The following is a 121896-nucleotide window of genomic DNA, read 5'->3' as shown; positions in this document are numbered from 1 at the left end:
TATATATTTATTTATTTATGTAGGTAAACTCTACCCCCAATGCGGGGCTTAAACTCATTACCCGGATATCAAGAGTCACATGCTCGACGGACTGAGCCAGGCAGCACTCCCCCGCCCCCAAGTGGTATATTTTTAACATGTCTTATAGCCCCTACTGGCTACAGGTCTTTTCTCACATATTCATTCCTAAATGATCATTTCCATTCTGACTCTTAAATTTTATTCATCCTCAAAATCCTTAAAAGGTCTCTCTTTCTCCTACTTATGCAAAAACTCACCTTTCCTTAAATTCCTATGGCAGCTCCTGTCTGTGCTCGCTTAACTTTCATTGTTCCCATGTGGGTGTGCTTTTTACAGTTTTGTGTGCCTTACATTTTGTCTTTCCGAAATGGACCAAAATCTCAGAAGTAGGAACCACCTTTTACGATTCTTTCATAGGTCTTAAGACACAGTGGGTGCTGCAAAATGAAGACTTAAAAATGAAAGCAGGGACCACTGTAAGTACTTTCTTACGGGCTCACTTACTTACAGTAAATTGGTGTCTCACGTTGTTTTTGTTGCCTACATTGTGAAATGATCCTGAAAATCACTTCCCAAAAGATTTTTTTTTTTTAAAGTAAATTCTACTCCCAATGTGGGGCTCAGACTCATGACATTGTGATCAGGAGCTGCATGTGCTCCCCCAAACGAGCCAGCCAGGTGCCCCAAGGTCTTTCAGGTTTCATTTTATTAGTAGTAGTATTTTTAAAAGATTTTACTTATTTATTTGATGGAGAGAGCTCACAAGTAGGCAGAGAGGCAGGCAGTGTTGGGGAGAGGAGGAAGCAGGCTCCCTGCTGAGCAGAGAGCCCGATGCGGGGCTTGATCCCAGGACCCTGAGATCATGACCTGAGCTGAAGGCAGAGGCTTAACCCACTGAGCCACTCAGGTGCCCTTTATTTTATTTTATTTTTCATTTTTAATTTAAAAAAAAAAAAGATATTTATTTCATCCAGAGAGAGACAGTGAGAGGGGGAACACAAGTAGGCGGAGCGGCAGAGGGAGAGGGAGAGGGAGAAGCAGGCTCCCCGCTGGGCAGCGAGCCCTATGTGGGGCTTGATCCCAGGACTCTGGGATCATGATCTCAGCCGAAGACAGATGCTTAACGACTGAGTCACCAGACGCCCATCAGGTTTTAAATCAAATCCTACCTTAGACAATATTACTTGGTCAAGATTCTTGAGTATTATTTCATGTTATTATTTGTCAAATTTTTATTTATCAAATTCAATATTGTAACCTAGTCTCTACAAAATAATTAATCTAATATTAGGGATGTTAAGTCAAATAATATTTAAACAGAAACCAAGGAAACCCTGATATCACATAGCCAGTGAATATAAGTGGTATTTATTTATGTAAACATATTGTAAAATTCCTCTAACTCTTCAAAAAAATAGTTATGTTGTCATATAAAATGGGAAAATCTGAAATGAATATCAAGATTTCATTTTTAGTTCATAAAAAATACTGAAGTAAAGTTCCTTGCCACAAACATATAAGAGTTAACCAGAGTGAGAAAATGTAACAAAAAAAGGAAACCAACCCCTACCCTCCAACCGCCCCCCCATCACTTTCTATGATGGCTTTTTTTTTTTTTTAAGTATTTTGATGCTAGGAATTCCTATAAAAAGAGTCAATTTTTCTTGTCATAATGACATTTTGAAAACCTACATAGTTCCACCCCCTGCCCACTAAATTTAGAACACATGAAATAAACTCCCCGTACAGAGTATTTTTGTGCCAGGAAACAGGTAATTCACATTCTGATAAAGAGCAGAAGACAAGTGCTTTATTATGAGAACTGTTCAAGTAAAATTTCAGTGTGCACCAGTGAAAGTGAATAAAGATTTGCATCAATTTTTCTGAATGAACACTAGGTTAAAAAGGGGGCTACGCAGGGTTGTTGTTTTTTTTTTTCCAAACACCATCCTTCGCTAAGGCAAAAATACACTTCATTTTAGAACAGAACTGTTACAGAAGAAAGCTACGTCACAGTACAGTACAGAATGTAAAATTCACCCTAGTCCGCACGCCATTACGGAATGGCACGTCACCTACACAGGGAGCTTTCTGATGTAGGTTAGAATTACAGTATTTATCACAGCTTTATTCTCCTTTGAACTGATAAAATTTGAATACACTCTTCCATTTCTCAGGTGTGTGCAGATGGGGCCCATATGTTGATATTACAGTAATTACAACATTAAATAACATTGCACAGTCAACCTCCAAGGCTTATTCCGTAAAAAATAACAAGTATGAAAAGGTACCTTTCCTAGTGGTTTTACATCACATGTATCACTAATTATCAAAGAAAAGGAGGCAAATGCCCAATTACAAAGCTGCACATTATAGGCATAACGATGTGGAATAAATACAAGAAATCTGGCAAAATAGTAAAAACAAACAGGTTACCTGGGAACAAACTCAACAACCACGTAAGCATAAATCAATAATACACTGTTATAAATAGTAGGTTTTGCTCCAAAGTCTCCTAAGTACTTACAGATCTTACTGTGTCGGGGGTGGATGAAGAGGCTCGGAGGAGAAAAGGTCAATGTTCCCAACGCCAGTTAGTTCCTGAGTGGCATGATTCTTTAGCTAATGCATTGATCAACCCTGTAGGATGAGTTTGTGCTATGAGACGGTCCCGATATTACTCTATTTCCGCAATGACACTGCGGTATTCAGGAGGCAGCAAACCTAAGTGAAAGTTCACATTTATAATAGCCAGATGGAGTATTGATTCTTTTTAATTTTGCTGCTACATTTAGCAGTGGGCCAAAAACCACTTAGAAGTTTCAAAGAAATTTGATACAGGTTTAACTTTTTTCCCAGCACTTCTTAGATAGCTCAAGGCAAAGCAATGATTATTTCCATGTAGTTTATTTTAAAAACTCTAAGTGCCAACACTGTAAACATTTTGTATTTTCTCAGCTACACCTGGTCTGAGAGCAAAGATAAGCAGGAATAATTCTGTGTATAGTAAAGCTGATCTCTATTTATCAGCTTCTGGTTTAAATTTAAATAGGATTTAAAAATAATTTTTAAAAGTCCATGCTACAATTTTAAAGACTATTTCTGTGCACTTTTAATTCTGGACACAATTTTCAAAATTGCATGATGGAGGTAAGAATTTAAAAAACCCACCAGAATGTAAATAACAGGGAAGAACATCTCCAACTGAAAGCGTCATACACTTATGTGCAGAAATCTAGACAACTATACAAGTTCTTTAAGCAATCATCTGTTTTATTATACAACTCTATGAACAGAAAAATGAACAGAAATACACAATATACTTACCTGTACATGTGAACCTACTTTTTTAGCTACAGATATTTCATATACTTCACGCGGACTCTAGCCGTCCAGTCCCTAACTATGGTTGTCCTTACTGCATGAAGGGCGATTTCTACATGGTGGGGGAGCGTGGGAGACTCACAGGCCGATCGCGCTAGGCATTACCAATACATTCAAAACTGTACCTCATATGTGAATGTATCTTCCCTGATCCTGTAAATTTGAGTTTCTTTACAGCTTAAGCTCATTTGCTATTTTAGATGCGATGTTCTTAAAGGCAATAGATGTCCCCGATATTCGCTTGAAGCGGACCCCGTTCAGGGACAGGCGCGGCAACTTGCAGACCTCCATCTCCCACTGCACGAGGCTGTCCTGTCTGGCATCTCCGTGGACGCAGAAAAGCAAAAACCTCTCTTTTTGTTCATAATCACAGTTATTTGCATCTAACACTTTCCGGATTTCTCTCATCATGTCATTGGGGTCCATTGAACTGGTGGTCTTCATACTCCACGTGAAACGCAGAGAACGTGGCTTAGAATCTTTACCCTCTTCCTTGTCTCTTTCTTTTGGTTCCCCTGACGTACTTCTAGAGGGAGAGGGCAGAGGGAGAGAATGGAAACAAAAACCGCGTTCAGCAGAGAAATCAAAGCACACACGGAGCCTCAGCGGTCATCGCTCAGTCTAAACTACCCAATTCACAGACTGCCTTCAGGTAGATACAAATGTTTGCGTCATCTCGCTGTCCCCAAAACAGACCCCGGGACGCCATCTGCCTCGGCCTTGTTTGTGGCAAACGAGTTTACAGCTGAAAGTGAAGAACTTAACGCTTTGTCAGCTCCTCCATAATTTCACCTGCAAAAGCAGATGCTCCGTTTCCTGTACCTTTACACACACAGAAACCGCTACCATTCTCTTTACAAATACATATTTGTAAAAACATAGATTCCCCTTTTTCTCTACCTTTTTTGGGGAGGAAAAGGACTGGGCACAAAGCTAGCAGTCATGGCGACAGAGGGCCTGTTCGCACCGCATGGCGCGGACCGACGGTGCTGCGTTGCGAGGAGCGAAGGCGGCGGCTCGCACCGCACCGCACCGCACGGGCAACGAGACGGCGGGCCCGCTCGGGGTTGCGGCGCTTTGCTAAAGACGTCCTTAGCGGCGCCTGCGAGGCTCCACGCGGCCCACACCCCCACTCCTGCCTCCGACCCCCCACCTCCTCCCAGCTTCCTCGCTGCTCCCTCCTCTCGAGACGCACTGGCCTCGGGGCCGTGCTCAGGGCACAAGGGCTGTTCCGGCAACTCCCTCCTGTCAGCGCTCGGCTCACTTTCTGCCCGCGGTAAACCTCGACCAGCCTGGGGCACCCCCAGCTCCCCCCGGCTCGGCCACCCACCGCCCCGGCCCTGCTCTAGTGCTTCCTCTAGGGGCCTTGCTACATTCTCCTCTACTGTATTTCCCCCTAATACACCAGCTGATTAGTTTAGCTAGGACGGTCATTGTTTCCTGTCCGACTCTGCCGCTGGGCTGTGACTTCTGGGAGAGCCCAGAATCTCATCTGTTTTGCTCCCTGGTCTCTCTGGGACCTCTAGGGCTGCGCTGGGCACACGGGAGCTGACGGACACGTTTGTTAAGGGAATCAACCTGACCGAACTGTCCATATTGTAGGGCTCCCGTAAATAATATAGAACCAGAAAACCTATTTCAAATCATCCCAGAAAGGTAAAATAGATTACTTATGATTCAGAAGACCCTGTAATTAAGTTTGCGGAGCAATTTTCCAGATACAGATGTTGCAATTTTAACTTGTTAATTTAGCTCATTTATATGTGATTTAAAGAAAAAATGATAACCTTTGAAAGGAGTCTATAACCTATGATATGAACGTTTTGTGTTCATGCATATGCTTTATGTCAGAATTAGGATATACTCGCACATATAGTTGTGTATGTGCATTTCTATGTGTACACTGCTATACACATTTTCTTCCTTATTCCTATGTACCTTAGCCCAAATCTCTGCAAATGATGCAAGTTTGAGAAAATCAGGAAAGAACGAAGTAGAGAAAATGAACTTCTCAAGACTATTAGACAAATACGGGCAGTGTTTGTTTCACTATCTTCTCTCTCATTCTCTCTTGGCTCACGGACACTAAGCCACTGCATCGCAGGCCGCCCTGGGCCTGCAGATCTCCTGCCAGTCGTTTATCAGAACCACATGCCCAGCTCCGGTTATGGAATCGGCATGCCAGGGCTGGAAGGGACCCAGGAGACCACGTGATTGAACCCACGTTTTAAAAACAGAACCGGTGGCTAGGAAACTCACAGTACTTTTCTAAGGTCATAGAGCTAATGAGCCGAAAAAACAAAGACCAGGAAGCAGTTTTTCTTCCATTCCACCAAGGTCATTTTTCTACATGTATCTCAAAGGTGTTTTCACTGGGAGTGGGAAATGTAGAAGGTTCCTGAAAATGCTAAGGCTACTTACGACAGCGAACATTTACTGGGCACTTACTAGGTGCCAGGAACTATTGCAAGTGCCTAACATGCACTATTTACTCACTTACCCTAACGACTCCTGAGTTAGAGCAACTGCCCAAGGTCACACAGCTAGGCAAGTGGTGGGGCACGGCTCAAACCCCCAGGGTCTGGCTCGAGAGCCCCGGCTTTTCCCCAGTGTGCCCCGCCACGTCCCTGACAGGACAGGACCTCCTGCTCCATGCAGTTTCCTCAATTGTAGAATGGATACTTTTCACCAGGCTCTTGTGAGAACTGAATGACCGGCTACCCATAGGCAGTAGGCACTCACTAAGGTTGTTGAAAAGCAAAAAGAAAAGAAAAAAAAAAGAAAACTAACCCCATGGGAAAGAAAGGGACCGCAGCCCCATGAAATGGACAGAGGACAGACAGGAAAGCTGCAGCGGCCACCCGTGGCACCCACTGTACTATCACGTGTCTCAGAGGGAAATTTCGTGGAAAGGCGGGATGAGACACAAGAGTCTCTGAAGCCGCGACTCAGGGAGGGGAGAGGCTACCCCAAATGTCCTTCCTGTTTATTTCACAGGCAGAAGGAAAGTCACAACTATTCGTCCTGCCTCCCCTTCCTCCGGCTGCCTACCATGGGGACTCGGGCACCTAACTCAACAGAGAGACATTTCAACTACTGTAACCAAATATAGCAGCTTGCAAATAAATAAATAAATAAATCACCTAGGAATGCTTGGTAAAGTCTTCCCAAGCTCATTATATTTTATATTTTAATTAATTTTAAGAGGTAGCAATTAAACTGGGGGTTGTGCTCAGCCGGTCAAAACTCGTTCTTGAATGAAGCTGGGGCATCTGTCCTACTGTGGAGGTGCTCGTCCAGGTTCTGTGATCTGTACGGGTCCTTTCAAGCTGGCGTACACGTCAAATAATTTAATGCCTTCCTTTCTTTGACTTCCCGTTTGTCAATATGAACACAAGTACTAACACGCCATTGGCGTGGGTCTCGGACCCGCAGCACCAGCATCTCACGCAGTGACCCCCAACCCAACCTCAAACCCTCGGGGCGGGGCCCCCCACCTGATTCCGACTGGGCTTGCGCTGGAGAGCCCCCCCCACCCCCGCCGTCAGAAGGAACACACAGCCACCGCTGGATGCCAAAAACCACTGAGGGAGGCAGGGCGAGCGTCTGCAAATGTGGTCCACCACTGCACACTCACCTAAAATGTTCCTAATCTCAAACCTTCCTACATAATTTGGCCACCTCCGTATTCCGTGTTATCTAATTCCAGTTACATCATTTTAGTGAGAAAAGGATCAGTACATTTTAATCCATTAATTCTTCTGCTAGGACACATTTTATAGGACAGGAAGGCTACTTCTCTACAGAGCATACAAGTCAAAACAATGCTGAGAAAAGCAAACTTCAAGTGAACTCACACTTCGTTAAATGCTAGGCAACATTAAGCAAACCCATCCCGATATAAAAGCGTAAAATGCACATACTCTCTAGTTATTAGCTCTTAAGATTTATTAGGTCCTGCACGTCTTTCGAAAGCACGTCTGCATAGAGGGGGGCCTAGCAGCGAAGTATTGGTAGTGGCTCCTCACCTTGAGGTGTCTGTGCGGCCACTGGCTTCGCCTTCACTGGGATCCCTCAAAACAAAGTGGAGGTTGAGATTTAATGATAAGAGTGAAAAATAGACCAAGAAAACCCACATCTAAAATGATGTTAAAGTTAACGTGTTAAGCAAACTTCAGCACACTTTTCTGTTACTAGTCAGCCTCACACGGCTCTGCACGTTTGCGCTGTAAGCAGCGCAGCTGCCATTTTATTGAGCGTCTACTGGGTCTTGTCAGAGGAGATGCTATGATGGTTTAGCATTTTTGCTTTTGTTTCTGTTTTTAAGAGGATCTTCCAATTCCCAGTCACAATTTTAAAGTCAGAATTTCTCTTTGGGTTGAGTTTAGTTCAATTTATAGTTAAAACTATTTAATAATTTTCAGCAGTGAGATCCAACTTTGTATTTGTTATAAATGTAATTCTAGTAGTCGCTCAATTTAGAAAATATATAACCTTGTTGTTAAAAATAAAGTTCAACATATCTCTGTTTCTACAAATAAGAACCAAGTTCAAATCAGCAATGAACTTAACTTCACATGTTACACTAGTGATTCATGCACACGATCAAACGTTACAGCAAACTGACAGCCTATCCAAGCAGGTGAGTCTAAAAACACGAGATCAATTAGGCAGAAACATTCATCTTACCTGGATATCGACCTGTGAAATAAAACCAGGAAAACTCTACTAATCGTCCTTCTGTTGAACGTCATTTATATTTTTGAAGTCTACTAAAATTTTAACTACTTTGTCATTTTCAAATGTAATTAAATCTTGACAGAGGAGCATCAAGTTAAACACCAGTTTAGATGCATTAAGAGATGGCATGGGAGAGCAAAATACTATTATATATAACCAACTCAAACTCAGAAGTTAATGTTTTCTTAATGTTTTCACTGTTCCAGGAACATTCATGTTATTTCTGTAAAGTGACTGCAGTGGGAATAAAATCAGGGCCACTTTCCTCATCCCCCAATGAGCGAATCACACCCACACACCGACCTCTACGGCTTGAGCTGGAGGTTAGAGATACGAATGCCTTATGCATCTCAGGGTCTTTAACACCAGGCCTTTCTTGACAAACATGTTGTGCAAAACCCTTTTTCCTCTCTGAATCAAAAAGGACAGACAAGACAGATTCTTACAGTCAAATGGGGATTTCTTAAATTTCCAATAACTGGCATTTTCATTGGCAAGTGTAATAATTCAGTGTTAACTACACAAACCTATCTTTATGATAGCACATGGACGTATCTTTAAAAAAATAAAAAAGAACAAGAGCTGGAAATGCATATCATCAGGCACGTGCAGCCGTGCGGATGGCCTGGAGGGCGGCCCATGGGCGGGAACGAAGGGCAGTGAGGCGGCTGCTCTAACAGAAAGGGGCGTGCGTCTCCCCGGGCTTGTGTCCGACTTCTATTTCGCCGGCCAAGTGGCTGTTAGTAGACACCTATTCCGCAGCTGCCGAACTTGAAGCATTAGGAATGAGGCTCTACTTCTCCTGTTCTCACTGTTGAAACAGCCACAGACTCAGCATGGCTTCCCATCCCCTCGTTCCTGCCGTCCTGGAAGCCGACAGAAACACCCACTTGAAGAGCGTCTGCCGCGTGGCAGTGGCTTCACCTAGTCCAGCCGCCCCGAGGGAGGCAGCTGGGGAGACACAGAGCCCGCGGGCTGTCGGAGCACATGCAGGGCAGCAGGGCTCCCCGACACTGAACTCTTACAAAACACAGACAAAAGTGGCCAACTATCTTATACACAGCAATATATACTCAACTGACCTAATTTGGTTATTCCCTAATAAGAGCGCTGTGGTTAAAAAATCATTAAGGTTGGGGCGCCTTGATGGCTCAGTGGGTTAAGCCTCTGCCTTCGGCTCAGGTCATGATCTCAGGGTCCTGAGATGGAGCCCTGCATCAGACTCCTTGCTCAGCGAGGAGCCTGCTTCCCCCCGCCCCCGCCTGCCTACCTGTGATCTGTCAAATAAATAAAATCTTTTTAAAAAATCATATGGTTTGCTACAATCTCCAGTTTGTATAGTAGTTCAATGGAACTATCCAAACAAACGGTTCTCAATGCTATTTAAAAGGTTTTTTTTTTTTTGGCTTTTGAAATAGTATTTCTACACCCTCCCTGATAGAGTACTCTAGTGTAAGTCACTTTCCTAATTGGAAAGTTCTTTCCTAAGACGAGAAAACAACTCTCTCACGTGGCATCTCAGCATACAGCCTTTTTACCGGCCAAGGAGAACTTAACGGGCTTCCTCTTTGTAACAGTGGTTTTCGAGTACACAAATGATTAACTCCAAATTACTGTTTACCCTTCCCTTCCTAAAGTTTAACAACCCAAATTTTCTTATGTTTTTCCCTATAACATCTCATCTTTTCCTCTTTTTAAGCATCTAGTGGCACATCAACTCAGTCGGCGCTAAAGCTGGCGAGATGTTGGGGCTGTCGCTGTTGACATCACCCCATCAGATGAGGTCTGGTGGGGGTGGGGGCAGCTTGTAGCCAGACAACCCCGTGACATCACCAGGGGGCCGCTGGTCACTCAGGGGCCAGTGTGGGTCACAGGGAAGTGAGGAAGGCAAAGGGGACGGACAGAAAGGGAGGGCTTGAACTCAGGATGGTCTTAAGAGACAAGTGGGAAGGACGGACAATCTGGGAGCTGGGGTGAGAATGATAAATAATAAGGCTAGAATAGCTCCTGAACATCGGGAAATTCTCCCGGTTCCCGCCAGGCCTCCAACCTCCCGCAAAGTTCAATATACAGAGCACACAGTTAGATCCACCGCACTTCGGTTTGCTGGCGGCTGAGAACGCCGCAGTTCGCTCCTGGTACAGAAACCAGCGCTCCGCGTGTGCTCCTGCACGGGGCCGTGCGTGCGGCCCACACACCCTCTGCAGCTGCGCAGGCGACACGAGGGAAGACCGTGCCCGGCAGCGAGCACACACGCACTCGTAAAGCCAATGCTGTTCACGTGGTGACAAGTGACCTCCGAGGAGAACTGGCAATTTTTTCTTTTCTCTAACCAAATCCTGAATTAATTAAAAATATGTCAAAAATTAAAAGACAAAAAAATCCTACCAAACTGCCAACAAAGGATAGCAAACAACTTCTACCCTGGCCTCTTCTCCCCGAGCTGCCCCTCAAAAGGCTCTAATGAAATGATACTGTTCAGAAGTTAAGAAAGGCATCGTGGAACTTTGGAAATGTTCCTGTTGGCTCCTCTCAGAGGCCAGCTCGGCCACCCTGAACCCTCAGAGGACTTTCTATTTCAGGGCCTGCTTCCTTCAGAACACTTACCGGGACTGACTGTGACCTTATCTGTTTACTTTCAAAATCGGTCTCCCACACTATTCAACCACTCATTCCATACATGTGTGAATGTCACGTCACGTGTCGCTGCAGGCCCTCAACACGCAGCAGCAGATTCAACGGAGAACAAACAGGTAAAGTGGGGGGTGTGTGTGTGTGTGCGCGCGCACAATGGTTTCAGGTAGTGTTAGATGCTACGGAGAAAAACAAAGCAGAGAGAGGGCCGCTGCTAGAAGAGGCAGTGATTGCAAAGAGGGAATGGAGGAAGGGCTCGCTGGGGAAGGGACGCTCCAGCAAAGACCCAGATGAGTGCAGAAGCAGCCAGCTGGGCAGCTGAGGGGATGGGGGAGGGGGAGGGCGGGAGGAGAGGTTCCAGGGAGAAGGAGCCACAAACACAAAACCTTGCACGGTGAGCCCCGGTGTGTGCGAGGACACTCAGCTGCCCCATGTGGCCGGCGTGTGACCAGCGACGGGCGTGGGGAGAAGATGAGGTCAGAGCAGAAATGGCCAGACCAGTGGCCTTCAAGGCCACTGTGCGGGCTTCGAACTGTGTTCTGAGTGGGATAAAAGCAAGCTGCGGGCTTTCAAGTGCGGACAGGCCCTGCTGAGCACAGACGAGGACAGGGCAGAAGTGAGGAGGGCTGTTAGCAGGCAGGAGACGGGCAGTGGGTTCGGTGACAGAGGCTGCCGTAGGACTGACTGAAGAAGCTACGTCTGGGAGAAGCTGGGAAGGCAGAGCCAACACCACCGGCCAGCAGCCTGGCATGTGGTCTGAGAACTAGAAGGAAGGTGTCCCCATTACCTAATGTGGTGAAGAAAGAGGGAGGACCGGTGTTGGGGGGTGGTGGGGAGCTGGATTTTGGACACAGTCTGTCTGGGAGTCTATGCAGCCATGTGGAGAGGCTGCATAGACAACCGGCTACGGGAGTCTCTAGTTCAGAGGTGCGACCTGGGCTAAAGACACAGGTTTGGGAGCTGTTCACGTAAGACGAATGTAAGGTCATCGGCCTGAATGAGATCCACAAGAGAGTGAGGACGGCCAGAGAGGAAAGCCTGTCCGGAGCCCAAGCCCTGGGCCAGTCTGGTCCTTCGAGGTGAAGGGGAAAGGCAAGGAAACCTGCAAAGAACCAGCAAAATGGCTGGAGACGGACAGTTGGCGAGGTGGGAGGAAGACGAAGGGCCAAGCGAGCAAAACGTGTGCAGGGCGCCCCGCGCTGTGGGAAGTGCTCCTGGGGAGGGGCTCCCTCCGTCTCCCTCGCGGCTGGGCAGCGGCACCAGCAGGTCGTCCCAGGTCAGTCACGTGGCTCCACGGCCATCCTCCATCCCAGGCTCCCAACAGACTTTCTCCCTGCCACGTTCTGGCTCCGACACTCTGTCCTAAGCTCTTCTCCAGGGCTCTTGACTATGCTTCCTCTAGAATCTATGCTTTCATCGCAAAGTAAAGAGAAATATGTTACACGTTGCTTTAATGTACAATTAATAATTGAGCTTCTTGACTCAAAACCATCCTCCTTCACTTCAAAATTAATCCTGCCTTAGCCATGACTAATTAATCCTGGCTTTGAGTGGTCAGCCAAATTCCACCCAGCAGAAACTACTGCAGATCCGACCAGGACCTTGAAGACGGTCAGACAGCACTGACTGCCCTGCTGACTCTGTGGTGAGCTTCGTTCCGGCTCTTTCTCTCTCCAGGTGTCATGCTGTGTGGTCGCTGCCCACAGGGTACAACATCACCGTTGATACGGTTAGAAATCAATGTTGCACTTGAGCATTTAAAGTTTTAAATGCAGCTGGGCAGCCTGGGTAAACTGTCCATGAATAGCTCCAAGAAAAGGCGAGAGACTAAAGCTGCTGCTTCTCTTTGCAGCAAACGCTCTCTGAAATCCTAGAACACTAATAACCTGGATAATTAAGTATTTAATTAATGTTTTTTTAAAGCATGTATAATAATTTCCTCCCTAGAATTTCTACCTCCTCAAACCACTCTGTGGTATGGAGCTTTAGCTGTCCCCCACCCCCGTAGACAGTGGTGCCTTCCTGTGGCCTCGCATTCTGTGGCACGCGTTCTGCTCGCTATCACGCTATCTGCTCACACGTGTGCCCCTTCCAGGACTGCAGGCGTCTGGAGCACACAGATGTGGTCTTACTCATCTTTGTGTCCTGCTTGGCACCTAGCACAGGGCTTTGTACGTGCAGAATTTTACAGGCTTTCAGGGGGACCTGATCATAGATCAAACGGACATCCACCTGCATCGCGTTCAGCGACTTCCGTCATCAATGCGTCAGGGAACTTTTGAGAAGAGCACAACTCTGTTGGATTAGAAGTTGACTATACTCGGACTCATTCTGTTTCTGCTGGGTTTTGGTGTTAAGCTTCTATGATGTTAAATTCCGTAAGTGATCCATGGGACTCCAAAATAGAGGCTTGTTTCACAAGGAAGGAAAAAAGGGGTAAACTACACATTATTAGTGAGCGATTGAAAAGTAATCTGAAAAATATTACTTGAAGGACAAATGGAAACTCATTATTTCCTTTTTTTTTTTTTTAAATCAAGGCATTTGAGTAGGAGATAATCTGTTAAACGTATTTTTGATGTTTCCACTCTTTCCACTCTCTTTTACAGAATTTAACAATTCCTATGTTGTGCATTTTTTTCTCTGTCTCAGGGAAAAATATATCATGTCCTCCTTGATTTTCTTCTTCAAACTTCGGTCAAATGCCATGAAACCATTTTGGAAAATCACAGGAAAGGTGAAAGAAAAAACCGAGTCACCTTTGCAATTCCTCGAGGAAACAACCACCCCCGCACATCGGTACTGACCTGCGAACGAATTTGGATGTGATTTTGCTTATTATACCCGTGGATGTCCCCCTCCTGGCGTGTGCGAAGGCTCCGGGCTCGTGCGAGGGGGAGGCGGGTGGCCCGTTGTAGGCGGCGCTGCGACGCTCCCGCAGCTGCTCCCCGTGGAAAGTGCTGCGGCTTGAGCTGCCCCGGGGGAAGCGGGTGCGGTCCGGGGTGCTGGCGCTAATACTGTGAGCAGAGGGGGAGGCAGCAGGCACTCTCTGTGTCGCACTGTCGGGACAAATTAGGTTAGGTTATTCGGAATGGTGACTGAGAAAGCTTTCACTCCTTCTAAATCTACCAAAACAAAACAACAAAGCAAAACCAAGAACTACCAAGAGCTGGCCACGGCTACCTTCCCTAGGCCCTGCTTCACCTGCTCCCATTAGAGATGCACGGGGGTCACCGCACTGAGGGGAGAGGGACGACATTTCAGTTCAAAACGAAACGCCTTTTAGGGAAATATGGTTATTAAAGATGAAGAAGTTATTGAAACAGGGATCCAAACACTTCAGAATTTAAACCACTCGGGACTGTGGAACACGAATGTTCTTCATCAAAAGGCATCTGAATAGAACCATTTCGTATTCACAGTGCAGGCCTGGGGGACAATGTGAGGCTCCGTGACCCCGCTGATGTAACCCTTTGACTAACAATGCTTCTGAACTTCAGAAATCCTAACATAGACAAATACTGGAAAAATGGACATATCATTTTAAACCTAAAAGGGTTCTTTGAGATCATCTGTTTCCCTGATAGAGAAAAAAAAAAAGTCAATTTCATTAAAAAAAAAAAGTAACTGGCAGCATCTAGGGTTACCCAGAGGTCTCCATTCCCAGTCTCTTGTAGCTCTGTTTTTACACCATAAAAATTCAATTTACCTGAATGATAAATTGGGCAGCAATCCTTTATAGGTGGATTTAAAACAAAATCTTTAAAGAAAATTCCTTTAGGAAATGATTTAAATCATATGCAACATTTTTGAAAACAGGTAGGGTGTGGTGTGTTTAGGTTCTAATTCAACTTTTCCCCCTGCTACAGACACTGAATCTTCCTGGAACGCTCTCGATGTGATGGTGCTTATCGTATATTTTTGTAAGCCGCTATGTTCGGATACGCAATGCACCCAGCACGTTACCCGGGCCGGTAAGCTTCAGAGCCGTCTTTAATGGTTGGCAGTGTGACTTTAATAGGATGGCCAGAAGTGGACATGGACTTCTGGTGGCGGGGTCGTGCTGAGGGGATGGTGGGAGCCACAGCAGAGCCTGCAGAGGATATGCTACTGGCGGACATCTCCGTAAGGCTTTCGACAGAAAACAGTTGAGAAGACCATAGAAATGTAAAAGAGAAGAGAAATGGCAGTTTACTTAAATTTAAGAGATAGATTTTTAAAATCTAAATTGACTACACCTTTCATGACTGAGACACTTAAAAGAAATTAAATTAGTGGCATTATTAACTAACCAATATTCTTGCCAAAAACGTACAGAGTGAATTTACCACTACCTTCCATGGAAAAGATCCTGTACACGCTTGCTCTGTAACTGTGAATCTGAGAAGGACAATGAAATTACTCTCATGATCGGAGACCTTTTTCACTTTTCAAGAGCCATTGTTTGGCAGAACGTGTTGCTGTGGTTTGTTGTCCCTTACACAGTAAGAATTCATAATTACGACAAATACTGTCTCTGGAAACATCATGAGAACACTTTCAGCTCGTTCTACTCATCAATTAACTGTGGTACGTTAAAGGAGCTGCAGATCAGGACTGAGGAAGGGAGAAGGAGTGAAGTCAGAAATCAGTCCCCAAGTCCTTTTCTAGCTTAAAGGATCTTAGGTGCGAGGGAGATACATTTACCTCTGTACGCTCCATAATCACACTTCCTTCACGTGTCTATTATCTGGGAGGAGCAAATGTTAAGCATAGTCTGTCCCCTCCACTGACATGACGACAGACGGAGCTAAGACCAGAATTTTATGAGAACAGGCTCCCTGCCCTTTTGTACTATATATAGATGAAGAGCCCTTAAAACTCACAAGGAAAAGCAGCTAAATTTTAAAAATAACAAACATACTATGATTTGTCCTTATTTAAAATAAAACATATTGAGGTTTCCATGGTTCTCAACGATCGGCTAAAACGGCCACATTTCTTTAAAGGCAGGAAAAGGAGACCTCCATGGTTTGGACACGACAATGGCGTGACGGGAGGGGAGGGGCAAGGAGGGAAGGCTAAAAAAAAAAAGTAAAGTAAAAGATAAAAAGGAAGCAGCAGGTATATAATAAGACAGATTAAGACGATCAGGTCAGGAGGGGATAATCTGTTTTATCACACCGAAATATTTACTACCAGGCTTCACGCAGCAGTCAGACCACAGGTTAAGAGATTTACCGTCCGTTTTCCCTAAGCACGCTCCCATCCTGGTACAGAAGGGGAGACGCCTTAGCGAGAACGGCTGGCTGCAGCTATAGCCTCTAGCAGTCCCCTTGCTCTCGACCCATGAGCTACAGGTGTTCCAGCAAGAGCAGTAATGCACGACGACAGCGACGCAGGCCGCACGTGACGCAGTGACAGTTACCTGCTGTCCTTTCCATTCTGCAGTGCCGCGTATCGATCTGTGGTCCTCTCGCACACATACGTGTTCCTTCTTGCCATGCTACCTCCCGGATATACATTGCTCTTTAAGAAGGAAAGAAAAAACCCATCTTAATATTCTAACTGTAGCTGTGGAAAGTCAAAGAAATGAATTTAGGAGGCAAAGGACTTTGGAAAAAAAAGAAAAAAACCCCGTCGGAGAATGTTCATTTGTCAGACCTTACATGACCAAGCTAATCTCACACCAGTCTCTCTCTCAGTTACACGGCAGGAGTGACCGGCAAAGCACGACAAGCTCATGATGGTTTTTTAGCTTGTCGTCCTGCAGCAGCAGTGAGCAGCTGTTTGGAAGCAATGAGAAAGCGATTTTTATTTTCTTCCCTATAAGCTGGCGGTAGGGAGAAGGGCAGGGGAGTGGTACAGGCAGCTCTGTGGGGCCAGGAGCAAGAGACGACGCCACAAGAAATACAATCACAGACCGGAAACCTGCGGCAGTGACAGCGGTGGCCACAAGCTTGCAGGCTGCCACTCTTCACCTGCTCACGGAGCCCCCACAGCCCACAGTAACGTTAAGGAGACGCGGTCTCCCGGGTCAGAGGCGTGCCCGGCTGCGGCCACCAGCACCAATGGCATGCCGGGCCTCGGAAAACTCCCTCACTGCAGGTTTAGGCCAGGAGGCAAGCCAAGTGTGAGCAGCTCCGGAGCAAAGAGAATAAGCGAAGACAGACAGCATCTCCTTACCACGCACACAACCACTGATCTGGAACCTCCGCTGCTGTGCCTGCCAAAGTCTTGACTAGTTACCAGTACTAGTTACCAGTACTAAACCATATGGGCATGATCTCGAAATGGGACGCATGTTCTTCTGTTTAATCCTTACTCCAACAGAAAAAAAAAAATTCCCTATTCCTGGCTAATTTGGCTTTCACTGTTCTCTGAAACACATAACGAACTTAAACTTTGTTGAATCATAAGAGCTAGGATGTCTCGACTAAGTTTGGAGGAGAAAAAAAGCCTCCTATAAACAAAATTGTTTAAGTGCAGATTTCAAACTTTTTTCAACGGCCTAGGTTCCTGAATGGAAGGAAATTTGTCACCATTTACATAAAAAACACAAAAGCGGGGCACCTGGGTGGCTCAGTGGGTTAAAGCCTCTGCCTTCGGCTTGGGTAGTGATCCCAGTGTCCTGGGATTGAGCCCCTCGTTGGGCTCTCTGCTTGGTGGGGAGCCTGCTTCCCTCCTCTCTCTCTGCCTGCCTCTCTGTCTACTTGTGATCTCTGTCAAATAAATAAATAAAATCTTAAAAAAAACACAAAAGCTTTAAAAGTGTGGTAGCAGAAGAGAGTAAGATCATTAAGAACATTTTTTAGACTGTCCACGTTAAATGAAGGCAAAGAAGCCAGTTTATTCTGGAGAGATCCATTATGAAACTAGCTTGTGGCAAGTTCTTAAACTTATTTTAGATAATTTCATTGTTTTGGCTAAACTGCCATCTGAGTAACCTAACCATGAACAAATTCCTGGTCAATTCCTTCTGGTCACTTGCAGTAACACTACTTTGCTTCTCAAAGTGCGATAGGTGACCAGTTTCTCTTTCAAGACTGCCTTCCGGGTTCGCCGTTCTCCCGCACCACCTCCCTTCCATTGTCCCTTGGCTGCCAGCGACACTCAGATGGAGCACCCCCGCCCCCGGGAAACAGGGCCTAGGATCATGTAAAAGTTGCAGAGCACAGTCTCGCTGACCCCATGTGACAGACGTGCATCTATAAAATTAACTTTTAGAAGTGGCCTTCAGTGAGGCTCTGTTTAGGATCTAGGGACTAGATCTAAAACCATCCTCGCAGACCCCTAAACTCTTGGCTTGGAAACTGTCCTAAAGTGGATATACACATTTTTCTGATTTTCCCAAGAAACCAGGCCTGTGTAGACAACTTCTCTGAGCCCATTTCATACTAACGTGATTTTATATAATTATACTATGATTATTAGGAAAATGTTTTATACTATAATTATGGCACTCTCAGCCTAAGTCTCCCAGAAAGAAGTATCTCCTTCCCTTTGTTTTTTTTTTTAAAGAAGGGGATTGATAGTATTTTTTACAGGATGCAAAATCTTGTAGTTTTTCTTATTTACATATGTGATAAATAATATTGAAAAACAAATTTACAAGTTTTATCGTCTTTTTGATGAAGGAATAACGTAATATATTTGCAACTTCAAAACTCAACATCTGGCCTCCGAGTTTCTAGGTTAGCGAAGAGCTTACCATCGACTCCTACATGCAAGATTTCTGGATGGGAATTTCTCGAAGGCAAAAATACTAAGTTTGTTCTTCCTGCGTATTACTGTGGAAAGACCCCTAAGGTCTCGCACAAACAGAAACACTCCCATCATTTAGAGTCTGTAATGTTGTGGGTGAGAACAATAGAAGAGATGATCACCAACAAATTTCACCAAGCAACGACTACATCTAGTAACTACTTACCTCAGAACTCCCCCCCAACTGTCGTCATCACCCTTAAGTCACACGGTAGACTACTGTTAAGTCATACTGTCAACAGAATCATACTTAGAAATAAGAGCTTTTACCATTGATTGAAAAAGGTTCCTGATTTTATAAACATTAAATGCACTGTTGAACTATATCATCTACTAACTTCTCTATCCCTCTTTTCCATCAGAAAGTAAAAAGCCATCAGACGGGAGGTGGGTAGGGGGATGGGTTAGATAGGTGATGGGGATTAAGGGGGGCACCTGTGATGAGTACCACGTGTTGCGTGGAAAAAAAAGTGAAAACCCACATCATCCCATTAGAGTGGATTACATATTTTCTATTATACTCCATTTATAGACAAATAATAGAGTCACTGGTAAAATGTTTTTTTTTTAATTAATATTTTATAATACGACAGAGCCTGGATTATAAATGCTCAAGTTCCTTTCTTTTAGACATTACCTCAAAGAAAAGAGATTAAAGCTGTGTATTTGGCTTTTGTACTTTGGGGTCAGCAAACTTTTTCTGTGAGGAGTCAGATGACAAACATTTTACACTCTGCAGGCCGCGCCATCAATGTCACCCGTAGTCTGGGAAATGCAAATTAAAAACAAAAGGGTATACTTTTTTGTTTTTTTGCCCCTCAGGCAAAGACTTTTAAAGATCAATAATATCCAGTTGTTGATAAAGCTTGTGGAGATATAATGACTCTCTGATTATTCCAACCATTAAAATTACCTTGGCAGTATTTATTAAAAATTTAAATGAGCCGATTCCAAGGATACACACAGAGCCAGGAGCGTCCATTAGCACAAGTTAGTGCCGTGGCTCTGGAGAGGGCATGGGAGCGAGGGTGGAGGCTTACACACTCCAGGGGACCATGGGCCACACGGACTGAGGAGGGGGGTGAGCCACCTGAGATAAACGTGTCACCCAGAAACCAGATTCTGAGAATGTATATAACAGAAATGCAATAATAACCTAAGTGTACGAGAACAAACTTCCTGAAAAACTGAAAACTCTGAATATTCCACAAATAGCTGAAAAATTATGATAGCACGGCTATTAATACAGAGGAAATAAGGCGCTGGTCTTAAGAGGAGATCTAAGTGTTCTGATGTAAAAGGACCTGGTAATATTATTTGTGAGAAAAATTAAAATGTAACAGGGTATGATCTCATTTTACGAAAAAATAAATCCTGTATGTACATATATATTCATTTATGTTTTCTTTAAAAAGGAGATTCTATGAAGGAATTCATCCCAAACGACAACACTAGTTATATCGGAAGGTGAGACTAGAAGGTAAGGGATGGGAAAGGGTAAACTATTAATTTTTACCTGAGATGCTTCTAAACTGTTAAAATTAAACAAGATATATTATTTTGGTTTCTCATATTGTCAAAATTAACACAGCAAATTAAGATAAATTTCGTACTAAGTGGCTCAGAACAAAATTTCTCTACCAGAATCTCCAGGCTTATATTTTTATTTCTTAAAGATGATAACTACGAGTGGCATAATTAACTGGAATTTAAACCAAGGTCTTAGTTTTCATACTTCTTTAAGTTCATAAATATGTTGGGAACAGCCACTAAGTGCCTCAGCACTACTGGTTCTGAGGAAGCTACCATGTCCACATACAACGCGAGATTATAAGTAAGGGGAGATAAGGTTTACATGGGGAAGCAACAGGGAATGATACAAGACTGCGTACAACGAAGGGCTAAGGGATGTGCTACAACAATCAGAAACACTGATGAGATCTGGAGCTTTCAGTCACAGAAGGCTCGACCCAGGAGATGGGGCTTGAAACGATCTGCAAAAATGGCATTTTCATAATGGGGGCGACCTTCAGACAAGAGCAGCACATAAAAAGAGGGGTAGAAAGAGGCAGCTGAGTACGTCCCTGGGAAACTAAGACCAGCCTGAGATGAAGGACAGCTTGCTATAGCAAGTGGCACCAAACAGGGGACCAAATTCTTTCTTTCTGCATGGTGGGGTAATGATGCCCCAGAAACTGTCCTCTGGCTAATGTTTAGATAAAGGAAAATGATGGCCTGCCTAGGAAAATTACTTTTCTAAGTGATGTCTCAGACTCTGTGAAGTTGGCAGGTAGAGGGGGTTGTCTTTACCAGTTCTGAAAATGGGTATGCACACCCATTTCAGAGTCTAGGAGGCGATAATCAAATCCCATATTTTTAAAAAAGATATGGTTTCAATGAACTACATAAAACAGTGGGTGCTTGGGAGTTGAACTCAGTTGCAACTAAGGTTGTGTTAGGCTTTCTGGTTTTTTTTTTCCTTTTCTTTTCCTACTTTCCATAGGCTCAATCAAATTTTTTTCTTCTGTTAGTTTAAAAGTTATAGATTCTATTTTTATTCTTATGTTGTTTGCCCTTAAGTCCCTGAACTCATGTGTGCTTAGCGCTAGTGAGTCTTTTTTTTCTTTTTTTCTTTTTTTTAATTTTATTTATTTATTTGACAGAGAGAGAGATCACAAATAGGCAGAGAGACAGACAGAGAGAGAGTTGAGGAGAAGCAGGCTCCCTGCTGAGCAGAGAGCCCCATGCGGGACTCGATCCCAGGCCCCTGGGATCATGACCTGAGCCGAAGGCAGAGGCTTAACCCACTGAGCCACCCAGGCGCCCCTCTGAGTTTTTAAACTTACCGCACTCTTCCCATCTTCTGTGAACAAGGCGTACGCTCTTCTTCCTTTAACACCCACCCCACCCCTACTTCCTAGGTAGTGTCCAGAACACTGGTCCTAAATTTTCATTCTTTTTTCTTTTTTTTTTGCGTATGCTACCACATACATACCTGAATAACTTATCTGATCGTTTTCAACTCCATATATTTTATGGCACCTCTCCAGATCCACTTCTCTTCTTGTAAGAGCGCAGCGCTCCTCAAACCATACAGTGCTAACAAATGAGTCCCTATGTAGTAAGACTGGACGTATTTTACGCCAAAGAGTGTGCTTATCATACCTTCACATTTAAATGACAGTTAGGCTAGATATAAAATTCTGAGTTCAATGTGATTTTCTTTGAGTGCTTAAAAAATACTGTTCCATGTATCTCCCTGAATCCATGTTACTGTTGAGTAATTTGAGGTCAGTCTTAATTTTGTTCCTGTTAAAGGTCATCTGCTGTCTCATCCTGGAAACCTTCTAGAAGATTTGTTTTTGGTGTGTGTATGTTCCACTTTAATGGGTGCAGGAGTAGGTTTTTCTTCTGGCTTTCTGAGTCTTATTTATTTATTTGAAAGAGTGAGTGAGCAAGGGGTGGGTGGAGCAGAGGGAGAGAGAGAGAAAAAAATCTCTCTCACAGAGCCTGATGCAGGGCTCAAGCTCATGGCCCTATGATAATGACCTGAAACCAAGACTTGAAACTTAACTGACTGAGCTACCCACAGCCCTCTGAATCTTTCTAAGTTTTTTCATCTTTCCTTGTTATTACTTGTTCAAGTATTTCTTCCCCTTCACTGTGTGCTCTTTCCCTTCTAAACTCCTATTATCCAGATGTTTCCAATTCTACTTCTATCCTTAGTATATCTTAGTTTTTTCTTTTGTATTTTCTTTTTATTCTTTCCTGCTGTTTTACAAGAGAAGGCTCCAATCTATCTTCTAGCTCCCATTATATAATTTCTACAGTTTGCCGTTTTTTTGTGTTTAAGATTTATTTATTATTTTTGAGATAGAGTGTATGCACACAAGTGGGAGAAGGGGCAGAGGCAGGGAGAGAGAGTAAGCAGACTCTCCGTTCAGCAGGGACCCCAACGTGGGGCTCAATCCCAGGACTCCGAGATCATGACCTGAGCCGAAATCCAGAGTCGGATGCTCAACTGACTGAACCATCTGGGCGCCCCTACAAATTTGCTGTTTTGAGTGAATACTAAGAGCTAACTTCATAAATTAATCATTCATGGAGTCTGCCTTCATTGAACTGCTTATTTGTAAATATAAAATTAAATGCACCAATGTAGTTCTAAGTAAATGTTACAAACAGGAAAAATGAGGCAGGAAAGTTTAATGTACCATTTCACAGTGAGGTTTTTAAATATTACTTTGAGGTAAGTGTTATTTTAAGAATTCATATTTTATATTTTTGCTCTTAAAATGCAATATGTGCATTTTAAAGAAGCTTGGCCTCCTTTGCATGTTATTTAAATGTATGACTCACTTTAAAATTTTGAAACGTGTTTTTAGAAAAAGATAAAACGTGTTTCAAAGATTGTACAAAAAAAAAAAAAAAATCCGACAACAAATAACTCCAGCAAACTGCGAGATGCCCGGAGAATTACTCACACTTGGAACAGTTGAAGACTTTTTCCTTTCCGGCCCCGCCAGAGGGCTCGCAGTCATCTCGCTCTTTGACCCCACCGTGGTGCTGCCGAGTTTGCGAGCTAGGTCTTTATCCCACTCCTCCTTCTGGTCACTCTCCACGCTGTTAGCCTGAGGCCTTTTGGTATATGATACGGCAGGGGGAATGGATGGACCAGCTACAACAGAATTAAAGAGCATAATTAGCTGAAAATCAACTGACACAGTTTCTCCTCACGAACAAAAACTCTAAATTAAAAATACCTTTATTTGCATATTTTCTACTTGGTACTAACATTAAACTGTTTGATTACAAAAATTAGGTCAGTCCCTGAAAAGGGGATTGTATTAATGGTGCAGTAAGTAATATAGATCTGTGATAATGGATGACGCAAGCACATAGAGACGTGACTGCACAATGCTCGGTGAGCACAAGTTTGGGGAGGACTGGTCTGGCTTCTCGCTTATTGGACTTTCCCCCACCATGATCGCTGAAACGCCGCTGCTTCTGGTTTGCGGAGATGCTCCGCTGGACCTTCAGGTGAGCTGGGGACTGAAGGCTGCTGTTGTTCAGGTCACTGCTGGGCCGTGACCTCGGACACAAGCTTCCGCTGGACAATGATTCACCACCTTCAAACTACAAGAAGAAGACAGCGCATAAAGATTTTATTTATTTGAGAGAGAGAGAGAGAGAGAGAGACAGAGCACAAGCAGGAGTGGGGAGTGGCAGAGGCAGAGGGAGAAGCAGTCTCTCTGCCGAGCACGGAGCCCTACACGGGACTCGATCCCAGGACCCTGGGGTCAGGACCTGAGCTGAAGGCAGATGCTTAACTGACTGAGCCACCCAGGTGCCCCTGCACAAAAATTTAAAAATAAAAATGTTTATGCAAATAATATGCACTCCTGCTTGATGTTTGAATCTATTCCAAGCCACATAAAGAATAATCAGAACTGGGGGGAAAAAAAAAGTCTGGATACAAAACTGCAAGCTGGTGACCGGTGGGGGAGCGAACTGGCTGTGTGCTTCTGTGAGTGCCCGGGCACGTCTGTGATCTCACACTGATGGCTTTGGAGCCTTAGTTTAGTCAAAACACCAAATAAGAGCTACCAATTACTGAATGGCTATTATGTAACAGGCACCCTGCTAAGTATGTCAGGGCAAGGGTGCTGGTGTCTATTAACCTCAACTTCACAGATGGAAAAACTGCAGTTCAGAGAATGAAGGGACATCTTTTGGGATTCCAACTCAGGCATAACTGGGATTCAAACTTAGGATAAAATCTACAATTTTCTACCATATTTACGGAGCAAAACTGGGTTTGTTGGCTCTGATTAAAAACTACATCTATTCAGATAAGCACAGTAAATTGGGCTTTGACACACTACCCTCTCCTCTTAACATTAAATATGTTTGTTGCTGGCAACTTCTCACAGAATCACCGGCATCCCAATGGAAAAATCTAAATTCGTATGTAAAGATACTCATGGCAAATAGCAAAGTAATCTTGATGATGAAACTGGTAATAGATAACACACAGTAATGTGCCAGGAACTGTTTGTTCTAAGCACGGTGGAAATATTAATTCATTTAAGCCTCTCGATGACCCCCAGAGCTAAGTACTATTCACTATCCTCATTTCGGGGACCAGGGAGCTGAAGCACAGAGAAATTAAGGACCGCGCCCAAGCTGCGCAGTCAGCGGCTGTGCTGGGCTGGGGGCGGGGCGACTCAGACCCAGGGAACCCGGCTCCGAAGTTCAGGCTCTTACTACTTGGAGTAGCCTCATTAGTTTATACTCACACGATTCAAAGTTCATTTTAATTCACACCTGGGTGGGTTGTACACTTGTAATGCTATGGCTTCTTTTATATTTAAATTAATAGGAAAATTAAAGATCTAAGGAGTGAAATCTAAAGGCTAAGTAGAAACAGGTCAAAGACTTCAGAAATAATGGTTTGTACTACTTCCCACTTCTTAAAATTCTCTTGATTTGGCTTCTTATGATACCACTTCTCCAACCATCAGGGCCTCCACGGAGCCCCCCTCCTCCTCTGGAACCACAGTGCCCACCGGGTAGGGCCTGAGAGGGTGACAGGCATTAACTCGAGTGGAGTCCTCAGAGCAGCTGCTGGCGCGAATGGTGTGCTCCTCTGACCACAGCTCCCAAACCTATTAATGCTGCTCGGGTCACTCCCTCCAAGCCCGCTCTGTGTATCCAATGTATCCAAACGTCTCCTGAACAGCTCCACCCAACAGGAAATCTCAAGTTCAATCATCCCAAACAGAATGAACTTCCCATCTTCCCCTGGAAATCCACTCTTTTCATATCCTGGCAAATACATCTTACAAAACCAGTCACCCGTGCTGGAAACCTGAAGGTCTCTCACACCCTCACTTCCAAAGGTTACACGTCCTGTTAAATCTCGCCGCGGTGGGTGCCTGTCCTGCTCTACACCGCAGAGATACCGTGCCTGCCCTGGGCCAGGGCCGCGGCACCGGTACCACACCGCTGACTGCGCAGCTCCCCTCCAGACCCAGGGCTCCCCGAGAGCACGGACTTTCTTCTCTTCCTGGGTGCAGTACACAGCGTGGTTTCCAGGACAGAACAGACCCAATAAATGTCAGCTGAATGTACTGCCTCACTAACAGTTACTATCTAATTAAAAATAATTTCAGCCCATTTCTATAAAATGCCTCCCACAGCTGTCTAATCGTTAACAAACTGTCCATGTGCTCGGCTCTGTTCTTGACTCTCAATTTATACCTTTATATTTGCTGTCCCAAAGGATCACTTGCTTTTATGGTTCAACCACCATCTGCACACAGTTACTTCCTGAATCTATCTCCTTATTAGAGATCTCTCCTGGCCTTGAGAATTCCCAACTGCCAGTACCAAAGCCACTTGACGTTCTACAAGGCAAAATATCCCCAAACGGCCTTTTCCTAGTCCCATGTTTTTAAAATCATCTCAGACGTCTATTTTGTCTTAAACGCCATCCTTCCCTCTGTTTTGGTCACTGTGTTTTCTGCACACCCAGAATGACCACGTTAGCTGTGGCAGGACTGCGGCTTGGGGACACAACTCCAGGGGAGCTCATTCTCAAAGACGGGACGGTGTGAGCCTCTCAGAGCTAAGCAGAGCATGTGGTCGGCTCTTTCAGAGCAGAATCTCCCCGGGTACTTGGAAATGAGACCAGTTTGTAACTTAGCATCTTGAGTTTGAATTCTGAAAGTAAGACTGTTAGGCTCTTTATATTATTTCTGAGATACCACATAGAATAAAGGTGTTTTATCTTAGCTGTCACTTGTCGCAAGAAATAATTAACATTAATCTAAAAAGGTAAAGAACTTACTTCAGGTGGTTTTCTACCTAGAAGAATATAAGTAGCCATAATTTCATCATATTTCTGATTTATTAAGGCGTCATTTATCTCATCTCGAGCGAAACCCATGGTGACCATGATGTCTAGAAATTAAAAAAAAAAGCAATTTTTCTGAAAATGGGTTTATTTTTGTAAACAAATTAACACATAAGCAAGCTTGCCAACATAAAATATGAAAACTAAATTTTGAAATGTTAAAGTATAATGTAACTGTAAAAACTTCTGGATCATTAATATACAGATACTGCATAATTAGATCTTATATATTGATAATTTTTCATGCAGGAACTATCTGTATCATGGGATCCATGCTCACGGCAGGTCTGTGACTCAGCACCTAATGCATTCCTGAGTTGACTGCCTTAGTCCAGCCACAGACACACCACCTGTGACACAAAATCCCTTCTCTTTCTATCTCTTAACACACTCTCAGCCACGCATAGTGTGTTTTCTCTCAACTCTTAACAATTTCTGCTTTCTGATATGAAGGCAGGTTGACTCTTCTTTGGAAGGCTTGAATTCCACGGTTGGTCTGACTGGATTCCAAACACTCTAGAATCGCAAGCCTTCCCTGGGACCTCTGCTCTTCAGTCGGAGGGGAAAAGCAGAGATGACCCAGGTGTGAGTCTCTGACAGCTTTGGTAATGGAGAGAGAAATGCAGGGAACAGGCTGGAAGCAGAGCGCCCGGCGAGGTGTGGGAGGAAGCACCCTGCCGAGACACCGGAAAATCGAGAGGGAGAGCCACAGTGTTCACCCTTTCAGCTCCAGGGCCTCCACATTTCCGGCTAAGATACATGCTCTGTTTTGCAGCTACTTAACAGTCTGATCCGTGCTGATACTTAAACAGTCATTCCTCCTGTTAGGAATGGCTGAAAGAAAACAACCAGGTTCATCCACATTATTTTAATTTTTATATCACTGGTGTCAACCACTGAATTGGATTATAACATAAAAGCAGATAAACTTGAAATCTGTAATGTTTGGTGTCTGTTGATGGAAAGAAAAGATGACAATGCAAGTATTTTTCAAATAAAAATTGTTTTCTATTTATATTTTAAAAACCTATTTTGGTAGACGACCGGTCTCTTCTAGCATAGGGCCAGCACATCTCACACTGTTTAAATACTTACCTATTCTTTTCGTGTCATTGAAATCTGGTTCAGGCTCAGTATATGGCTTTAGCTCTTCTTCCTCATGACCAACATTCATCCACCGATCTTTCATTATTTGCTAGGAAATAAACTTTACATTATGTTTGGCCAATCAGAACATTCCACCATTGACTTTAGCTCTATTTTAGTAAATGTGCAATTAATTGCTTTGCTCAATGAGAACCATGATATCTTCTGTCTAAAGTTATTTTCCTAATTGATTAGCAGGCCATCAAGTGGTGTAGGACTTTGGGACACACTTACATATCTTACAACAAGTACAACTATCATCCTGCACACTCACCGAATGTATCCATTCAAATAACTTGCTGCCCATGTTCCTTGAAAAGGAGTATCTTCTCATTTAACCTAAGGACCTAATGATTTCAACCTCTCCTTCATAGTATTACATTCAGATGGGACTGTTCCTTTTTGCCAAATATACAAATACCTGTATTTTAAAATCACCATTTGTTAAGACATTAGGAAAGCAGAGATCATGGGGTGTGGAAGAAGTGAGGCTTAGTCAGTAAAGACAGCTCAGAGAAGATGGAAGGGGAGAATGGTCAAAATGGAAGCCTAGAGTCGGGGATGAGCAGGAATCAGGATGAAGACCGGGACGGATGTGAATTACAAGAGTCACATTTAAGTGAGGTTGTGAAATGAGAGTCAGTCCCAGGTTGTTAAAAAGCAACCTAGTGGAGGCATCCAATGGAATGGAAACATATTCACAACCATATATCTGATAAGGGGTTAATAATATATATGTACGGAAAATCCTACAACTCAGGAACAACAAAACTGCCTGATTTAAAAAAAAGGGCAAAGGACTTAAATAGATATTTCTCCAAAAGAATACATACCAAGGGCCAAAAAGCACATGAAAAGATGCTAACATCACTAATCATCAGGGAAATAAAAACCACGACGAGGTATCACACGTCCTGTCTGTTAGGATGGCTACTATCGAAAAAGATGAAAATAATCGGCATGGGTGAGCACGTGAAGAACCCGGACCCCCTGTGCACTGCTGGGGTGGCTCGAATGATGTCTCTGCTTCTGTAAACAGTATGAGGGTCCCTCAAAATATTGAACAGAACTATAGACATGAGCAAGTAATTCCGTCTCTGTGTATATATCTAAAAGAATCAACACAGGATCCTGAAGAGTATTTGAACAGCCGCGTTCACTGCACCATTACGCGCAACAGCCAAGATGTGGGACAACCTAAATGCTCGATGGGTGAATGCACAAAGAAAATGCAGCCACACATGATGGAATATTAGTCAGCCTTAAAAAGAATGCAATCCACATGCTATATCATGGATGAAACTTGTGGCCACTTCTCGGTGAAACAAGCTGGCCACAAAAAGACAGACAATCATATGAGGGTGTCTAAAGTAATCAAACTCCTAGAAACAGGCAATAGAATGGTGTTTGCCAGGGGCTGGGAGAGGGAGCAACAGGGAGCAACAGGGAGCTAGCTGCTCCGGGGTCCAGAGTCTCACTCTTGCGAGGGGAACAGGATTCACAGATCTGCTGCCCAACCATGGACACAGAGGTGACAATACTGTAATGCACTCTTAAAACTCTAAAGAGTATACATTCCTTTTTTTTTTTTTTTTTTTTTTTTTTTTTTTTTTTACTACACACACAAAAAGGCAACTAGTGGAGAGTAATTCTGGGGAAATGATTCTGTATTAATTTGGAAATTTTTTTAACATGTTATGACTATTGAATTCTAGGTTTTCATTCAGGAATGTTTTAGGGGTTGATATATTCATATTCTTTGTTCGGGTCCTGCAAAGTATATTCTCCATCTTTAAATTTTACCTGTCAATATTCTACTAATCAGAAAAATAAAATTCCATATAGAGGTCCTTCTGAGGTTGTTTGCTCGGATACCTTCCCCTCATTTAATAATATTTAGCTAAAATCATTCACTAGAAGACAGAACTCCAGAGCAGGCAGGCCTCTAAGAACTGGAATCTGTAAGAATGCTGCTGTTCTGGATGGGAGGAATTTTCCAAAGGTTTGGGTTACATGATACACATTTCAATGCAAATTTGTACATAATTCATATATACTTAAAATTATGCAGACGTGTAACTCTTAACAGATCACCACTAACTTTCTTCTTTCCCCCCTATTTTTATTGAGATCTGAATGACATAAACTTTGTATTAGTCTAAGGTACATGACATAATCATTTGATATATAAACATATATATACAAATATTATGAAATGATCACCACAGTTAACATCCATCACTTCAGTTGCAATTTTTTTCCTCATGATGAGAACTTTCGAGATCTAATCTCTTCAATAAGTCAATCAGAGAAAGATAGTTTTCATATGATCTCACTGTTACGTGGAATTTGAGAAACTAGGCAGAGGATCCTAAGGGGAAGAGAGGGAAAAATGAAACAAGACGAAACCAGAAACCAGAGAGGGAGACAAACTGTAAGGGACTCTTAATCTCAGGAAACAAACCGAGGGTTGCTGGAGGGGATGGGCATGGGAGGGATGATGGACACTGGGAGGGTCTGTGCTATGGTGAGGGCTGTGTATTGTGTAAGACTGATGATTCACAGACTTGGAGCTGAGATGCTTCGTTAACAGTCAGGCCAGTGGGGCGCCAGGGTGGCTTAGTCGGTTAGGCGCCTGCCTTTGGCTCAGGTCAGGACTTTGGGGTCCTGGGATTGAACCCCGCATTGGGTTCCCTGCTTGGCGGGGAGCCTGCTTCTCCCTCTGCCCCTCCCCTTGTTTATACTCTTTCTCTCAGATAAATAAATTTAAAAAAACCTTTTTTTTTTTAAATTTTATTTATTTATTTGATAGAGATCACAAGTAGGCAGAGAGGCAGGCAGTGAGAGAGGGGGGAAGCAGGCTCCCCGCTGAGCAGAGAGCCCGATGTGGGACTCGATCCCAGGACCCTGAGATCATGACCTGAGCCGAAGGCAGAGACTTTAACCCACTGAGCCACCCAGGCGCCCCAAATTTTAAAAATCTTAAAAAAAGGCCAGTAAGGGAGGAATAAGAAGGGACCCGAGACGAGGACTGGGGGTTGAAGGGCGCCTTTGTCTAAAATGGAAGATACCTGGACAAAGGCTGGGGGCTCAAGGTGTCCACAGAGAGGAGGGGACGGTACCGAAGCGGGAGCTCTTCGTGAAGGAGACACTGAGACGGCACATGTGTATCCCCCACACTGAAGTCGGAGTCCTTGAGGATAAAGACTGTGCCTTGTGCTATCTTTCCCAGCACACATGCTTGTTGTTGCTTTTGAACTGGGCAGTATTTTAAAATAAGGCTGCTACAGACGCCCTGGGTACAGGGAAATATTGAGAGGGGCGTGGCAATGAAGATGGCTAAGGAAGCCCCTAGAATGTCCAGGAGACAGACAACCATGGGCTGCACTAGGCATCAGGAAATGGAAGACGGAAAACCTAGAGGTATAATCCGAAGCACCTGAGGACAGAATCTGTTCTGGGAATGAGGGAAAGAAAGGCTGGAATTCAAGAAGGTTCTTAGGATTTTACCTTAGGTGCCTGATAGAAGAAATACGGGATCCATAATTTAAGTTAAGAAATATAAGAGCAATAAGAGATTTGATAGCTGGACAATAAGCAATTAAAAGCGAAATGAAGATAATCCAAATTTTCTGGTGTTTCACAATTAAACTGGCTATTTGGTGTTCATTTCATGACCATTATGTATCTGTCCACGTCAAGGAAAAATATGTATGTGGACCAAACCCTTACACAACTTGTCTTTTATTTGGGGAAAAAAGATTTGCTCATGAGAGCGGACATAATCTGAACACACAGTAGCATTAACTATTCAAAACTATGCTGTTTGCAGGAGATCTTACTAAAGAACAAAAGGGCAACCTGCAGTGTGGGCTGGGATTTCCGGGAAAGGAATCGTCAGGAGGGCGAATCTGAAGAGACTCTGGGGATACCAGCCGTATCTGGACCCGTGAGAGTCGAGGCAGAGGCATGTAAGGAGGACCCAGCGAAGCAGCTTGGACTCAGAACCAAAGCAATGGAAGAGTGGGAGACACGGTCTCTGCAGGTGATGCATTCAAGTGTGATCTGACAAGGCAATAGAGAAATGTTCTTTTTTATTAATAAAGATGATATGCAGCATTTTAGAAATTGCACCATGAGAAGAACAATCTGAGGAGACACTGCAGGAGCCCTGACCCCGCTCACCCTCATGCAAAGTTAGATCCGAGGCAAGGCAGATCCAGGGAAAGCGGGAAAATCCCAGCAGCAATAAGGAAAGACAACAGGGCAGCGAGGACAGAAGGGACACGGTTCTGCTGTTCTCGCTTCTTGCCTTCGTCACTGGGGACGGCCAGGAGTCCCTTTAGAAGAGTCCGTCTCACAGAAATAGTTGGGTTTCAAAACAAGAAAAAGGTGGGGAAGGAAATCTGCTTAAAAGAACATGCAAGGACATTCAGTCTATTAATTCCAAATATGAAGGTCTTTTCCAGGGGTAAGGTACAGAGAGCGACAAAATACAGATGTATGCGAGAGGAGACCCACGGAGAAGAAGCCTTAGTTGTGTGAACCTCACACCCATACAAAATTCTTCCGTGGGAACCAGAGTTTGCACTGATGCCAAGGCAAAAACGCCCCCAGAAACGGAGGTGCTGCGTGACAGGGTGGCGAGGGGCGGGGGGAGGGGATTCGTGAAAACCTTGCTGTGTGGTTTCAGGCAGGGTACCAATCACCAGGCCAGCAAAGTGCACTAAACCAGCTGAATAAACTAACCCATTTTAGATTTCATTTGAGATCGCTCTCTTCTTTTTTTTAAGCAATCCCTACGCCCAATATGGGGCTTGAACTCACAACCCCGAGATCAAGAGTCATATGCTCCACTGACTGAGCCAGCCAGGCGCCCCTGAGAAATATCAAAATGAGAAACAAGAGGTCAAACAAGATTCCAAACTGAACAAGAGAGAGTTTCCTCTAGCCACCCCTGCCAATGAACATAGAGGACTACTTGCTGAGAATTTCTATCAAAATAACTGATTTAGATGAATTATGAAGAAATAAAATAACAATGGAAATAAACACCCTACCTAAAGTGTAGGTGCACATTAAAAATTTGTGGACTTTAGGACAGCCAGATGGAAATAATTTTTCTTAAACGGTTTCAACCTCTGTATTCATCATAAGCTTCTTAATCTGTACTTAGAAATCTTGCATTAAAAAAAGATTATTATTTGCTTTATTGCCTCTTGTATTGGGCAGACACAAGCAAGATTTTTAAGATCATCTTAGCGGCAGCTGAAAAGGTGTTAAAGCACAAATAAATACTTTTTTGAGGAGGATACAGATACAGAGAAAGGGCGATAAGGAGGAGCTTTGCCTTAGACTCAAATTTTGCATTATTTTGAAAGGTAACATAGTCGATTCTGGTTAAGGACTGGAAAAATTAAAGAAGATGTACATAGAAGGGATAGCAGAAAAAAAATTATCAGTTTTTTTCTAATAAAAAACACAGCAATATTCCAGATAATAGGAAAAAAATTAGTTTATAACATAAAACACAAATGTTTTAAAAATCATATGTGATTGCATCCCTCCCATTATTAGTGCAATGAACAAGCTCTGCCAGCGTTCACGTGTACAAAATGAAAAAATGTATGCAACTGCTTAGTTCTAGAGATGGCAATAGGTCAATCAAGTAGAGTAAGAAACTAATTTCATTCATTTTATTTTCATGGGGCATAAATAAGTTACTTAACATAGAAGTCTTCAAGAAAGACCTTAATAAAGGATGTAGTCATATTTGAGAAGTGACAGGAAGATATTTGAGTTAAATGAGAAGTTTAGTAAGATAAATAAGATAATAAAGTAAGTAAGATAATAAATAGCCGCATAAGATTCCTTAAGTTGAATTTCAATATTAACAAATTATATAATGAAGAAAGACTAGTGTTTGCTCTCATCAGTGACTCTTGATACTCAAGTTAACACCCCCAAAATACATAAAGTTCCATTTTAAAAAAATAGAAGAATTAACAGAGGAGATATTTCCTGTTAAAATGTACAAAACTGACACAGATCTCGAAGGCTGATTAATCAGACTCCATTAGACAAGCAGTTCAGAGACACAGAGCTTATATGTAAAAAAGCAAAGTTAACCTGCTCATTAAAAATACTAGGCATTATCTCTGGTGAAATATATACAAATTAAAGCAATTATGACAAACTACATAACTACCAAACAGGCATCAAATACCAGAAATTATTATATCGAATAGTGAATCAAGTGTGGAGAACAGGTACCTTCAAATGTCTTAGGTCACACAATTTTTAGCAATGAACGCAGAAGACCCATCAGACTGTTTATATTCCTTGGCGCACTAATGACACTCTGGAGAATATATCTAAGCATATGTCCCAAAGGGGAAAAAAGTGTATCACATGATCTTTAGTAAAAAACAATGGAAACAACCTGAAGGTCCAACAAGCAGGGGTACATAAGCCAAAGGGAACAACACTGCTACTGGCACGGAAGCAGATCATGTTTATGATAAAGTAGAAAGCACATAACCCAAAACTTTGAAGTTAAAAGAAAAAAAGAATGCAACTTGACATGAAACATTACTACTGTACAAAAATTTACGTTTACATGCTCACGACTGGTGTTTTGAAAATAGATATTTTTTAGAGCTTACGGATTTTTCTTCCTGTACAGCTGCTACTAAAGTTGGTATGAAAAATAAAAGGAGACTAAAATAATTTTTGACATCATTGCTATTTCAAGGGGAGTTTCTCAAGGTTTGGTGTAAGAAATCTTTCTTCCCTTTTTTTTAAAAACAGTGTCAGGTTTCTCTGGAAAGTTATTTCTGGGAACTGTGAAGCAGACCGGCCTTTGTACAGTGGTATCTGCAATATTATGATAATATTTCCACTGTAGACTCACGATTCTGTGGCTGGAAAACTTATTTTTGATAAGCTGGAACAGAAGGTTCTAGAGTATACTCAAATACATCAAGCTGAGATTCTGGTGATCAAATGTTTTAATATAATAATTTGGCTTTTAAACAGCCCAGAATTCTGATACTTTAATCCTCTGCATTTTAATGCTAAGGATGAAAGACTTAAATATGTGGCTACTGTAAATTAATCATCTTTAAGTGACTACATACTTACACATACTAAGAGATTTGTAACATCTATAATAATAATTTTTATATATTCTTTTTGTTCTTCTCAGCTGTGCTGATGCCTCAACTATGGACATTTTATTAAATGATATTCAGGGGAACTAGGTTCCTATGATAAAAGTGCGCCATAAAGCAGGATTAAGAAAGACTTATGTTGCCATAAAATTTTATTTTTTAAATAGTCTTTTTTAAAAATTTAAATTAAGTGAGCTCTACACCCAACGTGGGGCTTGAACTCATGACCCCAAGATCAAGAGTCGCACACTCCTCCAACTGAGCCAGTCAGGTGACCCTATTGCCATAAAATTTTAGAATTGATACGAGAGTCAACGACTTTAACTTTTTCACTGTTTCACATAACTTCCTACGAATAAAGGTCAAAAACAAGTTTAGAGAAGCTGTAACACAAAAGAAGCCTTCTCTATTTCACAGGCCTCACTATGAAAACATGACTAACATATCCTTTTACCCCCAAAGGAAAAAAAAAAAAACCCACAAAAATTATGGGAATGAACTAACTGCATTTAAACAAATAAGTGAGTAAAAGGTATCTGATATGTAATTCACTACCATAAAGCATTTAAAATAATTTCCCAACAGAAGTCATCATCCGTTAACTTCCACCAAAACATATTATATCTTTTAGTGGAATATATTTGTGGAAATAACATTACAAACCCAAATGAACCCAAGAGCTCTGTCCACAGGGATGGCTCACTATAAGGCTGCCTTCTACCCAGCATGGAGTCTGTGCCAGAAAGCCCCATCGCTACACTAAAAAGTACAGTTTAAATGGGGTTAATTCTCTGAATTTTCTAAAAAGTACAGTTTAAATGGGGTTAGTTCTCTGAATTTTCTACCCCATCCATTAAGGCAAAGAAATGAAGACAACAACAACAACAACAACAACAACAACAACAACACCACCAAAATGCTAGTGAACCGTATATGCTGCATCTCTGAAGTTAAACCTTAGTATTGGTTAAAGCAGCCTTAGAAAAAGCTGGATGAAATATGTAGAAAATAAGTTGTTTAATTGTAGTGTCGGAAGGAAAAAAGGTTAAACACTTTGGTGTTATTTGGCTATAACGTACTTGGTACATTTAGAATAGCATAATAGCATCCATTATAAATAGACTCACATGTGGAATGTAGGTAGGCAACGGAACAGTGCATTAAGAAAGGAAATTCCCATTTCCAGTATGTTCTACTTAAACTGTAAATTTTCTGTACTGGTATTGAGAGGTTTCTTTAAAAAAAATTTTTTTTTAAAGATTTTATTTATTTATTTGACAGACAGAGATGACAAGTAGGCAGAGAGGCAGGCAGAGAGAGAGGGGGAAGCAGGCTCCCCGCTGAGCAGAGAGCCTGAGTGGGGCTCGATCCCATGACCCTGCGATCATGACTTGAGCCGAAAGCAGAAGCTTTAACCCACTGAGCCCCCCAGGCGCCCCTCTTTAAAATTTTTAATCAGCTTCTAATTTCAGATATGGTCATGAAATATTCACTGGATTAGAACTTCCGTTATCTTTTTTTTTTTTTTTTTTTTTTATCTTCGAAATACCTATACACCTACACACAAGGTTCCTGTATCGGAGCATGCAATTTCTGACAAAGGCCAGGTTTTCCTCCTCCTCTAACGAAAAGTCAATCTTATTCCTATCTTTATGTTGTTTTAATTTAATACTTCATTCCAGGGCAAAGAAGGAATAACCGTCTTTAAAGAAATTAACTGTAACAACTTTCGAGCAGTGAACGAATCATGCCACCTTCCCTAGCTCTAAACAAATTACACGACTTGTCAACTTCCCAAACCAAACCCAAAAAACAACCAGGGGAAAAATTTGATTTAAAATGCTCTTCGGTTCTTAGAATATTTTAATTGTTGAGTTTTAAATCTGGAGTACAAAAAATTACTTACTTCTAAGCTGCCTCTCTTTATTGGATTCAGCACCAGTAATTTCTTCAGAAGATTTTCACAGTCAGTGGACATGTAGAAGGGAATGCGGTACTTCCCTCGCAGGACGCGCTCCCGCAGTTCCTTGAAAAGGCAAAGGACGCACTCAGAACCGACTACGGAAATGATCGTGCCGGGATGTAAAACACCAGTAGCGGACTTCATGGATACCTTCAGATTCTGGCCATCAAAGGGCAAGGAGCCACTGACGAGTGTATAGAGAATGACACCGAGGCTCCACACGTCCACCTCAGGCCCATCGTACTTCTTTCCTTGGAAAAGCTCAGGGGCAGCGTAGGGCGGGCTTCCACAAAATGTGTCCAATTTGTTCCCGACTGTAAATTCATTACTAAAACCAAAGTCAGCAATTTTAATATTCATATCAGCATCAAGGAGAAGGTTTTCAGCCTAGGAGGAAAATAATAAAAAGGATAATGTAAATGTCTACATAAAACAACAAATTTATTACGACTATTTCAGATCTCAACATATATTTCTTGCTTCTCTCTCTCTCTCTCTTTTTTTTTTTTCCGAGAGAGAGCAAGCATGCATGTGCGACCCGGGGTGTAGGGAAGCCCAGCATGGAACCCCATGGAGGGTTCAATCTCGGGACCCCGAGATCATGACCTAAGCCGAAATCAAGAGTTCGAAGCTCACCAGACTGAGCCACCCAGGGGCCCCCTGCCTTCTCATTTTTAGCGTAATTTCAAATTTAGAAGCCCAGCATGGTGCTTGACGCATAACTGTTCAGAATCCTGTTTATAGAAGACGAAATTTTAGCACTATAAAAGAAAAGCTCCCATTTACAGGTGCATCTGCAACTATTTGGGAAAAGTTACTGAAAACAGTTTTTCTTCCACTATTATTTTAAACGCATTTTTTTTTCTTCATGGTAAGAAACATCCTGAGACTGTACCTTAATATGACCTCTTTTAAAAAATATAAGTTGACATATCATGAAACCCTTCTTGGACTTAAATGAACAAGTTTACTCAAAAGTTTTCTATTTGAGTAGAGCATTGTAGGTTAATGCTGAGCTCAAGAGTATACCTAAAATAACTGCCAGCCAGGGGTCCTGTGATTACTGAATTCAATCCTTTGTCCTCTCTTCCAGAACGCCCCCTCAGCCAAGCTCTGCTCTTCCAGTAAAACCAAACAATACAGTAGTGCCTTCACTAGACCTTGTTTGTTTTAGATTTCCTTTTGTTGTTCTAAAACTAGATGCTCTTCTGCAGGTATATTTTGGTAGAAAGCAGTGATTTCCACCCATATATTTTCAGATGCTGGTTTTCCAAAATCCTAAATCAGAATCATTAAAATAAAAAAAAAAAGTTTTAAATGACCCTTTTGTAAATATAAGCAATTCAATAAAGGCTTTCTTTTTTGTCATGTTTTGCTTGAAACTCTTTTATAACGGATAGATTAAGAAAATTATATATATATATTTTGTCGATGTGTTTTTTGGGGTTACAGAAAGGAGTAAAACGAGAGCTCCGCGTATCGCTAGAGAGCCAGGCACTCCGCCCACCACACAGTTCTTCCTTCCCTTGCCCGCCTTTTCCTTTAGGGCATGCTAGCTTGGGATCTGTTTTGAAAAACCGCGGTACAGACGGTCTTTTTTCCACTGTATATTTTTTCCTGCTTTGTCGAAGATTATTTGACCATAAAGTTTTGTATCAACATGGACGGGACCGGAGGAGATGATGCTGAGTGAAATAAGTCAAGCAGAGAGTCAGTTCTCATATGGTTGCACTTACTTGTGGAGCATAAGGAATAACATGGAGGACATTAGAAGGAAAGGAAAAGTGAATTGGGGGAAATCAGAGGGAAGACAAACCATGAGAGTCTGTGGACTCTGAGAAACAAACTGAGGGTTTTGGAGGACAGGAGGGTGGGGGGTTGGGTGAGTCTGGAGGTGGATAATATGGAAGGCTCGTGTTGCATGGAGCAGTGGGTGTGGCGCAAAAACAATGAATTCTGGAACACACACACACACATACACAAAATTAAATTTAATTAAAAAAAAACAAAAACGGACGTACATCTAACACCCCAAAATATGTGATAATAATGAGGTGACGTTTGTGATATTAACATATTGTCACAGCACATACATTTGGAAGATTTATTTTAAATCCTAACATTTATGGGCTGGGTGACAAAACCAGGTTATTTTGATGTTCTGATGTAAGGGTCTGGTGACTGTAAATTTCTGAGACCATGTGTGAGCAAGCTGGACTTTCCTAGTCTCTGGGAAGAGGTCTGGCTGGCCTGCCTCACCAGGGCAGAGCCCAAGGGATGCGCCGGTCCACTCCAGGAGTGCGGGGAAACCCCATGCCCCAGACTGGAGGTAACCTCAGGGTGCTGAACATGATTTTTTTTCCCCCAGATTTCTGTTCATATAAGAAATTAGATGATAGGCTGGGTGTCAAACACACAACCAGGGGAGCAGTCCTGTACTTTCTCTTTATCTGTGGAAGTGAGTTCTCCTTAAAATAGCTGGAAGGAAACTAAGAAACGAAATCTTGGAACAGTAGAAAATCTGCAAGCTCAGAAAAATGGAGCCAAAGTACAGGATCTAGACTTCTGACAGGCACTTAAGACAATTTTTTTTTTTTTTAAGTAGGCTCCATGGCCAGTGTGGAGCCCCCTGGGGATTGAACTCATGACCCTGAGATCAAGAGTCAGACCCTTAGCCAACTGAACCACCCAGGCATGCCTTAAGACAGTATTTTTAAGTATAATGCAGACCAGTGCTAGAGTAACTGACAGAGGTCATGGGGAGAAAAGTAAAAAAAGAAAAATAGGTTCCTATGTAAGGAACGATGAAAGTTAACTTTGGAGGAAGAGAGAAAAAGGAAAAAAAAAAAAGACAAATATTTTAGTTCCAGGACTTTCTACTTTCATAAAAGGAAAAAAAAAAAAAAGCATACCTAAGAAAGCCATACCATCTCTTTTTAAAATTTATTTATTGAGGGAGAGATAGTGAGAGAGAATGTGCAAGCAGGGGAAGGGGGAAAGGGAGAGGAAGACAGAGAATCATCAAGCAGACTCCCTGCTGAACAGGAAGCCCCAAGTGGGGTTGGATCTCACATCCCCAAGACCATGACCTGAGCCAAAATCAAGAGTCGGATGCTTAACCAAATGAGCTACCCAGGTACTCCTATTTAATATTTTGAAATGAAAATGGTATATATACTTAAGGTGTACAATAATACAATGATTTTATATACATAGTGAAATGATTACAACAGCCAAGCTAATTAACTTATCACCTCCTCACTGAGTTATTTTTGTGTGTGTGATGAGACCACATCCATAGATAAATCTATTTTCTTATGCAAATTTCCCAGTATTCAATGCAGTATTATTAATTTTTGAATATGACACTACAGGCTCAGGCAGCCAAAGCAAAAATAAATGAGACTTCATTTAAAGTAAAAAGCTTCTGCATAGTAAAGGAAAGCATCCACAGAAAGGTAACCTATGGGTTGGGAGAAATATTTGCAAACTTTACAACTAATAAAGGATTACTGTCCAAAATATATAAGGAACTCATACAACTCAGTAGCCAAAAAAACCCCCCAGACACCACAATTAAAAAATGAGTAGAAGTCCCTGAACATTTTTCCAAAGAAGACATAAACGTGGCCAATAGGTACATGACTCAATAGGTACATGACAGACAGGCACGTTCAGCATCACTGACCACCAGGGAACCGTACATCACAACCAAAATCAGGTAACGCTTTCCACCGACAAGGACAGCTACCATCAAAACTATAAAAGAGAACAAGTGGGCAAAATTAATGGGCACCCGGTAGAGCCGGTGGGAATGTAAACGGGCAGAGCCATTACGGGAAAAACGATGGAGGTTCCTCCAAAAACGAAAAGGAGAACTGCTACCCAATCCAGCAACCCTTCTTCTGGGTGTTTATCCTGAGGACATGAACGAGGACCTTAAAGAGATACCTGTGCTCCCATGCTCACTGCCACAAACTTTTCTTGACTGTCTCCATGTCTTATTCCAAAGTAAGCTAGTTTATACTCATCACATGCATTTGACGTTCATCAAAACATGTGAGAGACTTCCCATTTCTCCGAGCTCTCGCGTGGAGAACGGACACCGGCAGACCCGCCACAGACACACCTGTCCTGCACCCCCACCTCGCTTCTGACTGAAGGGATCTCGGGCCTTTTTAGTTGGAGACAAAGTTGCGCATTTACCTATTAAAACAAGCTTGTTGATAGGGAATCAAATTATCTAGCCTTAATGTTAGATAACTTCTCATCCTATTTTCTTCACTTTCTCAGTGAAAATATCGCTTTTCATGATGTTGCTATGAGGATGAAGTAAAAACTCCTTCCTTGGAGCGCCTGGCACAACTCAGCAACCAGAGATGGCTCCGGTATTAACAAAACATCTGTTCGTGATTAAGACTTCTTGTTATAAAACTAGTGGCTTACCTTAAGATCACGGTGAACAATGCACTTTTGATGGCAATACTGTACAGCAGACACAATCTAAAATAAATATTTGGATAAAAGATGCATAATTATTTTATGGTAAAAACACTGCAATTTTCCCCCTATGACAACCTCCAAATGAGATAAACTACCAACTCAGATTTCAAAGTAGTATTAAATAATCTCCCTGTTCCTTCAGTTCTGAATAAAGTTAAAATGAGGAAAAGTTCACTTTTAAATGTGGACAGTGTAGATAAGCAGCATTCTCTTGTTAAAATATTTCTTTGTCAGAGTCTATGAAGATTTCTGTGGGCTGTTACATTTTTCTACTGACAGACATAATCAAGTGTATACAGTTTGCAGTTCTGATCAATGGTTTATCCCAATATTGGGATAAGAGCTTTGGAACACATGAACCCATCTCTTTTAGGAATTATAATGAAATGTGTCCAAGGCCCATTTTTTTAAGCGAGGCCAATTTACTAAGACCTTATCAGTGGGGTATGTGGCATTGTCCTGTATTTGTTCATATATAAAGAAATGGGAAAATCGTTCAGCCTTAAGATGAAACCCAATTATCCAAAAAAAAAAAAAAAAAAAAAAAAGAAATGGGAGGAAAATGAAATTTAATCTTAAGCCTCTTATTAGGTCAGTCAAGCAAGTATTTTACCCTTAACTAGATTTCGTATGCAACTAGAATTTTTAATTGTTACATAGAGCTCTTCGTGGACAACGACTGAACAAGATGGAAACCAACAGTAGGAGCCAAAGATACAAGTGAGAAATAGCTTATAAAGACTTCTTCGATAGCTGTTTACTACATAAAATAGAGAAATGGAAAGAATCAGATAGCAATCAAGGTAAGAACTATTTTGTACACGTCGTTACATCTGATCTACAGGAGGACGGCCATTTTAATGCACAGCAGAACATTCGATCTTGTGGATTCGGTTAAATGGAAACACAATATGAATGCTGAATATTGGTTAGGCATTTACAAATGGAGATAGAAGTGAGATTTCTTAAAGTCTAAAGATGATGTGAAGTATGACCATGCTGATAAAAATATGGGTTTAAAAAAACTTTCAAAGTAGAAGTGAGGCTGATCGCTCAGTACACTATTCTAACATCTATTAAATGGTTCAGACAGAAACATGAATTCGAAACAAAATCTACACACAATGAGTAATATGTAATTCAGTTGAGTTCATTTTGATTCAAAAGTCAGTTTATTGAGTACCTGCTATGTGCAAGAAAATGTGCTGGTTGCCAGGGGAACACAAAATGAACACTACACGGACCCTGCCCTTAGAAGCTGAAAGTCTGATCAGGAGAAAACATGTACAGAACATGTATATGAGCAACCACCGTACAAGGCAGAACCATAGAAGCAGAGGCACAAATAAGTGAGGGAACCACATCAAATAAAGAACAATTTCTGTTAGAAATGCCTGGAGTACGGAATATTTGATCTAAGCCATCCTGTACGACGGTAGCATTTGAAGATGTGGCCATCTGGTGACGGCGAGGCAGGGGGAAGGTGGTGAAATGCACTGAGGTTGAGGCTACACGACGTATTTGAAAAGTAGGTGGGAAAATGGTAGTCGTGGGAATAAGCGTTGACAGGTTGGTAAAAGTCTCTGAATTCCAAACCAAGCAGGTACTACAGAACCACTAGATGTTTTTAAGCAGAGCAATTGTGAATGATTATAATCAATTTGAAGTGTAAATCCCCCCAAACAGCAGAATCGTATAACAAATATTTGTTTTAGTCTCCTTAAGCAATACGCTTTAAAATCTAATATCCAATTTCCATTAAAACACATTGATTTGCCAAGAGATATACACACTTACATGTAAATATAATGCATCTTAATGAATGTCCTACAAGGCTAATTTTAGTAATACTGGTTTTCAAGTCACTTTGTCTTGGTTAGAGTGAAGCATGTTATAGATACATGACTTGGTTAACAGACACGCATTTCAACATTAGACAGAATGGTCTCCATGAAAGCTGTTCTACAGGCAATTCTGGGATAAAAATCTCCTGAGTGTTAAAACCTTAAGAACAGAAAGATAATTAAGAGAATGCTCTGTATCAAGCACTTCATTCTCCCCAAACTCTATGACCTCTGACTTCTATCAATTAAATGTGGTGGCTTATAATGTTGCTAAACTTATCCCACAGGGTACAATTTCTGCCTTCTATCTGATTCACTGCTAGAGTCCCAATGCACAAGCCTAAACCTTATTGTCTTGTTCTATGGCCAGACCCTCTCATTCCAAACATTCTGTACCTCATTAAGTAGGATGTAGAAACTTCCTTATGACTGTTCCCTTATGGGTCTTGAAAACATGATTTATAATCAACCCTGCACTGACCCTAAATTCAGACCTGTCAGTGTTCTGCCATGAGGTGCAAATGTTGGATTGCTTTGCAATTAATTTATAATTGAGTCAGGAATTCCCAAGCCTTAAGTAGTAGCTTTGATATTGGAAGAGTTGAATCAATATTGTAATTTTCTTTCAAGTCCTTCGAACATCAGGAATGCAGTGGCACTGCACGGTCCATGGGCACTGAAGTGCTCTTGAATTGTCTCTGGCTGTATCCAACAGTAGAGGCAAGGACATACATGTGTATACACTTGATAACACAGTACATTCCTAAACTGTTTATATTTAAAAAAATAATTTCATGATACAGAGCAAAAAAAACAAAAGTGTACATTTATCTTCTTCATTACATTATAAAGAAAACCAGGCATCTCAAAAGCAAATTTAAGAGTAAATAGAACCCTTTGTCAAATGACTACTAAATTGTGTATGTCTGCATCCCTGGTTTTTAAAAAGATGAGTGAATTACCTTTTTAATTCCAAAGGAAGGCATACAGATAGTAAATACATTTAATATTTAATAAGGAAAATATTTCCTACTATATGACATTTTAAATAGCATTTGACACTCAACCTCTGCAAAATGAAGAGTATTTCTAAGAATAATTCAAAATTCATTTTTAAAAAGAGCCCATTTGTAATTATTTGGATCTTTACGAAAACGTCTTGTGTTCCAGCCATCAGGAAAGATGGGCAAGTTCACTCTAACAGCAGGGCATATTGTCACCTTCTCTAATTCCAGAGCACCCAACACAGTTTTCTCCACACAGTATGATTTCAGTAAATAAATACAGCCGGGTGACTAAAAAGAACTAGGGTAGTAGCGGATTCCAGGGGAAATATTCAACGTCAAGTGTAATTTTTATGCTGGTCGGCTCCTAACTACGACTGCGTGACTGATACCGGGAGAACGATGACATTGAAGGTGATGACCAGGGCTTCAGTCCAGGTGAGCCTCCATCCCGGGACCGGAGAGGACTGAACAGGAAGTGACTGAACCCCACGCAGGCTTTCAACATTCCATCCTCCTTACTGGTTGTCTTTAGATTTCAGGTATTTTAGGATGAAGTTTCTAGGAATCTATCCTGAATCAAAGGGGTATGCCTATCTTTGGTACATAGCATCTCACAAATTATGTTCCAAAAAGTAATAACTCTGTGAGATATCAACAATAGCATTTTATCAAACAAACTCACTTAGGGATCAATTTGGAGAATACTATGTCAAAAAAAGGTGAAACAGGTTTTTCCTTCCCTCTCCTCCAGAACTTTCAACTTTTTCTAATTGTTTATATATTAACATAGATGTAACATCTCTTAGAGGAAGACCCTATAACCATATTCAGTGTTTCCCCAACTGATTGATCACAGGAGGACCCCTTTAACGAGAGAATCAGGACTCACGTTTACAGAAGTACTGAGCTATTTTTTTTTTTTTAAGACTGTATTTATTTATTTGACAGAGAGAGACACAGCGAGAGAGGGAACACAAGTAGGAGGAGTGGGAGAGGGCGAAGCAGGCTTCCCGTTGAGCAGGGAGCCCGATGTGGGGCTCAATCCTAGGACCCTGGGATCCTGACTGAGCCAAAGGCAGATACTTAATGACTAAGCTACCCAGATGCCCCAGTATTGAGCTATTTTTAAATGAAATATTTTAAATTCTCTAAGGTAAAATTTGGGTAGAGCAAGTTGCCTGCTGAAATTTTACTTCAATAAATTTTATGAATAATTTACAATTCATTATTTGTCTTTTCTATGGTAACTTATAATGTATGTTAATTACTTCATTCCTAAAAATTAGAAGTAAAATCCTAGATGAACTTATTTTTCCTTTTTTTAAATTTCTATAACAAGCCATGTTCCATTTGAACCGGAAATATACACATCTTGCCATAGTCTTCTACTACATCTATAAGGTTTTTTGCCCACTTGACTAAATAAAACTGACCACAGTCTTTAAATCTAAAAGGTATGAGTTCTAATACCAAGACGTCTTTAATGACAAAGGAAAATACAATAATGTCTTTAAGCACTATGCATATATACTAAATACATAAAGCTAAAAATACTTGATAATAATTATTGGGTAAAGGATTAAGTATTTCTTTTCTTTCTTCATCTATATTTCCAAAACTATCAATGAATTAATGACACTCACCTATAAACATTTCACTATTTATGATCTTCTAAAAATAACCATATGCAACTATCTTCAATTTAAATTCAGAAAGAACAAATTTCTTTTTTAGTTTCCCATTCTTAAAAAGTATAAGAAAGCAGAATTTTTCTTTTTAAAATACCATGTACTCTGAAGTCCAGAGTATATAATGTGATACTGTCCATTGTATATTACTAAAAACATTAGCAAAACAAAGTTAAAAACTACTTTCCATACCTGCCTAAATTTTGCACGGGCCTCTTTTTCTTTCATTCTTCCATGGGCAACTAAGTAATCAAATACTTCACCTGAATCAGAAAGGTAAAGCAGGCAGTAAAATATACATAAATTTTTCAGTTAACAATATAAGCAATGTCAAGTTTTTGCCTTGATTTTAGAGAAGCTTATGGCCCACAATTTTTTGCTAGTTTTACGTAAATCACAAACTATTACACGAAGGAAAAAAGGGAAAAACTACACATAGAACTGAGTATCTGTAGCAGCTTATGATTTAGCAAAACTCTTTTAAAAATAAGTGATAAAAACATAAAAAAATAACCGAAAAAACTTGCTTTCTGATTTCAAGTATTACACAAAAATACAGTCAACTCTTTATTATCCATTCTAATAAAGGGAAGCCACAGTTCGAGCAATCAAAAAGTTCCATTTGGCTTTGTATTTGGAACCTACATGTCAGACAAAGTAACGAAAGTCATAGCACGCCGGATCTCTCTCTTTTAAATTCTACACGTCATGGAGTCTTGGTCAAACTCCTTCTCACTACTTCCATTCGCTTTGATTTCAGCCACTTCCTTCCTATACTCTATGCTATTCTCACAATACTCATCTCATCTATTTTGGTACTTTTAAGTACGCACACAGAATTAAACCATCCTGCGTGCATCTCCCATTACTCCAAATGAGCTTTAGTTGTCATACCTGCCCTATCCCCATGAGAGAACACAAAGTGGATAGACAATACATACTTGCTGAAATAACTGAAGCTAGAAACTACAGAAATTTCCCATTAGATCCATTACTTTACATGTCTGAAGTTTTTTTCATTTTTCTTTAGTCAATACTATAAAAAAGCAAATTAATATTTAGTTACAATATTAAAAATAAAATATCTCAGTGTAAGGGAGAAATTTATTTTTTACGTCCTTATAACATACACCATATAGATATACATGTATATTAAAAACTCGCAAAGTGGGTTAAAGAGTTCTTATAAATACAGCAAATTGGTTAAAACCCAGGCTTTAAAATCAGACCAGTTTTGATATGAATCCTGGTTTAGCCCCAAGTAGCTACTGGGAGGTATTAGGAAGATTTCTTAACTTTATTAAGACCCAGTTTCTAACCAGTGCCTATCTCACATGGCTGTTTTAAGATTAAATGAAATAATGCATGTGCTTATTAGCACAGTGACTGGCATATAGTAAGCACTCAATAAATTATATATTTGCATTTAAGTATACAGAAAATTGTATATATATTCAATATCAATCCTATAAATATATAAGTAAAAACCAAATATGTAATGATGTATGTCAGATGAAACTAATACATCTAGAATGTCAGACAACATATGAAATCAAGCATACTTAAATGACTGAATGGGATGATGAAAACAAATGAATGGATGCTCTGGTAGACCCATCACAGTAGTTAATTCTAGATATGTGAGTTTAGGCTGGGAGAGATGTATGCAAGAGTTCAAAAATATGGACTGCTCTTGAGTCCTGCTCAGAAAGTCCGCACCCCAGGTGTTTATGAGACTTAGTCCTTCACTTATTGTATATACTGTTTGCTTGTGATTTGCTTCCCCAAAGAATGTAATCTTCTCGAGGGTGGGACTGTGTCTTTGCTCATCCATGTGTTTCCCAGCACCAGAGTAACATCTGGTGCACAGAAACATTTAATAAATATTGTTTCCATGAATGAAAGAGGGAATCAACACACCATTCCAGAGCAGCCCCTACACCTACTTTTTATAGGCTCTTTTGGATTAAATATGGTTCTGAATCATAAATGAGTTTCCTGCCTACCTAATCACCAAAGATCTCTTGCTCTGTTAGTGAGCCAGAATCAGATGATCTAAATACTCCTGACAAAGAGGCAGCTGTTTAACTCAACTCTTTATTCATGTGAGAGTCAATCCTAAAATGTCTAGAAATTTCAGAGGAAAAATACTAAATGTTGATTATAAAAGTTACCTTGCCATTTATAGATTAAAAAGGTAAGGAAATCATTCTAGATTTGCCACTGCAGAGCCATGATGGTTTTGTGAAAGGGTCACTGATGAGCCAGACTCAAAGAAAACTCATCACTAGGAGTTAGAATGGAATGAGAGAGCACCTGGTTTGGGCAGGTATACACCTCTGCAGACTGCACCCCAGGGCCCCTCCTAACTCTGCTATTGAAGGAGAGCAGTGATGACCCCATGTGCTCTCTGGTACCCCAGCCATTGCTCCCCTTCATTAGCACCAATAGAGAGTTGACTGTACTTACCATCTATTGTCAAACAGCATACATGTTAATATTAACACAGCCTTGTGGTGAACCTTCATGAAATCAGAAGTGTCCACCGATTTTTAGCGGTAAGTAATTTCTCCTATCAAAGCATGTCTAGCCCCTTTCTCTAGACTTCAGATCAGTAAAAGGGAAAAAAAGAGTCCAACTGAACTAAAAATATTACCCAGGGTTCCCACGCTGACAAACTGTTATATAAATCTAACTAAAGGATAGAAAAAAAGAAACAGTTCATTATGTGATATCTCTGTAGGTTCACTGATTTTATTATAGAACTACATTTTATGCAAATTCACATGGCTGTATTAATATATTTTTAAAATCCTGTAATAATAAACCTTAATGACATAGGTTTTCAGGTTAAGTAAAAAAAACCTACATCAAAATACTTTTAGGTTGAGAAAAGGCTTTGCAAAAACCCGAACCTACTAAAACTTTCAATCTGCATTAAAAACAGAAAAAGCTATTAAAATATATGTAATATTTGTAGTAAACATTTTTGGAAATCTAAGAAACAGTATAAAAACACATAGTTTGGATACAAAAGACTAGAATAAATTCTCTTTATCCAACTTACATAAAATCTGAATTACCATAAAATTCTCTACACTTCTATTAGCTAAAAGGACTCAACACTAAATTCGACCCTAAGTAAGTTTCTCTATTGATTAGCAAAAAAGATAATTAGTAAAAATGGTTTAATTAATTTCAGCTGCCGTCCCTCTTTTCTATTTGCTTAACTTCTTTATTCTTCAACTGCTTAAAGCCTTTATTCTTCAACTGCTTAAACATTCTTTTTTTAGTTATTAAATGATTTATCTCCAAAAAATTTTAAACGTGTTTCTAAGAAAGTCTTAATGCTTAACACAACAGTGATTTTGAGCAGACATACCTCTCATTTGAAGAAAAGTTCAGAAGATGAAAAAAATTTTCTATTATATACCAATGTTTAAAAATCACTCTTACTTTTGACACTATGTAGTCAAAGTATATATTATATTCTGCAAACACATCTTATTTCTGTCGACTCAGTCTTCTGACTTATAACATGTATAATAAATCAATACTTGTTTAAATTGAAACATTTTATGGATTATCTTGAAAATGCATGTATATTGAGAATCTGTCATATACAAACAATCAATGAAATAAACATCTGTCCTAGAACATGCTTTTACTATAAACTTTATTAAATATATTGTGAATTTGAGATTCCCTTACAGCCAAGTGCTTTTAAACACAATAATAATATTTAGACAAGAGAATCAAAATATTCATTGGTAACAATGCAAATTTAAAGTTTAGAAAAATGTCCCTAGGCAATTTTTAACTGAGCCAAAATGTGACTTTTAAATGTAGGATCAATGGATCTTGAGAGTAAACACTGAATTTTACTTAAGATATATCACTTAAAGGTATTTTTAATAAAACTATACATTCATTAATGTGATTACAGTGAAGACATAAGTGTTACAGTGAAGACATAAGTGTTACAATGAACCTTCAGGTGTTGATAATTCTGTATGTCTCATCAAAGAGAACTTTTCCATCCCTCTCATCCTTACCCCCACTCGCGTACTCCATGACTAAATAGAGGGTCTTCTCTGTTTCAATAACTTCAAACAATTTTACTGAAAAAAGAAATTAGAGATATAACTTGTAATTATTAGCACATATTGGATCTGCTTTAATTTAAGTATAAATTTTCCCTCAGCCAAGGGAAAATTTGAGTATTTACTAAAAATCATTAATTATAATTTTAAACTGAAAAATTCGCTCAAGAGTTATTACTACTATGGAGGAAAACTACTTACCACAAAGTGATTTGGAACCAACTGCTGGGTCAAAAGAGTTAAGTTTCTGGGGTTAAAAAATCATTACTTTTTCTAATGAGAATAATATAATAAAAAGGGAAAAGCTTAAAATCAGAATAACAAAATTTTAATTAAAGCTTATAAGGAGACTTATTATAATGACCTTATCATAAAATGTTAAACAATCTTTGACAGAGAAACAAAAAAATTCTCTAATTATGTGGTGTTACAAAAGTTTCTGGTTAAACAGCTACCAAGTTATCAAACTTACGTAGTTTAAATTATTCATCACAAATAATCACATTAACAACTCTAATAAACATAAGATTTTTAAGTGTAAAAGAAACAAGTGTTAAGAAAATGAGCAGATTAAAAGAAAAATTACTTTTTACTTCTTACAATCCAATAACTTCCTATGTACTCAATATATTTATTTGTATATGTAGAGAAAAATAAGAACTTATGGGAATAAGTAAACTAAAACTGAAATAAATTCTATTTTCTTAAAAATTCAATTTAGTGATTTTCCCTATGAACTACAGTCAAATCCAAAAGCATTTTATCAAAATTATCTAGAATTCATTTCTTGTAAATACCTCAATGGTATCCAATTGCTGTTTAGAACCATTTAGTAGGGAGATACAAAAAATATTCATATGCATTAACCCCAAGTCACATGTATTATTTTAGTGGAGAGCACAAGACAGCAAGGTAGTAGAAAATAGCCATCTGCAGCCTTCAATTAACTTCTTTATAATCTATTTTTACCAAAAATATCACTTTCTCAGGTTATCACTCTTTTTATAAAGAACACCCTTAAAATTCTATCTTTTCAAATAGCTTCAAATTAAAGAATATACTTCATCATTAATTGTATATGTAAATTTCATACCTATATTAGGATGATTCAATATCTTCATTATTCGTACTTCTCGAAACAGCTGTTAAAGAAAACAGGTAGACATATTTCTGTTAAAATTATTCACTTGAAGAAATTCATCATCTTACAAGACACTAGGAGATCCTGGTAATGACCTAAGAAAGAAACAAGAGATTTGTTCCTCAGGCTCAACTCTAACTTTGCTGACACTTGATTTCCAGGACAATTTTAACAAGATGAATCCAGATGGTTCTATGTGCAGGTAGGTGTAAATACACCATATACCATAAAACTCAACATTTTTATTTGACTACTCTTCATTACTGCAAATAAAAGAAAAACACTGTAAAAATGAAACTAAACGATCTTACACATAATTTTTATCCAAAACCAATATTCCTTGGGGGCAGGGAGGGGAGTCCTGGTTCTTTAGTTATCTCCACTGGCTGATCAGACGCTTTATGAAAGATTAAATGATATAAACCTACACCAAATAAAATTTGAAAAGGAAACAAAACTATTTTCAGTAGCATTTTTAGGGAAACATATAATTGCAGTAAAGGACAGTAAAAATATATTTACCATTTTTAAAAAAAGATTTTATTTATTTATTTCAGAGAGAGAGATCACAAGTAGGCAGAGAGGCAGGCAGAGGGAGAGGGAGAAGCAGGCTCCCCACTGAGCGAAGAGCCCGATGCAGGGTTCAATCCCGGGACCCTGAGATCATGACATAAGCTGAAGGCAGAGGCTTTAACCCACTGAGCCACCCAGGCACCCCTATATTTACCACTTTATATAAAACCAAGGAATACTGAAAATCAGTCACTTTTTGAAACACAAGTGTTAAAAATTCCATTCCTTTTATTTTACAATATAGGGCCCATTTTTTTAAAGTCTGACCTGGCATTTTTTTCCCCTCTATGTTGTCTTTGAGAACATGTTAAGTTCAAAATCAATTCAAGAAAATAGAATAAGTGATGATATTCCAAAAAGTCTTTATTATGACATATGTTTTATCAGAATACATGTAAAGTTGATGCTTTCAGAGGCAACATTTCTCTAAGGAAGATAGACAAAGGGCCAGGAAGAACATGAAAAGTTGCTCAACATGATTAATTACTAGGTAAATGCAAATCAAGATCACAGTGAGATAACACCTCAGACTCAGGATGGCCACTACTAAAATATAAAAAACAACAACAACAACAAAAAAACAATAAATAACAAATCTTGGCAAGGATGTGGTTAGAGTGTAGGTATCTAAAAGACTGAAAGCCGAGACTCAAACAGGTATTGTATACCCATGTTATGATAATACAATGGTATTATTCACAACAGCTACACGGTAGAAGCAACCCAAGTGTCCACCGAGGAATGAATGACCAAATTGTGGTATATCCATACAATGGAATAATATTTACTCTTAAAAATAAAAGAAATTCTGACATACACTATAACATGAAAAAACCTTGAGAACATCATATTAAATGCAATCAACCAGTCACGGAAGGAGAAAACCATGTGATTCCACATGCATATTAGGTATCTAGATAAGTTAGTCAAACTAATAGACATAGAAGGTAGCCAGGGCCTGGAGTGACAGGAATAAAGGTTTATTGTTTAATGAGCACAGAGCTTTCAGTTAGGGAAGAAGAAGAAAGTTCTGGAGTTGGATGGTGGTGATGACTGCACAATAATGTAAATGTACTTGATACCACTGTACTTTTAAAAATGGTTAAAACAATAAATCTTATGTGCATTTTAACACAAGTTTAGAAACAGAAATATAATGCATTGATACGCCTCAAAAGATTTAACACCAGTGAAAAAACCTACTTAAGGCTTATCTACCACAGAAATCTTGTCCCAGCGATCCTTGATAATTGGCATACCGAAATGCAGGCAGTATGTAAGTCTCTCTCTGTATGTGTGTGTGCACATACATACATATTTATAAATAAATTGTAATGAAATCTATGATCAAGTAACTTTAACAATTAAAAACTGTATATCAATAAACAGAATATGAAAGCAAATGTATTCATGGTCACATAAATCATCAAGACCTGTTGACTTGATCTCCAAAATTCATCTCACCTCTGTCAACTCTATCCATCCACACCGGCAACACTGGATTCCACACGTCTCTGTAAACATCCATTCTGCATCCCTTTTCTATACTCCCATCCTCCAGTTCATTATCCACACAACACTACACTATTTCAGATCCACTGGCGGTCTCCCAGTGCCATTAGCACAAAACCCATAATCTTCAACATGGGCTACCAGGCCTTGAAAATCAAGATCTTGCTTACCTTACCATGCTTATCTCATGACACTCTAGATAACAACTAGATGGATGTCTCCTAGACGGATTTCACTCAAGCCAACCAGCATCCTTCTCAGGTGAGCTTGCTAAGATCCCTCTCCACTCAGGGCCTTTGTACAAGCTGTTCCCCCTCTTCCTGGAATAAATGTTCTTCATTCACTTTTCGAATTATGAAGTATTTCAAATTTGTTAAAAAGTAAAGAAAAACATGAAGGACACTGAGAGATGGAGAGGAGAAGAGAGTTGGGGGAAATCAGAGGGGGAGACAAACCATGAGAGACTGTGGACTCTGAGAAACAAACTGAGGGTTTTGGAGGGGGCGGGGAAGGGGGTTGGGTAAACCCAGTGGTGGGTATTAAGGAGGACATGTATTGCATGGAGCACTGGGTGTGGTACATAAACAATGAATTTTGGAACACTGAAAAATTTTAAATAAAAAAAAAAGTACAGAAATAAATATAGCACCTACTTCTCTAAAACCAAGAATAAACAACTTATGCTAATATTCTGTCATATTTTCATAATATTTTATTATTTTAAATAAAATTATATATTTCAAATTTATAATTTTTTATGTTTAAGATTTTATTTATTATATATATATATATATAGAGAGAGAGAGAGAGAGAGCGCACACACACAAGCAGAGGGAGGAATAGAGGGAGAGGGAGCAGAAGGGGGAGAGAATTTCAGGCAGACTCTGCACTGAGTGTAGACCCTGGTGTGGGGCTCAGTCTCACAACCCTGAGATCATGACCTGAGCCAATACTGAGTAGGATGACCAACTGACTGAGCCACCTAGGCGCCCATGAATATTTAATTAATAATTTTATTTAATAAAATATTGATAAGACATTAATCATTATAGTCATAGCTAGAAGCTCATCCCCACCTCTTTTTCTTCCTTTCCACCCTAGATAGAACCACAGCCCTAAGGCTGGTATGTAACAAGCTACATACTTTTATAATTTTCTATACGTATATATATAAATAGCAATATTACTTACATAAATGGCAATATTACTTTTTTGTGTTATATAAATGGAGTCATATTGAAATTATTTCTCTAAACTTATTTTTTCTCCAACATAATGTTTCTTTGTTCTATCTCTGTTGTGTATAGATCTGCTTCATTTACCAGAATTGCTGTGTTCCATTATAAGAAGAAACCAGTTTATATACTGTTCTGTTGAGGATGCTTAACTTATTTATATATTTTCACTATTTCAATCTGTGTTATAATGAATATTCTTGACATGTTTCCCTAAATACCCAGAAACTTCGTTTTTTGATCATGTTGCGAGAACACCTTCCACCTAATTTGCCCCCCACCCCCATTCTGTACATGACGGGCTAGAACTCAAGAAATGTTGAGTGCCTACGCTGCTTGGTCTTTTCTATCTTGGACCCCATAACCCAAATGACCCCTTAGAGCTATAAGTCTCTGTTACTGGTGGTTTTTGCTGACTGGAGCTTCTGACAAAGGGAACAATCTCTACTTAGAGGGAGCCCCATAGGGTTTGGGTCTCATTCCCTCCCTAAAATGACTAACGGGTTTTAAAAAGCAGCTATTAGTTTGCCACCAGACTGTTGTCAAGACAGAACACCTGTCTCAGAGAGATGTCTGTTGACCAAACTGCCTTACTCAGGTCCGTGGGCTAGAAGGAGGTGAGGAATATAGCATCAGAAGTTGTGTGTGTGTGTGTGTGTGTGTGTGTGTACATGTCTACATTACACCTAAAATATAGGTGTTTTTAGGGCAGTTTTATGTTCACAGCAAAATTAAGCAGTAAGTATAGAATTAGCCTGCCCCTCCCATCCCCATACGCACAAGCTCTCCAACCATCAACGTCCCACACCCAGCAGTACATTGTTTTACCATCAGTGACTCTATATTGATACATTATCACTCCAAGTCTATAGTTTACATTAGTGTTCATTCTTGGTGCTGTAAATTCTGTGGGTTTTGACAAATGTATGATAGTGACATGTACCCACCATTACAGTATCACACAGAATAGTTTCACTGTCCCAAATAGCCCCTGTGTCTCATCTATGTATCCCTCCCTCTCCATAAATCCCTGGCCGCCACTAGACTTTTTTACTTTCTCCATAGTTTTGTCTCTTGAGAAGATCATATAGTTGGAATCATAGTATGTGGCCTTTCCAGATAGACCTTATTCATTTAGTAATATACACATAAGGTTCTATGACGTCTTTTCTGGACTTGATAGAGTATTTCTTTTTAGCTCTGAATAACATTTCATTATATCAACATTACCAGTTAATTTATCCACTAACCTACTGAAGGACATCTTGATTACTTCCAAGTTTTGACAACTGCGAATAAAGCTATGCTACGAACTCTTCGTAGGCTTTTGTGTGGACCTAAGTTTTCAACTCATTTGGGTAAATACCAAGGAGGATGACTGCTGGATTATATGGTAAGTATGTTGATTTTCTGAGAAACTACCAAACTGTCTTCCGAAGCGGGCATACCATTTTTTATTCCTACCAGCAATGAGAGTCCTTGCTGCTCCAAATCCTTTAGCAGTGTTTGGTGCTGTCAGTGTTTTGGATTTTCACATTCTAATAGGTGTGTAGTGGTATTATTTCATTGTTTCAGTCATAATTCCTAGTAACAGATGGCACTGACCATCTTTTCATAGACTTATTTGCCACGTATAGATTTTCTTTGATGTCTGTTCAGATCATTTGACCAGTTTTTAATCAGTTGTTTGCTTCAGTCTTTTCAAGCCATTTTTTTTTTTTTTTTTTAAGAGAGAGTGAGAGAAAGAGAGAGAGCATGAGAGGGAAGAAGGTCAGAGGGAGAAGCCGACTCCCCATGGAGCTGGGAGCCCAATGCGGGACTCGATCCTGGAACTCCAGGATCATGACCTGAGCCGAAGGCAGTCGTCCAACCAACGGAGCCACCCAAGCACCCTCAAGCCAATTTTTGAGCCCGTTCCAATCTCCGACAATACCAGAAGCCTGTGCACAGTAGCAAACATGGGTTGTCCATCAAATACCTTGTCAATTCTACTCTGTAACATCAGAGAATGGGTCATTCACACAAGTAGCCCTGGAGGCCCTGGCAGAGGAAGTCAGAAGTCACATCCCCTTCACTTTTCCCTTGTGGGTCTTAGGGAGGTAAAAGGCCTTGGTCTGGGTGGGGTGGCCTCAGGTCAGCTGAGGGAAGTGTGCCCAGGGAGTCCTGGAATCCAAGTAACTATCCCTCCCTCCAGGACTTTGGAGGCTGATGCTGGGGTGGGGCTCTGTGAAATCTCCCGTGTTCTGGGGGCACAGTTCCCTCCGAACAGGGTTTTTGTCTTAGCTTCTAACCCCACCTAGGCTTCCTCTGCTTATTGGATGAACCGTCCTCCAAGTAAGACTGGCACCTCCAGAAAAAGAGGAAGTAAGGGAGCCTAGCATCAGACGACCTTTGCTCAGGGATTCCTTTGGCTGACAGCAGAGGCAACAAGTGGGTTAGATTTTCAGAAAACTTATACTTCTGCTTTCAGCCTTTTTATACAATTCACATGTAACTATAAAATCACAACTCACAAATCTGATGATTCTGGGTTTTATTAACCAGAGTTCCCTTCTCCCCTGAAAAACAAGTCAAATACTATGCCAGCCTCTTACTTTTAAACTCATGGCTTTCATGAAGTCATTTTACAAGCACTGAGTAATAAAATCAACCACCTAAACATTAAAAAAAATCATTTTATAAGGAAAAAGGGTTATTTGTAACTCAGGTATAAATATATTTTTAGATAATGAAGATTTTTTTTTTTTAAATACTGGTTTTTTCCCTCTGAACCCTACACCTGAAGAATGTATTACTCAGAATAAACACAAATAGTCCCCATTTCGGTTTTGCTATACTATACAGATTTTAAAGTGGCTAGACCTGTTATTAATAGGAGCAGCATTACTGTAACTGTCATTTGCATTCACGAGTATGATAGTTATTGTGTATTTCTAGTAGAAAAGTCCCTGAAACCAATCTGGCTCTCCCACACTTACACATAAGTAAATGACCTCTGTTTGCTTTACTTGGTCTTGCTTTCTTATTAAGACTTTCTCTGTGAGGTTGCTGTATTTGACTATAAAATCACAACTCACAAGCACTGCAGGACAGAAGCTGGTAAGTGGGTTCTGCTTTGTCAACCGTTACTCTGTATGCCCTCGGCAAAGCCCGTGCGACGCTCGAGCGCCCTCCATGCTCATGGTCCGCGGGGCTCCCTGTACCCTCGAGCTCCCAAAGCTGAACAGCAGGTTTACCAAAGGTTATCTAGGCCCCAAACATATCTGTCAGCTATAGACATTACTGCAAACAGCTAATGTAATTCATATATGAGTTTTGTATTGCTGAATAAGAAATTATCACACCCTGGCAACTTGGAACAATACGCATGTATCATCTCATGGTTTCTGGGCAGGGCTTCTTTGGGTCCTCCCGTTTCCATCAAGGTGCTGCTCTCATTTCAGGGTCCCATGGGGAAGAGTCCATGTCCAAGCTAACCCAGGCTGCAACTACAGAACTGAGGACTCCGGCTTCCTGCTGGCTTCTGAGCGGAGGCCACCCTGACGTCTTGGAGACCGCTTCCATGTCCTTGCCAAGCGGCCTTCTCCAACATGGCCATTTACTTTATCGAGCCAGCAAGGACAATCTCCAGGGCAGGCTGCCTAGCAAGACAGGCCTAAATAACACAATGTAATCATGGGAATGAAAGCCCATCACCTTTTCTATATTCTATTGGTTAGAAACAAGTCAGAGGTCCTGCTCACATCTAAGGAAAAGGAATTATATAAAGGTGTGAACACCAGAAGCAGGGATCATTGGGGGTTGCCTTAAAGTCTGTCCAATACAACTAAATGTTACATAAACCAATGAACTAAAGTTTATTGTTTACCAAAACAAGCCAAACTGAATAATCTGTGAATACTAGATAAAAGCTACTACAGAAATTATTGTCCACTTAAGTGTGGGCAAGCTAAATGTCAAGGATGAAAATAAAATCTAGTGGTCTGCTCTCAGATCATTTCTGGGTGTCTTTAAATTCTCCCTTTATTAATTAAAGAAACAAAACAAAACTGGAAATAGCAGCAAATGTGAGTTTATGGGTGAGATTTGTGCAAGAAAAATGAAGCTGAATGCCAATCAATAGACCCAAACTAGAAGTGTACGGTGGAACCTTCACTTATGTGAAAAGACTGGTCAATGGTGATGTATTTTATTCAATTTAAATGTTAAATATCCATATCATTTTTCATACTTCTTCCCATTAGCGTACGTCTTCAGTTAACAGCTCCTCACTGCAGTGGAAGAGGGCTTCTACCTACTTTCCCGCTGGTCAGTCTGCCTTTGGCTCAGGTCATGATCTCAGGGCCTTAGGGACTGAGCCTAAGCTCAATTAGGCTCCTTGCTCAGCAGGAAGTCTACTTCTCCCCCTCCCACTTCTCCCTGCTCCTGCTCTTTCTTGTTCTCTCTCTCTCTCAAATAAATAAATAAAATCCTTAAAAAAGTTATCTTCTGAAAATTGGAGCATCTAACAAAAATGTCCCTACAAAAATGTAGCGAGAAGGCCACTCTACTGCCCTCTGGAGATGAAGCCAGGGAAACAGTTACAGGAAGGGCCCAAGTTCTCATCAGAATGTAACTTTTTATTCCAGTGAAAAGAGTAACACACAGCCATCTCAAGATGTCTTCAATATGCTGTTCTATCCTTAGTTTCCTCTCCTTCAGTAATCACTGACAAAGAGAGAGGAAAAAACCGTAACCAGTAAGAGCATGAATGGGTCTGTGTGGGCTGGGTGTGTGTCGGCTAAAAATGACAGGCAGTTGTGGAAAGAGGAAGAGTGGTTGCTGCTGGAAGAAGTTTTTAGTGTGTTTTAAGGGGCACACTGACCTCGGACCATGAAAGCCAGTGGCCTGACCCACCTATCACCCTTCTTCCCAAAGAAACGCTTCAACTGTCAGCTAGATTTGGGTCCTTAACACCACAGATCCGGAGAATCGGGGCCAACCACACAGTAGCACATGGCTTAGTAAAAGGTCTAAGATGTCTCCTCCTCTTCACAACTCCCCTTACCCCTTCCCAAAACCACAATATTCCAGCTGGCCGCACACAGGAAAGGGACGGGGCTAATTACCATCAGAGCCTCCACTTCAGCGGCCCGAGTCAAAGGAAGCAGAGAGCCAGAGAGAGGGTGAGCCACATACATGGATGTGATCCCTCAGCCCAGAGCAGACCATCTTCAGCGAGGGCGCCCGTGTTCCCAGGGCTTGCTGTTCCTCAGGAGAGGTGGAGACGGTGGAGGGCAGAAGGAGAGCTGAAAATGTAGACCATGCTAAGAAGCATAGCTCGAGATGGACAGTTATTGTTAAAAATATCAATTACTGTATGCGTCCTACGTCACGTACAAGCCAGGAAAACAAAGGTTTGCGAATACGTTAAAGAGCCCCACACGACTATTTGAGTTTCTGATTCGAATTTTTAGTTCACTCTTTTCTTGCTCGTTTTCAAACTGTGACATCATGATGCTTCCAGCATTCTTCAACTTAGCAGGAATGCTCCGAATTCACAAATACTCTCCAGACCTGCTGTGGGCTGAAATCAAGGTCAGAGCCTGCTGGAGCCCCGTGTGTTCAGTCCGAGAAGCGAGTTCTGCGTGAAGGCCCGCGGCGGGCTTGCTCCGTCGGCGAGGCGGGGGGGCCCTCCCTGTTCGGACTTCATGATCAAGTAGGAATACTTGGACGTTCAGCGGCCTGAACTGTTTCCTCCTTGGTTCTTGGCGTTGTTCCAGGGAACTGAAGTGAGTCAACAAGGGAGATATTTACTTTTCATTTCAGTCCTTCTAGTTAGGGCTTAAGGTCAGGGTCAAACTCCATTAGTGTTCATCAGTATTTGCCTCATTTGTGAGCATTTTCTGTGTCTCCCCTCGGCTGTTCTCTTGCTTCCCATTGCTTCTATTCCTTTTGCTTCTTACTCTTTTTTTGATGATGGGGAAATCTGTTATATTTAGAAGCAGCCACGTGGACATGGCTTAGACAATCCTCGTTCTATTTACACCCAAAGCTTCGTAGTCAGGGGCCAGTCGAATGGACACCCTCCTTCCACCAGACCCGCTCACTGTGTTGCCCTTGGCTTCATCAAGGTCACAGGACCCCTTCACTGCTCCTTTGGTCTTGAGGCAGATGGAGAACAACACTGCGGCCACGGGGACCTTGACAAAGGCAGAGTGGTCAGGCTTGTTCCCATTGGGGGAGCTCTTCCAGGCTGTCACGGGAACTGGGGCTCATAGGAGAGGAGGGTGACATTCAGATCTTCTTGTGCCTTTTGACACAGCCTTCTTGGCCTTTTAAATATTTTGTCCTGATTTGGGTTTGGTGAGGGGCAGGAGCCCTCCTTTGCCTTCACTGTAATCTTTATAAAAATCCTATCTGTACCTTTCATAGCCATTTACTGGTCTGTCAATGAGAGGTGTGGGCACTGCTTTAGCCTGCAAGTGCTGTTCAGCTCCTAGAAACTGCTAGGTCGTCATTGAGACTCTCTCAGAGAGAGAGATTTTATATATGATTTCCCGATTGATATGATTAATATATATATGATTTATATATGATATGCCGATATTAACAGAACCCTATAGATTAAACTTTCGGCTTTTAAATTTCTAGGGTCATCCCCTCACTCTATTTTCAGCCTTCAGACATCTTGTGGACACACCACATATTTTATAAAGTTATTGCTAGTCGCATAACAACTTCAGACAAAGTTCTTAAGTTCTTCCCATGAAATGGTAGTTGAAAAAAGAGATCTGAATACAAGTAAATGAATATATATTAGACGATTTCTAACTAAAAAAAATAAAAGTGTTGTTCAATATTGCTTCCCAACCTTGACAACCTTTAGGTCAACTATTTGTTCCAACATTAAGAGAAGGTAATGCTTTTTAAGTGACAGGCTGGGCCACTTTCCCAAATTTCATCTAGATGGATTACAAGATTATAAGATTCTTATTTCTTATCAACTAGTACCAATTTTATATTGCTCGAGTCCTTCCCAAGGCCTTGGACAATTCCGAGCTCAAGCTAGTGCTAAATAAACGTACTGTTTGAGATAGCGAATCAAGTAATTTCAGACAAAATATATTAAACATAAAATAGATCGGATGTGAAAATAGTTTGAATTAGAAGGGATGGAAATTAAAATGGGATACCATAATGCACCCACAAGGTTGACAAAAACTAAGAAATCCGATAACATAAGGTGTGGGCAAGAACGCAGAGCAGCAGTAAATCTCACAGTGTTGGCAGAAGTATAAACCGTTATAACCACTCTGAAGAGCAATATAACAGTATTAGTAAAGTTGAGGATACGTGTGACCTTCAACCTAGCAATTCCGCTTAGAGAGATACACCCTAACACATCTGCTTGGAGACATACATCCTTTTAAACATCTTCACAGAAAAGGTATACACAATAACGATCAGTGCAGCACTGCTTTTGCAGCGAAAATGGAAAGCTAACTAACAAGGAGAAAAAAGTGAAACACAAGAACACCAGGAACCCTATACACATTCACCAGCCAAAAAAAACCCCGAACTGTAGCATGCCTATGAGTAAGATAATGGGTAAACTGTTGCATCCTCTCTCAGTGGTATGCAGTAACAGTAGCGAATATAAAGGCACTGGGCTATACAGACTAACATGACTAAAACTTTAAGACAATGTGTTGTAGAAAGACAAGAGGTTTAAAAATAAATAATATGTAGTGTTTTACATATAGAAACACACAATGTGAAAAATGCTTTAAGTTTTAATGAGAATAAAAAGATCAAATTCAGAATAGTAGTTACTTCCAAGTAGGAAAATACATGAATAGAACCTAAAAATAACACCTAAGGCTTCAGGTGGATCTGTAATATTTTATTTCTTCAAGAAAGAAAAGAAAAAGAAAAAGAAATGAAACAGTTTAGTCTAACAAATACCATAAGAAAGCAACTTTTTTTAGAATGAGGAAGACATTTTGAAGTCCCCATCCAAAAATTATAAATAGCCCAGTTTACTATGTCAACAAATGGCCCAAATTAGAAAAAAATAAGAGTATGACTCTCCAAATAACAAAATGACAATATGACTTTTAAAATAGCTAGAGGTGTAACTTTTAAAATAGCCTGAATGGTGTTAACTGGTTAACCGGCTGACTCTTGGGTTTTGGCTCAGGTCATGTGCACAGGGTCCTGGGATCGAGCCTCACATCAAGCTCCACGTGCAGTGCTCGCAAACTCTCTCATAAATAAATCAATCTTTAAAAAATGAATAAATAAAACAGCCAGATGGTTTAGTTTAAAACTCAAAGGTGATTTAGATTTCTAGCAACCCCGCTTCCAGAGAGAATCCTTCCATGTTTACACGTCAGTAAATCTTATGTAGTTTCTTGAGAATATAGAGACATATGCTTTTTTTTTTTTTAAAGATTTTATTTTATTTTCTTCTGACAGAGATCACAAGTAGGCAGAGAGGTGGGCAGAGGGGGGGTGGGGAGGAAGCAGGCTCCCTGCTGAGCAGAAAGCCCGATGCGGGGCTCGATCCCAGGATCCTGGGATCATGACCTGAGCCAAAGGCAGAGGCTTTAACCCACTGAGCCACCCAGGCACCCCAAGACATATGCTTTTATAGCTAACAAAGGCCAAGTAATTAGAATAGAAATCTTAAGAGTCAGAGACAGAAAACACACACCAAGAACTGTTAAGAAACAAAATCACTACCAAGAGTTAAACAAATAAAAACGAAAGCAACTCTTCATGAATGATCCTAAAACAAAATCACTACCAAGAGTTAAACAAATAAAAACGAAAGCAACTCTTCATGAATGATCCTTGGTTATGAGTGCTTAATTTTCAGGAGCGCAGAGAGATTTAACATTCTTGTGGAGACAGCAAAGGTTTCCCTGCAGAAATGACGCTAGGGCTGAAATGTGAGAAATGAAAGAATACGGATGAATTAAGTCCAGGGGTGCGGGGTGCCTTAGGCAGAGGGTGGGGTACAGAGTGGGCTAGGAGCAGCTGAAAGTACTGAGGCTGGAAGAGCAGTGCATGGGGCAGAGCCCGTGGGGAGCTGGTGCATCATGGGGCAGAAGAGGAAGGTGGGGCCTTGAACACCTTGTTAATGAATTTGATTTCCAGACGACCAACAATGGAATGCCATCTAGAAGTCTAAGTGAAGGTGTTTTGTATTCTTGGTGACTTTTTAACTTTGCGTGTGGGTGTGTGCGTGTGCATGGATGGGTGCGGAGGGACGCAAAGTGGATGCAGAAAGACCAGCTGGAAGGCTACTGGGGCAGCCCACAGGAGAGACGACAGGAGCCTTGTCTACAGCGGTCCTGACGGGAAAAGATAAAAGCAGATGTTCTCAAGAGACATGTGGGACAAAATCTGCACAATTCAAGGACAGACTAGAGGGTAAGACTAAGGAAGAGTGAGGAGTCAAGGATTGTTCCGGACTTCTGGCTCGCACAACTCGACGACTGTCACTCACTGACAGAGGATGCTGGAAAAACTCCCGCAGGCGAGGAACCGAGTCCGCACGGCAGAGACCGGGAGCTCAGCTTTGGACGTGGTAAGTTTGGGCTACCCTTGAGAAACTGAAGCAGATTTAGGGGAGGTCTTAGTTTGAGGTATAAATTTGTGACTTTGCCTACCGTTGAGACAGCCCAGGAAGAGAATACAGAAAGAAAAGAGGACCAAACTTGGTGGGATTCTAATATCAAGGCCAACAAAAAAGGCAACAACTCTACATAAAAGAAACATAAAAGGAGGGACCAAAAAAAAAAAAAAAAAAAAAAAAACCAGAAGAAAATATATGGAGAAATACAAGCTTTCTTTCAATAAATTCTTCTTAGATTAAGAATTAATTAATGAACACATGTATCTGGCTCAATGGCACAATGGTTCAATTGGCTTGAACCATAAAAGAGTTTCCATTCCACTTTTTTTTTTTTTATTTTTTATTTCTACTGAATTAAAAAAAATCTGAAGTCATGATCCTGCAGATTGCAGAAAGGAATCCGTTTCAGGCGATGTGGCAGTGAATTCAGATTGATTACTTTACAAAGATATTTCTCCCTGAAGATGACGTACAGCTCTCATACAGGGTCTAGTCTAGGCTGCTAATCTTATCACACTGAAAAGTTGGAAGACCAGAAGTTTCGTGTGGGAAGGATGATAGCAAGAGGATTCTTAATATACCGTTTGGATATGCTTGTTCTGGAAGGTTATCTTTCATATTTGGATGTAGCATTTGTGTGTTAGACATGCCCAATGATAGGTCATTGAGACTTCTGTCCAATAACTAAAGAGGGCCAACAAGGGTTAGAAAAGTCAAATTTTTGGTCAGTGGACTACTCGAAACCATTTTGTTGCTGTTGTTGTTGTTCTCAGAAAATCTGGTTATTTTACATTCAACATATTTCTAGCTAGACATTAACATTACTGGTATCACCTTTTAAAGGAAACTTGTTTGAACACCTTCTCCCTCAAAATCCATCATATTTCTGTTTGAAAGACACATTTCCCACCAATTCTTCACACTGTACACTAAAGAGACATCTTTTAATAGCCATGATTTCATAATATTCTGTTTTCAATATTTCCTTCAAAGCCAAATCAAGATCAGAGGTGTGTTGCTAACCACTAATTTCATGGCAAATGAATTACTGAGTGACCGGGCATTAGGTATAATCTTATTTATTCACAGGGCAGTATCATTCCTTGCAGAATTTCTGCCCCCATATATACACTCCAAAAAAAAAAAAAAAAAAGGTCCTCCTCGTGTTACATCATTACTAATTTGAAGACAACTTTTGCAGTCTACAACCCAGCTCATAAAATGCTAACTCTTGGGGCACCTGGGTGGCTCAGTGGGTTAAGCCTCTGCCTTCAGCTCAGGTCATGATCTCAGGGTCCTGGGATCAAGCCCCGCATCAGGCTCTCTGCTCAGCGGGGAGCCTGCTTCCCTTCCTCTCTCTCTCTGCCTACTTGTGATCTCTGTCAAATAAATAAATAAAATCTTTAAAAAAAAATGCTAACTCTTACCACTTGGATTTTCACCAACCCACAAAAGAATTGGTCAAGACTTTTCCTTCAAATGGCCCACATATGTGAAAAAAACAATAAAGTGAAATACATTATAAGCATGCACGTGTGACAGTAACTGGTATTTCAACATATGTCCAACAGAGATATCTGCTAAGGAACACTGCCTAAGAGCCTCTTCTGCTTTCTCCTCGATAAAAATATGCATAAATAATTTTATGATTGCTTTTATAAGTTTGGTTTTAATTTGCTAACAGAAATTTAATTCTGAATATTGCTTCCATGGTCCTGTCCTCCTCTCTAACTATAGTGACCATGGTAAAAATTGTTTTGCAGATGCTCTGGAAGAATTAACTAGCTTACCAGAGAGGTTGCTGGGCTTTAGCTGAAAACTCACTGAAGTTTAAATGGCTTAGGTTACCATTTGACAACACTTTACACAACAGATAATGTACCAGACACTAGGAGTAAACGGATTCTTCACTTAATATGTCTAATTCTCAGATGTCAGTTACTGAAAATTGATTGTATGCTCCCTGCTTTTACGAAACCACTGTCCTACAGAGATCCACAGTCTATGTCCTTGTAATGCGGCAGCTCTCTTTATTATTTAAGGGTATAATTCTGAGTCACGACAGTGGTATCTCCACTCTCCTTTCAGGGTTTACTACTCAGCAAATCACTTCAGAAACAGTGAGCTGTCTTTTTGTGAGTTGGGACTATAATGCAACATTGTAAAACAACAGAAAATGCAAATTAATAAACAAGACAGGAAGATCAATAAAGTGCACCCCGGTGGCTATGAGCTGAGAAAGGCTAACACAGGCTCTGTCAGCCACGTATAAACTAACGTGTCCAAGTGTAAAAAACTTAGTGGACTTTTCGAGAAAATGATAATTAATCTTACATTTTGAGCATGTGAACTATCAACAAAATTGCTTCATTGTTTTGTTTTTCTTCTAACATTATTAGGCTACTTAAAAGATCCCCAGGAATCGCTAGTATAGTTCATAAACCCTACCCCAAAAACACTAATTAAAATATCAGGTGAGACTCATGGTCCAAAGAGGAAAGGGTAAATATAGCACCGAACTCAAATAATGTTTAAATGATGAAAACTCACTAACCCGGATCTTACTCACTCGAAGTACAGTATACAAATAATATGAGCACACTACGTGAGAAATGTTGAAGCCAAAGATGCTTGACAATTCCAAAGACCAAACTGTTTCGGGGAGCTTTGCATTTTAGAAGTTTTGAACAGTTGCAGTATCAAATTTAGGTTACTTTGTCTATCACTGATGCAATTAGCAAAGGAAAGTACTCTTTCCTATAAATGTTACACACAGCAGAGAACATAAAGGATGGGAATCAGCTTAAATTCAGATCGGGTCCAGAGTAAGATTTAACTAAACACTTTTGGAAATGAGATGAAAATGAATCCTTATTTCAAATGTATGTGTTACCATTATCTGTCTTTTAATAAGTAGGCCTATGACACAGACAACATGTTTTGCTATTTCTTACCTATAGGACTTCACTGTCAATGCTAAGGTAAACAAACAGATTACTTCTCATTCCATTATTTCTTTTTTATATATAAAAAAGACTGGGTGATCCTATTAGCCAAATGTTGAATGTTCTACAATGCATGGGAACTAACCAAGCCTTGTCTGTTGTTTGTTTTCAAAACTCTTAACTGACAGCAAATCTATGAGCATAAATGAAAATTATTTCAAAAATAATGACAAATACACAGTGTACAGGCTACATTCAGCGAATGTCTGTCTTTCCTTGGATTTTATTTTCACACATTAAAGAAAACAAAATTGCCATCATGCTTTACATACCTATTTGGAAAAGCGACACTTCATCAGCAAGATTAGCACCATTTACAACAGAAATTACTTGTCATCAAGAACATTTTTTAGTTAATCGGATAAATAAAGCAAGATCCTACTTCACGTTTGCATGTTTCAACTAGCGCAACTGTGGTTCTACGGTTTTCTCTGGGCCTCTCTGGGAAAGACTGAGCGGGGGTCATATTACTGGGCATCCAACTTGCAAAACAGGCCTCAATCACTTAACGTCACTTAAAATCACTGGGTTTACCAGAGTAACTCACAGATCAATCCAGGAAGAGTGGAGAAGCCAGATGGGGGATGGACGGGGCCACTGAGCACACTTAAGCACTTTCTGCCTTTTTAAAAGATTCCTGGCAGAGAGGTGGCAAATTCTGCCCCACTGTGACTCCAGCCCAGGAAAAGAGCATCTTCGGGTAACTCACCTGCCCACAGAGGATGCCTTTTTGTAACTCATTCAACTGCATCATAATTAGCTAATAGACTGGTGCTATACATTTCTCCCAGAAGACATCTATAAGGTATACCATCTCACAGAGAAAAGACGAGTATAGCAAACGTTTCTTTCTCACTGATCAGAACTATCAAGGCTTTGAAAGTTAAATTTAAAAGAAATCTCAGTAAGTAGTACAAAGACAGATCTCTGAATAGAAGTATATAAAATAAACTGAGTTATCTGGCACTGTGTCAAGTGGGAAAGCCTTGATCTTACAGAGCCAAATTTTTTAATTTAATGTTAAAATCACTGCAGGTATAGTTAAACACACCATACTAAAAAGGTCTTACATTAAGATTCAACTGGTTTTAGGAACTTAAAGTTATTTATCACATTTTCACAGGTGACCATGATCCTATTACAGTCTAATAAAAAAATCACAATATACAAACTTAACACATATGGCATAAGTGTTAAAATATTTGCTTCATTCTTAATGTACTAAAATGTGTATTTGAGAAACTTTTCCCACATAAGTAATGAGCACCCTGAAAGAGCTTTCCTAGGTTTCATCAGGGCAATCTCCACCCTAACTCCTTTCTTTTCCTCCCCTTGCTGTTTTTTATTTGCACTTTGACGAAATGTTCATATTTTTTACTCTAAGTTAGCAGAGTGCCTAGTTCCTGTGGAAGAAGGAAGAAAAGAAAGGATGCAATAAAAGGAATAAATAGAAAAAAAAAAAAAAGTATGTGAATAAAAAGAATAAAAAGATAAATGAATAAAATAAAATAAAATAAAATAAAATGAAAGTGAAGCAATAAAAGGAAATCATCTACGGGCAATATTAACCATAAATAGATTTTTAAACAAAACTGAATCCCGAGTGTTTCAAAATATTTGTTATGAAGTTTTATTCTATTGAATTAAAAGACATAAATTCCTTTCATATGGTATATGCATTTGAGTTATAGACATTTCTCAAACAACTACCCAATAAATGTAATTGAAATATCATTAAATATAAATATTATGTTTTATACCATGTCTTTTCTTCAGATATTGATGACACGTAGTATTTTACCTAATAGGAAATTTAGGATAATTGACTTTACAGAATATCATATATTAATAAACCCATGTTCTAATTATTTACTATTAAAATAATTAAATACCTTTTGTAGACTGGTAGGATTTAGCTGAGTTTTGTCTATTATTTTCACAGCAACCTGAAAAAGAGAATCATTAAACTATATATTTGAGAATATGTATTTTGATGGATTAAAAACTTATAAAGCAAAAATCTTTCATCTCATTCCTAACTAGATGTAATCTGGTTGTATTTGGTGCTCACATCACTAGCTGGCTTCTGGTGCATTCCATCGACTTACGTCTTTAGGACATAGGACTCTGAGTCAATAAGATGACATCTTTCATGTTTCTTCCAAGTCTCCCCTTTAAAGTAAAAATTATTTGTATCTTAATCTTTTACTTACGATCTTAGTAAGTTACAGTTATCAGAAGGGAGGGGCTTATAAGCTTTCAGTAGGTTCAGTATCATGTGAACAAGGTGATTAGAGACATCAAACACCCAAGTTCACTTATAGCAGCAAACTGACCAATGGGATCAAGTCTAAGTCTCCGCCTAACAGAGGCCGTGTCTCAGCAGTTCCTGGAGCCAGAATGGGCAGAGGACTAAAATGAACCGTAAGTGACAATAATGTTATGTATAGAGCAAAAGAAAAACTTACTAAGAACAAATTATGACTGAGATCTTCATAATGTCCTACCGGATTCCGGAAACATTAAGTACTATTAACTTGTCTTAGTCTTTACTATACAATTTATTAAATATTAGTAATAAATATTTAATACATAAATTTTTGCTAGCTACACACACATAACTTAAAACACATGGGATTTTAGAAACCCAGTTCCCTTATTACCTGAGAAAAACATCTGTTTCTAACCACAAGTGCAATGTGGTCTCTAAAGAGATAAAAATTAGTGGGTGACTTCATACACATTTATACCTACTTTACTTTAAGCAGTAATTAATGAGAACTTAACCCTGGCCCTGTTCCTAGGGTCAGGAAACAAAGGCAGCCAGAAATGCTTCCAGAAACCATACGAAGAAGACAGAAGTCTGAGGAAGGCTCAATCGAAGTGTGCCTGATTTATGAGACGCTACACACAGCGATGAGTCTTTTCTGAACCTTCAAACACCAACTTTTTGTGCCACAATACAGCTGTCCCTGGATGTGCCAGTCACACATATCTCAGTGTTTACCAGCTGTCAGATGTCACTTATTCCCAGCATCAGCTACAGGAAGGCTTTGTAACAAGACTCTGGAGAGGTCCAAGTAAATATCAAAAAGCATCATGAAAACTTACCTCTCTACCAGTTAGAACATGTCTTGCCAATTTCACTTTGGCAAAATTTCCCTTCCCTATTGTTTTTTGTAAACGATAATTTCCAATGTGAGGCTGTTCGTCTGTTGCTGACGTAATGGAGTTTCTACACCGCGGGATGTTCTGTCTGCTACTTGATTTGGTAGGCGGGATATGCGGTTCAGTGTATCCATCCACGGATGTATGCTAAGAAAAAGGTTACAAGATTTCATTGTTAATGAAATTATATTTTAAGAAGGACAGAAAAACTACAAACAATTTTCATTCGCAATTCAAGTTCAGTGAAAATACATTGCACTATGTCTACTTATAATTTCTACTTGACTTTAGCTTGCTTTGCCAGAGGCAATATAACTATTTAAAATAAAATGTTCTGCACAACTTTAGTCCTATGTTTTCATTTTTTCAGAGAAAGAGTGCTCCTGTGCATGAGTAGGGGCGATGCGTGAAACAGAGGGAGAGCAGGAGGGGGAGAGAGAATACCAAGCAGGCTCCATGCCCGGTGTGGAGCCCAATGAGGGGCTCGATCTCACAACCTGAGATCATGACCTGGGCTAAGGTCCCTTAAGGGTTGGATGCTTAACCAACTGAGCCATCCAAGCACCCCTAGGTATATGCTTTTGATTAAAAAACAATAATAAGGAGATAGATGGATAGAAGTCACACAGACCATTACTCCTTTAAGGGTATGATCCCTTTAGGCTGAGATGACAACACAGTCCCAGATTGTATCATTTAAAGGGCAGGATGTCTTCTATGCCAAGGCAAACAAGTTCATGGGTACAGCTCTGTTTCTCCAAACTGGCCCCGCCACTTGTCATGCTCACTCTCTAATTTGCTGGCATTCAGCTCAGTCAGTTGACCCACGGCTGCCTGCTTCCTTATCCTGATGGCTCCTGCCCAAGCCCCTCACCCAGCTTACTGTGCTCACCCAAGAGCCGCAGCCCCGCTGGGTGGGTGAGCGAAGGCCCACTGCATCCCTCCCCAGCGCTACTCTTGAGGCAAAGATGTGGATCTATCTGACCGTCTCACATGAGCCCACAACTGTAACGAATCCTACTCAAGGGCAGGCTCAGCGCCCGAGTCTCAGGGCCGCTGCCTGACGAACCGTCCACCGGCTCTCAACGCTCCTGCTCTCGTTCGGTTTTGCCTGCATTCTGACGTGAGCAGGTTTCCAGCAGTTTTTGTGAGAACACAGAGTCACACATAATAAATGTAACCTCTTTCTCCAACTAACTTCTTTGAAATAGTGAAGGTGAGCAGCACAAATTAACAAAAGAAAGTATTTTTTATTGACAAAGTAACTAATTCAGCCTGTGTTGTCCTGCCTATAGGACTACAAACTTGTCCTGAAAAATTCTGATCAGAAACTTTCTTTTTTTTTTTTTTTTAAGATTTTATATATTTATTTGACAGAGAGAGACACATCGAGAGAGGGAACACAAGCAGGGGGAGTGGGAGAGGGAGAAGCAGGTTTCCCACTGAGCGGGGAGGCAGATGCAGGGCTCGATCCCAGGACCTCAGGATCATGACCTGAGCCAAAGGCAGATGCTTAACAACTGAGCCACCCAGGTGCCCCTTGATCAGAAAATTTGTTAAAGGCAATATTAAAGATGACTCCATTTACCAAGTTCATGTAAAGCATGACTCAAGATCATTTTTCTCTTCGTTAGTACTTGAGGGTTTTGTTTTTTTTTTAAACAGGAGAATATCAAATTTAATTATGTATGTAAAAGGGCTCCATAAAATCTGAGGCCTCTACTTTCAGATTTTTTTTTTTTTTAAACTTGGCTCAAATTAAAGAGTTGTCGCTGGGTCTTACACACACCTGCAGCCTCTGGCCTCGTTGTGAACTAGTGTCCCCTTAGTGTATCGCACAGCAAACCGCTTTCACATAGCTCATGATCGGCTCCACTCTACTATCATCACACACTTACTTCTCTGTCTCTACCTCCCGACCATGAGCAATCTGAGGACAGGGGTGTTTTCTTTTCATTTTTATGTACTCGCCACACTGCAGAGCACCAGACACAGAGGAAAGGCTCAATAAATCAATACTTCTCAAAGTGTTGTCCCTGAACTAGCACCATCAGCATCATTTGGAAACTTGTTAGAAATGCAAATTCTCTGGCCCTGTTCCAGACCTACTGAGTAAGCCGCTCTGGGGGTGGGCCCAGCAATCTGTGTTCTAACAAGTCCTCCGGGTGATTCTGATGCAGGCTGAAGTCTGAAAACTACTGCAATAAATAATGAAAGAAGGACTTAAATATAAAGTTATTCACTGGCTCTTAGAGACTTTTCTATTATCTGAGCACAAACAAGAGATGTTAAATATAAGCAATTTCTAAGCATTAATAGGTTGCTGTACTTTTTCCCATAAATAGTACTTCTCTACCTAAACTGTTGTTCTGCAGGGAATGTGGACCTGTCCATGCTTCAAGACTCAGTTTTATCTCCTCCTCAACAAAGCTTTCTGTGTCTTTCCACAAAGCAGAGTTGATTCCCTCTCTCTTCTGCTGCTATTTTTATATCCAGTACAAATCTCTACTACTGGAGCTATCACAGTATCTCCTAAGCATGGGTCACGGTGTGTTTTCACTGCTAGACCTGAAGTTCCATAAGCCCCATAACTCAAAATAAAAGCTAAATTGAAGGAATCCAGGGCCCTTGTACTCTTAATTGCCCGGAAAGAAGGACTTTTGAGGAATGACTGCCCACTGTCCAGATTTTGAATGCCCCCCCTCCCAATCCCGGTGGCAAGGCACATCCCGACGTTAAGCCAAACTATGACAGACTGCACAAGCTGCCTCAGATTTTCATGTCCTTTGCCATGTGACTCTCCAGTGTCCTTCCACTGACAGTAGGACTTAGTTCCCACTCTTTGGGGGTTCAGTCACGTGATATGCTTTGGCCAAAAGAATGAGCTGGAAGTGACAATAGAGTTGCTCCCAAGTTAGTCATCAAGAGACTGCTGTGTTTCAGCTTGCTCTCAGACTTATGCCATCACCCTGAGAAGGACCTGCTCAGGCTGACACAAGAAGGAAGCTGAGAAATCCATAGAGGACAGCCACTCCCCCCTGAGCCCATATTAAATCAGCTGGCTGCCCAGAGGATCCACTGGCTCATGAGAAATGATATATGCTTGTTAGTTTAAGCCGCCGGGTGTTGGGACGGTCTGTGATGCAGCCAATGTCAGCTGATAAACACAGCTATCACTATTTTTAAATCCAAAGGTAAACTTAAGGGAATAGTGAACAATTAAGAGATTCTTATCAAACATGTTCAAAATCTAGCAGTCCACCAACAAAAATGAGGAGTTGCTATATAATCAATTCCCTAAAGAGAAACTCTTGGTCAAATAAGCTACAAATGGGGAGAATCCTTAATTTTTTTTGGTATCCCTAGCAAGTACGGTGAAAAAGGGGCCAGCAAACTATCTGTAAAAAGCTGGATAATAAATATTTTAGGCTTTATAGACTGTAACTTTCTCTGCTACATCTGTATTTTTCCCCTCAGCTTCTTAAAAATTTAAGACCCGGGTGCCTGGGTGGCTCAGTGGGTTAAGCTGCTGCCTTGGCTTAGGTCATGATCTCAGGGTCCTGGGATCGAGTCCCGCATCGGACTCTCTGCTCAGCAGGGAGCCTGCTTCCTCCTCTCTCTCTCTGCCTACTTGTAATCTCTCTGTCAAATAAATAAATAAAATCTTTTAAAAAAAAAATTTAAGACCCTTTCTTAGTTCAGAGCCATACAAAAAATACCAAAAGGCTGAATTTGGCCCATTGGATAGCATTTGACCCCTAGTTTAACATATCAGGATTAAACTGTTTCTGGATGATTCCACCACCAGAATAGGAGATTCTAGGAGAAGCACAGGTATGGCTGTGTCTGTACCTGGAGAGCAAAGAAGAGGACAGAGGGCTCATCCAAAAATATTCTTTCTCATCCCACCACCTAAGTTGCAAAAGGTAATATATTCTCCAAAATTCTTTGTAAAATTAAGATCTCAACTTTCGACATTTTGTGAACATTTTGTGAGCCATCCAACTTATTCAGATTGCATTTGAGTCTTAAAAGTTAAAAGAAAATATTTAGAAAATATTTTATATCCTATAATTCTGTTTATAAAACACCCACCCAAAAATATTTTCCCCCAAACCCCATCTTTTCTTAGGATTGCCACAGCACCACTCAGGAGCATACTCTTTCCCTGAAGAAACTCTCTGAAGAATAATTTGGAATAACTGATCTCATTCCTTCCTGATCAACAGCTTAACTCTCAAACAGAAAACCTGGCGAGAACATGAATTCAGCTCAGCCTGGATTAAACAGTGCATTTAAGAACTATCTCAACCCTCAGGCTAACAGATATAAGAAATCATGTTAGCTTAATTATAGACTACCTACAAGTTTTTGTCCCCATCTTTAGCTGAAAACACAAGGTAAGATCTTGGCATTTCCTTCTTCACGTTGTCCACTCAAGCCAGCAGACCTTGAACTCTGTCATTCTTCCTGCAGCAGTGGCAACAGGACCTTAAAGCTTGCCCCGAGTGCAGCAGCGTATTCAAAGTAATGAAAGGTCATGGTTTCATTAGCTCTTCAAAGCTGCATCCCATGGACTCACACTCCAATTCCTGAATAATAATGGAGCTCCCCCTCCTTTCAATACCAACTGAAATGAAATGAATTTTTCTACTCACTAAGCTATGCATTCTTGGACAAGCTGTTTAACCTTTATGCGCCACACTGCTAGAAATCATGTCTTTGGGGCAGGGAGGGGGAACCTTAAAAGCATCCAGGGAAAAACAACTCAATACATACAAAGGAATGACCGTTCAAATGGCAGCTGGCTTTTCCTGAGAAACAACAGAGGTCAGGTGACAATGCAAGATTTTTCATGTAAAACCCAAACTGAAACCCCAAATTCTTTATCCAGTGAAAATATTCTTCAAAAAGGAAAACAAAGACATTTTTAGATGAACAAGAGCTGAACAAATTTGCTGCCAGAAGACATACACATATAAAATGCTAAAGAAAGTTCTTCTTTCTTTAGGGAAATGACCATAGATGGTAACCTGAATCTAACAAAGGAATAAAGAGCTCTGGAAATATGAAATACGTGAGTGAGTATAAAAGAGTATGTATTTTTTCATCTCTTACTTTTTTAAAAAGACATAGGACTGTTAAGAGTAAAAAGTGTAACACCATACTATGGGGTTTATAATGAAAGCAGACACGAATATATGTGAAAATACAAGTCAAAGGTCAGGGGAATTAAAGTACTCTTACGCAATTCCTGTATTTCATCTGAATGGGGACAATATTAACATTATGGAGACTGTAATAATGTATGAATGCATTCTGTAGTCTCTAGAGCAAGCACTGAAAAAAATGCACTAAAAATGCAGAGGCATAGGTAAGAAGTCAACAGAGGAATTTACATGGAATACTAAAAAATACTGATTAACCCAAAAGTCGGCAGGGAAGGAAGGAGAGAGGAACAACACAATAACAACAACAAACAGATGAGACAAAAACAAAAGAGCAAATTATAGACATACCAAGCGGATCAAAAATCATATTTAACATAAGCTAATTACTTCAATTCAAAAAGACTATCAAATGAATTTTTGTAAAAGGTCCAAATGTATGCTGTCTCCCAAGAGATGCACTGTTAAGTATGAATACACAGATAGACTGAAAGTAAAATTATGGGGAACAAGTATTCTATACTATGCAAACACTCAGCAAAAGAGAGGTAGGGATGCTGTGATAATATCTGACAAATTAGACCTCAACACAAGGAGTACTATACTAATGAAGTAAAAAGAGACACCACATAATGGCTAAAGGGCAGACATAACAATCTTAAGTATAATTATGTATGTGCTTTGTGACTGAAGTTTCAACAAGCAAAAATAACAGAACAAAGAGAAAAGTATCCAAATCCATGAACACAACTAGAAATTTTGACACCGCTTTCCCAAAAACACATACACACACACACACTAAGGGGAAAAGAACTCTTCTCAACATCCTTGTTGCTCTGTGTATCAAATTACCTTACAGAAAAACTGTACACAGATATTTTAGTTCTCTTTAGAATGACAACTTCGGGTTTTTAATCAAAGGACAATTTAAAGAAGAGCCACATCTTGGACAGAAGCATGACTGAAGATACCACCTACAATGATTAATGCTTCTTTTGTTAGGAGCCAGACAATACATCTGGTTTAGTTGCAGAAAAATTCTCTCAACTGGTATGCTTCCTTTATTATGTTATTGTACAGTAATGCCTCCCTCCTTCCCCATTTTCAGTGCTTCAAGGTGAATTTTCATTTTTTAAGTGGCAAAATAGTGAATGGTTTCAGTGAAAATCATAGCTTTATGAATGACAAAGACTTTTAAACAGCAGAAAAGGAATGTTTACTGAAAATGGAAGGCTTGTGGTTTCTCTGTGTTCCTACTGCACCCAGGACCTTTCTTTATACAACACTTGATACCTTAAAGTGGGATTGTCTTTTTTTTTTTTTTTTTAAGCTACTTCCTAAACGGTGAGTGGCTAAGTGGTAAAGCTCTGTATCTTTTACCTTTCTTCATCATTCAAATAGTGGTTGCTGCATGAACGGACCCACTAAGTAGTGTCGTTTATTATAAGTATTACTTAATTACAAATAGAAAAAAAATCTATTTCGTCTTGTATCTTTAAGCTTATTTCAATGAGATGTCAATAGATTTGATAAGACAGTCATTATTAAAATAAAATGCCTCCCAAACTTTCCAACAGCTACCTGCCATGCAGGGCGTGAATCCAAAGGCAGAGCTGCACTTTCTTTGTAAGGGCAAGGTGACCTTAAGAAGTAACCGTGTAAGTTTTCAAATTTCGATATTATAAGTGATCTTTATAGCGGATCACTTTTAAGAATCAGAAATGGGTACGATTTTATTTTTTAAGAGCTGAGAAAGAGTGCATGAGCATACCAGCGGGGGAAGGGCAAAGAGAGAGAGAAAGAGAGAGAAGCAGACTCCCTGCTGATATCCGGATCTGAGCCAAATCCAAAAGTCAGAGTCTTAACCAACTGAGCCACCCAGGCACCCCCAGAAATGGGCATGATTGCAAAACCTTAAAAGGATGATACCAATGAAAAAAAGTGGCCAATACAGTTAATTAACAGAAGTCTAGGGGACCAAAAGACCACCTTCACCAATATCACACAACGATATTAGAGAATTATCAATGTAGTCAATTAGGAATATGACCAGAAGGAAAAGTTTATATGAGAAAAACATTATAATTTATCACCAAATTTGAAAAACATGGAATCGCACTGGGTAATAAGGCCGAAAAAACAGAAATAGGATAAGAATATCCCATCAGCAGCACCTGGGTGGCTCAGTGGGTTAAAGCCTCTGCCTTCGGCTCGGGTTGTGATCTCAGGGTCCTGGGATAGAGCCCCACATGGTGCTCTCTGCTCAGCAGGGAGCCTGCTTCCCTTCCTCTCTGCCTACTTGTGATCTCTCTCTCTCTCTCTCTCTGTCAAATAAATAAATAAAATCTTAAAAAAAAAAGAATATCCCATCAAATATCCACACTCAACATGACAGTAGTGCTAGATAGACCAGCAATGCTTTTTTTTTTTTTTTTTAAAGATTTTATTTATTTATTTGAAAGAGACAGCCAGAGAGGGAACACAAGCAGGGGATTGGGAGAGGGAGAAGCAGGCTCCCGGCTGAGCAGGGAGCCCCATGTGGGACTCAGTCCCAGGATCCCGGGATCATGACCTGAGCCGAAGACAGATACTTAATGACTGGGCCACCCAGACACCCCCAGCAATGCTTTTTAAGAAGAAAAATGTACAAAAGAAAGATTTATTTGTGTCATTATTCCACTGCTGGCAAGAATATAAACCTAGAAAATGCAATAAATCAATAAAGCATCTTTTGGAGGGTGCACCTGGGTGGCTCAGTGGGTTAGGCCGATGCCTTTGGCTCAGGTCATGATCTCAGGGTCCTGGGATCGAGCCCCACATCGGGCTCTTGGCGGGGAGCCTGCTTCCTCCTCTCTCTCTGCCTGCCTCTCTGCCTGCTTGTGATCTCTCTCTGTCAAATAAATAAATACAATCTTTAAAAAAAAAAAAGCATCTTTTGGAAGTGCTGCTTAAGTTTAACAAAGTTCTAAGAGAGAGGAAACTGCCTTAATAACAAGTAGTGTTCTGCAGGAGTCACTTGCTGTGTCAGAACCCCCTAAACGCTGCGTCCCCAGAAACGCTGTCCATCACATCAGAATTTCCACTCTTCCTTCAACGAAGCTGGGTTCAATGCCCACTTTGGTCTTTCTAGTTATTTCTAGCAGTGCATTACCCCACATTTTAAAATTAATTTTTATTAATTAAAATTAATTTATTAAAAGGATATAAGCACATGGTGCAAGCTGTAAAGGAACTCTAATAGTTACTAACAAAACATCAGTCCCCTGTACCACGTGTCCGGACTCCAAGTCTGCTTCCCAGAGCCTTCTCCTTTAGCTTTCCCTTCCAATTTTTGCTTAGAGGTTTCTAAACAAACTGCTTTCATTGCTAATTCTTGGTTCATCAGTCCTAAACATTCTCTCAAATCCCTAATAACGGCCAATTAGGATTAAGATCTTTTAGCTTCCCTTCTCCTGTCGTCCTCCTAATGCAACCTAATCACATTTTCAGTTAAAAAGTATTGTGTTTAGGGGCGCCTGGATGGCTCAGTGGGTTAAAGCCTCTGCCTTTGGCTCAGGTCATGATCCCAGGGTCCTGGGATCAAGCCCCGAGTCGGGCTCTCTGCTCAGCAGGGAACCTGCTTCCTCTTCTCTCTCTCTCTCTGCCTACCTCTCCCCCTACTTGAGATCTCTATCTGTCAAATAAATAAATAAATAGAATCTTTAAAAAAATGTATTGTGTTTACATGATTTTGACTTGTAAATATAAACTCACTGGGAGCCCTTATTATATTATGCTTCCTACTAAATTTCCTTTTTGTCAGCTTTGTAGCTCTATAAATAATACACAATTAAATTCACCAAATCTAAGTATACAGTAGGAGTTGTGAGCAACATAGTAAGTCAGAAAGCACAACAATTAATATGTAAAACACGGGCTCACGAGAGAAGCTCTGCGTCCTGTCCGCGCTGTCGGCGTGCTCCTCTCAGTGACCTGCTTTTTGATACTGAACTCTGGCCTTTCCTAGACTGTTACGGAAACAGATAATACCATACAGTTTAACCTCTCAAGTTCACTGTAATCACTGACATATTTGGAGTGTTTTTAAATTTTGTTTTGTGTTTCAAGTGTTTTATTTTTCCTGTACTCATCAGGTTTTCTTTGTTCCTTTATTTTCTCTTGTGTTTATTCTACTGGTGGTTATTTTAAAAACGTTAAGGGTAAAAGTCAAGGAGCAGTGGGCTCGGGGGCCAGTGGGAAATGCAATGGAGGTAGTGAGGACAGGTAATGCCCTTGACGAGTTTGACCTTAAAGATGTGTCAACAGTGCGACAGTTGGAGAGAAAAGAGGGGCGCACTTGAAGGAGGTTCTTGTTCATCTGCTTCTTTTAGGAGGGGAGAGACTTGGGTTGTTTAAATCTCAAAGGAAGGATCCAGCAGAGAGAGAGACAGAGAAGCTGACAGGCAGGAGAGGGGAAAGATGAAGCTCGCAGAAAGCAGAAAGACTCAGAGCACTTGGAGACTGCCCTTGCGCAGGAAGAAAGACGCCTCTTCCCCGTGAGAAGCAAGAAGGAAGAGAAATCAGGTCTAGATGTAGAAACATGCAAACACCGGGTAACAGGAAGTTGAGGCAGTTCTACTCTGAGGACTCTTTCTCCGTGTGATTGGAGGTAAAGTCATCTGCTAAGAGTGAAGAGAGGTCACACGGGGTTGCAGAAAGTAGCAAAGATTTGAAATAATCTCTGTAGAAAGAGGGAAAAATGAGTTACCCAGAGAAGTCCAGTGGGGCTGCTGGGCAGTACGGACAGTCTAGATGAGAATGTGCCTAAGAATTCTTCGTGGCTCTCCCCTGTCCCGCTGCGCCACTGTCCTCAGGGGTAAGCAAATGCTCACACACAGGTACCAAGGAAGCAGATACGTGAGTTTCCTGGTCCGGAGTTTCACAAACCAGTGCCGACAGAGAGAAAGCAGAGATGTGAGCTCAGTTATTGGTGAGGTACGGAAGGGCGGACCATGAAGTCTAAGCCGGAGAGTGTAGAAGTGAAGACAGAAAGGTGGTGAGGGATAGGCGGAAGTAGAGGCCAATCTACTGACGGGCTCAACGAGATCAGAAAATGAGGCAAGAGCAGCTAAGAAGAAAGCTGCTCGATGGCCAGGCACTTGCAGTCGGCAGTATGGGGGACTGGATTAGTGATCCTGGAAGGACAGCTGCCAGGTGCAACTAGTATGGAACGTTTTATTAAAAATCACCAAGAATTGTTCCACTTTTGTTCTGATTTATTTATTTTTAAAGACTTTATTTATTTATTTGTCAGAAAGAGAGAGAGAAAGAGCACAAGCACAGAGAGCAGCAGGCAGAGCAGGAAGAGGATGAAGCAGACTCCCTGCTGAGCAAGGACCCCCCCCCCCCCTTCCACCGCCCAACACAGGGCTTGATCCCAGGACCCTGGGATCATGACCTGAGCTGAAGGCAGATGCTTACACAACTGAGCCACCCAGGCATCCCTGCTCTGATTTATTTTTATATGTGCCTCTTCTATTTTTAAAATATTTTTTTAAATTGCATTAAAAATTAAAAATTTAAAAATTGCATTAAAATGCCATTTTACAATTTCACAACTTTAAAAAAATGCTACTTTCTGTAATAGCAAAGATAGAATGGGCACAAATGTCCATCCTCAGGGGCCTGGTTCCGTGCATACGGGGCGCTCTTTGTAAATGTGCCTGTGCTTCTGCATCCGAGCTTCACGGACTGCGGTCGGCATAAGCACAGACTACGTCCGGAGGAGTACACAAGTGACACAGTGTAAGTAGTTCTGTCGAGGGAGGGGAACTAGGGGACTGGGGGAATGTGCAAACGGAGTAAACGGGAACAATGTCTTTTCCTAAGGTAACTTTTTAGTTTTTGGAGTATTGATCTATATGCATAAGTATTAACTATTCAGTATAATGACACAAGAAATTTAAAACTTAAAAAAAAATTTTTTTTACAAGATTTTATTTATTTGTCAGAGAAAGAGAGAATACAAGCAAGGGGAGTGGTAGGCAGAGGGAGAGGGAGAAGCAGGCTCCCTGCTGAGAAAGGAGCCCAAAGCAGGACTCTGACCCCAGGACCCTGGGATCATGACCTGTGCCAAAGGCAGACACTTAACCAACTGAGCCACCCAGGCGTCCCAAAACATTTTATCTAAGCAAATAGGCAAAGGAAGAGGGAAGCAGCATTTGGTGAATGTCCACTATGGGCTATACATAGTGTTAGACTGGTTGAATAACTTACTGAAAATTCAGTCTAATAATTGGTTGCATTACTAGGATTCAAACTCAGATGTTTATTACTATAAACATAGATGGAGATGTATTTTAAAAATGAAAATTTGAAGTACAGCTTTGAGGATAAATAGGATGACAGCATAACTCCATCTGTAGAACCCACCATTAATAAAACGGAAAAGAAACAAGTTACAGTATAATTTAATGTAGTCACACCCCATTCTCCAAACTCCAAACTAAATAAAACATGGTAAATGACCAGTTTCAGAGGGGTCTTATTAATAATCCCTACGTAGGAGGGGTGATGACCAGATGCCTAGGCAGACCACAGGAGAAATGGCAAGAAGGCTACTATTCGGTGCCTGAAAAAAGAATCCCATGGTAAGATCACATGAACATTCTCCATAGTAAAAGGGATGGTAAATCTCCTCATTCTTAAAAGACCAAAATCCAAGGAGCATTCCCCAATGGGCTAGATGTAACATCCAAACCCTTAATACTCAGTAAAATTGTTCTAAGAAAAATATACCTTCTCTGAAGTCACCTGTTCCCTTCTGCCCCAGCCTCACCACTATCTCATCCCCTTACCACTCACCACTTCTCTTGGGCTGCTGAAGAACAGAGATGACACTGGGAACCTATGAACACTTACACCTGACTGTCAGTTCAAGTTTGGTTTCCGCTACAGGGAGAGGTAAATCAAGGAGAATCCACCCACGCTACTTCTGAGCAAAAAGAAAGTCTAGATAAAACTCCCCATTCCAAGGCTGAACTCTATACACAAGGTCGCAACACTGTAACTCTCTGCTTAGAGCCCGGAGCACACCGAGGGAGGACCCTTTTGGAGCCGAGTGCTTACAGAGGACATGTGTCCTTACTGGCTCATTCACAGGGCAGACCCTGCTGATGCCAGAGGCACGTGGTTGGTCAGCTCTGCCGAGAGCCAAAAGCAAGATGCTGAGAGGAAGAGATCAAAAGATCTGATGACGGATCTTAAGGACATGCACAAGGAAAAACCCCACTGGTCTCTTTCACTGTGATGTGGGCATTTTCCTCTGGCAGAGTCTACCACTAGAACTTCCGGTTGTCGCCTCCTGCCACTCCCAATTATACTTTTGTTGTTCCAAATACCCCTCTTCAGACCCAAGACAAGGGGCTCACCAAGTAGCCAAACCTCACAGAACAGAGCAAATACAGGCACTCTTTCCTCTTTTAGTGTTTCCTTCTATTCCTCCAGGACACTGAGGACAACACCAATAAGCTAGAGACTGTGGACCAGTTCACCACAGCAGGTATTAAGGTTGTATTCTTCAGACACTACCAACCGAGCGCTGATAAAATGACCTCACTGTTGTGGCATCAACAGAAATCAGTTGTTAGCTGATCAAAGACATTCACAGGTTCTAAGTAATGGTCACTGCTAAGAAACTGATCATCCACACTATGGCTTAAAGGAGCAAGAAATGGAAGGATCTATGATTGATTAAAATGTAATAATGTGCCCCCTGAATTGTACCATTTTTCACACCTACTGTTCCATTCTTGATGCAAGAGCTGTTGCAAACAATACCTACCTGAAATGTAAAAGCAGCATCGTACACACTTGGGATTTTATATCCTTTTGCCTAAAATAGATAGCTTTGTACTGACCTAAATTATAAGCAGAATTATCCTCCCTCAAAAACAAACAAAAATAAAAAAGCCAAAAAAAAAAAAAAAAAAAAAAAGCCCCAAGCCCCACAATCTTACAAGGAAGAGAATGAGAATAAAGAGGAAAGTATTTTGAGAATTTCCCTTTTGGTATTTGAGTAAATGGTCTTACAGAGAAAAAAAAAAAAAAAAAAAAAAACACTATTATCTCAGGAATAAGACAAAAAACCACTACACTTCAACATTACATGATTTTTTTTTATAAACATATATTTTTATCCCCAGGGGTACAGGTCTGTGAATCGCCAGGTTTACACACTTCACAGCACTCACCAAAGCACATACCCTCCCCCATGTCCATAACCCCACCCCCCTTCTCCCAACCCTCCTCCCCCCAGCAACCCTCAGTTTGTTTTGTGAGATTAGGAGTCACTTATGGCTTGTCTCCCTCCCAATCCCATCTTGTTTCATTGATTCCCTCCTACCCACTTAAGCCCCCATGTTGCATCACCACTTCGTCATATCAGGGAGATCATATGACAGTTGTCTTTCTCTGCTTGACTTATTTTGCTAAGCATGATACGCTCTAGTTCCATCCATGTTGTCGCAAATGGCAAGATTTCATTTCTTTTGATGGCTGCATAGTATTCCATTGTGTATATATACCACATCTTCTTTATCCATTCATCTGTTGATGGATATTTAGGTTCTTTCCATAGTTTGGCTATTGTGGACATTGCTGCTATAAACATTTGGGTGCACATGTTTGTATCTTTAGGGTAAATACCCAGTAGTGCAATTGCTGGGTCATAGGGCAGTTCTATTTTCAACATTTTGAAGAACCTCCATGCTGTTTTCCAGAGTGGCTGCACCAGCTTGCATTCCCACCAACAGTGTAGGAGGGTTCCCCTTTCTCTGCATCCTCGCCAGCATCTGTCATTTCCTGACTTGTTGATTTTAGCCATTCTGCCTAGTGTGAGGTGGCATCTCATTGTGGTTTTGATTTGTATTTCCCTGATGCCGAGTGATATAGAGCACTTTTTCATGTGTCTGTTGGCCATCTGGATGTCTTCTTTGCAGAAATGTCTGTTCATGTCCTCTGCTCATTTCTTGATTGGATTATTTGTTCTTTGGGTGTTAAGTTCACTAAGTTCTTTATAGATTTTGGACACTAGTCCTTTATCTGATATGTTGTTTGCAAATATCTTCTCCCATTCTGTCAGTTGTCTTTTGATTTTGTTAACTGTTTCCTTTGCTTCAACATTACATTATTAAATTTAACTTAACAAATGTATTTTTAAAAAAATTTTATTTACTTATATGACAGAGAGAGCAGGGGTGTGTGAGCACAAGCAGGGGGAGCGGCAGGCAGAGGGAGAAGCAGGGAGCCCGTTGTGAGACTCGATCCCAGGACCCTGGGATCACGATCTGGGCCAAAGGCAGATGCTTAACCAACTGATCCACCCAGGTGCCCTAATTTAACAAATACTGACCAATAACCTTTTAATTGATAAATATTAATTGCTGAAGGAATAAGCATAATTATAAGAAATGGCCCTATATTCAAGGTTAGTGGGACAACTAGCACAGTTTGGCTATGATTCGGTGATCAGTAAGATAGGTATCCTACACCAGGTGCTACCTTTCTGTCAGCTGGAGCTGTCTTCTAACAGTAAACAGCCATTCTCAGGCTACCCGATCTGTAATTAGTAAATCTTCTTTTATCCACCTTGTACCATATGGGACCTATTTAGAGAATATATATAGGAAACAATTTGCATATACATCTGGACTTTCACCTTCCCAGCAATTATCAGTATATCTAAATAATTAATTGTACGTCCCTCGAGGGCAAAGAAAGTGCTGATTTGTCTCACCCCAAGCAAAGCACTTTGTCTAAAATACCTGGCCTACCACAGGCTCTCGTGTGGAACGAACCAGTGAATGTCCACAAATATACAGGCCTACGTCTGGGCTCCCTCGATCTGGTCTCTGACAGTCCTCCAACTACACACAATCTTTAGTTAAATATAGTTTCAGTCTGAGTCACAAAAAGAACTTCTGGACACCACCACCCCTCCACTCAAATGATGAAACAAAAAACTCTAAGGTATTTGTATTAACTGAAAATCACAGAGAACAGAGAGAAATTAAATCCCAAGGTTATTTAAAAGCCATTTAACGCCATGGTTTCTGCTCAGTCCCTCCCCAAGCTAATGTTTTTTAATAAAGAAGCACATAATCCATTTTATTTATTTATTTTAAGAATTTATTTATTTATTTGACAGACAGAGATCACAAGTAGGCAGAGTGGCAGGCAGAAGAGAGAGGAGGAAGCAGGCTCCCCACTGGGCAGAGAGCCCAATGCGGAACTTGATCCCAGGACCCTGAGATCATGACCTGAGCCAAAGGCAGAGGCTTAACCCCTGAGCCACCCAGGCACCCCACATAATCCATTTTACTTGGTAGCCCTTCTCTTTGCTGCAGCTGTGATCTGAAAGAACCGCTGACCGACAGGGAATGGCCCAAAGGAACACCACACAATGAAGGACAGCACTCAGTCTACCGAAACAGGATTGTCGGTGTCCCATGTTTTGTTTTTTAAAGACCTTCATTTTTAAGTAATCTCTACACCCAGTGTGCGGCTTGAACTCACAACCCTCTGGCCAAGAGTCACATGCTCCACTGGAGGCTGCCAGACGCCCTGGATTACCAGTTTTCTAAAGCAAGACATGGCTGGTTCAAATAAGACATTTCCGTTGAGAGCAAGACTTGCTCATTCATTTCAACAGCCTTCAGCATGGTGATACAGAGAAATGGTTCCAGAGTCCGGCTGCCTGGCTTCAAGACTGGCCCTGCCACTTCACAGCTGTGGGACCTTGGACAAGATGTTGACCTTGGACAAGTGTTCCTGGGTCACCATACACAGAGAGAGATGATAGCACCTCCTTCCAAGAGCTAGTTCAACGGTCACCCGGTTGCACGAGGGGCATTCTCTGAGCACCGTTTCTCAAAGAGCTTCCTGCGGGTTCTCTCCTTACTTTACTTTCTTCATATGGCTTGACTATCTAAAATGATGATTTTTTTTTTTTTAAAGTACTGTTTTCCTATGACTTCCCCTGTAACAGCAGGAGTGTGTCCAACTTTCTTACCTCTACATCCCTTGTGCCTAGTTAGGAGCAGGGCCCAGAATAACCACCGAAGAACTCAGTACGTATTTGTGGAGTACAGGGGTGAGTAAGACACAACAGTGACGGCTTCTGCAACCATTCCATAAGTGTGAGCTGTTATCATCCGGGTGATTAGTGCAGGTAAATAATTCAGGCTTTTGTGTTATCTCTTCTAAGTAATTTTCCTCACTGGGTCTGCAGGTTTTATTTACTATTCACCCAAATCAAAAAAGTACATAACTGCTTGAAAAAAGTTTTCCTTTCTTCCTTCAGCTGTTAGCAGTTGCCTTTCGTAAATTATTTCATTTAAGTTCATCTCGGACATTTAGTGAGCACGGCACTATGAACCGCATTCCACAGATACAGCTTGAAAGACGGTCTAAATTAGCCAAGAGATTTGTATCTTAGCCAAGGGCCTACCCCTAGCCAAGCTACCTACTTAAAGACAGCATTACAAGGAGGGATATGGAGATGTGCAGAATGTAACTGGGTTGGGGAAGGTGGGAGTTTGGATCCTGGCCATTTAATGAAAATCCTCACATGGTTCTATGTGGTCCTTCAAATTCCTTTACTCATCATGGCTAAGATTCTACCTTAGCTACTGTTTCTGTTGAAAACAGTAGCACCAAACGGCACAGGCCTAACTTCTCCCAAGTTAGGTGTTTCTGAAATGTAGCCACATGTGTGGAGGTTTACACAGGTCCTGAGCAACTAAGGAAAACATATATGAGTGTGTATGTAAATGCATGGTAGTGTAAGATTGTCGCATGTTCTCTCTTAAAAGAACCAGCCTTTATTTTGAGGTCATGTCCTTGTATTCACTTGGTGTTCAGCTGTCCTTTTCTTTAAATAATTATGTTGATAGCTCATGGTGAGTTTTCCCCACTTACTCAAAAAACAAAAAGTTAGCAATCTTAAACCATTTCCAAAAGGTTTTTAGATTGATTTATTTATACAAATTTTATCAGTGAAGTTCTGAAATCCAGAACATCCAGAAGTAAAAAGAACACAACAGCTGCCTGGCAGAACTCCAAATGCAGAGCACTCGATCTTTTATTCATTAACATGCTGTCTCTTCCTTCAGCCAAGCCCAATTTTCATTAACCACTTGTCTATACTATCCCGGCAGATCTTAATTATTACTCAGACAATATTAAGAAAAAATTCCTGACCGAATGCTTAAGAATGGTACGGAACTTTCCAGAAAACGCTTAAATCTTGTCATGCACTGAAATAAACACTATAATCAAATTGTGCTCACAGCTTTATTCTTTGTGACTTTTTTTTTTAAACTTTTCACATATCCCAAGTAGAAGCTCAGAACATTTAGTGCATTTATTTGATGAAGTTAACTCTTGTTCCCAAGTCCCCAGTACCTTGCTCTGGAATATTCAGAGCTTTCTATAACCTTAAAACCTCTGATCCAAGAGCCTCCCCCAAGCTCACCACCATTCACTTGGGCCCCAGCCCCCCTTGGTGTTCCTTATCCAGGGACCCTCTACTTATGCCGGGACCCTCTCCTCCCCTACTTCTTGCAAACATCCTTCCTGCCCTGCTTTCCACTCCCTCTTTCATATGTGCTCAGTGAACCCTCCAACCCTCCCCAAGTCCGTTGTGCTCCCATGGCACACCCGCCCTGAACAGCACAACACTGTCACACACACACACAAGGGGGCTACTTGACTTCACTTACGTTTTTGGCCTCAAATCCCAAATGAGGACTCAATTTTCTGACAACCCTCCATACTGTGCACTCACCTTACCCTTCTCTAAAACTTCATATGATGCTTTATCCTTGGATCTCATTTTATTTTATTATTTTAAAGATTTTATTTATTCACTTGACAGACAGAGATCACAAGTAGGCAGAGAGGCAGACAGAGAAAGAGGGGGAAGCAGGCTCCCTGCTGAGAGCCCAACTCAGGGCTCAATCCCAGCACCCTGGGATTATGACCTGAGCTGAAAGCAGAGGCTTTAACCCACTGAGCCACCCAGGTGCCCCTGGATCTCATTTTTAAAAGAGAAAATTCTCAGGTGCCTGGGTTTTCTGCTCAGCGGGGAGCCTGCTTCCCCCTCTCTCTATCTGTCTCTCTGTCTACTTGTGATCTCTGTCAAATAAATAAAATCTTTAAAAATAAATAAATAAAAGACAAGATTCTCTCAGGACCATGGGTCCCCCCCTTCCAGCTACGAGTCTGTTTCTCTGCTCCCCTGCACAGAACAAGCTATCACAAGAAGGTCTTGAGGTTGTTTGTAAGTTGCTGCACCACTTGTCCATCTTGGCTTCAACCCGTTCCAACCAGACTTGTCTCCATCATCTTGCCGGGACCGGTCTTGTCAAGGCTCCCAGTTACCTCCTGTCAAAAAAATCCACGTGGGCTGTGACACAGCCAGCCCTTTCCTTTATGCTCGCAGTGTCTGCAACACAACGCTCTCCAGAATTTCCTCTCAAGTTACTTCAGTGTCCTTTGCTCCTCTTTCCTAGAGCACCACGTTGGCATGCACCAGAGCCCTGTCCCCAGCACCCCTTCCTTTTATTCATTTCAAAGAGTCAGTTACTGATTTCTCTCAGTCTCCTGTTTTTCTAATCCATTAATGTCTGCTCTAATTTTCATTATGTCTTTCCTTCTATTTTCCTTTCGTTTAAGCTGTTCTTTAAGTTGCAAAACTGACCTGAACTCATTTAGTTTTCTTTCCAAAGCTTGCTAATTACTTCTTACCTCCTTCATTTTCTAAGATGTGCAATCAGGATTATAAATTTCATCTTAACTGTACTTTAGCTGAAATTATTCTATATACGTTCAGAGAGCGGAATATATTAATTCTGTCTGCAGTATAAAATTCAATACGTGTCCACTGAATAAAGTTTATTCTGTCCCATTTTTGTTTGTTCTAATTTTTAAAATTATTATAAATGTTTTTTAAAAACATCTATTCACCAACTTTTTAACATATCATTTTTGGGAGCTTTCTCTATTTGAGGGCTGTGTTATTATATACTTACAGATTATTGACTACTGCTCCTTATAAATATTATCTTTGCTGATTTAGGGCACCTACCTTCTTTATTTCTAATAATGTTCTTTATCTTATTGCTCTGATAGTAACATTAATGTAACAGGTTTTCATCACCTTTTTCTTCCTTTAATTGTCATCAAGCTTTAGTTACTTTTAAATAGTTGTACTGAGGTTTTATTAGTTTTTACACAAACTGAGAAACCCTTTCTTTTAAACAGGAGAGTGTAATCCTCTTTTATTTATTTTATGATTATTTTACCTAACTTTTGTTCCCCTTCTCTTTCTTCTACTGGATTTAGTCTACTTTAATTTTCCTCCCCCCTCCAAGCTAGGATACACTCTATTTCTTTTAAATTTTAAAATGTATAATATGCCTTAAATTTAAAATATAATCCATTTCTCATCCTCCTCCCGAGCAATCAAGACCTCAAAAGTTTCCACTTCAATGTTTCTCCTGCCATTTTCCACATTATTCGTATCTAACACTTCGTATGAACACTTCTGTTCATTTTTCTCCCAACATACTAAATGCAAGCAATCGCTCTGTTAGTTCTTAAGTCAGTGTTCACATTTAACAACCTGAAATGTCTTTGCTTGTTCAAATCACTTACATCCAACTCTTTTCTTCTATGTCCTTCTTCCTCACTTATACTTTTTAGTAGTTTAAAAAGCAAGGCTATGTAGGTAGAAAATCCTTGGTCTTTATTTGTCTGAAAATACCTTTTTTGGGTCCTTACTCTTAAAGGTTTGCTTGGTTAAGGAGAGAATTTGAGGCTGAGAGTTATTTTTTGTCACATTGGGTAAAACTGTAATCCATTTTTAATATATCTCTTTTTTATTTGACACAGAGAAAGAAATCACAAGTAGGCAGAAAGGCAGGCAGAAAGAGGAGGGGAAGCAGGCTCCCGGCCAAGCAGAGAGCCTGATGCTGGGTCTCGATCCCAGGACCCCTGAGACCATGACCTCAGCTGAAGGCAGAGCCTTAACCCACTGAGCCACCCAGGCGCCACTTTAATATAGTTCTTATTGCTGATGAGACCTCTACTGTTCATCTAACCATTGTTACTTTGGGGATCATATTTTCTTTTTGACTGCTATTCAGATCTTTGTATTTTGAATTTGCAGTTCCAATGGGTTTTTTTTGTTGTTGTTTTTTTAAATTAATTCTGGTAGGTATTCAGTGCGTATTGATCCGAAGATACATCTCTCTCCAATTCTGCAGAATTCTCAGCTATCACCTTTTCAAAGATTGCCTCTCGAAAGATTTCTGCTGTAACCTCTTTCTGGAATGCCTGTTAAATCTAAGTTGTGCTTTTCATTCTATTCTCCATGTTTTTTGATTGCTCTTTAATATTCTCAATGTCTCTTTCCCTATGATTCATTCTAAGTAATTGCCTCAGATCCACATTCCACTCCACCGAGCCCATCTTCAGCTTTTAGGTATAACCTGCTGCTTAGCTATTCTACTGAGTTCTCAATTTTGAAGACTATGTATTTCATTTCTAGAGTTTCTATATAACTCCCTAATTAGCTTATTTCTTTGCATTTATTCATTATGATTTTTGTTCCTGCTTTCAAAATTATCTTAAACAAATTTACATTCAAATTGCCCCATTATTTCTATTTCTACTTCTTGGAGTGTTAGTGCTCTGGGTTTTTTTGTTTGTTTATTTGCTTTTTGTTTTTTGCTTTCATTAATGCTCCACGAAGATGCTTAGTTTACTCATGTAGTCTATAAAATTTTATGTGTGTGACAGTCCTATGAGCTACAGATTTTTAAAAAAAGATTTTACTTATTTATTTATTTGACAGAGAGAGAAATCACAAGTAAGCAGAGAAAGAGGGGAAAGCAGGCTCCCCGCCGAGCAGAGAGCCCGATGTGGGGCTAGATCCCAGGACACTGAGATCATGACCTGAGCAGAAAGCAGAGGCTTAACCCACTGAACCACCCAGGCACCCCTGAGCTACAGATTATGAAAGTAATTCTACTGAGCACTTTTTCATTTGTTTCTACCAGAGTCTACCGAAGATATGAAACTATTTTAAAGTTAATTTCTCAGTTTGGGGTTTCCAGTCCCCAAACAGCAGAGTTGCTTGATTTCTTTAAAGTCATCTTTCCCCTTAAAACTTTAGGCATTAGGTAAATGGCAGCTCGCCAAACCAGGAGTAACGGCTTTTCTGTTTCCTTTGCATGGAGGTATAGATATCTAGGCTTTGAGCTTCATGTAGGAGGCCCATTTCACCTAGTACGGGTGGTGTTGGTGCCAGATCTCTTGTCCCCATGAGGATGCTGGAGCCTTACTTCACAATGCTCACGATGGATCCAAAACCCTGAGGACAGTCATGCTGTGAGCGGATACTCACCATTGTGGATTTGATTTCTCTTCACTTTTGCCTCCTTTAAAGCTCAGTTACATAGTTAATAAACTTCTAAAAAATTATATTTAAACCCGTATATTTGTTTGTAGCAAGAAGGGAAGAAACATGTCAATTCAGTCCACCGCAGTACTGGTACACCCTCTATTTCTAGCTACTCGTTTCCCCTAAGTGAATTTAAACAGGCATCTGACTTTCAATATTAGCTATATCATAACTCCCGAACTTTTATCTCCAACTATCACTTTTCCTTGGATTTTATTTTTTTGGACACTTCCTTGGGTTTTAAACATATTTTCTAACAAAAAACTTATATCCAGAATTTATCTTTATAAACTTCTCCAAACCGAGAGCAAAAAGAGAGCCAACCCAAACTAAAAATAGGCAAAGATATGTACATACAAATCCCAAAAGATCATATACAAATCTCATAATAAATAAATAAGCATACTAAAAACTGCACATCATTAGTCAGTGGGGAAAAGGAAATCACGAATCAGAATGAGCTACCACTATATACCCACTGGAATGCCTAAAATAAAAAAGACTGACAACACCAAACGTTGGTGAAAAACAGAACTCTCATACGTTGCTGGTGGGAGTATAAAATTTTACAGCTGCTTTGGAAAATACTTTAGCTTCCTAAAAAGTTAAAAATATGCCTCTGCTATGACCCAACAATTCTACCCCTACTTGTTTCCTCCAAACAAATAAAAATATAAGTCTAATAAGACTTTTACAAGAATGTTCATAATAGCTTTATCCCTAATAACACCAAACTGGAAACAACCCAAATGTCTGTCAATGGGAAAGTAGATGAACAAATTTTGGTATATCCACAAAAAGAATACTATTCTGCAACAAAAAGTAAGAATTTATTGATATATATACGACATGCATGAATTTGAGACAAGATATACTAAAGAAGTAAGAACATGTGCTACTTGATTCATCTAAAGGAAGTTCTGGAACAGGCAAACCTAATCTGTAGTAATAGAAACACGCAGTGCTGAGTATTTGCGGGAGTGTGCTGGTAAGAAAAAGGCAGAAGTGAATTTTCGGAGATAATAATGTAAATACTCTATCTCTACTGGGGATGATATATACTTTTATCAAAACACACTGGACTGTACTAAAAAAATGTGCGCGTTTCTCTGTAGCTAAATGTTACCTCAATCTGAAACAACTACCCCCCAACCTTTTACTTAACTGTAACTTAGAAGTCTGGTTTTCATGTGACTGTTACATGATAACCACATCACAATGATCAGTACGAATATACAAATCCTATTGTTCTAAATATTCATGTAATAAAATTATAGACTTTTAGTCCTTTTTTAGGAGGGAGGAGACTATATTCAGAAACATTTCATTTGCTAAAGTTACTGTTTTGAACACTGTCCAAAAATGTAGAGAAAAAAATCTCCAATGTTCTATTCAAACAAATTGTACAATATTACTTCCGCGCAAGAGTAGTTATTAAAAGCTGCAACCTTCTAAACGCACATCACCAGTTAACATTCTGGTCAAAAAGAGCTCAAATCATCAGAAGCCAGGAATATCCTTGTCATGTGTTGGTCACACACTGAGTCACACGTTAACCCTAGCAAAGCTGTTGTGTTGTAAAACTCTGGGGTGCACCTTGTGCATCCTAATTCATGTGAACGGTGCTCTTGGACTTGAACACAGACACACTTAGTGGCCCTGATCTCAGCTATTCCAAATGAGTGATACACTGAGGCAGTAATTGACACGAGTATACATAAGCAACAAAGATCAGTTTGAAAAGTCAAATTACCCATGGTCAACATGAGTAATAACGTCTCTGTGCTCCACATAACTGGTGGTTTGGTACTGTCAGCTTAGCTGACCTGCAACGTTTTCCTCAAATTCTCTTCCCAATACGGTTCTGAGTTACTAGCCATGAGGAATTTGTACAAGATTTGGAAAGAAGAAATGTTAGGCTCCACCAGGTCTAGGTCAGGCGCTTTTAGAGCTCCCACTATGACTTAAACCAAAATACAGTCACAGTCCCTCAAACAATTCCCCGCTTTGAGTTAGTTCAAAGGCCCAGAGACCCTTGAATGAAGGGTCTTTGAAAAAAGACAATCTTAGTTACCCCAAAATGCATAGGTAAATCCTCCTCCTAACTCTCCCCCAGAGGGAACTGCGGTGATCTACTAGAGTGACTACGCATTGGAGGATGTGGGAAGAGAACCCATACTGTCTCCAAACTAACAATAATTCGAGACCCAGAACTTTCCCGTGTTAAACTAGTCAGAGAAGGAGCTTAAGGAAATCAGATAATCAATGAACTTTTGGACTGGGCCCATTTCACAGTGGAACCAGTGGGTCCCCCAAATCCATCCTGCGGTTTACTGCCTCAGTTCTGGAATACACAGTTGGAATACTCAGCACCTGTGAGAACCTAAACTCTGGTTCCCCAGCCTGTTCATGAATGTAAGGGCTAAAATCCCAGGAAAGGGCAGGTGGGTGAAAGAGATCAGAACTACACGGTCTTAGCAAAACAGTAAACCAAAAGCAATCCCGTGTCATGATGTGTCATGAAGGGCCCGCAGAGATGAGTGCCCCCATAAAGACACAGTGACGCCGATTTCCACATTTCCATTCAACCGTCTCTCTGGCCTATGCAGAAGACAGACAAATCTCAGCAACTGACAGTAAATTATCAAAACTTAATCAGCTGGTAATTCCAATTATAACTGCTACTCTAGATGCGGGTTCTTTGCTGGGTCAAATCAGTGAAACCCTGGCACCTGGTATGCACTCAGTCACTTTTCTCTCTACTTGTTAGTAAAGAATATTTGAAGCAGTTCAAGGCCTCACACTACGCCGCGGCAGGGTGCTTCACACTTGCAGCCCACGGCATCATCTGGTCCAGAGTTTCTCATCTCAGCACCACAGACATCTGGGGCCAGATAAGCTCTTGCTGCAGGGGGCCATTCTGTGCATGATGGGGTGTTTAACAGCCCCCCACGCCTCTACACACCAGATGCCTGCCCCTGAACAGTGATACAAAAAATGTCTCCATACCTTGCCAAATGTCCTCTGGGACACAACAGTGACCCCAGCTGAGAACCACTGACCTAGTGTGCAGGGACTTTCATCACCTTTCCTTCCACAGGACGTCACACTGGTCCATTATGTTGATAATATCATGCTGCCTGGATCAGCTAACCAGGAAGTTAACAACCACTCAAGACACCTTGATAAGATACATGTACGCCAAAGGGTAGGCAATAAGCCCCACAAAAATTCAGGGATCTGCCTCCTCAGTGAAGTTCCTGGGAATCTAATGGCGTGGGAGCTGTTGCGGTATCTCTTCCAGAGTGAAGAACAAATTGCGGCACCTGGACCCTCTAACCCTTAGAAAAAGAGGCACCATGGATATGAATTTTGGAAGTAAAATATAAATTATTACCAGTATGGATAACCTGATAGCTTGCCAGTTTGTTAATAGGGCCCAGAAAAATAGGCTGTGTAACAGGTCGAGGGCCGTCAACAAGCTACTCTACCACTGGAACCCAGAAAGCTCACTGTGGCTTGAGGATTGGGGTACAGAGAAATCACGTACTGAGTCTTTGGTGGACGCCCCCCTCCATGTGAATCACAAGACAAACTTTCAACATTTTGGAGCAAAACTATGCCACCCTCCGTAGATAACCATTCTCTCTGGGGGAACCTTCTGGCTTGCCATGGGGAGTCAGGAGAGACTGTCATAGGCCAACATTACTCAACGTGAGCTTCTCATTAAGACCTGGGTGTCGTCTGATTCATGAAGTCAATGAAACCTGGGCTGGCACAGCAACATTCCACCACCTAAAAGAAGTGACGTCATATATCAGAGAGGCTTGAGCAAGTCCTGAAGGTACAAGACCAGCTGCACGTGCCAGTGGCGGAGCTGCCCCTTGACCCACACTCCTGCTACGTTGCTTATGTTGTCTACACCCACATCTGTGGACTCTCGGGGAGACCTGCTGGTAAACATCATAAAAACTTGCAGTCTAGTTTCCAGCTCGTTCCGCACGATGCACAGGCGGCGCGCAAGAGCCGACCGTGGCAGCACCACAGCCCCACTCTGGGCAGCACAGAAGGAACAGTGGCCAAGAGAAAATCGCCCAGGGGGCGGAACTTGAAGCACTGCACCTGGTTGTTTATTCTGTCTTGCAAAGAGAGTGTAAAGTAGGGATCTACAGAGATCCACAGACTGTGCTAATGGCTTGGCTGAATGATCAAGGACTGAGAAGGAACAGGATCTGAAAATCAATGACTAGGAAAAAGAATGTGACTAGGTCTCCCCGAATGAGGATGGCATGCGGAGACAGCTGTGCCCCGTGTGAATCCTCACCAGATATGACTCACGCTGAAGACATCAGCCTCTTTCTCCAGCCACCCATCTTCCTAGCAACACGGACTAACACTCACCACGGCCAATCTGCCAACGGCAGAGAATAACACTGAGCTCCCCCAACGACACCACAATTGCCAGGAGGAGGGGCGAAGTTAGCCAGTTACCTGGTGGCAGGCTGATTAAATGAGACTACTTTCATCACAGACGGGGCCACGTTTTTGATCTCACTGGAATAAACACTTGCTGCAGATATGAACACACCTTCCCTATTCATGATACTTAAGGCAAAACCACCCTGAGTAGACTTAGAGCATAGGCTTCCGCCATCATGACCTTCCACACGCACTGCTTCTAAGCAAGGAACCACTCTCGTAGGAAATGAAGCACGCAATGCGCTCATGCCCGAAGAATTCACTGTTCTTATTGTAACCCCGCCACCCCGAAGCAGCTGGCTTGAGAAACCAGTGGAATGGCCTTTTAAAGATTCTGTTGTGATGCCAGCTGGGTGACAAAAGCTTGCAGAGCTGGGGTAACATTTTCTGGGATGCAGTACATACTCTGGATGGGTGATAATAGATAGGACGACTTCTCCCACAGCCGGGATTCACAGGTCCAGGAGTCAAGAGATAGAAATTGGAGTAGCTCCTCTCCCTGTCACCCTTAGTGACCCATCAGAAAATTTTTTTTCTTTCTAGTCTCTGCAACTTTGTATTCCGCTAGCATAGAAGTCTTAGTACCTACGACGGGACTGTTTGCACCAGGTGTCACAGCAATGGTCCATTGCATTGCAAGCTGAGACTGTTTCACGGCAGTGAATCAGTAGTCAAAGAAGAGGGTTATCATACTGGCTAGGGTGAATGATCCTGATGATCAAGGGAAATTGGGTTGCTGTTACATAATGGCTTAAGAAGAAGTAAGTTTAAACACAGGAGATCCTCTGGCGCACCTCTTCTTACTCCCTTGTCCTGAGACAGGTCCATGGAAAATTACAATAACCCAAAAGAGGCATGATTTCTGATGTCCCAGACTATTCAGGAATCAAGTCTGGGGTTATCTCGTCAGGCAAGGAATTATAATCACTCAGGTGACTGTTGAGGGCAAAGAGAACATGGAATTAGGGCACCTGGGTGGTTCAGTGGGTTAAAGCCCCTGCTTTGGGCTCAGGTCATGATCCCAGGGTCCTAGGATTGAGCCCCACATCCAGCAGGGAGCCTGCTTCTCCACGCCCCCCGCCCCGCCTGCCTCTCCGCCTACTTGTGATCTCTGTCAAATAAATAAATAAAATCTTAAAAAAAAAAAAAGCGAGAACATGGAATTAGAAGAAGGTAATTAAAAATACCATCTGTAACCACATGACAAGTTGCAGAAACAAGGACTGTAATATTTAGGAGTATCTCTTATTTTGGTATGAATATATTTGTGCATAAATCAGCCAATTCTTTCTTTCTTTTAATGCTCTTTCCCCACTTCCATGTCACCTAATATTAAAGTATTCATATTAGCTAATTTTGTATTTCAATACTGAGGTTACAAGGTATAAAAAGAAGATTTATATGTGATTCAGAAGATAAAGGGACTTCCTGTTTTCTTTTGAGGAGAGGGTCAGCATATTTTTGGTACCCCTAGGATGGTTGCATCATATTAGGCAAAAGCATAATTTTGCTCTTATCTTCATTTGGAAGTTAACTGTGGTTAAAAGAAGTGTGGCCGGGGTGCCTGGGTGGCTCAGTGGGTTAATAAGCCTCTGCCTTCGGCTCAGGTCATGGTCTCAGGGTCCTGGGATCGAGCCCCATATCACTCTGCTCAGCAAGGAGCCTGCTTCCCCCACTCCACTGCCTGCCTCTCTGCCTACTTGTGATCTCTCTCTCCATCAAATAAATAAATAAAATCCTCAAAAAAAAAAAAGAAGTGTGGCCAAATCCTAGACTTCTTTTAGGGCAAGGTGACATGGAGTGGTCTGTGATGACTTCCGATATGTAAGTTTAGCTACGCTGGAATTATATTTCTCAAAAGTCCCTTCCCTCTAAGGTCCTGGGTTAATACTGGACACAAGAGAAACGTGCCAGAGACCTGGAAGGCAGAACTAAAACTGTGGCCACTGATATGCTCTGAAGGTCAGTGCCGAGCCTGGCACAGCTGCAGCTCCCACTGGTAGAGACGATCTGTTGGCACATCTCGTGAGCACGGAGCAAAAGTCAGGCTTCACAGCTCTCCAGCTCCCGCTGGAGCACCTGCCTGGGCTGCTGGGTATCCCAGTCCAGGTGCTCTGGCAACTCTGTGATGAAGGGCATCCGCTCATCCTGCAGGTCACCATGTCAGAGCTTGGAAAGCAGCGAGCGAGAGAAACGAGTTCCCCTTCGTCCTCACGGGGCTCCGCTGAGTCCCGTTCTCTCCCACTTCGTGTTCATCGTCCTTTCTGACTGATGGTGCTGTGGATTTCAGCCTCTCAATACCAGACTCCAAAGCAGCAACCATATACAGAATACTAAACCACTGCATAACTTGAATCCCATGGTTAAAGCCTTAATCTATACGGCTCACACGATTCTGCTTCCCCAGTTGAACTCAGATGTGATAACTGAGGTAACACTGCCATGTTTTCTTTTAAAAAGTACATGAACATGGGACTGTGTTTCTAATGTGACTGTTACGGAAACTTGACTAAGGTGAAATTAAGTCCCTTGAGTAAAAAAAAAAAATCTATCAAGTATTATTTTCAGAAAGATGAAGAGAAATGTATTTCCTTAAAGGAAAAGGAGAACAAATACAGAATTAGAAGAACTTCATAAATCCACCAAAATCTTGCTCATCAAGCTATTTTCTGTAACTTCTAAGGGGCAAAAATATAGGCACGATGATTCAGAAAAGACAAAAGAAGACACTATATTCTGGCATACACAGTGGCATTATCAAAATTATCTCCAACACATAAATGCCTGATTTAAAACTTGCCTTTATATTTGGGTTCAGTAAATTCAAAGCAGTCTCAAGAGAGAGATTCCATTAGCATGTATACAGCAGTAATCAATCCAAGTATATCTGTACTCAGCCTGAAGAATGAATGTATTGATATGAAGAAAATGGTGAACATGGGAAAACGGGAACCCCCAAGAACGTCAGTTTGGTTGCGCATTTTAAGATCATGAGGTAGGAAAAAGAACATGGTCCCAGAAGCAACTGTGAATTTCCTCAGCACCCTGGTTTTGATTCTTTGTCTCCTTGGTACCATCACCGAACACCGGCTATTGCAAAGGATGTCATATACACCTGATAACTGAAAACCAACAACCCACCCAACCAGGGATGGAGTATTTTCATTTCACAGGTAAGGAGGTGTGCCTAATGTCATATACCTTATAAATGACTAATCTGAGAAAAAAATCAACCCCAGGGATGTCCTGTCTACAAGCTGGTACTCTTAAACCTTACACAGCCTTAGAGGTTGTCTGTTCCCACTGAGAACACTGGTGTCAGCACACACCTATGCTCTTCTGTGCCCTGCTCTGAGACCTTGTTCACCGAGTCACCCGCAGAAAATCTGGCTTCCCACTTGGCTTTCTTACATGAATACAAGCATTCCAGCAAACTAGGAAGTTATACTTCACACTGTAAATTTATGATTTTAATAATTTTTTGGTATAAAAAGGAATACAAATCTATGATTTAAAATACAGAAATTTTAAAAAATTAAAATCACATATACTCCAGTAGCATGAAGTTTTACTTCCTTTACCTAAATGTACCACCACCACTACTACTACTATGGCTACTAACAATGAAAGCAGGAGCAGCTGGCTCTTCCTCACCTTCTACTAGGTGCCAGGCACTGGTCTAAGGGCATTAGATGTGTTCAATCATTTAAACCTCACAACAACCCAAAAAGTAGGTACTGTTGTTATTACATTTTACAGATAAAAACCCCAAGGAATAAAGAAAATAAGTGGCTTCCCAAGATCACAGGGCTCATAAATGGCAGAGCTACGACTTGAACCCACATAGTCTAACTTCAGAGTGCGTACACATAACCTAGAAGTTCCCCTGCCTTTACATCTGAATTGAAGATACAGAGGACAATCAGACCCCTTCAGGAGGCAGACAGGGAGGCCACAGGCCTTATTTTATTTCTAGAGCCACTCCCTCCTGAGATAGTCCCCTAGCCCACCCCCCTACCCCCATTCCCGAGGCAAAAAACCCCCTCTAGGAGGTCTTCCACTACTGCTTGCCAGAAGATATTATGAGCTAACACAACTGAGTCCCCAGGGGATAAAAAGAAAACATCTGCTTAAATTATATCTAAAAATACGGTATTAAATTCTTTCAGAAACTTCCTAGTTCTTTCACTCCCACGAGTACAAAAACCTAACAGTAAACTCACGCCAGAAATTACAATGGATGTTTGTTCTTTAAATCATTAGATTAAATTTAATTTAACACTCTAGTAGTCAAAGCTTTATTCTGAGACCCTCAGGTTCTGATATATTTAGTAAATCTAACAAAATCCAGTAATTTTTCCCTAACATAAGCTAATAATCATATCAACTTAAATGTCAATACACCTTCTGCACCAATTTTTTCAAAGTACAATAAAAATTTAACTGATGACTTTAAGTTATGAGCATGAATGCCACGGGTGAAAGGAAATATCTTTGCAAAACACCTCAGACCTTCATATAACAATGACCAGAATGTAAAAAGCAAATACGGTGTCTACACAACACCCCCCTCAGATTCTTAAAGTACTTCAAAATTTTCCAGATAATGGGTGAATCTGAATTGTATATATTTACTAAACACCTATCAAGCAACTACTATGTGCACAGCACCATGCTAAAGTACTTTAAGAGGGAGGAATGTAGTTTACTGACATATTCTTGCTGTTTTTTACATAACACCAGCAAGCGGTTCTGAAAACTTCGGAAAGTCAATTATGCCAGACGCTGCAGCTGAATGGCTCTGGGAATCAGTACCCAGGTGCCTGGTCTCAAGCAGTTTGCAGCGTGATGTGTGGGACAGGTTTAATGAAATCACAGCACGGTTTGAAAGTATTGTCACAAAGCACATGTGAGATAGAACCAGAAACACGATAAATAATTCACTTGTGGCAGAACAGAGAACACAGTCTCCTTCCCAACATACTCTTCCCTCCGCTTGATTTCTCTCCTTGCTGGGGAGGAAAGGAAAAAAGAAAGGCAGAGGTGATCAACCACCCCCCCTGGTATCAACCTTCTCTCCTCAAGACTTCCCTACTTAGCCTGTTCTTTGGGCGCTCATGTTTCAGAATTTACTGGACAGATCCTTCCTTATTTCTCCAGGTTTATACAAGTGGCCACTGGTACATAACTTAATTCCCTCTAGTTTTTGTTGCTTAAGTAGAAATCAGAAAGAATTTAGCGTGGCCGGAAGAATCTGTTGCATGACTTAGTAGTGCGTTCAGATAATAAATCATCTCTGTAGAAAACAGCATGACCGGTTTATAGATAGACACCAAAATGAAATGTACCAGTAAGCATCAGAAGAAACAGAGAGGTTAAGCAACTTACCAAGATAAACCAGCTGAATAATCGTCCCCCCTCAGGTCCTCCCGTCTATTAAAATCACAGACAGGACACCATGAAAGAATGATGAATCACCAACCCCAGCCTCTGCTAAGAAATCCCTGTCCTAGTCACTTTATGGCACACTATCCTTCTGCACTAGGTCTGAGAGGTTCTGCTTTCTGGTCTACTAATACGGTTACTATCGGCTCCTCTCACCTCACTCCCAGTACATACTCTCACAGTAAAATGTGTTTGGGATTTCGTGATGAAACATGAATCTTTCCTTAACGAGTGCTAAAAAGAAATAATTATTCTGACATTATTCTAAATGGTAAGAAAGGCTTTATTCAAGATTATTGCATCAGGGTATTGTGATAGGAGAGAGAGATCAGCTCTGAATACAGTAAAGACAGCTGGGGATTCAGAGTTGAGGTGAGTGGATGGAAAACTACTAAGATGAGACCTGAGGGTCAGGGGACTCCTGCTAAACTGGCCTAAGAGGGTGCCTTGCTGGGGATTCGCACTTAACTGACTTAGCGGAATTCCTTGCTACGCTGGAGCTGTGCAGGCCCTGGAAGGACAGGGCAGAGATGAAGGCCAAAGTCAAACCTACTTGAGAACAAGGCTCAGAGGGGCTGACCTGAAGTCTGGTTCAAGGAGAGAGTTCTTTGGCACTGGCACTGGCATCTCCCCCTCACTAAACCCTTCTCCAGTATACCAAAACAAGTTTTCAAAACACCAGATTCAAAGTTCTTGTGTGGATCTTGAGAATACAGGTCACAAAATTTATTTTTAAAAAACTTTTTTTTTTAAGTTTTTAATTTTAAGTGATCTCCATACCCAATGCAGGGCTTGAACTCACAATCTCAAGATCAAGAGTCACATATTCCACCAACTGAGCCAGCAAGGTGCCCGAGGCCACTAAATTGAAAAACCAGTATGTTTCTAAACCACTTCAGCATACACAGAATACAAATCTAATCATGTCGGCTCTTTACTTAAGTCACCCAAGGGCTACCGGTGCCCCAGGAGCAGGTCTTGCTGAGACTCGCGAAGCCCTGCGCGGTCTCCAGTCCGTGGCCGGCCCTCTCCCTGACCGCTCCTCCTCCCAGCCCCACGCTCAGGGCCCTGCCCACAACGCTCCTTCAGCCCAGGAGTGTCTTCTTTCCACAGAGCCACCTGGCAAAGCAGTACTTGCCTTCCAGGCCTTCGTTCAAAGGCCGTGAACCTTTCTTGTGCGCCCCCTCCCCTCTCCCCCTTCCCTCTTTATCCAGTGTCCTGCTCACTCGGAGGACAAGAACCGTAACTTTCTAACTTTCTACTGCACTTGCCTGTCTCCGTCTATCTCCCCGTCAGGCTCTGAGTCCCTCCAGAGCAGGAACAGGTTTCATTTGCCTTTGCATGCCTTTGGTCTCCAGTTGAGATGAAAACAAATAGGAAAGGAAATAAAAGCAAACCCTCTTTGGAAACTGTGAGCGTAGCACTGTTGATCCCCAGGGAAAGGTAGGCATGCCTTAAAGATTTAAAATAAACCTATTACCATATCCTTTACAGACAGTTCATTCAAACTGTGGACTGTGGCTCAGCTTCTGATTTGCTGACAACCTGAACTAAATGGATACAGTGGTCAAAGCAGTATTAAAAATACTTTCTCAGAATGGGCACCATATGGTGAACTCTGCTGCCACCACTTTCCCAGTATGGTTCACCATATAAAGCTGGGAGAAGGAAGAACGTGAAATTCCTCACTACTTCGTTCCTCAACCTTAGACCCACAAATGCCACACACTGTGCCTTATTACCCCCGAGACAGAAAATTCCCTGTTGTTTTCTACTGCTGTCATCATCCACCGAAAGGACTGATTTGTCACTTCTCCCACACCACATTCTAGAACATAACGGGCAACCGTAATGTCCTTTTTCATTTTAATTAAAAGATGAGATTTATTATAATGCAATCATGATCATCATCACATCAGTGTTTTTTTTTACAAAGCCTAGTCAGTAAATACCAACATCAGAATAATGGAGAGGTTTAAGAAGAGAGATTTCTGGATCTCACCCTAGAGAAACTGTGTATGAACAGAGTGCAACAGAGCAGGGCTTAGGGAGCATGAATGTGAAGTGATCTCTCAAGCTGGCTCATAAAGTCATTTGAGAATAAGTGAATAAACTGGACCTTGATTTATTAAATTTTTGAGTGCCAAAAATATGCCAAACACTATGGGAGGAAATACAAGATATACAGAAATAATATTGGAGGTAGTCTCTGGCCTCAAAGTATTTTCAATTTAGTCAGGAAGAAAAAGTTGACTCAGAGAATTCTAGAACAATGCTAGACTCTATTGTATAGAATAGTCTCCAGGGGCGCCTGGGTGGCTCAGTGGGTTAAAGCGTTTGCCTTCGCTCAGGTCATGATCCCAGGGTCCTGGGATCGAGCCCCGCATCGGGCTTTCTGCTCAGCAGGAAGACTGCTTCCCCCCACATCTCTGCCTGCCTCTCTGCCTACTTGTGATATCTCTCTCTCTCTCTCTGTCAAATAAATAAATAAATAATCTTTAAAAAAAAAAAAAAAAAGAATAGTCTCCAAACTTTAGATCAAGTACCCTATCACTGAAAGTTTTAAGTATGGGTTACTATAGTAATACTGACTTAAATTATACATGTATTATATTAAAACACATGATACCAAAAAGATAAAATTTTTGGAAACATTATATCTCAATGGTACAAACTTTTCAGTGATTAAACATTGTGTCTGAAAAACAATCTGAGGATTTTGAAGGGGTGGGGGGTGGGAGTTGGGGGTACTAGGTGGTGGGTATTATAAAGGGCACGAATTGCATGGAGCACTGGGTGTGGTGAAAAATAATGAATACTGTTATGCTGAAAATAAAATAAATTTATATTGAATTTAAATGAAAAAAAAAAAAAAAAAAACATTGTGCCATATTAATATATTTCTTGGTTTTTAATATCTTAGCTTAACAATTTGTGATACTGGGATCTGAAGGGCTGACTACAAATTCAGTTTATGTTGACACTTGACTTCAAGGACTGTATTCATATGTCCATCCACCCACCATGTATACAAAAAGTTTTTTATGAAAATCATGTTAGGGAGCACCTTCCTGAGGACAATCTGCAATTTTTGAAAACATCATCTTAATAACTTTAACAAATGGTTTCCAAAATCTACTAAGATTTTTGATCTAGAAAATTTACAAACAAGTTAGAAAGTTGTCCATATTTTTAAGTGTGCAGATGAGAAACTGAGAAATGACATGTAATTTAGGGTAGTAAAATCACATAAGTATGGATACTTCTGAACACCCATTTCCAAAACGTTTATTCCAATCTTTCTGTTGACTAGTATGCAAGATAATATGAAGGGTTTTCCAAGATAAAACATACTTTAAAGTGTACTGTTGGGCTTGAAGAGAAAATACAAGGGAAAAATAAGTAAACATTAAAAATACTCCAGCTGAAAGCAACTACAAAACCCAGCACTGCCCTGAGGTCCAAATATTAACCTGTGGACTCACTACAAGGTTGGAGAATGTAAAACTCCTTCATTGACCTGGAACTCCTTTAGGATACTAGAATGTCGTATGTCAGGGGATCCTGGCTAGCTCAGTCAATAAAGTATGCAACTCTTGATCTTGGGGTTGTAAGTTTGAGCTCCATAGGGGGAGTAATTACTTAAAAATAAGTCTTTAAAAAAAAGTCCCAGGTTAGTAGGAGCAAAAACAAAGCCTCTCTAGAGGAAGTCATCCTCAATTCAGAGCCCCAAGTTTCACAGATAAAAATCAGGCAAATATGAGTTCATCCCCAAAGAACAGCAAATACAGAAACAAAGAAGCCACAATAGATGAGAATCAACAGATACAAACACTAAAGCTGAAGCCCCAGGGACTTCATATAATGGAATTTCCAGACATCGGAAGTAAATAACTATATGTCAAATGTTTAAGGAAATGAAGGTGAAGTCACAAAAATAAACAAAAACCAAGAGACTATAAAATAGGCCAGACTGGTTTGAGAGAAAGAACTTACAACTTTTAGAAATAAAAAATGAAATGAAAAAATTCAACAATGTTAAAAGAGAAGAGTGTAGCATGCATCCTGTACACTGCTAGTTTCTGTCCATCTCAACACAGGGTGCTTGATGGGAACCAGCATTCGCTAGGTGCTGGGGTATGCTGAGAACAAAGCCAGCTAAGTGTGCTGCTCCTTCAGAGGAACCACAGTACACCAGACAGACACCAGAGGGAGCAAGAGATTACAGCTCCGAAATAAAGAAAGAAAGAAAGAAAGAAAGGAAGGAAGGAAGGAAGGAAGAAAGAAAGAAAGAAAACAAACAGGAAATCCCTCTAATCAGGTATCTACAAGAAAGAAAGAAAGAAAGAAAGAAAGAAAGAAAGAAAGAAAGAAAGAAAGAAAGAAAACAAACAAACAGGAAATCCCTCTAATCAGGTATCTACATGAGCATGTCCAGAAAAGACACATCCACAAAAAAGGTTTGAGGACCTGAGAATCTCCAGCTGGACCGAGTGGTCACAATCTCTCCATGTATGAAGACAGCCTAGAAAGACTGAGAGAGGTAACCTTTTTTTTTTTTTTAATGTGTGGATACCAACAAAGAGTTATAAGAAATACAAAGGAATAGGGGAAATGGCCAATATAGGGAAGACAATACATTTCTAAAACCAACCCTAAAGAAAGAGAGGTTACCTGTATTACCTGGCAAAGAATTCAAAATGACTGAAATAAAGATGCTCAATGACATCATGAAATGATACATGAGCAAAATGAGGATTTCAGCAAAGAAACCAAAAAGACAAAAAACAACCAAACAGAAATTTTGGAGTTCAATTTAAGAAGGCAGTAATTCATTAGGGAGCTTCAAGGAAAGGCTTGATCAAACAGAAGAAAGAATGAGCAAATGTTAACATTTGTTTAAAGCTATCCAGTCAAAGGAAAAACAAAAACAACAACAACAAAGAAAGAAAGAAAGAAAAAGAGTGAAGAAAGCCAAAGGAAGGAAGGAAGGAAGGAAGGAAGGAAGGAAGGAAGGAAGAAAGAAAGAAAGAAAAAGACAGAAAGAAAGAAAGAAGAAAAAGAGTAAAGAAAGCCTAAGGGAATTATAGGCTAGCACCAAAAAACCAATATATGCATTATGGGAGTCTCAGGGGAAAAAAAGAGAGAGAGAAAGGGACAGAAAGTTTGTTTGTTTTTTAAATGAAAAGTTCCCAAATATGAGGAAAGAAATGGACATCCAGATTTCCAGATTCAAGAAACCCAAGAGAAGTTAAATAGGATGAATCCAAAACAGGATGAACTCAAAAAGTCTGTACCCAAACACGTATTCAAATAGTCAAAGGTCAAAGACAGAGAATTTTGAAAACTGCAAATATACAATTTGTCATGTACAAATGAACCCTCATAAACTTTTTAGCAGATTTCTCAGCAGAAAACCTGGAGACCAGGAAAGAATGCAAATATTCAAACTGCTGGGGGACAAACTTGCCAGTCAAGAACACTATACCCAGCAAAACTGTCCTTCAAAAATGAATAAAAAGCTTTTACAGATAGACAAAAGCTGAGAGAGTTCTTCACCACTAGACCTGCCTTATAAGAAATGCTTAAGGGATCATTCAAGTTGAACAAAAAGACACTAAACAGTCACAGGCAAGCACACAAAAATATAAATTTCACTGGTAATGGGAAATACATGCACAAACACGGGATACTGTAATAATGCAACAATGCTGTGCAAATCATTTTAATTCTGGCATATAAGTTAAAAAACAAAAATATTTACAAAACTATAACTATAAAATGTTAACGGATATACAACTCAAATGTAATCTGTGATAACAACAATATAATGTGTAGGGAAGGAAAAAGTTAAAGCAGAATTTTTGTATGAGATTAAAGTTAAGATGCTATCAGCTTAAAACAGGTTGTTTTAAGTGTGGAATGTTCTATATAAGTCCCATAGTAACCACAAAGAAAATACCTGGAGAAGATACACAAAAGAAAATGAAAAAGAAATCAAAGTACGTCACTATAAAAAAAAATCAACAAGACACTTAGACAGCAAGAGATATTAAGAAAGACAAAAGAGGGGTGCCAGGGTGGCTCAGTCGTTAGGCGTCTGCCTTCGGCTCAGGTCATGATCTCTGGGTCCTAGGATCAAGCCCCACATCAGGCTCCCTGATCAGCGGGAAGCCTGCTTCTCCCTCTCCCACTCCCCCTGCTTGTGTTTCCTCTCTTGCTGTCTCTCTCCCTCCCTGTGTCAAATAAATAAATAAAATCTTCAAAAAAAAAAAAAAAAGACAAAAGAACTATAAGACAGAAAAAAAGGGGAACGTTATATAATGATAAAAAGGTCAATTGACCAGGAAAATATAACATTTAAAAATATTTAAAGACCCAAATCAGAGCACTTAAAATATATAAAGCAAACAATGACAGAATGGAAGGGAGAAATAGACAGCAACACAGTTACAGCAGAAAATTTCACCACCCCATTTTCAATAGTGGGTAGAACATCCAGACAGTTAGCAAGAAGAAAACTGAAGACCTGAATAACACTATAGACTAAATGTTCCTAACAGACATATTTAGAACATTTCACTGAAGAGCAATAGAACACATTTTTATCAAAGGTACATAGATATTCTCCAGGATAGGGCGCATGTTAGATCATAAAACAAATCTTACAAATTTAATAATGCTGAGATCATAAGAATTATCTTATCGAAATTAATGGTATGCAACCAGAAATCAGTAACAGAAGAAAATTGGAAGACATGTGAAAATTAAGGAACATATTCTCGAATAACCACTGCATCAGGAAGAAATCAAAACAGAAATTAGAAAATATCTTGAGACAAATGAAAACAATATACAGTCCTCTTTCCTTCGGCAGTGGCAGCAGATTGTGCAGACATGGCCAAAATTAAGGCCACCTTTGCATCATGAAGACAGAGGAGCTGCTTAAACAGCTGTAAGACCTGAAGGTGGAGCTATGGCATCTGTGCGTCACCAAAGCAAAAGGCAGCATGGCTTCCAAGCTGTCCGAGATTTGAGCTATTCACAAATCCACTGCCCATGTTCTGTTATCAACCAGACTCAGAAAGAGAACCTCAGGAAAATTTACAAGGGTAAGAGGTACAAGCCCCTGGATCTGTGGCCCAAAAAGACATGTGCCATGTACCTCTGGCTGAACAAGAAAGATGAAAACCTGAAGACCAAGAGGCAGCAGTGGAAGGAGTGGCTATACCCTCTGCGGTAGTACCCAGTTAAGCCCTGAGAAGCAGCATCAGTAACACACATACACACACACACACACTGTGGTGGGGAGGGTAGAAAGAAAAGAAAATATATCAAACTTACAGGATGCAGCAAAAGCAGTACTAAGTGAGAAGTTCACAGTAATAAAAACTTACATTAAAAAAAAAACCCTCTCCCCAAATCCTCCTTAAGGAACTAGAAAAAAGAAAAACCTAAGCCTAAAATTAGCAGAAGGAAATTATAATAATGATTACAGTCGTAAAAAATGGAGAAGAAAAAATAGAAAAAATTCAACAAAGAGTTGGTTCTTGAAAAAAATCAACAAGTGAAAAAAATCTCCAGCTAGACTAAAAAAGAAGAGCCAAATTAAGATCAGACATAAAAGAGGAAACATTAGAACTGATGCCATAGAACTAGAAAGGATAGTTAAGAGACTACCTTATGTAATGAAATGTGAACAAATTGGCATATTGGCACCTAGAAGAAATGGAGAAATTCCCATGAACATACAACCTACCAAGATTGAACAGTGAAGAAAAAGGAAATCTGAACAGATGTAGCAAGGAGATTGAATCAGTAATCAAAAACCTTCCAACAAAGAAAAGCCCAGGACCAGATGTCTTTTGGATATATTCTACCAAACATTTAAAGAAGAATGGGGTCCCTGGGTGGTGCAGCCGGTTAAGTGTTTTCTTCAGGTCAGGTTATGATCCCGGGTCCTAGGACCATCATCCCTCCCTGCTCAAAGGGGATCCTGCTTCTCCCTGTACCTCTGCAGCTCCCTCTGCTTGTGCTCCCTCTCTTTCTCTTTCTTTCAAATAAATAAATCTTAAAAAAAAAAAAAAAAAAAAAAGAATAAACACCAATCCTTCTAAGACTTTTCCAAAACTTGGAGAAAGGAAACTAATTTTAGGCCAGCATTACTGAAATACCAAAACCAGAAACAGACACTATAAGAAAACCACAGCCAATAACCTTGATGAATATATGCAAAAATCCTAAATGAAGTATTAGCAAACCAAATTTAATAGCACATTAAAAAGATCATAAATGATGACCAAGTGGGATCTATCCCTAGGATACAAGGATGGTTCAACATAGGTAATCAATGTAATACACCAAATTAACAGAACAAATGATGAAAATCACATGATCATCTCCATTGCTGCAGATAAGGCATCAATACCCTTTCATCATAAAAAACTCTCAACAGGGGTACCTGGGTGGCTCAGTCCATTAAGCATCTGCCTTTGGCTCAGGTCATGGTCCCAGGGTCCTGGGATTGAGCCCCGTGTCAGGCTCCCTGCTCAGTGAAAAGCCTGCTTCTCTCCCTCCCTCCATACTACCCAAAAAGATCTTCAGATCAACACAATACCTATCAATACCCTAATACCATTTTTTAAAAATAGAAACAGAAAAAAACAATCTCAAAATTAACATGGAACCACAAGGACCCTGAATAAACAAAACAATCTTGAGAAAGAAGAACAAAGATGAAGGCTTCACACTTATGACTTCAAAGCACATTACAATGTTATAATAATCAAAACAGTATGGCACTGCTATAAAGACAGGCATATAGACTAATGGAATAGAATTGAGAGCCCAGAAATACATCTTTGTATATATGGTGAAATGATCTTAGATAAGAGTACCAAAAAACTCAAGTGGGAAATAGTAGTCTTTTCAATAAATGGTGTTGGGAAAACCAGATCTTCACATGCAGAATAATGAAATTGGATCTTTTATCTTATAACATATACAAAAATTAATTCAAAATGTATTGAAGACTTCAATATAACACCTAAAACTGTAAAATTCTTTAAAGAAAACATAGGGCAAAGCTTCATTACACTGATCTTGGCAATGACTTCCTGAATATAACATGAAAAACACAGGCAATTAAGGCAAAAAAGAAATAGACAGGTGGAACTACATGAAACTAAAAAGCTTCTGCACAGCAAAGACAACAATCCCCACAGTGAGAAGGGAACCCCCAGAATGGAAGAAAATACTTTACACACTATATATCTGAAAAGGGGTTAATATCCAAAATATTCTTACAACCCTGATTTTTAATGGACAAAGGACTTGAATAGACATTTCTCCAAAGAAGACACATAAATGGTCTACAGGCATATGAAAAGATGTTCAACATCACTAATTATCAGAGAAAGGCAAATCAAAAATCACAATGAGATTATTACTTCACACCAGTTAGCATGGCTATTATCAAAAAGCAAAGCAGACAATAATAAATGCTGACAAGGACGTGGAGAGATTGTAACCTATGTGCACTGCTGGTTTGAATGTAAAACGGTGCAGCCATTATGGAAAACAATATGATGGCCCCTCAAAAAATTGAAAATAGAACATATAATCTGGCAATCCAGATTCAATTCAAAAGAACTGAAATCAGAACTTCAAAGAGTTTTGCAATCCCATGTTCATTGCAGTATTATTCACTACAGTCAAGTTAAGAAAACATTTCAAATTCCGTCAACGGGTGAATGGATAAAGAAATGTATTATATACATTCATTGGAGTATTTTTCTGCCATAAAAAGGAGGAAATTCTGTCATGCTTTATTATGGGTAAACCTTGAGGACATTACATTTAGTGAAATTAGCTCATCATAGAAAGGCTGATACTGCATGATTCCACTTAAATGAGAGATGTAACATAGTCAAACTTATAAAAAAGCCAAGAATCAAATTGTGGTTGCCAGGGACTGGAGAAATAGGAAAATGGGAAGTGGCTATTCAATAGTATAAAGTTTTAGTCACGCAAGATGAAAAAGTTCTATAGATTTGCTACACAACATTGTGCCAATGACAATTAACAATACTGTCCTATGCACTTAGAATTCTTTTTGTTAAGAGAGCAGATTTCCTGTTACGGGTTTTTTATGACAATATAAATAAACTTAACAGAAGGATTAACAGTGAAGAGATTTAGCCAACTAAAAGATAAATCTAAACATTACATACCATAACTGTAGTGCAGATTATACTATATACTGCAGTACAGAGAAACAATGAAATAGAGGAAGAAATGAGAGTCTAAGACATATATATAGGATAGAATGAGAAATCTTAACATATCTAATCAGGGCACTGGAAACACTAGAGAGAACAGAGGTAAATTAATATTTAAAGAGAGAATGACTGATTGTAGAACTGATGAAAGATATAAATCCACAGATGATAAATTCAAACAAATCATGCAGCTTGTAGTATAGAGAGGAAATGAACTTGTGAAAACAATGAATGAGAAAGTAAAGCACATGGAGGGGCTATGGTCTAACGTAATCAAATCAGAATCCCCTAATGAACCTCTGAAGGAAGCAGAAACAAGGCAATTTTCAAAAAGATAATAGTTGGTAAGTATCTAGAACTGAAGAAAGATAGGAAATCACAAACATAGGAAGCAGGAAGGAAAAAAAAAAAATACAGGGGTACCTGGATAGCTCAGTTGGTTAAGAGTCTAACTTGTGATTTCAGTTTAGGTCATGATCTCAAAGTTGTGAGATCAAGCCCTGCATGGAGCCCCACATTGGGCTCTGTACTGGGTTTGGAGCCTGCTTAAGATTCTCTCTCTCCCTCCCCCTGCCTTTCCTCTTAAAAAAAGAAAGAAAGGGACAGAGAAAGAAAGAAAAAAGAAATCCATACCTAAATGCACTGCAGTGACAGTCTAACACTTAAAAGAAAAACAGACAATCTTGAAGAGACAGATGGAAAAGATCACCTACTTTTATTTAAAGGTTTATTTGTCAGAGAGAGTGAAAGAGCACAAGCCAGGGGAGCTGCAGGCAGAGGAAGAAGCAGCCTCCTCACTGAGCTCCTTGCCTAATACGGGCCTCAATACCAGGACCCTGGAATCATGACCTAGAGCTGAAGGCAAAGGCATAACCAACTGAGCAACCCAGGCATCCTGAAAAGATTACCGACTTAATGGCAGATGACTTCTGAACAGAAACAATGGAAATCAGCAGACCATGGGATACTATCTTCAGAGCAATGAATGAAAGTAACTGTTGATTCTGAATTGAAGACTAAGCAAAACTATCACTGAATAATAAGGGCAAAATATATTTCAGATTTAAAGAAGAAAGTTTATCATTAACAATCCTTTATTAAAAGAACTTCAAAGGTGTTCATTGGGTAAATGGAAAATGACCCCCAAAGGAAAGTCTGAGAAGGAAGAAGAAATGGTTAAAAAATAATAATCTGAAAACCATGTGGCTGATTCTAGCTTTGTTCGAGGGAGGAGGCAAGCTTAGAGTCCCCCTACTCCTCCACCATCCACAATGTGTCTGATTGTAAACAACCTGGGCTTAAAACAGCAGGAGCAGAAGAATTCATAATAGCATTTTGGCCAGACAGGAATAGAAGGTAGATATGTTTTTCTCACAATGGACTGTCCTGCATGCTCACTTTGGAGACCAGTAGTGTGCACTATACATTGACAGCTGTTCAGCTACAGCGGAGAGCAATCCTTGCTATAACCAATTCAGAATTTTTCTTAGAAAAATGAGCCATACCATAAAGGATTTATGAGTCGGGGATAAGGGGGAATGAGCAGGGCACTCCAGACAGTGAAAACAGCAAAGGTTCAAAATAGAGATGAGCACAGCATAGCCTGTTCTTACTCTAATAATGTATTTTATATCATTTTATATAGTCTTTTCAAATTTCTAAGACAAAAACAGAACAAACCAAAACAGCACCTCCAAGAAGCAATAGCACGAGTACAGCAACAGTGGAAGACGTCAGAGATTACAACCTTGGGCAGGTCCCTTAACTTTCCGAAGGCATATGCCTCTGTTGTAGTATGCAATACTTATCCTTCCCAGTATCACTAAGATATTTTGATGATAAATGAAAAAACTCAAAAGGGGAATGTTCCAGCCATGATGTCTTACCTATGACTGATTACCAGTCAGTGTACTGGGTACTGGGGATACAGAATAAAGGGGACAAAGTAAGTCAGCGATCAGAGCACAGTGTGGTAAGTACGGTGACCTCTGAGGCGTGCACTGGGGGGTGAGCAACCCAAAGCTCGTAGCAAAGGCATGCTTCTCTCCTGCCTTTTCACATCATTAACAATGATTCTGACAGGACAAACTACTGATGGTCATCGCAGACACACTAAGCACTTGGGATAGTCATCACAGTGAGTTTCGGATCTATCAAAACAATCACCTTCAAGAGTTTTATTATTAAAAGATTCACAACAAATTTAACCAAGAAGGAGTCAAATCATTTTTCTTCATACTAATTAAAATTCACCACAGAAGGCTAGCCTGGGCATTTTGGATCCATAAAAATCAGTATAATCAGAGTTTTCCTAAAACACGGGAAAACAATTTCTCTTGCTTCATTCAAAAGCACCTAAGAGTAATGGTTCCATATTATCTACATTCATGCTGGAACTCTCCAAGTCTAACTTAAGAGAAGAAAAAAAATATTTCAAATGCCCATTCTTTTTCTGGACTCTACACAACATAAAATCAAACACATTTTGCATAAATTAATTCAATGATCAGTGACATATCTTTCCTACTTTTTCTTTTCCTTTAAAAAAAAAATATTTTATTAGTTTTGACAGAGAAAGAGTGCATGAGAAGGCAGAAGAAGGGGGAGCAGGCTCCCTCCTGTGCAGGGAGCAGATGTGGGACTTGATCCCAGGACCCTGGGGTCATGACCTGAGCTGCAGGCAGATGCTTAACCAACTGAGCCACCCAGGCACCCCTTTTTACTCTCTCTACTTCACTATGAAGTGTTTAGTGCATTAAAAGTTCATCACTGGGGCGCCTGGGTGGCTCAGCGGGTTAAAGCCTCTGCCTTCGGCTCAGGTGATCCCAGAGTTCTGGGATCGAGCCCCGCATCGGGCTCTCTGTTCGGCAGGGAGCCTGCTTCTCTCTCTCTCTCTCTCTCTGCCTGTCTCTCCGCCTACTTGTGATTTCTGTCAAAAAAAAAAAAAAAAAAGTTCATCATTGGTTGTTCTGGGTATTTGGCCAATTCAGGCCTATCAATGCACAAATCCTTCATCTAAGAAAATAACTCCTGAAAAAGTGCACACAGAATGTTCTGGGGGAAAAAAAAGGTAATTCCTTCTCTTTCTACTATATACTTATAGTAGTAATAGGAGATCAGTGCTGTTAACACTCCTCTTTTGAATTTCTTAATTTATCCTCAACACACACTAGTCACATATATAGGGTAGATATTATATACTCCCAAGAACACAAAGTCCAAATACATTCACATATGACTAAACAAAATTTCATATTAACTGCAAATGACAATAAAATACAAGGATGTTTTTTAAAATTGCCATATGTGTTTAAATTAAAACATTTCTAGCAGTGGTAGAATGTTTTTAGTTATTTCCTTAATATTCCAAAGGACTTGAAGTCTTTATGGTCATATAAATATAAATTTCCCCAGCTATTTTAAAAAATGTGTCACTTTAACTGAAAACGACTACAAACAAATGTACATTTTGCTTGCCATACTGGCTTCAATATATTAGCTAACAAGCAGGTTTGTTCTTTATTTCACTGATAGGAGATAAGAATGCATTATGACATTTACTACTAACCAGAGAATAGAGAGAAACACCAACAATGATTTAACAGCCGTCTCTGGTGGTCCCTTTGATAAACGCCTACAGCACTTACAAACCAATTTAGCCTTATTTACACAGTTTTCTTCTGTACACTAGTTGTTTGGGATTATATTCATTTTTCCTGTAAGCTCCTTGAGGGGAGAGGCCTTATCTTAAATAATGCATCTGTATCCCAACCAGCTCAAAACCAAAGCTGCACGCACATTTACTGATAAATGAACAGCCACAGTGTAATAGACATTTTCCACAAATTGGGAAATGTTAGGCAATTAGGAGAAAATTAGAATTGGATAAAGTCGACTACATGGAGGAATAGTCAGGTTCAACACAAGGACAGGGGACAAGATCATAAAAGTCACTTTGAAATAACATGTTCGGGACCAGAGCAAATGACTTTATACAGCATAATTATTTTCAGAAGGTACAACAGCATTTATCACACGATTATTGCTTAGCTTAAAAATCCACTGGGGTGGGGGTGGATGGGTCTTACATGTGATGCTGTATTTTGTACTATTCCTTGATGCATGTTCCTATAATGATCTCATATCCTTGAAAAGTACCTTATTCATGCAAGTATGGAAAGAGCTATACTATTCAAAATCCAAAATAAAATAAAAACAATGTATTTTTCCACCCACTCTAGGTAACACACAGCGTGTGGCTAATAAAAACAGAGGTCATAGTCTGTCTTACTTTTCATTCACTGAAATGACACACTGAATGACAGGAATCTTTTTAGAGTTCCTGCTAGAAGCATTCAGTTTCAGAACTTGACTTTAGGATCGCCTTTAACCAAATTTTTCATCGTTTCCCCTGACCTTCCTTTAATCTCCCAATTAAATCATGCATCAATTCTGTTTTTTTAAAACGCCGGTTACAACGCAAAATGAAGTTACTATCATTTCTGCCAGCAGCAGCCTCACACTGTTTACCATTTTCAGTGCACGATACTAGGGAGGACAAAAGCACACTCTGAAATACCTTCTCAGCTTTTTCAAACAATAGTCTCTTACTAGAATTTCTTCTCCTTTCACGTAATTCTATTAAGTTTCTGGGCTCCCCTGGTCTCCCAAGATTAAAGAATCTGTTTATTCCAGCCGCCAACACTTCAGAGGTGAGCTCCTATCTTCTCCCTCATCCCTTTTGTGTAAGAACACCAAAGCGCTCATATTTTATTTTCCCATCCTTATGACCCAGGGCTTGGGACTCCAAGACTGGAATCTGAGTTCACTAAACACCTAGACAACTGCCCAGAGAGATCTGGGCAGCCCACTTAACTTGGTACCCTCCAGCCCCTTAAAAGCCAGACAGAAAACCAGCCAAGGCCCTATTTACAAGCCATGAAGGTTAAAAACAAAAACAAAAAACAAACAAACAAAACCCACAAAATCAAAACAAACAAACAAAAAGAGGGGAAAAACCCCAAAACAAAACCCATTTCCACAAAGAAGCTCACACACACACACACACACACACACACATTGTACTCTTTCAGAAGGTGGGAATACAAATTGATCAGGTCCTTTTGGTTTTCGAGAGTTTAAACACCAGGGACATCCGCATCCAGATAAAAACTCCTGAGGGCAATTTGATCAAAGACACAGAAAATCCTTCCTTCAAAGAAATGCACCGTGTGACACTTCAAGAAGGAGGAGAGAGATTTAAAGTAAAACCTGCCCTGCACGATCACCACTGAGTCCAGGCAGAGGACGAACAGCCGCCGGCTTCCTCCGGCTTTTCAACGTTTTGCCGTAACCCCAGGGCCACCGAGGCTGTCCGGGGAATTCTCGCGCTCATCCCTCCCGAGGAGTCTCTGGGCGGCAGGAACTCGTCCCCACACACACGCACGCACACACACACACACACACACACACACACACATCCATCTCTACTACCACTGCCCCCTCCATTCCCACCTTCCCCCTGCGGTGCCCACGACCCAAAATGGGACGCGGTGTCACAAAAAGCCAAGTCATGGGGCCATGCAGGGGGGTGGGGGTGCAGAGGGCTGAAAGGGCCAGAGGAGCGAGGGGGGAAGCGGAGGTAGTCGCCGGCTCGCCCGCGGCCGCCCGGGTGGGGACACGGCATGCCGAGGGCCAGAGACAGCACTCGGGGATGCCCACTCTGCCCTGGCCGCTGCCTCCCTGCCCTCCGTGCGCCCACCCTCCCCGGGGGGACCACCCCGAGGACAGGGCTCCCCGTACAGCCCCCGCCCTCGCCCTGCGGGGGAAAGCGGCGAAATGGGGCTGCAATGAAAAAGGGGGCTGAGCGGCGGGCGAGGGGCTCGCCGGCTCCAGGTGGAGACCGAGCCGCGGCGGCCGCTCGGGGGATCGAGGGGAGGGGGGCGGCGGCCCGGCGGAGGGCGAAGCGGGGCTCGGCCCAGGGTCTCGCCCCCGCCGCTCCCGGGGGAGGCTCGGGTTACTCACGTTCTCCGTGTCCCGCTCGTTCACCGTCGGCAATGGCGTCCGGGCCGACATTTTGTGCGGGCGGCGGGGTCGGGCCGGGGTCTCGCCGGCCGGGCTGGGGTGCGGGCCCGGGGGCGAGCGGAAGGGGGTGCGGGCGCGGGGCCGGGCCGGGCCGAGCGGCTCCCGCAGGCCGCGGGGCGGTGCAACAAGCGGCCCCGGCGGGGCGAGGGGGAGGAGGACGCGGAGGAAGGGGAGGGGGAGCCGCTTCCCGCGGCGGCGCCGGCGGGGGACGCGGGCAGGAGCGAGGGCGGGCTCCGGGCGAGGGCGGTTGCCCGGCGCGGGCCGGGCGGCGAGGCCGGCGGGATGCGGCGCCGAGGGGAGGGGTGGGGGGGGGGGGAAGGCGGGGAAGGGGAGCCGGGGCGGGGTGGGGGGCGGCGGCCGGGCCCCGCTAGGCTGCCCGGGCCATGGCTGAAGGTGAGCTCGCCCCGCAAATCACTGCCCGGCTCGTCCCGGCGAGCGCGGCTCGTCCCCGGGAGCCGCGGCCCTGACAGCGCCGTCCGCGCCGCGCCCCGCGCCCCGCCTCAGGTGTGCGGCGCCGCCCGGCCGAGCCGCAGCCACGCGCCCGGGGCCCAGCGGCGGCGGCGCCCCGGCTCCCGGCGCGCCCGTCCCGGCTGCTCGGCGCGCTCGCCGCCGCCGCCGCCGCCGCGCCTCAGCCGGAGCAGCGGCCCGAGCCGGCAGCGCGCGGAGCGGCGGGCGCGGCACGCAGCGCCCAGAGGCACTTGGCGGCCGCCGCCGGGTGGGCGGGCGCCAGCCGAGGGGGCCTCTCCATTCATTCCCTCATTAGGGATGCGGGGCCGCTCCTCCCCCTCCTCGCGCGCGCTCTCGCCCGCCGGCCCCGCTGTTTATTTTTGTTTCTCGCCCCACCCGCGGAGTACGGTCGTCTGAGAGCCTCGGGTGCCTTTTATTTGTATTCGTGTTTGGGTTTTGCCGGGCGAGGGGAGAGGGCGCTGGTGCAATTAAGTGGCCCCCTTTTGTCCGTCTCCTCGGCAAGAATGGGTGCGATCCCCCGCCGCCCGTCCCCGTCTCGGGACTTTTCCCAGGCTTAAATTCGGCGCCCCCGCCCCCGTGCCCAGGCTTGCTCAATTCCTGTCCTCCCCGGAGCCCCTTCTCAGTCCCCTTCTCCAGGGAGCCGCGGGGTCTGGGTCGCCCTAATAGTTGGGCAAACGGCACAAAAGCCCGTGGAAGCGCCGGCAGCCCCGCCGGGGTGCAGAGGGCTCGGGCGCGGCAGCTCGCCGAGGTGCCCGCGAGGCGCCGCCTCCTTGGGAATGGGGCGGCAGAAGAGATCGCCCGGCGCCCACCGCAGCACCCCCGGAGCGGCTGAGACCGGGAGTCCCAACGTCTACACTGACTGATCGTCACTTCCTGGGACACAAGGAAGTGTCACTTAGGAGAGCTGGTTCGGGGAGGGTGGAGAGCCGTCTTTGATTCCGGCCCAGTCCTACCTCCTCCAGGTGGCTTCCTCACCCGCCCGCCCACCTGCCACTTAAATATCCTTTAGACCTCCCGGTATAAGGCACGGTCAGGGCCCAATAGCCCTTTTAAAAGCAATGCTACTTCTTTCTGTCTTATCTGGGAGCTTAGGTTTTGCACGTTCAGCCTCTAGGACAAAAACCATATCATCTCTCTATTCTTTCCAGTATTTCTTTTTCACTTCCTTTCATGGGTGGGCAGGAAGATAAAAGGAGCAATGATAGAAGGAGGTAGATCCAATTTTCGAGCTTCTTTCATAAGCCTCCAGTGGGAATCTTAAGATGATGGGAAAGTCCTCCTCTCTCCTGAAGATCATCCATTTGAAGAATCCCTGTGCCAGATGGTTTTTATCCTGACTCATTAAAGGTTGTTTCTGAAAATTTAACACTTGACCCTTAAAACATGTTCCGAAAGTCCTAAAATAGCAAATGCAAAGATACTCTGGGGAGGGGTGGGGGAATTCTCATCCCGTAAACAGTCACTTCTTGAACACCATCTAGGTATTTGTTTCTTTAGCAGTTTATCTTGTAAACACTTCTCAATTTCACAAGGCAAATAAAAATCACAAGATCCCTTGGGCTTTCTTCCCCCACTCCTCAAACAAAATGCAGACTTTAGAACTGCAAGGCTGCATCCTGAATTACGGTGTACAGCTGGGAATGCCAAGCTCTCACCGTCCCTCTGCGAGATCCTGAATCACCAAGGTGGACTGAAGTGTCCAGGACAGAAGCCTGTCCTTCTTTGCTCAGCGACAGCCACTGCCGCCTTTAGGGGCTGCTGCTGCTGCGGTGAGAGCGGGACCACTGACTGTTGCATCCTCTGGAGTATCCAGTGTTAAAACATCCCGGGTCAGCGTCGGAAAAAACAAGGATCCGTGAAGCAGTGCTCAACTCCACTGGGGTATGAATCTTTCCTTCAGCCAGTACCTTGGATTTTGCTTTTTGGTGCCCATTCACATAGGATCCCATCTTTATCCTTGTATTAACCCAGGCAGATACGTATTTCCCTGTTAAAGTCCATGCACCTGACTTTTTCAGGATCACAGTCGCGCTGGATTGATGGTGCGCAGAAGAAGATAACTGGAATGCATGGTAGTGGTACTGTTCAATCATGCACCAGTTACCGCACCCACAGGTCCACATCCATGAGGTTCTTTATACCTGTAAGGTGTAATCGTCATTATAGACAGAGCTCAAAGGAGAGCCCAGGATTTCTGGCACAGTGGCTTGCAAGGCTTTCAAGTGTCTGTTAAAAGTCATGGGCAATCCCTTCACTGGGTTTGCCCCACTGGCCTCGTATATTGAAACTTGCTGAAAATCATGTAGTAATAGGAAGGGATACTGATTTTCAAGATCAACCCATAAAGTTTTAAAACAGTGGCACTACATACAAAGGGAGTCTTATTGGGTGGATAACTCAAGTCCAGATGCTGGCTACCGAAAATGTCAAGAAACAATGTCATCCCCCACAAACGGCGTTCAAATAATCCTCACTCGCGCCTACAACTTGAGGCTTGGTATGCAATGAAAATTCACTTGACATAGGTTAGAAAAAAGTCATTGAGTCATTGAAGGTGTGCACCGATTCTCCTCCCCTTAACTTGGCAGGAGGCAGTGGTGTGAATGGATTACAATTTATTTAGCTATAGTTCTTAGCAACGAGGATGCTCATGGGCAATATTTCCTTGTGCTCTCCGTATAGCTCCTTGTTCCTGTGACAGTGAAGACATGACTAAAGAAGTATTTAGTCAAGTAATTTTCTTTAGGATTATTAACCAAACGTGGCATGTTTAATTCAGAGGTTTCTATCTTCAGGTATTAGAATACCAAAGGCTTCAGAAAAACATTAAAAGTACTGAGAAAACAAGAGAAAAATAAAGATCGCAAGATTCCAAACCTCTCCTGAAATGTGTTAAAAGAACATTGTCCATCAGCGGCGCTACAGAGTGCAGTTTTCTAAAACTACACAACCCTATGCAGTAGGTAGCAGCCACGTGGGGCTACTGAGCTCTTGACATGTCATTTTATTTTGAATTAACTTTAAATACTTTAAAAACTGATACTGGATTCGGTGATTGGGGAATTTTCAATTGTTAGAAAAAAACTTGGATACACGAACCTTTCAAGGACATTTTTTTTTTTTTTTTAGATTTTATTTATTTTAGAAAGAGGCAGAGAGAGGGAGAGCGAGCATGCATGAGAGTGGGGAGGGGCAGGAGGAGAAAATCTTCAAGCCAAAGCCGTGCCGAGCACAGAGCCCCATGCAGGGCTCCATCTTAGTCTCACAACCTTGAGATCACTACAGCAGCGGAAACCAAGAGGCAGACATTTAATTGATTGAGCCACCCAGGTACCCCTCA

At 41.2% G+C, this 121896-nt stretch overlaps 1 protein-coding gene across 4 annotated transcripts; it reads right to left on the bottom strand.

Moving 5' to 3' along the window:
• Positions 1 to 1809: 1809 nt before the first annotated feature.
• MARK1 (microtubule affinity regulating kinase 1) lies at positions 1810 to 118328 on the bottom strand. 4 transcript variants are annotated; one of them, XM_082703032.1, is made up of 18 exons: positions 118029 to 118328; positions 70069 to 70272; positions 68850 to 68903; positions 50960 to 51008; positions 49819 to 49884; positions 45956 to 46026; positions 41168 to 41224; positions 36872 to 37108; positions 36665 to 36784; positions 27536 to 27635; positions 26375 to 26487; positions 23505 to 23658; positions 23007 to 23200; positions 16187 to 16287; positions 14746 to 14910; positions 13587 to 13838; positions 7434 to 7478; positions 1810 to 3931 (listed from the first exon to the last, which is right to left on the bottom strand). In XM_082703032.1, the coding sequence occupies exons 1-18, from the start codon at positions 118077 to 118079 to the stop codon at positions 3577 to 3579; spliced, it is 2388 nt and encodes a 795-aa protein (XP_082559158.1). In that variant the 5' UTR covers positions 118080 to 118328; the 3' UTR covers positions 1810 to 3576. The 4 variants fall into 4 exon arrangements, with proteins under 4 accessions (XP_082559158.1, XP_082559159.1, XP_082559160.1 ...); XM_082703033.1 differs by having other exon boundaries at positions 7434 to 7469; XM_082703034.1 differs by lacking the exon at positions 7434 to 7478.
• Between the last annotated feature and the right edge of the window lie 3568 nt (positions 118329 to 121896).

This window comes from Mustela nivalis (assembly GCF_964662115.1).
Source record: "Mustela nivalis genome assembly, chromosome: 16".
In the NCBI taxonomy this organism is placed as follows: Eukaryota; Metazoa; Chordata; class Mammalia; order Carnivora; family Mustelidae; genus Mustela; species Mustela nivalis.
This window is presented reverse-complemented; position numbering and strand designations above follow the sequence as displayed.

Bases quoted from the DNA above. Each gene is read 5' to 3' on its own strand.
- MARK1 (XM_082703032.1), bottom strand. From the start codon at position 118,079: ATGTCGGCCCGGACGCCATTGCCGACGGTGAACGAGCGGGACACGGAG. The intron at 13,839-14,745 runs GTAACGTGCTGG...TTGTCCCGACAG, and splicing joins TCTGAAGCTTACCGGCCCGG to TGCGACACAGAGAGTGCCTG. The intron at 7,479-13,586 runs GTCAGTACCGAT...CTTTGTTTTGAG, and splicing joins ACATCCAAATTCGTTCGCAG to GGATCCCAGTGAAGGCGAAG.